Below are 101846 nucleotides of genomic sequence, written 5' to 3' on the forward strand. Positions count from 1 at the left end.
AAACAGTGGTAATAAAGGGAGAGGCTATGCATGTGTGGGGGCAGAGGACATATGATAAATCCCTGTGCCTTCCTTTCAATTTCGGTGTAAACCTGCAACTACTCTAAAAATAATCTAAAAAAATAAAACAGGAGGTGGTGTTCCAGAACATAGAAGGGATCAGCCATAAAAAAATGGATACCTAGTCCAAAGCAATACAAAAAGTGTAGTTGTAGGTTTCTGCAGGTTATTTCATAGATTTGGTACCTAAAAAGTTACTACAGGCCGTGGCTTCTACTATTTTCATGAATTAGGGAGCAAAGTCATCAGACAAGTGCAGTACAGGGTGATGTTGGGAGCAAAGACTTGAAGAGACCTGGGAAAGGTGTCTATAACCTTACACAGAACTGCTTTGCAGCACCATGAACCCAGCAAACAGTGAAGTGTGTGCTTATACACTACCTACCTACAGTGTGATTACACGCTTAGACACAGAATTGCAAGGTTATGTGACTGTCCTCAGCAGCACACTATATAACCGTTATTCAAAGAGAAAAAATATTAACCATTTACTCAAAAAATTTATTGAGCACCTACTACGTAATATACTAAAGACTTCAATGAAGGGGAACTTCAGATGTCAATGGGTCAAAGGCAGAAGGACAAATATGTCTTGAGGACAAATGGAACAAACGTATTTATAAATGGCTCCTTTCATTTTGGATAATGAGCAGGTCACGGATTCTCTCAAACTCCAGGTACAAATGATCTGGAAGAATGAATAGCACACTCACTTCAGACAACTATTAGAAACTGTACCTTTGTGGAGAACGAAGTTTCAGAAAAGTTCTATGCAGAAATTAGAGGGGAGTTCAATTATATGCATAACAATGAGGTTATTGAGGGAGAGAAGTAATGTTTTACCATTGGGGAAAATGGCGGAAAAATTGAGGTTATTTACAGGAAGGTGACCAAGGAAAATGCAGGTGTGAGGTATAGAGGATTTCTAAAAACATTTTAAGCTAGCCTTGGTGAACAGAGGAACCTGTGTTTTTTGTTGTTTTAAAGCTCTACGCCCAACATGGGGCTTAAACTCACGACCTTGAGATCCAGAGTTGCATGCTCAACCATCTGAGCCAGCCAGGTGCCTGGAGAAATTCTCTTAACTTGACCAACTCAGTAGTCAGAACCAGTTATAGTTCCTATAGATCCTGCGACCCCACACAACCAGGACAATAGTAATGAGTCAATGGTGGCAGCTTCCGGTAATGCAGGAGTAGTCTCCGGGCACTTCTGAAGAGACGTGAAGTCCAAAACCACAGCTCTAGTCAGTGTTGGTTATTTCATCTCTACACCTAAGGTGGGGCTTAAACTCACAACCCCAAGATCAAGAGTTGCACACCCTAACATTTCAGCCCAACGCCCCTCCCTACTCAGTTGTTTTTTTTTTTAAGATTTTATTTATTTATTCAACAGAGATAGAGACAGCCAGCGAGAGAGGGAACACAAGCAGGAGGAGTGGGAGAGGAAGAAGCAGGCTCCGAGCGGAGAAGCCTGATGTGGGGCTTGATCCCATAACGCCGGGATCACGCCCTGAGCCAAAGGCAGACGCTTACCCGCTGTGCCACCCAGGCGCCCCTCAGTGTTGTTTTTTAATACTAAAAATCACAACCACTCCAATTCCTAAAGGAAATGTATATCCCGAATGTGGTATTCAAGAACCTTTATGTTAGCGTCAAATTACTGTATCCCCTTCTCTCCAACTTTCATTCACTTAACTCCCTGTACTGCTAGATGTTCCAGTCTTTCTCCTAACACTATTTTCAATTTGTCTAAATCCTAACAATCCTTGAAGACCTCGTTCAAATACCACCTTTTCCCTCACACAATGCAGGTGTAATTACCTTTCTCCAAACGTAACTCCCATTGCAGGCATTTCCACTCTTACGTTAGCATCTATCCTTCTCAGACTCTAAGAAAGGCTAAGTTTTGGTTTGGTTTTTACCTCTCAATGTCTTACTAGATCCTCAATAAACATTTCCTAAAGGAAAATCTTGCAGATCAGGTGTGCGTCAAACCATGAGTAAAAAAAAAAAAAAAAAGTTTAAATTCCAAACCTTTTTTGCCTTTTTCGGTGCTTCTTTCATTAAGAGGGTTGGCATCACCTAACTTCTCCAATGATCATCCAGAGTAACTCCTAACACCAGTTCCTTGAGTTCTGTTTTGAGCCAGGGCGTCTTCTTGCCAACTAGTCCCTAAACTGCCCATAAAACCCACCTCCACCCAACAGTTCCCTTCAAAAAATGGAACTAAGTATTACTCACCAGCTCAGTCTTTGAATGACTTCCACTGTAGTAAAACTAAAATCACAGTCCAGTGTGATTTGCTCCATCTAACCTGTCCAATCTCCTTTTATTACACACATAATCCTTCCCATCCAATCATACTACATTTTTCTGTTCTTCCAAAAAAAAAAAAGGCTATGCTCTCCCATTTCTGCACCTAACTATCCCTTCTGTCTGGCATATGGTTATCCAGCAAGACTTTTTGCATGGGCTGGCTTCTTAAATCTTCAGCTCCTAGGTCCCTTTTTCAGATGCATTTTCTATCTATCTCTACATAGGACAGCATCCAAGCATATAGTAGGCATTCATATGCATTTCCTAAATAAAATTTTTTACTAACTGCCTGCCCCCACCCCACCCCTGTAATCTCCACTGGTGTGACAAGGCTAAGTTGCTTTACATATGGTAACTTTTTCTCACAATCCTAGGAAATTCATAATTACATTAACTTAGAGAAATAACTTAAGGTCATAAAACTAGTAAATAAATGGACAAGGATTTGACTGCAGGATGTAAGTTTATGCTTAACCTAAACCATTATGCTGCATCTGGTTCATTCTATCTATTCAACCTCAACACTTGACCACACACCCCATATATCCAGTCTAAACATCCTCATTTACTGCTTTCTCCCAAGAGACATTTCCATTTTTAATCAAAGTAACTGCCTGTCTTTTCCACACCAAAAACTGATCAGGACAGCTGATGCTTATTACTTCAATCATTCTCAATATAAATTGTTCTGGATACATTTAATAAAATGGGCTCAGACAAGTATCATAAATAATAAATGATTTTATTCATCTTTGTAAATAACAGGCGCTCAAATATTAATGGTTAACCATAAACAGGGGACAAAGAGGCTTACTTTTAATAATGCAGAAGCAAAAATCCTTCAACTTTTAGATGAAAACTGCTTCAGCTATGAAAATAAAACACCATTTCTCAAATGGTAGTTTTAGCTTTCTTGAAGTCTAGCAAACACCCCCAGACTACCTCAAAGAGAAACAAAAAAACTTAGTGCCTTTTGGCGTGTTAGTCTCAGTGTATGGCTATACACTAAGGAACAGCTCTTCCCCCAAACCCTAAGAACCGACTAAAATTCAACACTGGTAAACAGCGTAATTGTGGTCATCCACTTCATTTTTCTTTTGCATTAGCTTCCCGTGATACATTATTGTGCAAGAAAACTTTATTTAATTGGGGGGGGGAGGGAGAGAGGGTAAATCTTAAGCAGGCTCCATGCCTAGTGTGGAGCCAGATGCCGGGCTTGTTCTCACAACCCTGAGATCATGACCTGAACAGAAATAAAGAGTCAGACACTTAACCAATTGAGCCACCCAGATGCCCTGCAAGAAATTTATGCTACTAGCCAAATTTTTTTGTTTAGCTAGATCATTTAACCATACAAAGGGACTAGTCCTTTATTCTCCCTTGCCTGTTCATTCAGATGTAACTTGCTTTTCCATTCCCCTCCCTGCCAGTACAATTATAGCGTGAAGCCTGTAAACTGAACTGAGTTTCCTACAACCCTTTGGGATCTTGAACTGCTTCACAAAATAATGCTATCCTAGTTAGGAAGGAAATGGACATACTACTCAGAAATAAATCACCTTCCCTGGTGTAGCAATTAAATGTCTTCACTTGAAGTTCCATTTACTCTTATTATTAAATACAACATCCCAGGAAGAACAGTGGAGATTCCAAATTTCATCACCTTTTCTCTTAATTTAAAAAGCACTGCTTCTGTGAAAATCAAAAACCAGCTTCACAACATTTTACTATTAAACAATGATTCCTACAATATTCCAGAAAGAGCACAAGGTTGGTTCCCCCCAGCCCCCCATTTCTGGTCAGCTGTCTACTGTCAGTTTTAACTGGAGCTGAAAAACAGAAGGCTTTAAAAAAGCTAAAAAGTTATCACTGGGTTTTAAATAATTCTTCTTGAAGGTATTTTTTTTATCAGCCACTTATTTCTACCCTGAAAAAGGCTTGAAATACAATTAGTGTTTAAAGCACCATACAAAATTAAAAGAAAACAGACCAGACAAAGGAGTTAAGGTTCATTTCAATTTAATCATTGTGCACACAAATTTGTAAAAATGCTAGACACACATACATTAAGTCCCAAAGGAGATTCAAGAATTCTTGTTCATGTCTAAACGTTATTTTAAACTATGGCAATTTGGCTACTTACTCTCACCACTATTACATGCATTTAGAGTTACATACTTACCACATTTTCAATGTCTGCTTATCCTTGCTAGGAAAGGACAGAGTTCCTTAGAAATTTACTTCACTTTAAATCTTAAAGACATAAATTGAGGGTCCATACTTTGTTTAGTGCTTATCTAGAAGAATACATCACCATTATCACATACTCAACATATCAATTTTCAGATTTTAGAAGACTATCATTTCCATACTGAAAAGCATTAGGAGCAGCTTCCTGTTCACTGTTGGCTTACAAACCTCACAGCAAGACATACAATGTGAAAACATCCTTAGCTTATATTGACATCAGCTAGGATGTGGCTAAAGACTAGGGAGAAAAAAAAACCCCATGTGTCACTCTGAAGGAAAGTACTAAACAAGGCATAAAGTAATTAGAAATATACCCAGAGGCTAATTTCCACTGGTATACACAGTCCCAGAAACCAGTATTTCTAACCCAAGTTTTCCATGCAAGGTTAAAAGATTTAAAGATATCTTGAAATTTTCAAGCCTCATTCATAGAGAATCCTATAAGCACTAGTCTGCAGGAGCATTTCAGGCAAGTCCTTCTTCAAGCCTACCCTCAGCTTTAATTGCTCACGAATCACTGCAACAGCAGCTTCATGGAGAAGAGACAAATTCTGATATTTAAATTTTACACCTGTGCAGTGCAGGGACCAAAAGCATTAAGACAAAACTTTTGGTTGTCAGCTAAAAACAAAATCTTAAGCTAAAAACATTTTTCTAAAGCATTAGTTTTGAGTAAAAACATTTTTTTCCATCTTACCAAAAGAAAAAAATTGCGTGTTAAAGGTTTTTCAGTTACAGTCTAAGTGGAAGTCAGAAAAGTGATCCTGGATTATTAGGGAAATGTCAGGAGGTGAAATAATCAACTTTTAAAATACACTTCCAATTCAAGCATCTAAAGAGTGTAATAATTCAAATTGCTCACTTCTTTGATCAGTAACCCATTTCAGTTAAACTTAAAGGAAAAACTGTGACATAGAAGTATAAAATAATACTCACCAGAAAGGCAGCTTTATAGAGATGGTTTTAAGGAAAACCATTTCCACTGTATCTACGCCATTTCTTATATAGATTAAACTGTGAAAGGCAATGAAACTTAAGCCCTTAGGCGATTTTATATTAAAAAAACAAGTGGATAGCTTATAAAATATATTTTATTATCAGTTGATTTATCGAGATTTTTAATTAAGTACATGACTTTCATAAAAAATAACATTAAGATGGTCTGTTTTCAGTGGCTAATTACCATCCCCATGTAACAGAATACAAGATCAGCTAGTTTTATGGACTGTCTCAAATTAGACATCACCACACTTAGGGTGTAGAGGAGGTAGCCATGCATCCTAGTCAATGCTACAGAATGGAAGGATGGTTCAGGCTTGTACAAACCAAACTGTAAGGTTTATTCTTCTCCTTGGTATTTAAAATGTTTATCAACATAAGAGCGTAATATTTAAAGGTTAAAGGAAGGATCTCAGAGATGGTTGAAGACAACAATGAATTCTGGTAGAACCAGACAGTAATAAAAACCTTCACAGATCTTTTACAAGCCATTATACCCTCACTGCCCCTCAAAAGGAATACACAAGGATCTGTCTAGGTTTCTTGATGCACGTCAGTTTTCATTTGAATATTAAAAAGTCAGTTTTGTTATTCTTAATTCAAGGTAAAATGAGCCCACAGTGGTAGTGCACCAACAGAATAGGTTATAGTTTACAAAAAAGATGAACAAAATTAGTACTTATTTACAGCAAGAGTTACTAAAAGCATTTAACAAAAAAGCAGTATGAAAACATTTTCTAGCTTATGATTGCACACCATGTATCATTGCTAGAGGTGAGGAAACTTGACTTTCTTGGGATGATTCATACTGTAAAAAGTTAAAAGGTAAAATATGAGTACCACCATGGGAGAGGCTTAAGTAAAAGAGCCTGGACCCAAAGCCCTGCACTGTTACCAGATAACCAACATGTGCATATAGCCAATTGCAACTTTTAACGGTCTTTTCCTTTTATGTACAACATATCTACTTATGGCCAACCACGACCAGATAATAAAGGAGCAATATTACACCTTTCTCACAACTGAGGTTAGCAAACCTAGCTACTTTGGCCCAAGTACTGAGTGTTTAAAAAAGTGTCCAATGGATCTATTATTAGTTATACTCACATTTAAGTAACTGCACAGCTTTCTTCCTTGTGTGGGTTATATGGTATGTTTGAAAAAAATAGGAACAGCAGGTACTTACAGATTAAACTAACCTGTACTGGCAGGGCTGTGGGATTTTTCTTCTCTACCAGTAAGTAGCAAATGCTGAAATTCTGCTGCTAGTTAACAAAAACACAAATTGTATTAAACTGAGGAGTTCAATCCATAGTTTAAAAAGTCAATGTGCATTAAATTTCCTCAGAACCTGACATTAACACATTTTAAACGTTTTCCCTAAGGCTTACAAAAGTTATCTTACATTGGCTCTTAAATTTAAAGTGACCTTATGAGAATGACTCAAAAACACTATCTCTTGGACACACTTCACTTTTAATAAACTATGTATTCCAGAATGTATATTATGTGGAAATTTTGGTTCCTCTAAAAAAGGGGGGGCATGTATGAGGGGGGAAAAATCTCAACATGGTAATTTCTAAATTTAAGTGTGTGCAGACGTACTCCTCAGAGGAAAGCAACTTTTAATAGCTTAAAATTCAATTTTCAAAACATTTGATTTCATTTTATTAGAGATTTAAAACATGGACTGAAAAATAAATGTTTCTCCTGGAACTACACTAATAAACTAGTAACTAAAAGGGAGGCTTTGCTCAATAAATACATGCCCCATACTGTTCTAACTCAAACCTACAGAAACTTCGATAACTTCCCTTGGCTCACGTGGATGGTTAAGCAGCCTTGTTTCGTTAGTAGAGAAAGGAAATGATGCTGCAAATTTTATTTTCATTTGATTGCTCAAGTATTTATGAACAAAATGTAAAGAGGAAGCTACATTATAATAAATGATTGGTGAAAGCTTAATCACAAATGCAAACCAGAAGCAGGAATGCTGTTACCTTTCACTATACTTAAGGTTCTTAAGCCTAACAACATTATATGACCACCTCTCAAATAAACCTGGTCTGTGTGTAGTAAACTGGGGAAATATCTTTCTGCATTTTTATTCAAGTTGGGCATCAATAATTTCACTGCCAGCTCCGCAAATTTAACCAAAGGTGAAGGCATAGATTCATCAATAATGATGGTTTAAAAAAAAAAAAAACAACACCCCCCCCCCCAAAAACCCAGACACGGTAAAAATGCCTAAGGGCCAAGAGAATTCCAAAAAAAGGCCTTCCCCTCTTTATACAGCATTACACAACCCCTGACCAAACACACAGCACATTACTGAAGCTGTGCCATAACACAACCTTACACAGCATTTAGAATTAATGGATGGGACCAAGTTATCAATCATTAAAATAGTTTACTCACATGCATCTTCTCTGTAATTTGATCAAGATTAAAACATATACACAAACATATTCTAATATAGCTGATTATATGCCTCCTAAAGAACCTAACCATGAACAGTCTTGACTTATAATACAGGATTCAATTTGCTTCAAATAGTAGTAGTTGAAATTAGCATCAGTGAAGAGCTCCTTTAAGTCTTCAATTTCTGCCTTAATATGACTTCTACATCCTGCTTATTAGTAAAATAAAGGTATTTCCCCTGAGAATACATGAGCTTAATTGAACAGATTGAGAGAGACATGGTTTAAAAGTTCAAATTAATATAGTTTCAAGCTACTATTTTTCCAGAGTTAGGGAGAAAATGAAAAACTCTTCCCTTTATGGCCAAATTATTATACAAGGATGTACAGAGCTCAGAGCAGAAACAACAATGCTTATAAAAAGCAATTCTGAGCTTTATTAATCTTTTTTTTTAATTCTACTTTCAAGCCTATCATTTCTCAATGAAAATGCCAAGTAAGAACATGAAGACACCGGGGAAAAGTTGGAGATATTTCAAGTATCAGGGAGCTCAAAGTCAAGTCCCACATCCCCCATTTCCTACGAGTTAGTTTGACTTAGATCCCATAACAGGGAATGCCTAACAGCAAGATATTAAAGATATTGTTCTGAAAATTCAACATTAATCACAAAATTATGAATAATCACTATGTGCGTAACACTACATACAACATCATTAAAGTAACTGCTTCTCATTTTGCCAAGAAATATCACACAGAAGTTAGAGGATTTCTATGCTAGAAAAACAAAAAGTCATTTATTAAAATGATTCAGATGACAGAAAACAAAATATTGAGAAAGGGTTAAAAAAAAAAAAAGAGCAACCTTCACTAATATTCAAGTCATGAGACAGCAAGAAGTGTAACTAGTGGGAATGTTTACTTACAAAACTGCCTTAGAATCAATAGTCTTATAACTGAATCCCTCCTTTTAGAAGAGTTTCCCATAAAAGTTACAGTAAGAGAAAACCGACTTTGTTTTGGTTTAACATACAAAGGTTACTTAATATTAGGCAGATAAATACTGCCTCTTTAAAAAGATGTACCTGATTCATACAAAATTTTTATATTTTAAATACTTTCTATCCCCTAGCCAATACAAGTATCAGTTTACTCAAAACAAAATTTTATCTCTGTAAAGTAGCTAGTTCAACATTTCATTTACCAAGTATTACCAGTGGAAGTAATAGACACCTGAAGTTATGTAATTCTCAAAATCATACTACTTCAGAAGTATTTTCAACAAATTATGCCACCCTTAGAAAATCCCTCCAACCCCCAATAGTCAAGTATGTAAGAGCCTATTTTAATTATTTCAACTTTCACTATTAGAATTAGGACAAGCAGCCTCATTCTTGAATATTTCACTATACTGGGGGATGGTGGATGCAACAAAAAACATCTCCAATTAAGGAGACTTAAGAGATGTAATTACCGAACAGGTTATAAATGTATTCTTTTGTTGTGACAAAATTTTTTTCGATCACTAAAATCTTTTTTTCCGTGATTCAGTTACAGAGAAAGTCGTATGTTCCAATTGCACAGGTGAAAATTTGGAATTCATTTAATGTATATTTTTTTCTTTATGCTTCCAAGAATTAAAACCACATAGAAAACAATCCTGGGTTAGCTAAACACTATACTATTATGTTGTTACTGTTCAAAAGAACATGCAGTCTGGATAGAACAGATGTGTGGCTTAAACACAGGAAGAAACAAAAGTAGTCCAGTTTATGTTTTGGCCTCTCTTCCATTTCCTTCTTTACTCCTCACAACATATACACATAAACACGTTTTTCACCAAATAAAAGCAAATTTTAGTTAGAATCAAATGCGCATACTTTTCATGTGTGCATACTACATAAAATATTTTTCAGCAATGCTGAAAATGAACCTCAAAAAATGTTCCAAAACCACAGTTCAATGTACAAAGTTTACCACGATTCAATTTCAGTTTGGCTACTTGAAAATTAGTAACCTATCCAATACTGACAGGTCTGTAATACCCAAACTCTTTTATTATCCTTTTATCAAATGTGTAGTGTATATGCATACATACCACACACACACCACCTTCCCACTCTTCACAAGGGCTCTACATTAACATTTGCTCTAATGTGGTGAAGTTTGGAAATATTAAAAATCACAAGCATTTCCACATGACCCTTCAACCTTAATGTTCAATGCGTAACTTTGGGATTAAGAATGCAGATTTCAGTATCCTATGGCATTTCCAATGATCAAACTTATCCATGAAGTTAAATTTAACAGTTTGAGAAGAAAATGACCAGTATCTTTTTCCTGAAAGTGAAAGTGGAAAATTTGAACAAAACATTCCATGCCTCCAAATCAAGAACGTCAAATTTTGTCAATTTACTAATAAAGATCAATATAGCAATACCAGCTTTACTGAGGCTATTAACACAAATTACATAAAATTATATATATCAAATACTTTTTAGGTTTATTAACACCACAGTCAAACGTGAATATTAATATAGAGCCTTCTCTGCCAAAAGAGTATAAAAATCCTAAGTTTAATTAAATTTAGGGGCCTTCACCAAACTTGCTGCAAGTTTGGGGACATAAATATCCAACAGCCATAAAGCTGTGAAAGCCCCTATAAGGAATAAAATAAATCCCACTTGCCTCAGACTGAACAGGGCAACACTGAGACTCAGCCTCAGCCTGTCCTATGGCAGGGCTATAGGAAGAAGAAAATTTTAATTTTAGAAAAACATTACCCAATTAATTTAAAAGACATGCATTAAAAAAAAAATCCCAATGATCAAGCAAGCAAAGGAAAAAAGAGCAGCTCTTTTAAAAAAAAAAACTACTGTCTGCTGTAATTCCACTCTGAACCCATACTTATTTTTGTTGGGGATCTCCCCCCAAATAACTAAGTTCAATTAAGATGAGTTTAAGCTCAATATGTAACTTAATCAGTGGAACAGGAGTATTTTCCCCATTCCTAATGGTAAATGTGTGCGATTATTACTAAAATATAAGTAATCAAATTAAATGATAATTCCAGCACCCACTCAAAAGTTGATCCTCACCTGCTGGTCTTGTTCTGTCATACAGTAGGTAAAATCTATACACAATAGAAACTAGTGCCAGACAAAACGTTAAGTCACTTTTTTGTTTTTTTTTTTTTAAAGTAACATAGGAGTGGACTAGTAAGGGAGAGCCAAAGTTGGCAGTCCCATTAATCTTACAACTTCCTAAATTATGGCAATCACAATGCCTGCCTGAATATAACAAGTCCTAAAGATGTCTTCTGTGAGGGCAAATGGAAGTTTATTTCAACTCAACTCCATCTATTATTTTAAGAAAGCATAAGTTAGAGTTAATTATTTCAACATGATTTGTTCCACTCATGACTTAACTACACTATGGACCCCAGAAGCAGTTAGGTAAAAGGTATTTTCCAGAAGCTTAATTATGCTGATGCATGCACAAATTACACTTTAAATATACCAAATGGGCACCACCTGAGCCATATACCTAACACAACACTGGAGACAGTGTGCTTAAGTGTCATGCATAACACTTTGGATTAACTTTTAATTAAAATTAAAATTCTACAACTTATTTAAAAGTAGTATTTTCTCCCTTTAGACTTCAGAAAGCAACAAACTTTGATATAAAATATCAGTTATCTTTGCATTAAATGTAAATAAAGCTTTGCATAAGTTCTGAAACATTACTAACCCATTTGTATTTTGCTGATAAGCCTGTACACGAAATGTTGAAAGACAACAGATTTGGGAAAACATTTCCTATTTAACCATTCTAATTTTAATCATGCCATTTTTACCTTACAGATTTTCAACACAGGCTCTTCTTTGGCAGTCCCATAAATGTGTATATTAATTCCAAAACTACTTAGTAGGCAGGTGTTTGGTGAGGGAAAGGGTAGCGGTATGGGGCTTATTAGGTGCTGGCAGAAGGAAACACATTCTTGGTGATACACAGACAGATGTTGCCTTTTCAAGCTATGAAGTTTCTTGAACCTCAATGGTACAAGATACAAAACATTTCACTGGAGCAAATGTCCAAAACAGCACCCAGCTCTGTAAATATTTGTATAAAAGTTTTGTTTAAAATAAATGATTTTTACTTGTCATTTAAATACAGACTCTTTTATGATGATTAAAAGTTTTCAGTATTTTCCTACAAGGTTAAAACTTTTTTTCAAAGACAACAACTCAGATTTCATGTCATATCTACACCTTCACATGTAGGTTATAAAAAATTATCACCATTTTCTCACAAGCCTTAACTTTATGTTGAGAAAAACTTAACTTGACTTCATTATATAATAATTATGCTCTGTACAGGTCATTTGAAACTTAAATAATCATAAAAGTACCTTATGAAAATAAAGATTAAAACAATGCCAAAAAAGGTCAACAAGAGCTATTATTGTAGGAGACCTGCAACACAAGATACTAATAGCAGTGTCACCTCTACAGAAAACTTCTTCACAGGACACAGTCACATTCAAATTTCCAAGAATGAAAAGGTTAACAGGAAAGCCATTCAGGCTTTATAATAACAGAAGGTAGCCATCTTAAATCAAAGAAAGAATGTAATTTTCCAGGAACATAATAAAATTAAAAAATTTTAAAGCCATCTGTTAACCATCCCAGAGGCACATTTAGATTATTTTGGCATCATACTTAGAAAAGATTCCAATCCATGAACAGCAAAAAGCTATTACTGCATGCACCAAAGCTTCTAGAAGTCTACACCTGAAAAGCTTCTGAGGTCCACGCAGTACTGCAGTCTCAAAAATAATCAGAAGGAAATGAATGGGTCTGGCACTAGGCTCTGAACTTCATCAGCGGGAAAGAGGGCATACTAAGGGTTACATTTTAAATATCTAGGATATCTAACATATCTAACACGTAGTGACATCAAGGGTGTGGAAAGGTGACACAATATAAAGATTTCATACCCACTATGTAATGACTCATATGTATCTAAGTTTTTCTGTCAACTTAAGCACTAACACACAATTCTATATATATTGTCCAGTTTAAAACATGCAGCTAAGGAACAACCTACAATTCAAAGACAGAATCCAATGATATATCAAAACTGTATTGGTAACTATGAATTTTATTATGTGGACATCTACTGTGGCATGCATCTGTACAAACCTTTCAGGCAGTGGTCCACAGCTGGGTTATGAATAAAAAGGCGTAAGTTTTTCTCTCATTTTATTACAATGAAGTTTAACAGTACAGAAAAGTCACATGACCTTGGTGGGTCAGATTTCTTAAACCCTGCAACATGAGGAACTCTAAATACATTAAATATTGTTATACATTCAGACTTCCAATGTACAGGTCTCGGAAACAGTTACAGCCCTCACCAAGCTAGGTTGGGGACATGAAGTCCAACAGCATATGAAATGCTGTGAAGGCATAACTTTACAAATAGCAATGTAAGCTTACAGAACTTGCCTTTATTAAGGTGGTATGTTCATGTAATTCCAGCGCCTTCACAATATAACGAACCAAATTTACTATACTTCACTTCTAAAAACCTAGATGAAACATGAAAAAGAAGCCATACAGTATAAATTGCAACTTCAGGAAAAGTTCCTGCTTTATTATTCCAAATAATTTTTCCCATGTAAAATAAATGTCCAATAGTTCCTGGTATGTGGGAAGATAATGTTTGTTAAAGTCACAATGAAGCCTTATTGACGGAAGCTTGGCTATATAAACAGCACAAGTTGAGAAAAGGTTTAATCTCCAAACCTATTAGATTGGATGAAGTAAGATCAGTAACGGCCACCTTGCGACATTACAGGAGGTCTCATTCCCATCGGAGGTCGAGGAGGCCCACCTTGGTAAGGGGGCACCATTGGCGGTCCCTGCCCATATGGCGGCATAGCACCAGGAAGGTAACCTGGCATGCCTTGATGATGACCACCATACTGACCTAAAAAACACATTTAAAACACAAAAAATAGATTGAGTTGGTGTGTTATATTTTTAAATGCAATGTATTTTGAACATAAATTTATATGTATACTCAGAAAATCCACTAAATACAATAAATACAATAAACATAAAAAGAAATACCATGAGGCGGCATTGGGGGTCTCATTCCTTGTTGCTGTGGGATGCCTGGCTGTGGTGGCATCATACCTCCAATAGGTCCAACTGGTGGATTACCAATGGGAGCCTGTCCTGGTCGAGGAAGATTACGTTGATATTTAGGTAACTGTGCCCTTCTCTCTTCCTACGAATAAAAATGAACACAATGTTAAACATCTGAATGCAGAGAACGTGTCATTAAGCATAAAAAACAAATATCCAAAATCTTATACAGTAACTTTTAAAAAATGTACCCTTAACTTCCCAATCATTATTTTTGCTCCACAAACCAATCCAACTGCTTAAAATCTAAATGCCTTGAGGAAACGTCACCTATTTTTATATTTGAAAAATGGCTAATAACCTTCCAGGAGTTATATACTGGCTCAGCAAGAAAGTGTCTAGTGAAGAAAGTAAATAAGCTTCAAAGGATCTGTATATTCTATTCTACCTCACACTTGTTTTATCATTTACAAATTTATGTGTAACCAAAATGATTTTTGAGAGTTAAGAACCCAACTTACAGTCTTCTTTTAAAAATAGTCTGAGTAGAGGAAAGAGTGTGTTTAAGATCAAAACACACAATATTCACTCTACTTCGTGGTTCTTAAAAATCAGAATGATAAAAAACCACACAGCATTAGATCAGATTATAAGACCACTTGTGTACAAATTAATATTTTAAGAAGAAAAGTTACTACAATGGTATTCAAACTATGTTAGTAAAAACCTGTAAAAAACTTACCAGTGATATATCCTCATCTGGGTGGATCAACTTACTGGTTGCACTGGTTGTCGTAAGTGTAGCGGGCTTACTTGTTATTGAAGCCGCTGGTTTAGCTGCAGTGCTATTTGTTGTACTAGTGGTTGAAGCTGTAGACTGTGTATAAGCAGGGAATGTAGGCTTTGGGGGTTCTGTAGTTGTTGCAGGGGTACTATTTAAGGGCTTGAAATCTGTACCAACAGGTCCTTGGACAGCTGCCTGGGCCTGGAAAACACAATCTTTCATTAAGGAAACGTCAAAACCCAAAATTGAATTATCTATTATAATTAACTTAAAAATGAGATATCAACATTCAATAAAGGACCAAATTTTAAATGAAATTAAAACAAAGTTAACTAAAACTCCACAAAAAAATCTAGATGATACATAAGAATATCAAAAGATGCTGGGTCAAAGTCACATCCAAAACTCAGCAGCGGAAACAGGACTGCATATATAACTTCTAAGATGTTATCTACCTTCTCACCAAAATTTACTTGCTTTACAAAGCTTTGTATTTATTTCAGACTGATGAATTACATTGTACTGAAACAGCATGTTCTACTTTTACTATTCTAAATTAGTTGTTTAATCAATCTACCAAGCACCTCAAAAAAAAAAAAAAAAGTTAGAAATTACAAAATACGAATGTCTGAATAAATTTTAGTTACTAAGCATAGCATAAATAGTATCAGTGGTGACACATTAAAGATGTCCCTTCAGAGATATCTTCATATAGATCATACAGTGTCCTCCCAATTAACAATGGCTAGATGATTATCATGGACAAAGGGGCTCAGTAGGATCTTTAAAGCGTAAAATTACCAGTAATAAATGTGTTACTCTTCATAACACCAAATATATGAAACATAACACTAGGCCAACTTTAGAACCAAATGCAGAGTACTAAATTTCCTTACATTGTATGTGATGCATTAGATTAAACAGCATAAATCAAAAAAGCTTAATCATGCATCAGGCTAACCATTGGCCACTATAATGCATTTACTGCTTACATGCTTTTAACCCTTTAGAACCATAGAAGTTTGGGGTACATATTTTTCTATTAGTATGAGTTCAAATTTTCAAATATCACTGATTTTTATACCATTAACTTTAAAAAAATTAAACATAGTATATTTTTTGGGAAAAGATTTAGTTTTAAAGTAGGGTCCAAAGGGTTAAATTTATAAAGCCATTTTAACAATTTTAAACTGCAACTTCCTGCGTACTTGTGCTGTGCTAGGAAACAGAGCTTTAGAAGATGCAGACAGACTTTCTGAATTGGATGAAGCTGTACTTGAGCTTGTTACAGGTGTCCCCATCTGTAGCATAAAAGAAAGGAAACAATGAAAAGTCTCCAAACAAATGGGTGAAAATAAGCCATGTGGTAGACTTTTTTTTAAAGTATAGATTGCATTTTTTATAAATGCAAAATATAATGCAATCAAATCTGATTTATTTAAAGAGGCAGGCAGTTAATGCATTTACAATAAACAAAGTGACAGTATGAGCCTCAAAAAAATTTTTTTTAAATCTACACCAATAAACCTAGTTAACCAGTTTCTTTTCTAAAACTGGATGTGTTTTTGCATTGTGATTTTTCAAAAATGATACCTTCAATTGAGAATAAAGATGTATTACTACTGTCTGGGGAAAAAAAAGAGAAAGTAACAACCATTATATACATACTATATATATATGTAACAAAAGGATCTTTGGCTTCTGAGTTCTGAAAAAAGACAAGTTCAGTAGGAAAGATTAAGTCTAACTAGGTCAAATGATGTCTTCCTGCAAAAGTGTAGCATTGTTGTTTGTCACTGTTCTAGATTAAAGATCCAACAAATGATTTGCTAAGGTCTTAGGATTTTCACCTTTGACTCTGGTTTCATTCCACTCACAGTTCAAGAGGCGAAAGAGGACCTCTAAACATTATCATGTATTTAAGTCCCCAGAAATTAAACTTTCACATCTAACTAAAGCTAAGAATAACCAGAGTTCACAGCTATGAAAAAAATAACATACTACACTATCTGGCTCTAGTCAATGTGTGCAAACATGGAAAAGAACAGGACACTTCTTTGTATTTAATAAATTATATTAAAAAGATTAAAAACAAAAAATTGACCTATGACAATTTCAAGGATTTGTACAAACAACTACAATTTACCTTTAATTATAAGTGCACTCCTTTTCAGGAATTTCACCTTACCTGTCCAGCACTGGGGAAAAGAGGCTTAGTAACTGGAGGCTGTGGAGCAGGAACTGTTGCTGTCGGTGCAGGTGGTCTATTAAGAATGCCTGGTGCTGAAACAGCCTGTGCTTGAGTCATTGGAGGAATTCCAGGACGGGGAACAGGAGGGGGCATACCTATAGAGAAGAAATGTTGGGAGCATGGGGGGGGGGAGTGTTGAAACATTTAGTTCAGAAAAAATTTTCCCCAAAACTCTGTTAAAATATACCATATTGAAAATGTGGCTCAGCTGCTTGGGCCTCTGACTCTACATTTCTGTTCAGACTATGGGATCAAGCTGCCCATCAGCGGCCATGCTGGGTGTGGAAACTGCTTGGGATTCTCTCCCTCCCTCTCCCTCTGCACTCCCCCACGTGCTCTCCTCAAAAATAAATAAATAAACAAACAAATGAATAAATAAGAAGTTAAAAAATAAAATAAAATAAAATAAAATAAAATAAAATAAAATAAAATAAAATAAAATAGAGGAGTCTGGGTGGCTCAGTTGGTTAAGCGCCTGCCTTCAGGTCAGGTCCTATCTCAGGGTCCTGGGATCGAGCCCCGGGTAAGGCTCTCTGCTCACCAGGGTGTCTCCTCTCCCCCTCCCTCTGCCCTTCCCAACTGCTTGTGCACACTCTCTAATAAATAAATAAAATTTTGAAAAACAAAAACTGAAAAAAATAAAAATAAAAAAATGCTTCTATACTACAAAGTTACTGATGAACTGTTCAATTCAATGAAGTCCAAATAACTCAGGCATTTGCTCATTGGAACAATCTTGCCGCAACCTTTCTATTCCTTTGTGTATGTGTTTTCAGAATTTTGGGAAGTGAAAGATACCACTAGAGATTCTATATATGGGGAAAGTAGCAATTAAGCTTACTAATATTACTGATTTGGCAAACTTTGTGAAACATGTAAAGAATTACTGCAATCATCCAACAGCTGGATGCTCTCCGAAATCTAATCCAAATTACTATAAAAACTTTGATAGGTCATATACCCATAAAAGTTTTTCCAGAAAACTAAGTTATTCCTGTAAACACTTTAAAGACTGTATTTTTCTTAAGTCAACTCTACACCCAACATGGGGCTCAAACTTAAAACCTGAGATAAAGGGTTGCATGCTCTACTGACTGAGCCAGCCAGGTGCCCCTCCTTCAAGCACTTCAAATAAATTTTCCTAAAACCCATCACTAGTGCATTCTTCAAACTTCCTCAACATTACTTTGCCTAAAATTATCTCAGAACTTAACATATGTGGAGCTACTGCCCATAAATTAATGGTTGCACTGGCAACGATCCAAATTTTGCTGCTGCCTTATTTTTCCTGTTCCTTTTACATCAACTATAACTTGAGCACTTCTAAATCTGCTATGAAGTGCAAACCAAACTTGCTAGAATTACATATAAAAAAGCAAGGAAACCAACTGAGAGCCTCATGAAGGCCTCTATGGCACACCTACTTGGCTAACCAAATCCCATTCCCCACATTATAGACTACAAAGTCAAGACAGGGTTTTTTTATAGACTCCCTTGCAGCTAGAGGGTACATTAGTCCTAGACATTAGGAGGCTAGGAAGCTTCTCACAGAGATACTTTGCTCCCTAATGAAAAAAACCAACACTTTGCTGTTGACACGCTTTCTTGCCTGAATTACTTTGTAACAACTGAATGATGTGTCTGAGGGAGAAAAGCTAAGGTTAGCAAAGAAGAAAATTTAAAAACACATGGGTGCTTGATATCACCAGCCACTGAAGCTACCACTTTTCTTTTTGTTGAGACAATAAATGCCTACGTTTTAAAATATGGTTTGACGGTTTTCTCCATTACTTGCTAAAAGAGTCTCCATTACTCATCTAAAATATTTCTAACAAATACAACCCCTCGGGGTGCCTGGGTGGCTCAGTTGGTTAAGCATCTGCCTTGGGCTCAGGTCATGATCCCAGCGTCCTGGGATCAAGCCCCACGTCGGGCTCCCTGCTTGGCAGGGAGCTGCTTTCCCCCTCTCCCTCTGCTTATGCTCCCTCTCTCAAATGAATAAATAAAATCTTCAAAACAAAAACAAGCCCACAAATACAACCCCTCTTAGGTATATGACCTTTGGTGCATAGGTTCTGTGACTCATTTTGACTGCTTTGAAACCTGTTTATCATCTATTTTAAAACTCAAAAAACCCCAAGGTCCATTCCAACACTTCTCCACCAAGTAATTTAAAAAAGAACTCAGCAACCTATGGAAATTATAAATTACAACTGCACTAAAATCCATAAGCCTATTGTCCAAAATAGGTAAGAATAAAGCATGCTAGTCATATTAAAAAGGAAATTATCTAATGTTTCATACCTGGTGGCATACCAGGCATCAGAGGTGGTATTCCTGGTCCAGGTGGCATCATTCCACCCATTGGCATCATTCTATTAGAAAGCAAATTTCGAGAAACAACCCAAGTTAATTAACAGTATAAACTATTAGAAAATATTTTGGCTAAAGCCTGAAACAACAGATAAAAGACTTGAATTTGACCCCTACTATTGAAATCAATCAAGCTGAAAGAACACACAACACTAAAACAATTCTATCAAAATAAACCCTCTATAAACCAGCAAACTCTTGGGTTTACGAGTAAAATAAGGGGGAAAAAATCAGTCTTTGTTGACAAAATATTTTCATACATTTAAAGTCACTAAAAACAATTATACCCTCAATATATACAAGAGGCCTCTTCTAAAATATGTGTAATTGGAAATCAAAATCACCTTTTGTCTCATTTGAAAATTTCCACACAGAATGTAAATAAAAGAGAGAAACTATTTCAGAGTCATCAGATTTTTCAAAAGAAAATACTGAATGTACACTGTGGAGTAAAGATTTTTTTGGAGGGTTACAAAAAAAACAAAAACCAAAAACCTACCACTGAAATTAAAGACAGTCAAAAGTAAACTCACACAATTGCCTAATGTCTATTTATAACAGCTACCTAACACTAAACCATGACTTAAAAACATAACCCATATTTATTTTCCTTCCCCTAAAAGAGCTCACCTTCAAATATCAGTGTCCAATTCACTTAAAACAGTTACAAGTTCGTGAATTCTCAATTGAGGACTTTATCAAAAGATAAACTTCTATATACAGATTTCATTAAAAGAAAACCGAATTACCTTCTACAATAATAAAGCATGTAATTTTGGCAAAATATCTATTCTTTCTTAAACAGCAACCCTTTTAACTAAATTCCATTACTTTAGCAGTTTGGGGGGAAAAACAGCTGCATTTAGAAAATGCTTTATTTATATGGGTCTATTACAATTTCCTCACAGATGTTTTATTTCCCTCCATTAAAAAACCTGTGTCAACCAGCTTGCACATTTTAGAAATTTTAGTGAGGAAGGTTAGAAAATTTCTGAAGTCAACTGAATAGATACCATTTAAACACACAAAAAAATGACATTATGATTATACCTCCTGAATTACATTATGAATGAGATGCTTACATGTTTTCACCGCAAAATGACTGGGTGTATTTTCTCTGATGATGCAATCTGTGAAAATGTATGACAAAATCAAAATCTAACTGTGATTTTCAAAATACAGTGGGAAAGTGTATTGTATACCTCTCACATCCAACAATATTTAAGTAAAAGTGATAGGCACAAGCACCTCATATTCATTTTAGTTCTTGATGATTTGACAAATAAAATCATTTACAGAGTTTGCTTCTTGTCACAACTACAAAGGTGTATTGGACAGTTCTGAATCTCAGAAACACAAATCTACAACCAACTACTTTAATTACATTAGATGCAATTGAAGCAGATGGCTGCCTACAGACATCCTAAAACCCAAAAATCTCTTCAGAGGCAAATTTATATTCCTTTAATTTATTGGTAGACCCCTTTATTACACTTTAATATTTATGGAGCCCATACCTTTTAGAAGAAAAAAAAAAGGCAAAGTAACATTTAAAAATTCACATAACACCCAAGTTGAAAAAGATCATTACTAGGCACAAGCCCACAAGTCAATTAAAAGTTCTCTTACCCAGGTGGCATGCCTGGCATAACTGGTGGCATTCCTGGCATCAGAGGAGGAACACCTGGCATTAATGGAGGTATGCCTATAAATAAGAATTTCAACAAAAAAAACCCACAAATATTAAAGGGGTAAGAGAAAGATTTTAATACTTCTACACCATATCAATAAAGTTCTTAAAATGTTAAATTTTGAGAAACTTTATGTACACAACTAATGAATCATCGAACTTTACATCAAAAACCAGGATGTACTGTATGGTGACTAACATAATAAAAAAAAAAACATTAAAAAAAAAGAACCCTTATGTAATACCTGGAGGCATCCCTGGCGCTCCTGGAACTGGTGGCAGCCCTGGCTGTGCCATTGGGGGGATATAACCTTGTTGAGGTTGAACAGGCTGTGGCTGAAATGAAGTGGAAGCTGCAGAGTCATCATCATCATATTCATCAGAATCATCTTGTTGCTTCTTTTTTTGACTCTCTGCTAAAAAAAAGTTTTAATTAGTTTTTTCCCATAAAGTAAAAAAGAAAAACTGAGCAAGCCTGACATTCAACATTTAAAAAAATTATTTTAGGGCGCCTGGGTGGCTCAGTCGGTTAAGATCTGCCTTCAGCTCAGGTCATGATCCCATGTTCCTGGGATTGAGTTCCACATAGGGCTCCCTGCTCAGCACGGAGTCTGCTTCTCCCTCTCCCTCTGCCCCTCCTGCTTGCTCTCTAATAAATAAACCTTTTTTTTTTTTTTTTTAAAGATTTTATTTACTTATCTGACAGAGAGAGACAGCTAGCCTCAAGAGAGGGAACACAAGCAGGGGGAGTGGGAGAGGAAGAAGCAGGCTCCCAGCGGAGCAGGGAGCCCGATGCGGGACTTGATCCCAGGACCCCGGCATCAGGCCCTGAGCCGGAGGCAGACGCTTTAACGACTGAGCCACTCAGGGGCCCCATATATAAAATCTTAAAATAATAGTAATAATAATAATATTACTTCAGTACATGAGATTTTTCTTACCAAAAAAAAAAAAAAAAAAAAAGAGTCAATACTGTTCTTTTTACTCTTCAAATGTCTTTTCAATCTACCTTAAGCAAGAAAGTTAACACACTTTTCCTATTCTATGACAGGTAAATTAATTTTCCTAAGTTAGTTTTATTTTAAAAAACAGCTTTCTATTCCATCCCAAAAGGTAAACTATGACAAAGAGGTCTGACCTCTCCGCAATGCTTTTCAAAACAAAAGTTTCAGGGCACCTGGCTGGCTCAGTTGGTAGAGCATGTGACTCTAGATCTGGGGGTCTTGAGTTTAGGCTCCACACTGGGTGTAGAGCTTACTTCAAAAAAAAAAAATTTCATGGAGCGCCTGCATGGTGGCTCAGTCAGTTGAGTGTCTGACTCTTGATTTCAACTTGGGTCATGATCCTTAGGTCCTGGGATTGAGCCCCAAGTCTAGGCTCACCCCTCAGTGCAGAGTCTGCTTGAGATTCTCTCTCCCTCTGTCCCTCCCCAAGTTCGCTCGCTCCCTCCCATTCAAAAAAAATTCTAAACCTTAAAAACATAAAATAAAATAAAGGGGCGCCTGGGTTGCTAAGTTGGTTAAGCATCCAACTCTTGGTTTCAGCTCAGGTCATGATTTCAGAGTTGTGAGATCGAGCTGAGGCTCAGTGCAGAGTCTGCCTGAGTCTCTCCCTTTTCCTCTGCTCCCCCCTTCAACATGCTCTCTCACAATAAATAAAATCGTAGAAGAGAAAAAAATTTCATAGGTGATTAATAACTTCTACCACCCACCTGGATAGTGATCGCAAATTCCGAGTCAAATAACAGCACTAAAAAAATTTTTTTACTATTAATGATTACACAAATCAAAACAAGCGATCTTCATTTTCAAAAACCTCAACACCTGCTAATCCCACTTGGAATTCAGTTAGGAATAAAAACATAATAAAGTATTTGGAATGATCCCTGTGCTATTACATATATACAAATCAAATATACAACCTTCCAACATTTAAGACATAAAAAACAAAACTCAAAATTGGAATTCTGAATAAATCTAACACCCACTATTAAATTTATACATCAAAAGTATTATAATACTCTCATTAGTGAAGCTGTATTAAGAAAAAGAATAGATCTTAATATTTACCTTGCGTTTTCTGTTCAAGAAGTCGTCTTCTTTCATCCATGTCTTTTTCTGGAATACCTTCCATACCGTATATTTCCAATTCTATATCTGTTCTTCCAGGTATTGCATTTGGTACAGCATCTATTGTCTCTTTATGCACCTAACATTAAAACAAACTTCCATTAGATAAAGTGTCTCATAAAGTCCTTTAAGAGTAATTTGAAATTACTTAGAGAACACTTAGTATAACGGTTAAGAATAACTGGTTCTGGGGCGCCTGGGTGGCACAGCGGTTGGGCGTCTGCCTTTGGCTCAGGGCGTGATCCCGGCGTTATGGGATCGAGCCCCACATCAGGCTCCTCCGCTGTGAGCCTGCTTCTTCCTCTCCCACTCGCCCTGCTTGTGTTCCCTTTCTCGCTGGCTGTCTCTATCTCGTCGAATAAATAAATAAAATCTTTAAAAAAAAAAAAAAAGAGTAACTGGTTCTATAGTGAGACTATCTGAATTCAATCCTCAGTTCTGCGGCTTACTAACTAGGTATATGGATTAGGCAAATCACTTGATTTAAGATTACTCCACCAATAGTACCTAACACATTTTTAGGATTAAAGAAAATATAATGAATATAAAAAGGACTTGGTAGGATGTCTAACACATGATAAGGGCTCAATAAACATTAATTCAAGTTTACTATATAATCTTGCTTGCTTGAAGTATCAGCAATGAACAAGCAAACCCACTCATATCAGAGAAGTTTCAAGTCTGACTTAAAGCTTATGAAGCAGTCTCATTATATTAAGAATTAAAATTTCCAAGAATGGATCTTGAGACAAGCCTGTGGTTACCACAAAATATAAAAGTAACTTTTACAATTAGCGTTCCCCATAACTAATGATTACCTGAGGCACTTACTACAGAGCAGTGATCCTGTCATTACCCTAAATTTATTTGGTAGATCACAAAGAGAAGGAAGTTCTATTATAAAACACTGGAAATCTACAGGTTTTTTTTTCCCCTGTATGGTTTTTGCTAGAACAAATAGGTCTCTTTTGTCAATACAGTAAAATTCCTGTCAGTCTTGGTTTCTTCAGCAACTTGCACTAACTTAGGCTAAAAAATGTCTCGGTATTTTGCCTGTACTATCAGCATCACCTGAAAGCTTATTAGAAATGCAAATTCTCAGCATACCCCCACCCCATCAGAAACACTTGGGTAAGGCTAGCAATCTGTGCTTTAACAAGCCCTCGAGATGATTCTGAGGCATGCTTCAACTTGAGAACCACTGATTTACATTAGTAAGGACTTGGACATATTTGTCCAATACTCAAATTTTTCTTTCCTCCCAAAACACTTTCATGTAAGAACAGAAAGGTAATTAAAGGAAGCTAAGTATTTTCTTCTTAGATATGTATCTCAAAGATTTTAAACAGTGACATACAAATCAAAATAAAAAATTGCCATAATTTTTTATTAATTTTTAACCACTGTTCCTTATTATGATTAAAAGATCCATAAATAAAGCTACCCAACAAGTGACTTAATCACCCTGTTTTCTTTTCTTTTTTTTTTTTTTAAAGATTTTATTTTTATTTATTTGACAGAGAGAGAGACAGCCAGCGAGAGAGGAAACACAGGCAGGGGGAGCGGGAGAGGAAGAAGGAGGCTCCCAGCGGAGGAGCCTGATGTGGGGCTCTATCCCAGGTCTCCGAGATCACACCCCGAGCCTCCTGAGCCAGAAGGCAGACGCCTAACGACTGAGCCATCCCAGGCGCCCCTTAATCACCCAGTTTTCTAAGTTTCCTGGAATGTTACTATTCTTGACAAATGGAGATGAAGTAATTCATGTTTTCCAAAGAAATAAAATTATATTTACATACACATTAACTAGTCTGTTATATTTCTAAATGATAAGGTCAAGAATAAACATATCAAAAGCTGCTGGGAAGAAAGGAAAAGTAACATGATTTACCGAACCACCTCACAATACCCCAGCCAGAATTAGATTTCTTACGATCTTGCCTAGAAGTCGGTATGGTCTTGGCTGAAAAGATAGAAGAACTGATGTGAACCATCTAAAATATTCATGTCCTAGTATCATCTATAAAATTGGAGGATGTATCTGATTTAACTGCCATGCCTATCTCACAGGTTGCTGTGAAACTACACTAGGACTACAAAAACAGAAGCACTTAAGTCAAAAAGATGTTACTGAAAAAATTTCTCAACTAATCTCCTAGTTCCATTCCATTTCTCTGCTATTGTCTATGGTGCAACTTCTTTAAAGAGTGCCTCTACTTCCTTATTTTCTCTTGAAAGCACTCCAATCAGGCTTTCATCCTCATTCTACGAAATCACTCTTGGCAAGTGACCAATGATCTCCACTTAGATAAATCCAATCTCAGTCCTCTTCTTCCTTGACCTACCACCAGCATTTGACTCAGTTAAATAACTCACTCCTTGAAACCTTTCATTCGTTTCCAGGGCACTGTTCTCTTGGATTCCCTACCTTTTCAATGTCCTTGAATGGTTTATTTTAATCTTCCAAACTTTAAATGTTAGGAGTGGCCTAAAGTGGAGTCCTTGCACCCCTTTTTCATTTATATTCTACTCCCTGAGAAAGGACATCTAGTATAATGAATTAAAATAGCCATCCTTACATGGTATCTTTCCAGCTCCACCTCTCTGAACTCCAGGCTTGTAAACACAACTGCTTAAAGGACATCTCCCTCTGGATATTCAATAGACCTTCTCAAAATTAAATACCCATACTCAAAATTAACATAACACAATCCTGATGTCCTCACCTCTAAGTCTCTTCTTCCCACAGCTTTCTACATCTCAGTATATGGTAACTCATTTCTCACACTCCTCAGACCAAAAACCTTCAAATCATCTGTAACTCCTCATTTTATTATACTCCGCATCTAATCCACCAGCAAATTCTGGTCTCTGTCACCATCACCTCGTGCCTGGAATGCTCTATTCATCCTAAGTGTTCTCACTGCACTTTGCAGCCTGTCTAATCTCAAGCCTACAGCCAGGACAATGATTTAAAAAAAAAAAAAAAAAAGTGCAACAGAGCATGCTCTACCTCTACTCAAACCTCCCAAGTCATTCAGAATTAAAGAAAATGGCCTACAGTAAGTAAGCCTTCCCATACAAAGCACATTGCTACCCTTTCCTTTTTCCTTCAATATAGGAGAATGCTTCTATATATGAGCGTCTTTCATTTGTTGGTCCCTAGAAGCTCCCACTTCCTTTCAGATCTCTTTGTTCAGATGTCAGTTTCTCATTCAGGCCTTTCCTATCTTGTGGCCCTCTCTATGCCCCCTACCTAGTTTTAGTTTTCTCTATCACTTATCACCAAACAACTATTTAGTTTATTTTCTTCCACCATATGAACCTAAACTCCACAATGGTGACTTTTTCTTCGCAGCTATATACTTAGTGCCTAAAACACTGTCTAGCACAATACCCTCTCATAGGAACTTTTTGCAATAAACAGTAATATCCTATATCTAAACTACCCAATACAATAGTCATCCAACAGCCACATGTGATTGAGCACTGGAAATGTGGTTATAACGTGACTGACATATTAAATTTTTAATTTTTAAATTAGGCTTAAAAAAAAAAAAGATTTATTTCAGAGAGAGTGAGAGAAAGCACGAAGAAGGGCCAGAAGGAGCAGCAGGCTCCCCACTGAGCAGGGAGCCTGATGCAGGGCTGAATTCCAGGACCCTAGGATATTAACCTGAGCGAAGAAGGCAGGCGCTTAACCAACTGAGCCACCAGGAGCCCCTAAGCTTCTTTTAAGTAGCCACATGTAACTAGTGATTGCCACAGTGGAAAACTGTGGGGTCTAGCATGTAGCAGGATCTAAAATATTTTTGAATGGATATTAAATTATTGTTATAGTTACATAATTGGAGTGAAAAAGATCTATATAAACTTAATTTTCTTTTATAAACTTATTTTTAAACTTGGGGAAACATCTTATTTTAATTTACCTCCCTGCCTCCTACCAACAGTAGTTTCCAATGAATAGGGATTTGCTCATCTCTCATCTCTCTAGGGTCCAATTAGGCAAAAATTCAGGCAGCTCTAGGATTGGCAAAAGTAGAAGAGATAACGTTGAATAAGACACAAAGGTACTTACTAGATCTTTAAAAATATAAATTGCAAAGCTCTCCCTACCTAGTAGTGAAAAAACTCAAGAAACCCAAAAATTATCAAATGAAACAACGTTACCACTCCAAAAGAGGTCCATGGAATAACAGAAGCCTATCCCCAGGCAACAGATTATAACAAATCCTTCAATGGCAGTGAGTAATGGTAGCTAATTATGTATTAATTCTCATGGGATTAGAACTAGTCAGACTGACCACAAAATTTAAATCACTGATCCTTGTTCTCTGACCCAAGTACAGAGAAGATACTTTGGGACCTCAACTTAATTGTCACCAATCTAACCTAGGATAAAAAATACTATAATTCAAAAATAAACATTATCAACATAAATTTTCTTCAAACATTAAAAAAATCAATTATCTTCTTAATGGCTAAAAACAGGTTTTTTTTTTTAAAGCTGACTGACCACATCTGATCTTTTGCAATAAACAAAACCCTACAGCTGCCAAAGAGAAATTCAAAAATTTTTTTCATGTTTTCCAAACAAGGGGGTATAAATTAAATACAGAAAAAAAAAAATCCTTACCTGCATGCAATGAATAGCTAAGCCAGGTCCTGTGTATAACTTCTTATGACATATGTGGCATTTAAAATGTTTTGCTTTTTGGTGTTGTATAAGAATCTTCTCATCGTCAAAATCTCTGTTACAATACCTGATCAACGTTAAGGTACAAAACCAGCATAATAATGACACTGCTTATTAAAAAAAAAATCTGTCATATAAGAGAACAGGAAGAACATTAAGATATGAAAACAGTTAAAACCAAAAATATAATTTATACAAACTTTGCCTCTGATATTTACTATACAATTCGGAATTATCTTGCCACGTAATTCGACTCTCTTAAGTTTCCTAGAAACCCATACTCTCTCTTCACCTCTAAATGAACACATCTCAGTAATCAGCAATACAGTTTTGTCAAATCCCTGCATTTAACAAAGATTTAAGTGAAACTAACTTTTCTGTTCAATATTTCAACATTTAAAATGCACACTGTAGACTGGACAGTTCAATGTTAAAAAATTCCAAGTTTGGGGCGCCTGAGTGGCTCAGTCAATTAAACGTCTGCCTTTTGCTCAGGTCATGATCTCAGGGTCCTGGGAGCCCACACTGGGCTCCTTACTCAGTGGGGAGTCTGATTTTCTCCCTCCGCCTGCCGCTCCCCCTGCGTGTGCTGTCAAATAAATCTTAAAAAAAAAAAAATCCCCAAGTTTATATAAAGACTGAATTTCAAAATAGAATTCATTAAACAGAAAACAAAAATTTTCGAAATACTAAAAATCTACCTAATATCTAGAATTTAAGAGTATTTATATTATTTAGACCCAAAAATCTCATAAGAACTTATCCATAGAAACAGTCCATAAAGTTCTTTGCAACTCCTTACAAATTTATGTTGCCACATGGAATGTATTTAAACTCACACATAAGTTAATTAATAAAACAGAATTTTTATCTCACTCGTCAGATTATCCTAAAAGCACATTTAAAAATTTAGTGACCGTTTTTCAACTAGCATGTAAATAAATGCAATTCTGTAACAAACCGTTTTTAAGTACAAGACAATAAGTAAAACCAATTTTAACGAGTAGTGTATTGGCGCTTCCGTAAAACATTAAAAAGACGCCACGTTTTAAAACGCAAGCGATAAGCAGCATTTTCTTTTTTTTACTCTTAAAAAGCCAGGTAATAGACACAAGAAACTCCACCCTCTAAGAGAACGCTTCTTGAAGATTAAGGCGCCAGCGGGTGAGACGCGGAAGCTAGTTCTCCCCCAACCCCGGCCAAAAAAAAAAAGGGGGGGGGTTTCGAAACCAGGATTGACTAACACAAGCCTTTACTAAACCACCGAATTTACAATAAAACGGAAAAAGTGGGTGACAGACTCCGGAAGCTCTCCCCTAATCCTCCATAGACTCAATCTGCGTATTATACTCGAAGAAAGTCCCTTTGTTGAATCGTCACCAAAACAACGGAGTGCGGCAGAATATCCTTAGGGGACACTGTCCTTGGTGGAGGGGTCCAAGCCGCCTCCCAGCGGTTGGGTCAAGGCACGTACCAAAGCAAGAACCTCCTGAGTCACGAAGTCCACCGACCCCCAACTGCCAGAGCCTCTCGCCCTAGGGAATTCATTTTCTGCAAAGCATTCCCAAATCCGGCCCCAGCCACCAAGCCGCCCACCTCGAGGCCTAGATCTCAGACACACTCTGCCACAGGCCAGAGCAAGGCCTCCCAGTCCCAAGCACCACCACCCGGCGCCCCCGCTCGGCCTCGACTTCAAACCGATAAAGGATATCAGCACCATGGCTTCAGTTGCTTCTTCTTCTTGCGACCCATAACTGCGCTCTACCGACAAAATAAAAGGGGGGAAAAAACAAGCAGGAAAAACGAGGCAAAAATCGCTCACTCTTCCGACCCAACTGCCACCACCGCGTCCCACAGGAAACAGACACAAAATGGCCGACGCCCTCGTTCGCCGCTCTGCTCCCGTCAGCCACTGCGGCCGGAGGCGGTGCCAGGCAGGGAAGGGTCACATGACGCAGGCCTCCTCCCTGAGTGGGTGGAGACTGTGGCCGCTGTGATGCAGCCGCCATCTTGTCCGTTTAAGCTGTCCCGGCCCTCATTGGTTGTGGTTGCTAATCCCTCCGGTTTCTTTTGTAAGGGAGCTGGCTACCGAAGTACGCCGAGACTCTGGCTAATTGAAGGGGGACAAAAAAAAAAAAAAAAGAAGCTGGAAATATTATCATTGGAATTACGGACAGACTACAAATAAAGAATAATGAACGCTCAACTTTTAATTTTGTTTCATTGCCCGGATTAATCCTTTCTGTAGTAAGTGTTGGGCATTTGCTTATTACAGGCTAAAGTTAAAAAAGGGGCAGTCTCTGCCTTGTAATTCACAGATTGGTGACAGATGAGTAAACAAGGCAGCATGGTTAGCGCGGCGCTGGGGCAAATACAAGGTCCTGCAGACCTCCGGAGGGGAGACCAACAAGGGTCTTGGAGGTCACTGGGGTGTCAAGGAAGGTTTTCTGAAGGGTCAGTGGGAGCAAGGGAAGTGGAAGAGAGAGAATCTCATTGAAGGAGCAAGAAGTACAAGTCTTTGAGGCTAAGCGTCTGAAATACACTTAACGGTGTTAGGGCTGGAGCTCATAGTGATGGGGCTGGTGGCAAGAGATAATCCTAGGGAAGGGGAAAAAAAAAAGGAATCCGGGCTGGAAAGGAAGAAGTAAAACCGTGTTCACAGATAGCATAATCTTGTTATGGGTTGAACTGTGTCATTGTGTGTGTCCACCCCCCTCACACGCAATTACCCACAAAGAAAAATTAAGTCCTATCCCCCAGTACCTCAGAATGAGACTTTTAGGGGTGAGCAAGCTGACACTCTAGTAGAGGAAACAGACAATAAACAAATGCATAATGTCAGGAGCAATAAATGCACTGAAAAAGAACTAAACAGTATAAGGGGACATGATAGACACTTGCTGGGATGACAGCAGAGGTTTGTGTGGGATGTGTTTTGTATAGGACATTTTCTGACTGAGGAGGTGACATTTGTGCAGAAAACTGAATGATATGAAAGAAAAAGACATGCAGATACCTGGGGGCATTCCAGACAGAAGCGCAAATTAAAAGACTGTTACTCTGGGGGAAAAATTGAAGTGTTTGAGAAACACCAGGAAATATGACCAGAACAGAGTGAGCAAGGGAGAGAGTAATAAATAGGAGATGAAGTCAGAGGGGGAGGTGGAGGCTAGATGATGAAAGCCTCTGTGCATCACAAAATCAGAGCCTTTTTCTTAAAGTTGTTTCTAAACCCAAGCAGGAGAATACAATGTAAAATAACAGTTAAGATTATAGATTCATCAGGATGCCTAGGTAGCTCAGTAGTTAAGCATCTGCCCTCGCCTCAGGTCATGATCCCAGGGTCCTGGATGGAGCCAGAGTCAGGCTTTATGCTTGGCAGTGAGTCGGCTTCTCCCTCTGCCACTCCCCCTGCTTGTGTGCTCGCTCTTGCGCTCTCTCTGTCAAGTAAATAAATAAAATCTTTAAAGAACAAACAAAACAATATGGGGGGGAAAAAAGAAGCCAGTAATGAGATTCCATAAGATCACCCTTGTCTGCATTACTTTCTTGGCAGTAATTACATTCTGTTGTCTTTCTATATGTGCACATATTCTAATTCATTCTTTTTAATAGCTGCATAGTCTTCTGGTACACATGTGTATTAGTTTCCTATTGCTGCTGTAACAAAATTAACCACAGATTTAGTGGCTTAAAACAACATAAATTTATTATTTTACGGTCCTGGAGATTAGAAGTCTGAAATGGCAGGTCTGCATTCCTTCTGCAGCCTCTAGGGAAGAATCACTTACTGCCTTTTCTAGTCTCTAGAGAATGCCCAAATTCCTGGCGTGTGGTCCCAAATCACTTCAGTCTCTATATATCACAATTGCCTTCTCCTCTCTGATTTCCTGCCACCTTCTTACAGAGACTTTTATGGTTACACTGGGCCTACTTGGCTAATCTAAGGTAATCGTCCCATTTCAATTTCCTTAGTATAATCACACCTGCAAAGTCCCTTTTGCTATATGAGGTAACATATTCTCAGGTTCCAGAGATTAGGACGTGGACATCTTGGCGGGGGAGGGGGTGTCACTATTCTGCCTCCCATGCATGTACCAAAACTTACATAATCAGTACTCGAATGACCAACATTGAGATTTTGTCTAGTTTTTCATCATTATAAACCATGTTGCAAGGAATATTTTTGGACTTGCATTTTTCACACTTACAGAAATGTACCCATTTGACAATGTCCTGGTATTGCACTGATAGTCAAAGGGTATGTGAATTTAAAATGTTGATAAACATTTTCAAATTCCTTTCTAAACCATGTGCATGGCTCAGTTGGTAGAGCATGCAACTCCTAATCTCAGGGTTATGAGTTCGATCCCCATGTTGGATGTAGAGATTACTTTACAAAATAAAATCTAAAATAAATAAATAAAATTAAATTAACCATGTGCATTAATTTTATTCCTATCAACTGTTTAGGAGAATGACTGCTTCTTTACACACCCCAACACAAAGTATTACCAAACTTTCAAATGTCGCTAATGTGCCAGGTGAAAAGTAGTACAATATACCACCAATTTCATTTGAAATTGAACAGTTTATTTAAATGAAGAATATGTAAATATTCTTCATTTTTATTTTTGCGAACTGCCTATTGTCTTTCTTTTTTATTGACGAATGACAGCCCTCCATCTATTATATACGTTGCAAATATTTTCCCTAGTTGGTCATTTGTGTTTTGACTTTGGGCAACACAGAAGTTTAGTTTCTACCCTGTCAGATTTACTAATCTTTTGCCATGTGGTTTTTAAGTGTTTTAAATATTTAAGAAAGGCCTTCTTCAAGAATGTTCAAAATTCTCCCATGTTTTCACCTGAGAGTGGGCATTTTAATTCTTATATCTTTTGGGGCACCTGGGTGGCTCAGTCAGTTGGGCCTCTGACTCTTGATTTTGACTCAAGTCATGATCTTGGGGTCCTGGGGTCAAGCCCGGGGTCAGGCTTCCCACTGGGCAGGGAGTCTGCTTGTCTCCCTCACCCTGCTTGCGCGTGCTCCCTCTCTTTCACATAAATAAATCTTAAAAAATAAATAGATTTTTATATCTTTTATCAAACTGGTGCACGTGTGTGTCCACGCACTTGAAGGGCGGGAGGAGGGCCCATTCGTTCCTTTCCAGGTGGTTAGCTAATTGTACCATGTTTATTACGTCTTAGACGATAGCCAGAGGAGAAAAGGGACTCAAAAGAGAAATGGTAAAAGATTCTGCGGGAGGTAATTCGGCGCGCGCACTAGCCCCTGCGGGGGGTAAAGCCCTCCCCCTCCCCCAGGGCAGCCAGCTTCCTGGCCTGCGACTCTGGGAAACCGGCGGAACGCAGGTGCGCGAGGGCCGGGAGCCGCACGAGCCCGGCCTCGGAGGACTGTACGGCAGCGGGGGAGCGGTTTGGCGGTTACACAGGGCCGCTCGGAGGCCGCCGCCGCGATGCTCCCCTCCTTGCAGGAATCTCTGGATGGGGATGAAAAGGAGCTAGAGAGCAGCGAGGAGGGAGGCTCTGCGGAGGAGCGGAGACTCGAGCCGCCGCCCAGCAGCCACTACTGTCTCTACAGCTACCGCGGAAGCAGGTGCAGCACCCACCGTCCCCGTGGCCCCGCCCCGGCCCGGCATCCCGGCCCCCCATGCCGGCCCCGCATCTCACCTCTGGCCGCTCGCAAAGGCCTTCTTCCCCGCTCCCAGCTATATAGTTTCTGGCCCTAAGGGCCCTCCTCGCCTCACGTCGTTCTTCCGGGCCACCGTCCTGGACTTTCGTGCCCCTCCTAAACCTCTGCGCTCCAACTGTCCCTCTCGACTTCTCAGCCCCTTCCTGTCGCCCCTGCCCTTTGGCGCAGCGCCTCGCACACTCATTAATGTCAATTTCCACCCCGTCCTTCCTGTCATTATCGCCCCGCTTTCTCCCATTAGCCCCACGCATCCACATGCCCCCCCGCCCCCGACTGTCCTCTGTTTTCGCTGCCTCCTTTTCCTCGGTCAGGGCAGATGTTCCTGGGGCTCTCTTGGAAAGTCTGGTTTTTAGAGGAAATTTCCTTGACTGTTGTGAATGTTTAATTTAACCTTTCCTCCGCCCCTTAGAAGGCCTGGAGAGAGAAGGGGTTCTTGTCCGCACCGTTTCATGGGTTCTCCCTGTCCTGAGGGTAGGCAATGGAGGATCCACGCACTTCTAACTTGCGACATTTTCGGTTGACTGTTCACTCCCACCCTACTTGCCGGCGGGGAGGGGGCCATACTGCACTTGAGTTAGAGCCCGTAACTGATAGCTGTATTGCTTTTGTGATGTGCAGATTGGCACAACAGCGAGGGGACAGTGATGATGGAAGCCCAAGCGGCACAAATGCAGAAACGCCCTCTGGTGATGATTTCAGGTACAAACAGCTCGACCCTAACCCACGGGTGTACTTTCATCTTCTGTGCATCACTGTCTTGTAGAGATCAGTGGGTGCCCTACTTCCCTTCAGCTTTCCCCGAGTCAAACCACCAAGCCCACCTGTCCCCTAGGAACCTCATCTGGATTTCCTCGTTAGTTCATTCAAGGCTGGGCTGATCCGAATACCGGCAGTGCCTCTGGTCTTAAGCCAAGGCAATCAATCTTAGGTCTTCGACTGGAGCTGCCTTAAACATTCAATGTCACACGGGTAGAAAGAAATCTAAAACGCTCCTTTTCCCCACCTTCAGTACCCTTTCAGAGCTCTATTGCTACACACTGGAATGTAAATTCTAGGACAGCAGAGATTGTTGTGTCTTTGGTCCATCGATATCTCCCTACCTGGCACCCTGAGTCAGGGTAGACAGTTAATACATATTTAGTAAATGAATGAATGCCTGAACCTTAACACTTGATGCGAAGTAGGGTATAATACAACAGTATGTTCACTGACTGGGTGGTGGATGATTTAAGGAATTTTTTAGGTGTTACAATAGCATTACGGTATTGTGAAAAGGAGGTAAGGTCAGTGGATTAGGGGTCCCGGTGGAGTCATCATACTAGAGAGAATGAGCTGGGAAGATAGGATTGTTTTAAGCTGTTGGATGAGGAAGATCGTGCTTGGAGACATACACACCTAGAAGCCTCCCCAGCAGGATTCCTATAAAAAGCTTTGTCAAATCCTTAAAAGAGCTCCTGGCTTTTAGTAATATTCTGCCTTACGAGGTGTGAATGTAGCAGTCCGCTGGTAAGGAACTTGTGTCTTTCATCTGTCCAGCCTCTCCTTGGTGGACACTAACCTGCCATCGGAAGTGGAGCCCGAGCTGCGCGGCTTCATTGCTAAGCGTCTTTCTAAGGGAGCAGTATTTGAAGGGCTGGGTAATGTTGCATCCGTGGAGCTGAGGTAAGTGTAAAATGTGCTGTGTCCTGAATTTTTATTTCTGAGCTGAATATGAGACGTGAGGAGAAATCGCAAAAGATCAGCTCCTACGAGACTCGCAAAGCTGGTCTTTGTTCCCTGGCAGCCTGAGCACTGGGTCTCACACACACACATCTGTGGAAGGGAATTAATCGAGTGGCCGGCTCTGCCACCGAAGTGTACTTATTTTAGTCTTGTACTTGGAAGAAAAGAGTTAGTTACCAAAACTAAAATTGTATACTTTACAGTTTGTGAAGTGCTTTCCCAAACTTTGATGCCATTCTCTCTAGCAAGGGGCAGTAGAGCAAGACGCTCTTACTTCCATTTTCAGATGAGCAAATAAACTCAAAGACATTAAGGTCACAAGGTTGGTCATATTGATGGAGTTCAGGCTTAATCATAGGTGTCCTCTGTTGACTTCCAGAAAGATTTCCATCACACCCCTTGATTGTAGTTCACTTTAGACTCGGATTTTGGCATCATTTCCCCTCAGGAGTATGAAGCCACAGCCCAAAGATAGAGCCCCAGGATTAACATGTCACATCTGCTGGAGCTTCAGTGATTCGTGAAGTCTGGGGGGAGAAAGAGAACATACTTATATTTATGTAACCATGGATATACCATAAACGACAATAAAATGTGCATGAGTTTTTCACATGAGAGGAAAACTCAAAGAATTGCCATGTTTGAAATTCCAGGTGCTGCTTTCACTAAAGTCCATAATGTACATGTTGATTTTCCTCTGCTGTTTCATGTAAGCCAAGGAGAAGTCTAGGAAGTTCTGACCTAGTTCGCAATCTAACAGTATTGCCAGATGAAGATGACGAGGGTTTGGAGTTGTCCATAAAACTAGATGCATGAGTTAGCAGAATAATACATTTTACTGTCTTGTCTGTTCTAGGATTCCAGATTACCGGGTCGGCTGTTATTACTGTCTTTTCCAACAAGAAAAACTGCTTCCTGAAGCAGCAACAGTGGACTCTGAACATAGCGCTTCAGAGTATGTGGTCTGTTTTTTAGGAGGGTCTGAAAAAGGACTTGAGCTATATCCTTTCTTTGGTCTTTGAGGATTTCAGGAAGGAAAACATGGGAAGCCAAGTGGAGGAGTATTCCTACCAACCTCCAAAGAGCTTTCCTACCCCTTCTAGACCTACTTCATTTCATCCCTTCGTACAACCAGTTTGTCTTGGCGTGTTGTAGAGTTTGCATCATTTGAAAAGATTTTATGTTTCCTGTTGAGAGATCACTGTCTCGATGCATCCTTTATTGCTTCCTTAAGAACGTACTTTCAGGCTTGAATTGGACAAATATATCCAAGGGCTGAAAAACAACATGAGCCGTGAGGTAAGATGATCGATTTAATTGGTAAGACTGAGATGATAAACACGCTGTAATTGCTGTGCTTATGACATCACACGGGTGGACACAAAGACCCCCAAATTCTAAAAATGTACTACTCTGTGGGCTAACAGGAAGGTGCTGGTTAAGGAAAGCAGGGAACGTAGTCCTGTAAGTGCTGTAAGTTTCACAAGACTGCTTCTCATGTTTTGTATCCAGGAAAAATTGAATCCATTAAATTCAGGGTATACGGTAACATGCCAGGGGAGGAAGAGCATGCTCTTTTCCCGATTTCTAGGCACATAAAACTTACGCTGTGGTCAGAGCTAATGTCCAGGAAGCCTCTGGCACCAAAGACATGCTGCTATACAATGGTATGACTGTCCTTGAACTCAACATCAGAGATTTGTAGAAAAATTCCATTTTTTTATTGGTTGATATTTCGTGAACTAGATACATCCATATTGGTTAAATTTTCCATTCCTTTCGGGGCGCCTGGGTGGCTCAGTCGTTAAGCGTCTGCCTTCGGCTCAGGGCGTGATCCCGGCGTTCTGGGATCAAGCCCCACGTCAGGCTCCTCTGCTGGGAGCCTGCTTCTTCCTCTCCCACTCCCCCTGCTTGTGTTCTCTCTCTCGCTGGCTGTCTCTCTCTCTGTCGAATAAATAAATAAAATCTTAAAAAAAAAAAATTTCCATCCCTTTAAAAAACTACACTTCAGCGTGTAGTAGTTGTTAAAGTCATAACTCTTCTAACTTTACTACCCATTACATGTGGTACCAATTCCTTTTACTTGTCATGTGCTTACAAGATCCTGTGGGAGAGGAAAGGCTAGCATTGGAGTAAGCCAGGGAAATGAGTCTAGGGGGAGCTGCTTTGCCAGAGTGGAGCTCTGCCACTAGTCCCCAGGGAGCAGCACAGCCTAGAAAGCCAGATGTGCTCGTGGCAGCATGTCTGACAGCTGGAGTGGGCTGGAGTGCTTTGATGAATTAGTGTGTGTCCTTCTCTGATCCTATTTGAATGCGAGTGAGCTGTCTCACTCCTTCAGCCATTCAGCAGGTGCTCTATAAGCTCATGCATGGATGTTTCAGGCACTGCCAAGTGCTGGGGCGACAAGGATTATTAAGAGAATATCTCCTGGGCACCTGGCTGGCTCAGTTAGTAGGGCACGCAACTCTTGATCTCGGGGTTGTGAGTTCGATCCCCACTTTGAGTGCAGGGATCACTTAAAAAGAAAATCTTAAAAAAAAAAATCTCCAACTAGTACACACAGTATGATAGGGGGAGATGGACATGTAAATGCCCAACTTCTCCCAGCAAAGAAATACCATGAAACCCTACTAATTCGGTCTCTTTATGTAACACATTTCTAAGTGTGTTTTTAAGAAATTCAGTACAGAATTAATCCCCACTCTGCTCAGGAAAGTTGTATCACAACTCCTTTTTTGAGTTGGTGGTGTTAGCTTAAAAAAAGGTGTCTATCCTCATTTTTTTAAAAGATTTTATTTATTTGAGAGAGAGAGCACGAGCAGGGCCAGAGGCCGAGGGAGAAGCAGACTCCCCACTGAGCAGGGAGTCCGACGACAGGCTCGATCCCAGGACCTTGGGATCATGACCTGAGCTGAAGGCAGACGCTCAACTGACTGAGCCACGCAGGTGCCCCTGTCCTGAGTTCTTTGCACTGTCAAGAGTATCATTAAGAAAATGTTAAGTCCACTAATGTGAAGGGTTATATTAAAGCAGACGATGTTCTTTCTTGATCTAGGAGAAGGGCCTGGAGAACCACATAAAATCTTACCTGAGCAGCTGGTTTGAGGATGTCGTATGCCCAATCCAAAGGGTGGTTCTTCTCTTTCAGGAGCAGCTTACCTTTCTGCTACATGCCGTAAGTATTGCCCAAACGAAAGCATTTCTTTAATCAAGAGTCAGTTTGCCAGAGTTTGGATTATTTAAAGACATACTCACTTTCTCTGAATACTACTCCTCCCCGCCCCCACCGAATATTCATTCAAACGATGCTTGCAATCAGAATAGACCATGCTCTGTTTACTGAGATCTAGAAAGTTCCATTACTCAGGTAGAATTGCAAATACTAAATCTTCCTAATAGGATAAAACATTATTATTATTTTCAGTAGGTTCCACGACCAGCTTGAGTGGGGCTTAAACTCATAACCCTGAGATCAAGACCTGAGCTGAGATCAAGAGTCTGACCCTTAACTGACTGAGCCAGCCCCTAGGATAAAACATTTTTAAATAATACTTTTGAAGTGATCTGGGAGAGGCACAATTTTCAAAACAATTTGAGAAGGAAAACAAAACTCCAAAGTGATTTTTAACTATATAAAAAGTCCATATAGGGGTGCCTGGCTGGCTCAGTCAGTAGAGCATGCAACTCTTGATCTTGGGGTCATAAGTTCAAGCTCCACATTGTGAGTAGAGATTACTTAAAAAATGTCCAGATAAAAAATGAAAAATTCATGAAAATATCCAGACAATGGGGGAAGGCTAGAGTGTATGGCCAGGCTTTTATTTAAATAGGTGGTAGGTAAATTCAGCTTCGACTGGATGGTCCCATGAGACCAGGGTGGTAAAGGCAGGTTTTAGGCTATCAGTGGGCAGCCTCTGAACAAGGCTCTGGAGAGCTCCTGGGTAGTGCCCATCAAGAATGGTCCAGTGTGGTGGTTATTGGGGAAGCTGACGTTTAGTGTCGAGTAGCTGCTCAATAAGGAAAACTCTTATCAATGAATCCCTGTATCAGTTAGGCTTTATTTTTCTCTCATAGGCTCTGAGTTATACTCCTGTTGAAGTTAAGGAATCAGATGAAAAAACAAAGAGAGACATTAACAGGTAAAGAAGAGTTTTGCAAGGAGGGAACCTTTTCCACAGCAAGCCTGATATTACATTTTCAACCCCCCCGCCAGTACAGAACGCATTTGCTTTCTGCCTCCTATCCTGCAATACCGTTTGTGGAAAAGAACTTGTATATGTGTGGCAGGTTTCTGAGTGTGGCCAGTCTTCAAGGCCTCATTCACGAAGGCACCATGACGTCCTTGTGCATGGCCATGACCGAGGAGCTGCATAAATCTGTGGTCATCGATTGCAGCGGCCCCCAGCCTCAGTTCTACAATGCAGGTGAGCCACAGCCCGAGGCAGCCCTCCTGGCTCTGCTGTGAGTGTCCGTGTTTGCACAGAGAACACATGATACACACTTAGCCCTCCTGCCTTATACCCTTGCACCTGTTTATCTCACACTCACCAAAAACAGTATCAATTCTAGAACCACGGAAATCCCATCATGCCCAGCAATTCCACTCCTGTGTCTATAGAGAAGCTCTTGTATGTGTACGTAAGGAGACAAGTACAGAAATAGTCATAAAGGTATTGTTTGAAATAGTGAAAAAGCCATTAAAGAAAAACACAAAGTTTTAACGTATGTAAAGTAATACTATATAAGCCTTAGAGATTAAAAAAAAAAAAAGTACGGACAAAAGTTGAAAGAAATACGTGGCTATGATAATCCTTTCCGATAGGAAAGGAGAGGGCTGTGATGGGGAAGACGCACTCAGGGCTTCAACCATTTGCTATTTCTTAGCCAGGTGGTGAGTAGACTATTTTTTCAGACCGTTATAGAAGTCTTAAATAATTCACTGTAAGCGGGGCCCCAGGGTGGCTCAGTCGGTTGAACATCCGACTCTTGATTTTGGCTCAGGTCACGATCTCAGGATCCTGGGAGCCAGCCCTGTGTCTGGCTCCTTGCTCATCAGGGAGTCTGCTTGAGATTCTCTTCCTGTCTCTCTGCCACTCCCCCCATTTGTGCATGCTCGCTCTTTCTCTCTCTCAAATAAATAAATCTTTAAAAAAAATTCACTGTGTTTTTACCGAGAAAGAAAGAAAATCACGATGGATACACGTGGTATAAACCTGAAACTAAGAAGTTACATGTCAATTACACTTCCGTTAAAAATAAATAAAAATGAATAGAAAGAATAAATGTCTTATGCTTTGTAGGATTTCGGTTTTATTTATTTAATTTTTCTAAAATACTTCATAGGAAGCAACCGGTTTTGTGAGGACTGGATGCAGGCTTTTTTGAACGGCACTGAAGGAGGTAACCCTTTTCTTTTTCGACAAGTACTGGAGAACTTTAAACTAAAGGTAATTAATTGGCTATGTGCCAAATGCCACATATCATTTTTGTCTGAATTTTAGTACCAGTGACAGAGTAACACATCTGCTTTACAGCTGTGATTCTATTAAATAAATAGGACGTTCGCAAAACTAGAATCCCCAGAAGGCATTTACTTCATTTATATTTTCCAGGAGCTTCTGCATATTTATCATTGCATTTCCAATTAATTGGGTCGAATGCTTGCTTGTATCTCAGGGACATCAGTCTTCTGATTTGTGATGTATCTTAGTTGGAAAGCACCAAAAAAAAAAAAATAGTTCAGTGCCTAAGGGTTCAAAATTCTGATGGGGAGGAGTGTTGTTACTTTATTTAGGAGATTTTAAAAGTATTTTTCCTTTATGTAAGAGATAGTGTTCTCCCAAGGGCAAAGCAATATTAGCAATAAGAATGATGGAAATATTGAAAATAAAAAGCAAATATCTTGGCACCATATGTCAAGCTCTCAGCTGGATAGGAGATATTTTTCAGGCTTCATTATTATCTCACTAAACACATATTTAACTGGGTAATCTTTTTCTAGGCCATACAAGACACAAATAATTTGAAGAGATTTATCCGACAGGCAGAAATGAATCATTATGCTTTGTTTAAATGTTACATGTTCCTAAAGAACTGTGGTAGTGGAGACATTCTTTTGAAGATTGTTAAAGTGGAACACGAAGAAATGCCTGAAGCCAAAAACGTGGTGGCTGTCCTCGAAGAATTTATGAAAGAAGCTCTTGCCCAAAGTTCCTGAACACACATTTTGAGATAATTGTATTGTGAAGTTGTACATTCAAGCCTTGGTGTTGACACTGCGGTCGTTCTGTCATAGGATTGCTACTTAAGACTAATTCAGACACATTCTAGATCTCTTCATTTTGTACTTTTAAAAATTTAACTTACTTAGACCTAAAAATCTGAGGACCATTTTCACCGAGTCTTAGAATGTGTGTTAGAGTCGTGGAATTTTAGTACTGCTCAATTCTAGACCCCATAAATTCTAGACTTCAGGGGGTTGATGCTCAGAAATCTTGAAAGGTAATTTTGTGGCTTCTCTGAGGAGTTGGCTGCAGTGTTTAGCAATTTTTCCTCCCAGAAAAATTGAATATACTCCTTTCTCAATGTACTGTAGCTTCTTTAAAAAAAGATGTCCTCCTAGTCTCAGGACGGGTTAGCACCGCAACCCCATTTCAGAGACAGATCTGTGCATCCCGTGGGTGCTTGGATCGATTTTTTTTCTGTCTGATTATGGCATGGATGACAAAGCCAGCTTTTAAGTCAATACACAAATCATGAGTGTGTAAGAAATTAAATGAGCTTTAAAACTAGATGCACTAGCTTCAAGACAAAACATCGTCTCTGACAGAAAGCTACTGCAGAAGTGGCCCCCAGCCCCTTTCTTCATTCATTTGTTCACAGGTATTTGTCAAGAGCCTGTATTTTCTTTTCTTTTTTTCTATTGAAAACGCTCGAGTTTTTAAACCGAGTGTTAAAAAAGAAACAAAGTACATAAATTCTACAAGCAAACTAACATAAAGAATGCAAACAAACAGATTCTTCATATCAGAGTTACTCATTGATTTCAGTTTTTTGTGTATTTGTTACAAGCCTCATATTGTTCTGCACCGAATCAATGGAACGTGTCCTCAGCTCGAGCCATTTATAATTCCCGTGGAAGCCAGTCGTAGCTACACACGTGATGCAGTTTGTTCTGCAAAGCTCTTTAATAAATCCATTTGATAATGATTTCTGTTTAGAAGATCAGAAGTCTTCTCACTGCCCTCAGGACGCTCAGAGGAACACAAGCCCGTAAAAACCCTCTCCTAAACTCATACGTCAGTGCTGAGTTTTAACTTTTAAAATGACTGACAATGGCCTGATGCTTTCTCGTCTACAGAAGTCTGGGGACATGACTCACCAAGCCATTTCTCTTCCTTTAATGAGAAATACAATTCAGGATCTTCATAAAGGCTCTCATATGGTTTTAAATTTTAATAACTTGGATTGTAGGCAGTGTAGAAAACAAAATCCAAATAGCATTTTTTATAGCATTAAATTCAGAATGACTATGGGAAATAAGCAATTCAAAGGCACTACCCTTGAATCTGACTTTTTCTAATGTACTTGGTTGCTCATTTAGAAATCAATTTTTTTTAATGGACAACATTAGGACATCAACATTTGGAGTCTAAAGAACATATTTTTCATTTTCAAATTCACATATCTTTCAACAGTCCATGATGTAAATGGCATTTAAAAGTGAATGTGTTACCTGCTTCAAGCCATTTATGGATATAGTCAAGGTGTAATTAGATATTCCTTACATGTGCTTTTATATATATATTTTGTGATGCAGGCTCACTACAGTACACAGTTGTGTACCATACAGTCCTATTTTACAAGTCCGTGGCAAACTATCACTATTGTAGGCAAGGAAAATGGTGACATAGAATCAAGTGTCTTGTTGGCCATGAGGAAAAACCCAGAGAGCTCATGACCAGAAAATGTACTGTATTCAAATTTTAATAAGCTAATGTATTAACTTTTAAAGTTTTAAAAAGGATTTGTTCAAGTGTGGAATCCACTTATGTATTGTGTGCTCAACACACAGAGGAAATATGTTTGTCATGTATCAAAAATGGCCTCATTTTAATTGTAATTATATTTGTAATAATAATAAACCAATTTAGCTTCTCAAGAGTCATTTTTATTTCACTAGTTCCATTCTCAAGGCTGACATTTTTATTAAAGCACGACAAGTTTAGGGGGGGAGATTATACTTCTTATGCTAAGGACTTTGTTGAAGAGAATCACCTCACCTGCTGGAATACGCATTTCCGCACCTGCAGGAGGCGACAGGCGGGGTGTGAGGGCAATTTCCCTCACTATGTTTTATTCATTGTCCAGGGAAGTTACACCTGTAGAACTCAACCCAAGTCACTTCCCTTCACTCTCATTCATTATTAAGGGCGTGCTTACACCAGATGCTAGGAAAGCCTGCAGGCATCCGGGAAATAAGACGAGGACCACATTTTCCTAACCATGTGTCTTTTCAGTCATGGAGAGTCCCCCCCCACCCCAACACACGCACCCCGGCGTCGATGAAGTCTTTCCTCTTGGAGGTCTAAGAGGACAGCTCCAGTTCTGCAACTGCTAAACTTCTTAAATGTGTCACAGACTTCAGATCCTTCTGAGTTGGCATAAATGCTAGATCCCAGAAGTCGGGGGTGGTAGGGAGCGGCAATGAATTCACAGCTGTGGATTTTCTTGTAAACTATTCTAGGAGGGCTGATAAAGCAGAGACCCTGTTAAGTGAGCACTCAATGAATGTTCCAAGGTCCATTACTGTTACTAAAGCAGTGAGACTGCATCTTGAAACGGACACCCTGGCCCTTCTACAGGTTTCGTGCCCGTAAAGTCCCATACAAACAGCCGAGGGGTGAGAGCGTGAACTTGGGAACCACAGTGCGAATCCGTCTATGCCACGAGGTCCCCGTGAGACACTACGCGTCTCTCAGCCTGCACCTCACGTAAACATGGGCATATTGATACCCACCTCACACCAAGTAGCTGTGCACTAAACGAGGATAATCTACGGAAAATGCCTCACACAATGCCCAGCACATACGAAGTCATCAGTAAGTTGTCTTCACAGTTACCTTATCACCGGTAAATGTCTCACAAAGTCATCGAAGAATCAGACTCTGGCAGGAGCGAGGAACCAGAAAAGTCAAGGGGGCAGAGAGAGGAGGCCCAAGGCGAAGCTAGCTAAACGGCTTCTGGCTGTCCAGGGAGCTTGCCCCTAAGCACCTCGGCGACTGGAGCCTGGAACTGAGCCCTGAGGTCCCGATTCTCCCTCCAGGGAAGTTCCATAGCCACCGTGAAACGGAAATGAGTTCTTTGACCTTGAACCTGAGCTGTACTCTCAAATTTGTTCTGGGATGAGTTCTGCAGCTTTTAGCAATGTTTTTCAATGACCTACAGGAAACCAATGTGACAGAACATTAAGGAAAACAGCTCCCATGCTGAATTTAACAGGATCGTTTAATCCCTGAACGAAATTTAACGGTAATGAGTGGCAAACCCACGTACGCTGCTATCAGTTTAGAAAAGCTGGAGAAAACACTTCACTTTCTCAGACTGCAGCCATTCAAACCCATTTGATTATGAAACTTACCAAGCACTACACTTGACCATTTACGCCCCTCTTGTTCTCCCCTTCTGTATGTGAACTATGTACTTTCACCCTGAGAACATTCCTATCCCTTCCTCAAGATCCAGGTGTTGACTGCTCCTAGAAAGACCTAAAGAATAGACTATTGGGGTAAAGAAGGAAGTTCCTAGATATTTCAAAGATCACTCCAATAACAGTAGTCAAAATATTAGTCTCCCGTCAGAGTATAGGGTAAGAGGAAGACGGGGCGCCCAGCAGGACACCTGGCACAAATGTTCTTGACCTGAAGCTATGGACCAGTTTCCTTATTCACAGACCACCTCCCCCCTCCACATTGTACACAGAATCATTCACTTTTAGAGCAAGAGAAAGCACAGCTTTCATCAACCACTCAAAAGAGTTCAGTAATTTAAGAACAGTTAAGAGCCACCGAGCCAGAAACACCAGCACCAAGCCCCGACTCCCAGAGCTGTGATGTCTGTACATCAGGGGCCCAGCGCTACTGCTGTCCACCGCCTCCCCCCTCCCCAACCCACACAGAGATGAAACAGGCTCCCAGTGCTTGCCCTTCAGGTCACTTCCCGAGTCACCGATGGCTTTAAAAAAAAATCTTTAATGGAATCTGTGTTCAAATAATATGTTACAACAAAAATATACAGAATGTACACAATACAAAAATATTTAGAAACAAACATTGCAGCTTGTGTTTCCCTTTGTTTCCCACTGACTCAAGTCCTGGGGGTGGGGGGTGGAAATTCAGTGTTGGGCACTGTTTTGTTAAGGCAGAGGAGTATCCGTGCTTGCTGGCCAGCCCCGGGAGCCACAGGAAGGATGCCAGGAAAGGGCTTCCACTGCACCCGGGAATCTGCATTATTCGCAAACGAAATTGGACCCTGGGGGAAGACCTGGGTTTGGTGAGCAAGGACTCCCCTAATCCTCTGGGTAAGAAGGGTCCTCGTGGAAATGGAGCGTCCTATTAGCTGGCAAAAACGCCTCATTAGGGAGCTTTTCCTAATTAAAAAAAATGAATGACTAATGGTGTCATTAAAGCCAAATTTCTCCCTTGAAGATCTGTTTTCCCTTCCCTAGTTTCTGTGAGTCCTCTTCCGTTTAACGAGCGAGCAAATCTATGGCTGCTGTTTGGGGAATCCCCAGCTTTCAGTCTCTGTATCCCGTGGATGCAAGGCCAGCCACCCTCCACGGCCCCAAGAGGCACGCCGGGCCGCTGGCTGTACCAGCCCAGGGAGGAGGGATGACGGCGACGTGCCGCTGGCAGGGTGTGGGGGGCGACGGTGCACAGACGGGCTGAGGAGAAAGCCAGACACCCAAACGGAAACCTTTCTTACCAGACAGTGATCTCTGGCCCTGGTTTGGAGACCTGGGTTGCATGGAGTGACCGTGGACCCCACTGGGTGGCCCTGCTCGGAGCTGATGGTTGGGCGAGGGTGGGGAGGTGGGTGTGAAGCAGACCAAGGAACTTGTGGGTTCCTTTTGGACCCTGCTGACAGGGAACGGCTGGGGCTGGTGGCCTGAGATAAGATGAGGCTCCCTTGGTGGGTCTGAGACAGGATGGCAGATGGGATTTTCGCCTCAGGCAGTCCTCCCTGGCAGCAAGCTCCCATCTGCAGCCCTGAGGGTACTGGGTGCTTCTCTGAGGCCTTTCTAGAGTCTTCTGGTTCACAGTCTTCTCACCCCTGCGAGAGGGAGACCCCTCTCCAGGCTGCCTCAGACGAAGGCAGGGGGGACTCTCCACTCCCACCACCCACAACCCAGAGCACCCGGGGGCCTGGGGGGATCCCTGCCCCCCCCCGGAGAGCACCGCCTGCCTCTGCTCCTCCAGGGAGGGACAGCACCACCCAGGTTTCGGGGGCTGCAGCCCACGGCAGGGCCCCCCTCTCCATCCTTACCCAAATCCTCTCAGGCCCCAGTTCCAACTTGCTCTCCTCTCCTAGGAAGCGGACTCTTCCAGCTACACCCTTCCCTCAGTGGGGCAGAGACAGGCTGGCAGGGGACAGACAAGATACCCCAGGGTGACACAGCTCAGCCACCGATCTGGGCCTGTGCCAACTCAGCCTGGCAGTCCTCAGTACTGTGCTGGCACGAGGGCGGCACGACCTCAGGAGCCCCGTGCGGGGACCAGGACAATCTATTTAGCACCAGGCAAAGACGGGGAAGGGCTTGGCATAGCCTGGGGCTGCATGGAGACCCTGCCCAGTCACGTGTGATCACTGAGGACAGGAAGCCACAGTGGCCCAGGACCGCTAACTGCCTGGCCCGGCTGACTCCAGACTAAGCTCCTGCTCCCGCCCCTCAGGGACCCAGTCCCTGTGCCTCCCGGACTGGAGTTCTTTGTCTCTCTGGGTTGTCAGTGGTTGGGAATTCCAAGAGCAGAACACAGGGAATCACATATTTTTCAAAGGCCATCCTCCCCTCCCCCTCTATTCAGGGCCCCCATCAGCTCCGGCTCAGAAGTCATTCCCTTAGCCTGGTTTTCCCACTTGGGCCATGGGGGGTGGGGGTGAACCTGACAATAACCAAGTTCCCTCCAAGCCCTGAGCACCTGAGCCTGTGGGCTGCCCTCACTTCTGGCCCTCATCCAAATACCCGACAATTCTCTAGAAGCAGTTTTCCCCTAAACTGGAATTCCTTTACTACAGACTTCTGTCTGCCCTACTCAGTAGACACACGGCTTCAATATTCCTGCCCCAGCCTCTCTTACACCCCAAAGCTCCTTCCCTCCTCAGGAAAACAGAACAGAACCATCTCAGATGCGAAGGTCATTCCAGAGGGAAGCAAGAAGGGAGCTTGGCAAAGGCCAACCGCGGCACCCTGAGCGTCCCTGGGAGGGCCCAAGGTCTCCCTCCACCGCAGACAAGTCTCCAACTGGTCAGTGGCTCTCGGGGAGATGCCTGGAAAGGATGAGGAATAGGAAGGAAGGGGTAGCTGGGCTGAAAGCCAGATCCTCAGGGGTCACACCCTCCCACCGCTCTGCGCCTATTTCCCTCTCACACAGACCCTTCCACACACCCCCACGCCCCCTACGGGCTTCCTCTGCAGCCTCTGACTTGCCTCACGTTCTTCCCACGGCATCTCCTACCATCCCATGGGTGTCCTCACCCGCCAAACCACACACCCACACACGCACAAACACACACACACATATACACACACACATCCCCATGACCAAAGGGGAGGCAATGTAGGGTCAGGGCAATGGAAGGGAAGGAAAAGGCTCTAAAAACAAGGCAGGGCATGGGACACTGGGGCACCGATGTGAGATGTCAGCATTCTGGGAGACAGGGAGGGAGAAATCCAAAGCCGGCACTGGGCCTCGCCTCGGGTAGCGCTTGGGATGAAGTTTATTCCCTCCTGCTTGGGTTTCTCTGGCTGGATACCCCCAGGGCAAGGGTGAGGACTGGAGTTACAGCAGCTCCCTCCTCCGCCTGCCCCAGGCGCTAGAGGCCATGCCCCAGTGCCCACCGCCAGGAGGGCACCCTGGGCTCTCCTGAACCAAACCCAACCTGTCCACCGCCAGGCCCTCCTCCGCTCCAGAGCTCCAAACCCAACAGCTGGACAGCGGACATTTCCCGGCCTGTAACTGTATCTCTGCGCTGGCCAGGGGCCTGCCTGGCTACCCTCCCCTCGGAGCTTCCTGACGTCTCAGGGTGGGGATGAGGGGAGGAGACTGCGGTTCAGTCTGCGACAAGGGAGGTGTCCCCTGAACACACAGAACAAGCCCAGCCCCAGGGGAGGGCTGCTCTCACCCCACCCCTTTGCCCTGGCCCGCCGTCCTCAGAAGAGTCTAGAAAAACAATGGTAGCCACGTCCAACTCATCCAGCAGGCGCCTTTCAGAAAAGAGGCCCCATTGTCCAAACCCGGACACCAACATCACCACGGCCCAGCATCTCGTCCTCTCCGCCCCGGCCTCACGGAGCTGGTGCCCAGAGCAAGAACGTACATGCTCCTTCCTGCTGCTGCTCAGCGCCCCCCTCCCCGACCTCGGTCCCCCAGCGCCTTAAGGAGGGGGTGGCAGCTTTAAGTCCAGCAGGGTGTAGGCGAAGATATTCCAGAAGACAGCGAACAGCACGAAGACCGTGTACATGGCCACAAAAATCCACCACAGCGACTGGTCCTGCAGCCTCTGCTCATAGTTCCTCAAGACCACCACGCCCAGGGTGATGCCCACAGCCACGCCGCCCAGGTGCGCCACAAAGCTCGGGTGAGGGCACGGCGGGTAGGCCGAGGGGTGGAACCGGAGCCACACGGCCCGCCCAAACTCCATGCTCACTGCAAGGGGAGGAAGCACAGAGAAGTCACAGGAGGGCCGCTGGGGGCAGGGGCGGAGGGAGAGGCCTGGCACGCCATCCATCCACCTGGCCACCCACTCACCCACCCGTGAATTCACTCACTCCCCACTAGGCCGAGCACTGTTTGTTCCCGGCCCTGCAGATACGGGAGTGAAAGACAGACAAAGCCCTGTTCTCACACGGCTTACAGATCTGGCAATCGGCCAGCATCAATGACATACCTCGGATAATTTCAGTAAGAAAAATTATAGGGGGTAAAAAAGATAGGTAATTTTAAATCAATGCTGGGTGTAAGGAGGGGGTTTCTTTAGTTTGGGGAATCAGGCAAGATCTCCCTAGAGATGTGAAATGTGAGCAGAGACGTGACTGTCAAGAGAAGACCCTAAGGAGAGCAGTCCAGGCAGAGGGGAGAGCTTGTGCAGAAACCCGAAGACCCTGGCGGCCCTGCGCTCGTGAGTCTGGGAGGCTCAGTTTCTCCATCTGTAGAGTACCAGGCTACTTGCTGGGACATTAGTAACAACTTCAGTATGTGCTAGCACGTTACAGCTTAGAAAGTTCTCATCTATTATTTTAAAACCCTTAGATTAGAAAACCCCTCGGAACCAGTGCTTTTGTGATTGGAAGGAAAGGATGGATGGGGGGAAAAGGCAAAGGAACGGGAATGCACAGCCCCAACAAAATGCTGGAGTTTCTCTCTTAACGGATGCTAAATTGCCCCCATCCCATCCTCCAGTTCATTCTTCTTTGCCTGAACCTGTTGGGTCAGCCCATCCCATGGGATGCACTCTCTCCAAAGGATAGGTGCTGGGAAACGGCCATTGCACGGCCCACAATCCAAAGAACACTAAGGGCAGGCATTCTTATCCCCATTTTGCAGATGAGGAAACCAAGGTAAATTTGACGAGTGAAAGAAAGTCCTTTGTGGAGAATTCTGTACTTGTTCAGGTACCATTTAGCTAACCAGCATGCCTCTCTGCACCTTCGCCACTGTGGTGGGTGGGGGGCGGGGGGGAGGGGCAGCAGCACCTCCAGGGATGTTCATTCCCCTGGGGACTGCCTGTCTTCTGGCCTGGGCCCTGCAAGTCCAAGGATGGCCAATAGATGGCAGGAGAGGAGCAGCCAGGGACCGACACTGAGTCCTCCCCACCGTCCCCAGGCCCTGGGCCATCGTTCTGCCTTTGCTTAGCAGGCCCTGGGTGCCACAAAGTTCTGAGAGACATTGGTCCATTCCCCCCATCCCCCGCTCCAAAACAGCATTTTCGGTTTTATGAGGCTTTGAGTTGGATTTCTCTACACATCGAGACTCAGGCTTCTCCTCCCTTCCTAGCACGCAAACTCAGAATCTGAGCAGACAGGGAAGCTAGGCTCACCCCGCCCCCACTCCACTGCCGCTCAGTGTCCCCCACTGCCCTGGCTTGAAGGGTCTGTGGGCTTCAGAGCAAGGGATGTGGAAAAGGGCGAAGTACAGTCCACACGGGCCCCCCTCCTGCCCGTGTCTGTTCCGGCTCCTCTTCCTCTTCCCCACGTGGCAGGTGGGTCCGGGCAGACCGCCCAGGGGCTCCTGCCCAGCCTGGCTAAAGTGCCTGCATTAGAAACGGCACAGGCGGCTCTGAGGTGATAGAGGCTGACCTCTGTCACCTGCAGCTGGGTGGCCGTGGGCAAGGAACATGAACCCCGCTGTCTACCTGTAAAGGCAGCCTTATAAAATATACGTCTTCTACAAACGTGTTCCGAAGACTGACGGAGAGACCGTGAGTCCCCTCTCCTCTGTCTCTGCCTCCATCGAGCCCGTTCAGATTCTTACCTTTCCGCCTCAGAATGAGCCTCTTATAAGGCCTCTGGTCTCACTCGCCACCCCAGCTCCTTCTCCACTCCGGCCTGAAGAGTCTCGCGAACTCAAGCCTCCAGTAACTCTCGCGTTGAAAGCCCTCCAGCGGCCTCCCCGCGCATCCAGGGTGAAGGCCAGCCTTTCTCTTTGCGTGTAAAGCCCTCAGGACCCGACTCCAGCGATTCTCTGATCACTAACACACACAGTCCCAAACCTCACGTCAGTCTTGCCCGCCGACTGGACGGCCGTGACCCTGGCCCGCACCTGTGGTCTCTGCTCCTGCCGCATCTCTGCCTGGAGCGCCCTCTTGTGCCTTGTCTCCGCGGTGAGCACCTGGCTGTCTTTGACCCTCAAAACGACCTCCGCAGGCAGAACCGACCTCCCCCGACTAGGGCCCCACCACACCCTGTACCCAGGGGTTCGCGGATCAGTTACAGTCTGCTCACCTGCTGAGCTGCAAGTGTGTGTGCGTGTAAGTGCGCATGTGTGCACATGCATGTGCGTGTGTATATGTAGGTTCTCCTGGGGGGCCTCTAGCTTCTAACAGGAGATCTCGAAGCATCGACTCCATGACCCAAAAAGTTATTAAGAAGCTATTTTTCTTGAGGCAAACCATAAGAGACTCTTAACTCTAGGGGACAAACTGAGGGTTGCTGGAGGGGAGGTGGGTGGGGGATGGGATCACTGGGGGATGGGCATTAAGGAGGGCACGTGATGTAATGAGCCCTGGGTGTTCTATGCAACTGATGAATCACCGACCTCAACCTCTGAAACTAATAATACACCACATGTTAATTAACTGAATTTAAATAAAAAATTTTTAAAAAGTTGTTTTTCTTGAGCTGGGTACTGGTCATTGAGCTGGACACTCATCCTGCATTTTTCTGGGCGCATAGTACATGTCAATAAAAAGTTTAAGAAAGGTAGCAGGGTGGGCCGGACTTCTGTCATAACATCCCTACTTTGTCACACCCTGTTGACATGTTTCTCCTCTTTTCTTGACCACAAAGGCCTCACCCTCAGGGACAGCGCCATCTTTATACCCTCCAGGCCTGGGGCAGAGCTTCACCCACCCAGCCTGCCCCGCCCGTACTTACTACAGACCAAGGCCACAGCCATCCGCAGGAGCTTGAATTGACACTTCATGCCTGACCAGTTCTAGGGGAAAAGGAGAAAGTGACATTAGTTCCAGATCTGACCACTCCTCTATGGATGTATTTCACTTCAGAAAACCTAACATGGGGCACCTGGGTGGCTCAGTCGGTTAAGCAGTCTGACTCTTGGCTTCGGGGGGCTCAGGTCATGATTTCAATGGTCTTGAGATCAAGCCCCTTGCCGGGGCTCCTGGCTCAGCGGGGGAGTCTGATTGAAGATTCTCTCCCCCTGGGGCACCTGAGTGGCTCAGTCAGTTGGGTGTCTGCCTTCGGCTCAGGTCATGATCCCAAGGTTCTGGGATTGAGCCCCACGTTGGGCTCTCTGGTCAGCGGGGAGCCTGCTTCTCCCTCTGCCTCTGCCTGCCGTGCCACCTGCCTGTGCGTTCTCTCTATCAAATAAATTTAAAACATCTTTAAAAAAAATCTTTAGGGGCGCCTGGGTGGCACAGCGGTTAAGCGTCTGCCTTCGGCTCAGGGCGTGATCCCGGCGTTATGGGATCGAGCCCCACATCAGGCTCCTCTGCTATGAGCCTGCTTCTTCCTTTCCCACTCCCCCTGCTTGTGTTCCCTCTCTCGCTGGCTGTCTCTATCTCTGTCAAATAAATAAATAAAATCTTAAAAAAAAAAAATCTTTAAAAAAGAAAATTCTCTCCCCTGCCCCTCCCCCAACTTGCGCTTGTGCTCTCTTTTTCTCTCGCTCTCTCAAATAAATAAATAAATCTTTAAAAAAAAAAAAAGAGTCTCCATTAAGTCTTGAATGAGGTAGTTGTGAGCAGATCACAGCAGCATGAGATTTCAGACAATGGTGAATTTATTACTGTCATAAAAGCGCTTGAGCTGGAGTAAAGGAGGATGAGAATTCCGATCTAGGGAGACGAGGGCCCTGTCCCCTCCACATGGGCACACGACCCCCGAGAGCTGCAGTGATTGCTGGGGCCCACGTTTGCAGAAGGGATGCAGGGCAGCAAACCAAGCAAAGTCAAAGCAGAACCGTCAGGATGATAAAAGAAATCAAAATCCGGCCTGTGAGCAATGGATGGACAGACGACCCGGGAGTCAAGTTCACTGTTGTCAAGCATCAAATGAGTCACGGTAAGGACAGGGCACATTCAGGGTAACCTGTAAGCGGAAAACTCCATAGATGAAAACTTCAGGGGTTTTTTAAAGCACAGGATGTTTCCCTTTCTAATAAGTTGGAATATTCCATCTTGGGGGATAGGGAGTTTCCCATCACCGAGAGGTTTAAACCGGGGATTGACATCACTTGGGGGCGATGCTCTCCAGAATCAGGCACTGGAAAAGGGGGGAGCCAGATGGCCTTGAAACAGATCCCTCTTTCCCCTGAGAATCTCAGAACACTCTGAACCTCCAAAGCAGATAAACAGAGTACAATTATTCACCTTACAAAAGGATTTTTCACTTTACAAAAGTCTTCGCCACAGGGTTCCTTTGAGGGGCTCTCCCGCAGCACATTCAAAGCACCATTCCATTTGTACAGATACACACACACACAGAAACGAGTCTGGAATCTTCCTGGAACACATCAGCCCTAGGGAAGGAAGCAACCGCAGACAGCCAGGGGCTTCTGTTCCCTCCCACCCACCCACTCTGCCTTTGCCGCCTGGCCCAGGCCCAGCAGAGGGCACGTCTCACACTCCTCTGATGTTGGGGGAACACGTGCTCAACGTTACTGGGGCCCTGAGCGCTGGCACATACACTAATGTCTGTGGAAGCTTCGACGGAGCAAGCAAGATGCAGGGCAACTGCCCAAAAGAGGGTACAATCCTGCAGAAGGCGTTCGAAGGCCCGCCCATTGCCTCCCTTTCGCCCAGTATTCGGCAGTGACTGGCAAGCCCGCTTCACAACCGGTGAGGTGGGTGACACGCAGCCCCTTTCGGGCGGGGGGAAGTCTCATCTGTGCTTGCTGACAAGTTCTATGCTCGGAAGCAGATGGCAGACCACATTGTCGCCTGCTGGTGGCTGCCCACAGGGAAGCCCAGCCAGAAGATAGGGAACAGAACAGGAGTGGGTGCCCTCCACTGGACCTGGTAACCCGATCGAACCCAGCCCTGCCGGCTGATGGTGGGCGGCCCCTCAGCTCCTGCAGGATGAAACCCTAGGGTGGGCGGGTGCTTGGGAGTCACAGCACGGACCATCTCCTGCCAAAGGGCAACACCTGCTGCCCAGCAGCTGATGAAAGGGCCCTCCCACCCCTAGGACACCCCTGGGGCAGCCCTGTGAAGGCGCTCTAACCACTGAAAAATTCTTCCTGCTGCGGTCCGGCCAGGCTTTGCCTCCCTGTCACGTCCACCCATGGATCCTAAGTCTCCCCTCAAAGTGACACCCATGTTCCTAGCAGCATTGTTCACAAAAACCAAAAGGGGCAGAAGCAAACCAGTGTCCGTAGATGGATGAATGGAGATAAAAAGGAATATTATTCACTTTAAAAGGAAGGAAATTCGGACACATTGTAACGAACGAACCTTGAGGACATTATGCTAAGTGAAATAAGCCAGTCCCCAAAGGACAAATACTGTATGAGCCCACTTCTACGAGACACCTAGAGCGGTCGAATTCATAGAGACAGCTGGTAGACGGGGCTTGCCGGGGGCTAGGGGAGGGAGGAATAGGGAGTTGCTTAATAGAGAGCTTCAGTTTTGCAAGACGAAGAGTTCTAGAGATAGATGGCAGTGATGACTGTCCAACAGCGCGAATGTACTCGACACTACTCAGCTGTATACTTAAAAATGGTTAAGATGGTAAATTTCATGCTATGGTATATTTTACCACCATTAAAAACAAACGTGATACAGAATACTTCCAATATTCCTCTTCCTCATAAAAACCCTCTGAATGAACATCTTACTAAAGACACTGTCTCTTTCACTGTGTCCTGAGTGATAATATCAGGCAAAGTCAGTCTAGAATAATGTCCTTCAGCTGAGGTCCATGCCCCCTTCAGGCCCTATCTGGGGCCCGTCTTCAAAAGCACCCTCCGTATCTTTGATCTGGCAAGGCCACTGGTGAGGTGGCTCAGAACTCCTTTTTGGCTAGTGTCTTCGTTTGTAAATCTGGGGTAACGTTAGTGCTATCTCAGGTTGTGAAGGTAAAATGAGTTCATACGTATAAAACACTAAGAACGTTGCCTGGCACGTGGCAAACATCATGGAAGTGTCTGTTATTATCATGGAGACCTGAGGCAAAGACAGTGGGTTTGCCTTGCACAGCACCTTTAAAAACTTCCAAATGACCTTTGACTCGCCGGGGAGCCCCGGCCTCCCCAGGCTCCCCAGGCCAGCCAGTACCCTTTAGAATCACTGCCTGGCCCCTGAAGGCATTGGAATTGGCCAGGTTGATCCAGTCCCATCTCCAACCCTGTACTTAAGGGAAGAAGAAACCCAGAGTCCAGGACGGCTGGTTCAAGGTCATAGTAAGTTAATGTTGAGATGGATAGGGCCCTCAGTCCAGGGCCCTGTCGGCCCCCAGTTCGGAGACGGGGTCATGTTCTGTCTGTCCCTGCTGGCTGCTCCATCTGCCCCCAAAACGTGGGTCAATGACTTGTCTCCCAGCAGCGGAGGGGTTAAACTACAGTCGCCCCTTCTCACCCGCTGCTTCATTTTCCTGACCCATTATTCCCTCCAATAAAACGCACCAGCGCAGTGAAACAACGGGAGAAAGAGAGAGGCTCTCTCCACAGCCAGCACTGCTGGTATAAATGTGGAACTGCATGCGGTCCCAGGGAACACACATCTTTTGCAGACCCTTTTCGTGGGTCTTTCTCTCCAAGAGCTTTGCAGGGTGAGAAAGAACCCACCCTCAGGAAACAAGGGGGTGCCCAGTCCCCTCAGCATCTCAGCATCTTGTTCCCCTGACCAGTTAAGAGCACAGAGGCTGGGGGCGCCTGGGTGGCTCAGTCGGTTAAGCTTCTGCTTTTGGCTCAGGTCATGATCCCAGGGTCCTGGGATCGAGCCCCCCCCCCCCCCAGCATCATGCTGCTTGCTCAGCAGGAGGCCACTTCTCCCTCTCCCCCTCTCTGTCAAATAAATAAAAACCTTTAAAAAATTAATAATTAAAAAAAAAAAAGAGTGCAGAGGCTGAAACTCAGGCGGGAGCTTGATAGCTTTACATATCCTAGTAGAAACGACTCCCAGAAAACCCAGCACAAGGAAAGGGAGAGCATGACACAGATAAATTAGGGAGCGATTACTTGGCCTATGAAAGGATTTTTATTAATAAAATGAGCCTTACAACATAGAGATCTCGGGTGTCTTTTAGACAACAATCTTTCCTTGTGTTTTGACAATATGGTCCTGTTGCCAAAACTGAGATCTCAAACATGTTTAGGTAAACATCTATCGTATGGAGCAAAGTGTAAGTAAACATCGTGTATATTTAATAATGGAACTCTGGCCTGTGGGCCCCAGCAAAAAGCAATTAATAAATTATTCAATTATGTGTATCTTTATACTTCTAGCATTTTTTAAAAAGATTTTATTTATTTGAGAGAGAGAGTGCGGTGAGCACGAGCGGGGGCGGAGTGGGGGGTCTTGGGCAGAGGGAGAAGGAGAAGCAGACTCTCTGCTGAGCAGGGAACCCAGTGTGGGGCTCGATCCCAGGACCCTGGGATCATGACCCGAGCCGCAGACACTTAATTGACTGAGCCACCCAGACGCCCCTACTTCCAGCATTTAAACTAACAAGTCTCGACTGTAGGCCCTCTATACCACCCAGGTTTTTTGTTGAAATATTTTCTGAACTTAATCCCTTGATAGAAGCTGTAAGCTTTTTGGAACTCAAAGTGCTTTTGGGGGGTTTTTTTCCTTAAGATTTTATTTTTATGTAATCTCTACACCCAACATGGGGCTCGAACTCCCAACCCTGAGATCAAGGGTGGCATGCTCCACGACTGAGCCAGCCAGGCGCCCCGGAACTCAGAATATTTTTAGGAAAAATAAGACATACTTTCATTTAAGGCGGAATCTCTCCCTTAAACAGTCCTGAGAACAGAAGTGTTCAACATGCTTCTATTTTGTATCTGAAGTAAAAAGGACACATTTTCTCATTGTTCTCTGCAGTGAACAGGCAAACCATGTAAATATAAAAAGTTACATGTAAACACACGCGCACACTCACACATATGCACACATAGGGTACTCCCAGCTGTGTGGTGATTTGCCACATGGAAAGCATTTTCTCATTCATCCTTTTCATGTCTTTCTCACAACTACCTTGTGGAGAAGGGGTTGCAGATGAGGGAGAGGAAACCCTGAGAAGTGAAGGAACTCACGGCTCTTAAGATGGTGACACCAGGACTCAAATCCAGATTTTCTGACTGTCACGCCCTTTCTCCTGTCTGCTCTGACAAAGTGCTTTATTGCACACGCGTGCGCACACACACACGCACACACCCCAAATCTTCATTTGGCAATTGAAAATACTTAGCATATCTATTAGACGGAACCACATGAAACTGCCAATGTTTGACTGCTTCTGGACCGCAGAAATGGCCACCTTACAGGGTGTGTCCTGATGCCATCTCTGAAGTGCTAGGCACTGAGCTAGTTTGGGTAAAGGCGGCCTCTGGGTGAAAGGAAACCAATGTTTCTAATGAGAACATAAGGGTTTTTTTCACCATCAAATAAGCACCACACAACTTTCTAGGGAAAGGCTACCAGACGTCACGCTCCAGGGACTGCAAAGCTCCCAGGAGGCCAGAGAAAGACGTGTCCTTCTGGAAGGGCAACGGGCTCTTGGGTGGGACTGCTCATGTCCAGCACCACAGGCCATGGGCTACTTGCCAGAAAGAAGGGTAAATTGGAACAAAATGGCTTTCACCCCTCCCTCCTCAAGCGCCATGCCCCACCTCCTGGTTCTTGGGGTGCTCTGCCCTCATTGCGGGAACTTGTGGGGCCTTGGGGCTGTTTCTCATGTGGCGGGGAAGGGCCGGGAAACAGGGCATCTTTAGGAACTCATGTCTGTTTCTCTTAGTTGTGCTGTTCGACCCCCCCCCTACACACACATATGTTGGGGGGAAGGGGGGTTTGTTAGCAGTTACGGCCCCTACAGGAAGGAACTGGGGCAGGGGGAGGGGGAGCGGCGGAGGTGGAATTCAGGGAAAACGCTGTGCCTGGGGAAAGCTGTGGCACTGATACAGAATGACCCATTTAGAAGGGCCATGTGAGGCAGCCCCGTGCTGCCAGGTCCCTCAGCAGACTGGCCTTGTGCGTGCGTGCGTGTATGCACGCGTGTGTGTAAGCGCACGTCCGCACTCACACGTCCACACAAGCTTTCCCACACCTGCTGGCTCTCTCCAAGGGCTCGCGTGACGTTGCCAAAATTCAGACAAGTAGCAAGTGCTGTCAGTGTCTGTCTGTCCGTCTCTCCCCTCCCCCTTCTTTTCTTTCCCTCTGTCCCTCTCCTGCTCTCTCTCTCTCTCTCAATGTCCAAAGGGGACTCTGGTGAAAAGAAAAGGGGTGGTGTGTTGAGCCGGGCAGGTGACAGTGGCACTAATGAAGAAGCAATGGGAGAATTTAGGAACTCCAGACTGTTTTAACTGAGCGTTCACACATCCGCCACGTGGGTGAAGAGAGTGACGGAGGAGGGAGGTGAGAACGGGAGGACCCTGGCGGGAAGCTACGCCTTTTCCAGACACTGTTCATTCATTCCTTCCTTCCTTCATTCAAAATTTAGTTGGCGGGGGGGGGGGGGGGGAGACCTGGCAGGCTCAGTCAGTGGAGCATGGGACTCTTGATCTCGGGGTTGTGAGTTCGAGCCCCATGTGGGGTGTAGAGATTGCTTAAAATAAGAAAATTTAGTCAGCACCAGCTACCATTTGTCCAGCCCTGTGCGAGTCCCTGGGGATGAGTAAGACCTAGACCCCGCCCAGAGGCCCCCTCCTTCCACCTGCCTCTAACACAAGGACTTTGGTCCCCTCTGAGACTATCAAACTGATTCTGGTTTCTTGCCTTGAAGACTCTGTCTGTGAGCCCACCCTGGCCTCTTCTGGAAGAAGTAGGGAGTTAACATTTATATGGCGTGGTGATAACTTCACTTTACCTCATTTATCACATATCACAGATGTGGAAACTGAGGCGTAGCACGGTTAAGTAATTTGCCCAAGGTCCCTCTTCAGGAAGCAGGTAGCCAGGAGTCAGATTTAGGCTGACCGGCTCCAAAGCCCGTGCTTTTAACCATTACCCTAGAATGCCTTTCAGGAAAAGGCAAAGAAGACCATGGGAAAGGAAGAGCAGTGTCCCGCCACTGTGAGAGGCCGGTGTAAGGGAATGACACTTGAATCGTTGACAGGAGCTATAGGTTCAAGTCCCGATTTTGCCACCAGTGGTCAAGAATTGTAACATTTTTTAAAGTCTTTTGTTTTTAAAGTAGGCTCCAAGCCCAGCATGGAGCCCAATGAGGGTCTTGAATTCACTGAGATCAAGACCTGAGCTGAGATCAAGCATTGGATCCTTAGGGACGCCTGGGTGGCTCAGTCAGTTGTGTGTCTGCCTTCGGCTCAGGTCATAATCTCAGGGTCCTGGGATCGAGCCCCTGGAATCTGAGCCCCTGGGATCAAGCCCCGAGTTGGGCTGTCTGCTCAGCGGGGAGTCTGCTTCTCCCTCTCCCTCGTCCCTGCTTGTGTTCTCTCTCTCCCTCTCTTAAATAAATAAATAAAATCTTTAAAAAAAAAAAAAAGAGTTGCAGGCATCCCCCCCTTTTTTTAAAGTAAACTCTAGGCCCAAAGTGGGGCTTGAACACATGACCCCAAGATCAAGAGTCATGTGCTCTACCAACCGAGCCAACTAGACGCCCCTACTGTAACACTTTCTAAAGTGAACTGGGAAAAGGGCCGACTTAGGGAAATGGGTAATTTCATAACCAAGAAGAAAAAACATGGGGCTCCTGGGTGGCTCAGTCGTTAAGCGTCTGCCTTCGGCTCAGGGCATGATCCCAGAGTTCTGGGATCGAGCCCCACATCAGGCTCCTCCACTATGAGCCTGCTTCTTCCTCTCCCACTCCCCCTGCCTGTGTTCCCTCTCTCGCTGGCTGTCTCTATCTCTGTCAAATAAATAAATAAAATCTTAAAAAAAAAAAAAAAGAAGAAAAAACATGAATTGTACATGGAAGGACCCCATTTGAAATAAGCCTGTAGAAAGCGAGGAGCGTCTGTGAACCCTACTATCAACCAGGTCTGCCTGGCAATTCTGGGCCTGAGCTGGGGAGTAGACAAGTACTGACATGCAGAGGGGACGCCAAAACAGACACATTGGGACAGGAGGTGCTCACCATCACGATGTTGGCTAGATGGGCAGAGACGAGTGCATACACCCCTCCAGAGGAGCCCACGACTGGTGCAGTCATGTCAGCCACAGACACTGCCAAGGACCCTGGTACAGAGAGAAATCAGGAATTCAAGGAGGCTGGAATGCACTCCCCGCCTCGCCCCAGGCCCCAGGCCCTCGCCTCTAGCAGCCTTGGGGGTAAGACCCCAGAGCAAAGGCTCCATCTCCTCTTCCCTTCATCCCTGGAGCCCCCCAGAGGCCTAATTCATGGCTGAAAGAACCATTTGATTCAAATTTCTCCTTTTATAGGAGACTCAGTGGAGGGGAGGGATCACCTGCGGGTCAGAGCAGCCTCTGTCTCACGTGGTGCCACCTGTCGGGGTTCTGGGCAATAAGAAATAGTAGCAGAGGGACGCCTGGGTGGCTCAAACGGTTAAACAGCTGCCTTCGGCTCAGGTCATGATCCCGGGGCCTGAGATTGAGCCCGCATCTCCAGCATCGGGGCTCCCTGCCCAGCAGGGAGTCTGCTTCTCCCTCTGCCTCTGCCTCTGCCCCTCCCCCTGCTTGTGCTCTCTCTCAAATAAATAAAAATCTTTAGAAAGAAAAAAAGAAAGAAAGAAAGAAAGAAAGAAAGAAAGAAAGAAAGAAAGAAAGAAAGAAGGAAAGAAAGAAAGAAGGAAAGAAAGAAGCAGAAGCCACGCACGGGCACCACGCATCAGACACTGGCCACGTGCTTTACGTACACCGTCCCCTTTAACCCTTTAAGAAAGGTGACAGTGGCTGCAGAGGTGAGGAAACGGAGCCGAGTCACTCAGTAGGAAGGGCTGGAACCAGGATGTGAGTCCAGCTTTATAGACACAAGGCCAGTGCTCTTGGCCTCGACAGCAGCCACTCCCCAAACTGGTACAGAGGTCACCATCCCTCCTCCACCATCGCTCTGTCTGCTCAACAGCATCTAGAAACCTGCTTGGCATCACCTCCAACCTCCCTCCAGCCAAGTGAAATCACAAAAGGCCAACAGGATCTCCAGAGCAGAAGGTGGGGGGTTCTCTGGGGGAAAAAATGTCCTTGAAAAGTCCCAGGGAAGAGAGAGAGATGATGTCATACCCTCTGGGGGAAAGGAAGGGTGTAAACTCTGGGTCTGGGGGATGACAAACTTTTGTGCTGGGAGGGAAGCCGGGCAGAGAGGAGAAGGGAAATGTATTGTTCTGGTCTCATTTAAGTGTGATCAATGCTTTGGCTTCCAGGGAAGGACACAGGAGACTAAAAATAACTGGGAGGTAGAGCCCAGGGCTCAGAGGCTGAGAGGTGGCCGGCCTGGGTGAGTGTGCAGAAACCACCACTGGAAAATGCCCGCAGGCTCGGGAGCCAATTAGCCGCTGCCTGGGCGGAGACAGGAGGGACCTGCGGCCGAAGGCCAAACTGCAGGTTCTGCGGAGGTGGGGGGTCTGCTCCTTAGGCCCAGCCCCAGGAGCCAGAGTGCCTGACATCCCTGAGCATGGAGAACCCCCATAATATGATCCACCCTCTCTCCCCTACCTGCCCCCGGGACTTCTCTCAGGGTGCTGTGGCTCACTGAGAGCCTTCAAGCAAGAGATCCCCACAGCAAATCCTGGGTCTCAAGGGGGATGTGATCTCCCAGGAAAAAGCACTGTCATGAACTGAGAACTCCCAAGTCCTTCTCCCCTCCCAGGGTAACTATAAATCTTTCTTCTCCCCTTTCATGCCTTCCCTCTGGCTTTAATTAGGTATTGATCTATTGTCAGATAACTTTTTTTTTTTTACTGCCTAGCCAAGGGGTCAGCCATATATAACAGAAAAAAAAAAAAAATCCCAGGATGGCTAAGAGACAGTCAGTGGGATCTGCACGACAAAGGATTCCCACGCTCTCCTGGCGGCCCGCACAGCAAGGAAGGCTGCATTGCAGGGCTGCAGAGGGCTGCCTGCCCAAACATCTCATTAATTACCGCGTGGACAGAGGAAGCCCCAGCCTCCCTGGGCTGGCCTCTTTCCTCTCGCGAGTCCCACCAAACCGCCCAGCTTCTGCTCCCTCGGTCTCCCCAGTGTGGTGCGATCCACCAGGGGAAGGGAGGCAGTAGGGAAGCCAGCACGGCCCAGGGTCCAGCCTCCCCACACTGACCCTTCTCTCACCCTACCCATGGATAGAAGTCCCAACCCCGGGGTCAGGGGTCAGTTTGGGATTGTGACAGGAGTCTGGAATGGGGGCGTGGCTGGCAAGTCGTGTGACCTTGGGCACAGCCCCCAAATTCTTTGGGCTTTAGCTTTCACATCTGTGAAATAAAGAGGTCTAAGGCTTTCCAATTTCTGAGCTGTGAAACCGTCTTTTCAAAGGAAACTTTACGCACACCCCTACCCCATGAAGCAGAGCACAGGGAGACTATGGCTGAATGGGGATGGGGTCTGGGGAGTCAAATTTGCCACCCATGGGAGGGGACCTCAAGAGTTCCTTCAACAACCCGAATCTTGGCCTGAGGTCCAGGATCCAAGGTTTAGATCCTGATTCTAGAATCCTAAAGGGAACAGTCTGGACTCACCGGTCATTCCTCAAGTGGCTGCAGATTAGCCCTGGACTAGAGGGAGTGGGAGAGGTCAAATACAAGCATGGGCATGTGTGCCTATCAACAGACTAATAAAGGCCACCCCAGGCGCAGGAAGCCTGGGCCAAGCAGGATTCTTGACAAGCTCTTTGGAACCTAACCTAACAGCTGACAGTTCCATAAGGCCGGTATGAATTCCCCAGAGGTCATGGGGACAGAGGACAGGGACTGAATGGCAAGCTGGAGGGACACACACATGTCTGCACAGCAGCAGGCCCAAGGACTAGCTCTAGTCGGGGCTATGAACTTTCTCAAAAAAATTCTGGGTCCACACCAGCAGGCAGATAAATTGGAGACTTTATCATCATGCACAGCTGTGATAATTTTAGCCTGAAATATTTAAAGAAGGTGTTTTCCAATGTCTCCCTTGGCCGTTAAAAAAAAAAAAAATCCAAATAAAAATACCAGAACACCTCCCTTTAAGCAATCTAACTTTATTTATGTATGTATTCTTCCATTCGTTCTACAAATATTTGTTGCTTAACATACGCCAAACCCTGCGTTAGGCTCTGGGAATGCACGCTTGGCTTACAATCTATATAATCTATAAGAAAAGCTTGCTGAAGCCTTAAAATACAGGTTTCTACAATATCTAAAATTTCAGCCATGTAATTGTTAGCCAGATGCGAGAGACACATGGGCCTCAAGCCCTGGTTAGAAGCATGGGGCAGAAGAAGGGTTTCCACTCACTTCTAGGACTTCTTAGCCCTACTGAGAAAACTGCCTATAAAATGGAGGTGACAATACCCACCTCATAAGAGTTGGTGGATACAGGACATAATGTGTGAGAATCCTCTGTCATAGGCGGGGTACCAGACGCGCCTGGCGGAGGTCAGCCACCATTGCTACCAACTGTGACGGCCTTGCCTTGGGAATATTTTCACTGGGCAGGAACTAAAGGGTAGGGCCTGATGTCTATGAAGACCTCTCTGGGTTTTTGATAATATATTATCGGCACAAAGGAAAAGGTCTGCCTTTTGGTTCTCATTGCATATGGCAGTAGTTTGAAACGCAGCCTTTGGGGTCAGGCAGCCTGGGTCTGGGGCCAGCTCTGCCACGTACAATGGAGTCTCCTTGGGCAAGTCGCTGAGGCACTCTAAGGCTCAGGTTCTGTACCTTGACAAGTGGCAAGTGCTAGTACCCGCCTTAGGAAGGCAGTCCCTTCCTAACTACCAGGTATCCAGTCAGGATCTGGCTGTCTGTGAATGGGACCCCCTCTCGGACTTGGGAGGCACACGGAGTAGAGAGGGAGGAAGGGGTGCAGGCAGAGCCATCAATTCGATCCTGGAGATCGATGACATGATATATGGTGACCAGAGTGCCCTCTCTGGATCAATGCCTCAGACAGAAGAGCACACGTTAGTTGCTTTACGATACAGCCCCACACCCTGCTGGGTAGTTGGCAAGCCCCCTTCTGTCGGTGCGCCATCCCCCTCTGCACTGGTGTCACTGGGAAGTGTCACCAGCACTGCCTCCCTGCTGGGTGTCATCTGGTTTGGGTGAGGCCTGAGTCGTCTTGAATCTGATTTCTGTCTTCTGGATTATTGGCACTCCCACCCAATTGACGGCTAACTGCAAGTATTTTGAGTGTCTTTCCTGTTCCTCGCTATTAACCATCTGGGTCTCTGGGTATCTAGGTAGAGAAAATGTGGCTATAAATCTCCAGATGTCAAGACTTGGGGGGGGGTGCGTGGGTGGCTGAGTAAGTCTGGCACACAGAGCTCCTCATTAGACCTTTTGTTCAAGGATGTGGAAGGTACTGAATGCAGGGAGGAGCTCGTGGGGGTGCTGTCCAAGGTGGCCAAGTTTTCAACACTCAGCACAGAGAGAACTGAAAAAGCTGTGGGGCCAGTCTCCCACGCTGACAGCTCACGAACTAGCAGACCAGCCTCGCATGGGTGGGTGGGGTGGGACCCTGCCCTCTCGGATTCTTGAAGCCACTTCAGTTACTCCCAGGGTCCCTGTTTGCCTGTTGTTTACAAGGTCACCGGTGCCCTGCTCTCCTGATGACAACTTTAATGCCACTCAGAAAGGATTAAGATCTTACTTAAACATACACCCAAAGCCCCCTTGGGCACAGCTGTCAAGGTGAAGAGCTGAGGCGGCAAACCTTGTTAAAAAAAAAAAAAAAGCCAGCTATAAAGTTGGAAACATCACGAGGGAGATCCCTCTGTCCAGAAACCTGGTTGGTGCAGACTTTTCCTGCAGAAACGCAGTCTGCTCTCCCCAGCTCACCCCAGCCTGCCTCACCTCCACCAGGGAGGGAGAGGGGGAGTCCCGCTGGTCATAGGTCCTCTCCCTGACTATTCTCAAGGTCATGGTCCTCTGCCATGTGAGCAGAGTCAGCGGGGCCCCAGTCTCCTTCAGCTGGCATGGGTGCTCACCACCTCTCAGGCCAGACTGTTTCCTGTTAGCAGTGAGTCAATCAAGAGGACATGTGCTGGCCTTGCTGGAGAAGGACCTGGCTCCACCCACACCTTGGATGTCCCTGCAGGAATCTCACTGTCCCCAGCACGGTTTACACAGCCCTCTTATTTCACTTGTCACCTCCCTCTGCAGTCCTAACATCCTACAGGCAAATCTGATTAGTTCCTTCCTAAAACCTAATGGGGCCAAGAGAGGTTAAGGAATTTCCCCAAGCTCACACAGCTTCAGTATGGCAGTGTAAAGAGGAAAGTCTCCTCCCCTTGCCATCACACACCTCTCCCTGTGGATGGTAATCCCCTTTGCAGCCCCCCCGCCCCGGGCACGGTGGGGCGATTGGCCTGGAGGACAACCCTAATAGTTAGGAGCCTTGGGGATGGGGTCCAGTGTCCCTGGGAGCCTGGGACTTGCTCAGTCCCACAGGGTCTCCTCGCCGCTCTGGGGAAGTTTACCCCTGTGGACTCGTGGCCCACCTGCCTACCTGCCACAACGCCAGCCACGTAGACAAGCCCAATACGGGTTGCTCCGTGCACCATCTCCAAGGGCACCCCCACAAGGAGCTGCAGTACCACGTTGAGTCCCAGGTGTTCTATCCTGTATAGAAAGACCACACTCCATCATTCATTCATTCATTCATTCATTCATTCATTCATTCATTCAACAAACACTGTATGCCAAGATGCAGGGGATCCAGCAGTGAATTATACCTGCTTTGAGGAGCTCATGATCTGGGTTGGTGGGGGGCAGGAATTACAATGCAGACAGACCATCCTGGAAAGAGCATACCTTGCCTGCCACCTGGGACAGGAACGGTGCAGGGCCTGGGCAGTGTTTGGCCACGTCTGCACTTGCCATAGTTAAGAGGGGGGCTAACCATGGTCGAGATGCAGCAAATCCATTGACTGACACATGAGAAGCCAAGGCTCAGAGAGGGGCATTGCCTGGCTTAAAATCACACAGCCCGGGTTCCTCATGTGCAGAATCTACTCCACTCCCCAGGCCTTGAGGTTGCTCTGGCTCCCTAGTGCATGTGTAAGAGCCACTGATATTTAAAGAGAAAGATGGTTTCAAAACAAGTGCAAGCATTAGAGGCAACTCTTAGAACTTAATAATTCAAAGTTATCCCTTAAGATCTTATACGGGAGACTTCTCCCTCCTGGTGTGAGAAGGGACCCACTTTACTCCCAAACTCCCGGGGTTGGGTTTTCTTATTCTGTGAATACCTCCCTTTTTATACTATCATACATCTGTGACCAGATCTTGTTGCTTAATGGTGTCTAGCTGAGTGCACCTGTTACTAGAAAAACTGTAACATTATGATCACTACATCAATGGGTGCTTTCAAGTTTACAAAACACTTGAACATCCATTATCTCATTTAAACCATGCCTACAGCAGCTGCACAGCTCCCTGGGGATGTTAAGTTATAGGGTAACAGAGCACATCATGGGGGGACCCTGGCCTGGGTCACAGCCCTGGTCCTGGTCTGCAGGGCTCTGCCTGGAGGCCAACTGCTGTGCCACTCAGGTCCACGTGGGCACCTGCCCGCCCGGGAGAGCACCTGCAAGGCAGCTCAGACAGATGAGGCTCTGTCCTAAACTCCCACCACGCCTGGAGTCTTCTAGCCCACACCGACTGTGCCAGCCGAAAGGTTAGAAGCATCAGACAAGTGCACTGGAAAGGAGCTGGGTGGTAGCATCAGACTCAGTCCTTGGTTTATAGACGTGAGCCCGAGGCTAGAAGACACCAGGTGAGAAGAACCCAGGGCTCCTGCCTCCCAAGCCGAGCTCCTTCCTCTCTACCACCCTGATTTCTGGATTCACGGGCCCAGAGTAGGCCCCCCGCCATCATAGGTCCCCTTGCTGGGTTCTCCCCACATGCTGGCCAACCATCCCTATCTCCTGCCTGCTGCGGCACGGTCCAAGAGCCCCTCTCTCAAAATCACACACCAGGAGACTCATCCCTGGGCTCTCCCAGGCAGACACTGCCCCATCAGAAGCTTCAGCCAGAGAAAGGCCGGAGGCCATCCCTACAGGCCTCAGCTAAGAGCTTCTGTGCCTTGTCCACTTTGGCCTCCGGGCTTTTATCTCCCAGAGTCAGGGAATGGACAAGGAGACTCTGGAAGCTTGGTGCATGCTTGTTCCTCACCCCAAAGGCTCAGGGAAAGCCAGAGGGCAGTCCCGGAAACAAGACAGGCAGTTCCATCCCCTGTGCAGTCAGAGGCTGGGCAGCCTGAGCAGGGAAGCCACCCCCCCACCCCCCGTTCCTTGGTTCACAAGAAGACCCATGCATGATGAGCCTCCCTCATTCTGCTCCTTACTCCTGCGAGAGCAAAGCCTGGGACACGGCAGGCAAAGCATCAGCCTGTGTGAACCATCCCCTCCTCTGGCTCAGAGTGGAAACATCCATTGGTAACCACGGACATGGCTCCTCACGCTTCAGTAAGTGCAGCCCAGTTAGGGGTTGGCCCCTGTGCTGCTCTGGAGGCCCAGCAGGGGTGGGGGGGGGGCTCACAGTGTGGCTCCCTCTTGCCCATTGTGGGTCTTCCTGCTGAGGAATTGGAATGATGGAGCCGTGGGGGCCAGAGTGATCCCTTTCCCATTTCCAACCCCAGGGACAGACCCCCTCCCCCCCCAGAGCGACTCCCAGGTGAATGGTGAGCCCTGTCACTTCTCTCTGGAGAGGCTGTAGAAGACACAACACAGGTCTAGTGTCTGGGACTCTGCTTTCCCAACTCAGCACTTTGACTGTGTGAAAACAGTCTCCAGCCAAGATCATGCTCTTCAGGGGACTGGCACCTGGGTGGTCACCTGGCCAGCCGGTAGTAGGTCCTTCTCATGGGGTAGGAGGCACCCGTGAGAACCGACTATATGCCAGCCCCAAAAGACACCACACATCTGTCAACAGAAACTACCAGTATTGCTAGAATTCCTCAAAAAGACTCTCACCACCTATGGAGACCACCTCAGGAGAAAAGTACATTCAAGAAATCTGTCCTTTATTTCACTTAAAGGGCACTCACATACACACAGCGTTAGTGGACAATGAACTTGGTTGCTAACCACACGTCCTTTTTTGCTTTGGCCACTAGGAAGCTCAGAATAAACTTATAACTTACATTTTACTGCTCTCGTTGTGGGTGGGCTTAAATTGAGCATTTTTGTCCATCTGTTTCCCCTTCCCCGGACACTGTCAATAATTAACTCATATGTCTTGGTATTAGGTAAGTTTCAAGGACCCACCTCAAATGCTGTGCCCAGGGAAATAAAAGTAACCTAAAATGTATTTCAATCTAGGCTCCTGGACCTCCTACTTACCCACAGGGACTCTGGCTAGAGTGAAAGAAGGCAGGTGCTCACCCCGCGTGCATGAAGATGTAGGTCAGGAAGCGCCATGCCTGTGCGCGGAGCTGCGGGTGGTAAACCAGGGAGTTCTTCAGGTACCGTGGATGGGTTACCTGCAGCACGAACTGGTCCAGCGACACTCCGTTGTAGAGGAAAAAGGCAACCTGCATGAAAACCCAGGATGGCGAGGGCCTGTTACTAGACGCAAGACTGCCCGCGAGCCCCTTCGGTGCTAACGCTCGCGATCCCTGCTGGAAGTTGTCCCTTTTCCTCCTCGGAGAACGAGGGACACCTGTAGGGCCAGCATGCAGCCTAGCTTTCAACCACCCCTCCCCCCACTTCTGTTTGATTATTTTGGCTTTTTTTTTTTTTAAGATTTCATTTATTTATTTGAGAGAGAGCACAAGCAGAGGGAGCTGCAGGCAGAGGGAGAGGGAGAAGCAGACTTCCTGCTGAGCCCAGTGTGGAGACTCGATCCCAGGACCCCGAGATCATGACCTAATCGAAGCAGACGCTTACCCGACCGAGCCACCCAGGGGCCCCTCTGTTTGATTATTTTGTATTAAATGGCCACAACATGGCCACATGGGCTCTGTCCGCATCTCCTCGTGCTGGGCAGGAAACGTTCGGAGGGTTTTAAACTAATTGCAGTGGGGCGCCTGGGTGACTCAGTCGGTTGAGCATCGGACTCTTGGTTTCGGCTCAGGTCATGTTTCATGGTCGTGGGATCGAGCCCCACGTGGGGCTCTGTGCTCAGTGGGGAGTCTGCTTCAGATTCTCTCTCCCTCTCCCTCCCCGTGCTCGCTGTCTCTCTCTCTCTCTTTGTTTCTCCCTTGCTCTCAAATAAATAAATAAAATCTTTAAAAAAACCTACTTGTTGTAATAATTTACATACCCATTTGGGGTAGGAGGCAACTCCACATAAGGAAATTTTTTTTAAATTGTGGCAAAACACACATAACATAAAATTTCCCGTCTCATCAGTTTTAAGTGTTCAGCTCAGGGGCATCCAGTATATTTACGTCGTTGCCCAACCGTCACCGCCACCATCCACAGAAGTCTTCTCATCTTGTAAAATGGAAACTCTGTCTCCGTTAAACGCCAACTCCCCGCACTCTCCTTTCCCCCAGCCTGGCAGCCACCATTCTACTTCCTGTCTCTATGAACTTGACTCCCCCGGGCGCCTCATCAAGGAGGACTCATACAGTGTCTGTCCTTTTGTGGCCGGCTTATGTCACACAGTATCATGTCCTCAAGGTCCCCTCATGTTATAGCACGTGTCTGAATTTCCTTCCTTTTAAAGGCTGAATACTATTCCTCTGAATATACAGATCACAGTTTGTTACCCATTCATCCATTCACTCAACATTGGGTTGCTTCCACATTTTGGCTATTGTGAATAATGCTGCCATGGAGACGGGTATACTAATGTCTCTTTGTGTCCCTGCTTTTGATTTTTTTGGGTATATACCCAGAAGCGGGGTGGCTGGATCACATGGTAGTTCTGTTTCATTTTCTGAGGAACCTCCATACCGTTTGCGGTAGTGGCTGCACCATGTTTGCATCCCCACGCTCAGTGTACCAGCGTTCCCATTTCTCTGCCTCCTCGCCAACACTCCACAGGAGCTGATTTTGCAGATGAGTGAAGCATACTTGTTTACCCCTAAAAGAATTTTATTTTTTTTCTAGAACTCTTCCTAAAATGGATCATTCAGGGATGCCTGGGTGGCTCAGTCAATTAAGCATCCAACTCTTGATTTTGGCTCAGGTCGTGGTCTCAGGGTCGTGAGATCGAGCCCAGCGTCAGACTCCGTGCTCAGCCTGGAGTCTGCTTGGGGTTCTCTCTCTCTTCCTCTGCCCTTCCCCCCATTCTCTCTCTCTAACAGATAAATAAATAAAATCTTAAAAAATAAAGGGGCGCCTGGACGGCTCAGTCGTTAAGCGTCTGCCTTAGGCTCAGGTCATGTTCCCAGCGTCCTGGGATCGAGCCCCGCGTCGGGCTCCCTGCTCAGCGGGAAGCCTGCTTCTCCCTCTCCCACTCCCCCTGCTGGTGCTCCCTCTTTCGCTGTGTCTCTCTCTGCCAAATAAATAAATAAAATCTTAAATAAATAAATAAATTTAAAAAATAAAAATTAAATTAAAAAATAAAATGCATCATTCAGGGGCACCCAGCTGGCTCAGTCGGAAGAGCATGTGACTCTTGATGTTGAGGTCGTGAGTTCGAGCCCCATGTTGGGTGTAGAGATTACTTAAGTAACCTTTTTTTTTAAAGAATAATAAAATAAGATAAAACGCATCATTCATGTCCCCACGCTCCTCCTCAGTGTGTCTGCACACTCTTTTAAAGCTGTCTCAGGCACTGATCTGAGCTGTAGGAGTGAAGTCTTCTCCAGCAACTGATGGGGTTTTCACTCCTACAGTAAATGCCCACAAATTCCTCAATTTCTTTAAGACTCAGGTCTGCTTCTAAATTTTTCGTCTTCTCCCATACTTTCAGGCTGTCAGCAGGTTGTTAGCCGGGTACTACAACCGGGTTCTTACTCCCTATTACTGATCGGTCGTGAGCCCCTTTTAGTAGCTTCTTACCGTGTCCCTTCCATTCTCTGTTATGGAACCTTAAAATCAAGTTCCTAGAACTGTTATGTAAAACAAAAGCTTTGGGCTTTAGTACAAGTACTTGGAAATAGTTATTTCCGTATTTTCTTCTAGATTGGAGGTTTGTGTTTACATAGCTGAAGTTTCTGGAAATTTGAATCCAATCTGGACACTCAATCTGGCCTCTCTGGATGACTGTGGATAAAGTATTTGAAATCTCTGGTCGTTGGTGCCCTCGCCTGGAAACGGGGATGCCAGTGCCTATCCTTCCAGGGTGGTCATGAGGTTCGAAGGGGGTGAAGTACCCAAAGAGCCAGCCGGGTGCCCGTCATGCACACAGCAAATGAAGCTATAATTAGTATGGGGTTCAGGGCCCCCCAGCAGGACTCCCCTGGGCTCTCCCGGGAACCTCTCGGTCCATCTTTCACAAGGCGGGTGGCCTGGCAGCGAATACAGCTCCCGAGGCAGCTCATTATTATTGGTCCTCAAATAGAACTTAATAAATAGACCAACACAGAAAGCATTTGGAGAACGATTCCAAGAATATCTCAGAAAAATCGCATCTTCCACATGGACTCGGATGAAGCCGTAACAGCAAACAAGGGAGCGTGGGGATACAGACCAGCTAGTCTGAATTAGGAAAAAAGGAGGAGGATGCCATGGAGCTTGACGATCCTGTTACTGGATCCGGCATCAACTTTACAAGAACACATGCCCGGGGAGGGGGGGGTGGGAATTAGGCCCATGGCTCTGGAAGAGAAATCTCTGCTGACTCTAGGAGCTGGGGTTGGGGGCCCACAAGGTTGTAGGCTGAACAGCCAAAAGAATTCAGAGTTTCTCACACATGGGCACTGATTCAGAAAGCTGTCCCTTTGGACTCAGTTGCATAAGCAGAAGACGTTTAGAATAACAATAGGTGTGGATGATTCCCAAAGGGGAGAATGTTCTTTCAAAGTGCGTTAAGCCCACATTTACCTGTTCATAAACACCCCTCCCATATGCATTTGGAATGCTTTTGCCTTCAGAAAGCACCACCAGCCACTCTTGCTCTAGCCAGAAGAGTCCTATGGGAGGAGGGCAGGTCTGGTTATCCCCACTTTACAGGTGGGAGATGGAGTCCCAGGGGAGCAAACCACTTGTCCGCATTATTCGCTCAGGGAGGAATTCAAATAACTTGGTTTTAATGAGTTAGCCTGGCTAACTACTGCCCATCAACAAACTTATTGGACCGCTTGTGGTGCTGCGGTTTTGGGAGGAGTGGAAATATGGGGATTCTGCTGTAGTGAAGATGGCTTGGTAATAATCTTCGGGCTATCCTTGTGGTCCAGGGGTTAGAACCACACTTGCAGGCACTGTCATGGGGCCTGACTGCTCAATGCCAGCTGATCCTCAAGCACTCCCTTTTGGCGAGAAGATGCCACCCTTCCCCTCTCGATCTCAGATAGCCTCCTGCTTCCCCACCCCCTCCCCAAGACTGAGCAGCGCCCTCTCCACCCCCGCCCCCACCCCATCCTTGCCTCCAGCAGTGTGACTGTGATCATGAACCAGGGCGGGGGGCAGCAGGTGTAACTGTCGTAGTACCACTTCCGGTCAATCTCCCGGGGCAGGGTCTCGTAGGCCACGTGGCGGATCAGCCGCTGGGAGAGGTTCAGCCCCTTCTCCTCCAGTAGGGCTTTGCTGCAGAGCCTGCGGTTCCCCTGCAGGATGGCCTGGCGGAAGCTGTTGGACCGCTTGTTGCTCATCTGCATGGACACGTGGGGGGCAAAGGGTCAGCACGGGGGTCTCGGGGCAGCCCTGAGCCGCTCCGCCAGACAGCACATTCCTTGGACCAACCAAGCCTCATCCCACCTTCCTCTTTCTTCTATAATAGTGAACAAGAGGCAATATTCACTGAGAACTCCTGTGGCCGAGGCGGTTCTAAGCTCTTCACGTGTGTTGGGCTCACTGGATACTCTTAACTGGTCTACCTGTTAGGTAAGGACTAGGAATATCCTCGTTCTACCAAATCACAGAGGGTTTTAGGAATCCACCAGGTTCAAACCCAGTAAGGCTCTGGAACCTCTGCTCACGTTCACCGTTCCCTCCTTCCAGGCGCCCATCCGTCAGCTGTCCATCACAATTCACTGGGCAACTACAAAGTCAGACACGGGGGGACTGGACGCACTCAAGGCAAGGAAGCAAGCAGCAATCATGTTCCGAGTGAAGGCCGCCAAGGGTGCAAGAAGGCGGGAGCCCAACCTGGAGGAGGTGGTAACTGAGTGAGAACTGAAGGACGATGAGTTCGTGTCCTCAGACATCCTTGCTTGGGAAGAGGTGGGCAGACCTTGGTTAGATGGGCGAGTTTGTAGAGAGGTCTCTAGAACTGGGACCCAAAGTTGTGCTTGGGGGAGCCCATCACTCCTGAAGGGGTTTAAGGGACCTATAATGCCTAGTGAGCCCAGGAACTGGTTCTAGAACTTTGTCTGCAGACCGGTCCTCTCTCGGCAGCCTAATGCTGCCATGATGAATCCTCACTGGCGTCCTGGCTGCCTCGCTCTGTGGTCAGCCTGACTCCTAGAAACCAGGTGGCCGGTCCTGCTGACTTCCAGCCTCCCGGGGCCTCTGTCACCTCCCACCTGCCCTCCATAACCATGCTCTAGACCCTTCTTATGGGGAGATAGAGCTCTCCCAACCCCAGAGCCCACAGGGCTGCCTGGGGAGCTGAGGTGGGGACTAGCGACATATTCCTGGGGCTGTGGCCTTAGCAGGAGGCATTTGGCTGATCCTAATGGCAAAATTCCAGAGATGGCTGGCCAGGTGAACCAGGCCAGACCAAGGCACAGGGATTTGAAGCCGTGTCAGGAGGGAGTAACCAGAGAGGATCTGCGTTCAGAGCAGGCCAGGTGGAATGAGCTTCTGTCTTCAGTCCCCCTTTTCCCTTCCTGGGTTCTATGGTCTTTTGCCTTGAGAATCTGGCTTAAGGCTCGCCTCCTCCAATAGGCCTTCCCAGATGAACCCCTTCTACTGATTCCTATTCTCATCCTCTCCATGCCTACAAAGCTTGGATCTGGCTCTTGGTGGCACAGGAGGAGTTCTGGAAATGTGGGCAGAGCTTGGGGCTCCAAGTTCAAGGCAGGATCACGTTGTCAAGCTGTTATCTTTTTCTTTTTTACGAACTAGTTTTTTAAAATTTATTTTTAGAGAAAGAGAGAGAGCTCATAGGGAAGAGGAGCAAAGGGGCAGAGGGAGAGAGAGAGAATACTAAGCAGGTCCCACGCTCAGTGCAGAGCCCAACACGGGGCTCAATCTCACGACCCTGAGATCACGACCCGAGCTGAAATCAAGAGTCAGACACTTAACCAACTGAGCCACCAGGTACCCCTGTCAAACTGTTTGCGGTCACTCTTACCACCCTCTCTCCCAGTCCCCGAGCGTACACAGCATACATACGCACACTGCATCCCTGGCCACACCCTGAAAACCGATGCCAGGGGTGGGCTTGATACGAGATCAGGGGAAGCAATGTGCACACACACCCACCATTTGCCTGCACACTGATGTCCCTAGAACTGAGCTGGGTCTCGGGCCTCATGGGGCTTACAAGGAGAGGCAAATTATTATAAAGATGGGGACTAGGGGCGCCTGGCCAGCTCAGTCAGTACAGCACGTGACTCTTGATCTTGGGGTCGCGAGCTTGAGCCCCACATTGGACAAGGAGATTATTTAAATAAATAAAAAATAAAGATGGGGACTAAAGCTTGGAGAAGGTGAGTAATTTTCTCAAGGACCCAAAGAGTCAGTATTCAAACCCAGATACATTTGACTCCAGAGCCCATGCCAGCCTGTAGGGTACTCTTGTGCCATTAGATAAGGGGGTGGAGTCTTCTCTTGTAGGTGGATGCACCCATTCTAGGCTTTGGTGAACATAGCCCAGGCCATATTTCCGTCCCCATGCATCTTACTGGCAGGCATCCTTGTACAGTACACAAGCTTCATGTCCATACATGACAACCCTGGCCACCCAGCTGTAATACAGTGTGGTCTGTGCTCTAAGAGAGGACTGGGCAAAGCACTGTGGGGGCTCTGGATAAGGCTGGTTCATTCTGCCTGGGTCGGGTTGGGGAAGGGCTCACAAAGGATGCAGGGAAGTTTACCTGGGGGAAGAACATTAGAGATCTTTCAAAATCTCCAATCTCAAAATCTTTCAAATACTTCATTTTATTTAATCCTTCCGACAACCCTGAAGAGGGTATCCTTTGGCTTCACTTTACGAATGAGAACACCCAGGCTCAGGAGATCTTTCTCAGTGAAAGGCAAAGGCAGAGGCAGAAGCAGGAGCCAGGTCTACCTGACTCCAGCCCCTGAGCACTCTGCCTTCCTGAGAGCTTCCCTCCCGGAGAGCCCCTCCTCAGTCCTGGTCTCCAGGGCAGCCGTGCTCACACGAATCCAGGCTCTGGCGGGCTGCTGCGGCTAGAACGTGAATGCAGACACCCCGACAGGAACAAGCAATCGACTGTTGGAGTTCACGTGGGAGACGCCACAGACCCGCAGCTGGACAGAAGCATCTCGTTGGCCCAGCGAAGCCCTCGCTCCGCCCTGAGCCTGAGCAGGGCATGTGGCAGGCAGGCTGCGTGTGCATGAGCTGATGCAGGCTCAAACCCGTGGCCTGGTCTTTGGTGGCACCGCTGGGCTCCAAGTCACGGGGCTCACCTCCACGGCCCCTCCTCCCATGAATCCTGACTGTCCCTACTCCCCCGTTTAGCTCAGCTCTGTCCCCCACCCTCTAGGAGATCTGCTTTCTGGGTCCACTCCGAACAGCAGATTTCTTCACCCCTAAAAGTGCTACAGCTGCTCCCTGCAATCAGGCTAACCTCTGGGAAAAGGCAGGCTTCCATCAAGAGGCAATGAGCACACCTCCAAAGTCTGGACGCCCACATTAGAGAGCTCACTTGGCACTTGGCACCTGGCTTCCCCCATCACTGGTGCCTTTGAATTCTAGAAGCCTGGGGAACCTCACACAGATCAATTCATTCTTGTCTCTCCGTGGGTGACAAGGAAAGGGGTGACTATCTCCACCTCACCAACAGGGGAACCAAGAGGAAAATTCTAGCCTCGTATTCATCCTGCTAGTTCATCCAGCTTCTATCCATGTCCCATCCACCCATGGCGGGATGCTTCCTGCTGAACTCCACTGAACTCCACTCCCACCCCGCCACAGTGGCCCCCATAACAGCACAGTCAGTAACCCCTACTGAGGAGGAAGTCCCTACTCCGAGACCCTGGCCCACTGGGCAGGGTTCACAGGCCTCCCGTCTTTAGCTCCTCCAACAACCCAGGACATCAGCCAGCAGGTCTGAAGAGCTCTGGCCTTCACCCATATGCCCAATGCTCCCAACATCCACTCCCCAGCTCCCCTCCTTCCCACCTCCTCCCAGCCCTCCCTCTCAGCAGAACTGACCCCACCCCCAGCACCACGGGCGGGCACAGATCAACTTGAGTCAATCAACACACCCCATTGACCCAATCTAGGCCAAGGGGAGGGAGGAAATCCCAAGCTTTGTGTGGGAACTACCACAGAGGAGACTGGCCAGCTCAGTCTGGACCTGCCAGGGCTTCTTTGGGTTCGTGCTGACACCGCAGAAGGTAGAACGGAGACAAAGAGAAACCGTGTCCTCAGGGAGGTTCTTTCACCTTCTGAAGGCTGGACTTTTTCAACGCTGCAAGCCAACAGATCCCTCTAATTGCCTAAAAAGGTCTAGAAGACCTTAGAGAAAGCCATAATCCCCCGAACAGGCCCCTCCCAGCAGTGAAGGCCTCAGAGTGCTCACCAGGTTGACAAAGTCCTGGTAGCAGATCTGCCCATCGGCATGGCTGTCGGCGAGGGCCAGGAGCACCTCCCTTTTGTGCGGGTCCAGCTTGGAGCTGTGGCTCTCCAGGAGGCTCCGGAACTTGCCGGTGCTGATGTAGCCTGTGTTGCCAGGGTCAAACTGAGGAAGAAGCACACACAGCCGCAGAGTCAGTGGGGCCCTGCAGGTGCCCCGTCTCCATCACCACTCAGCGGCTCCTGTCCCCAGCCCTTCTGCCAACAGAGGACCGGGCCGCGTCTGGGATGTTTCCAAGGCTCCCATGGGAAACATCCAAATAGGGCATGGACAACCCCTTAAAGTCCTAGAAGGCCCTGGAGCCCTCTGAGATCGCCCAATCCAACCATCTCGTGCATAGATAGGGAAACTGAGGCTCAGAGGGGGTAAGCTTCCTCCTGTCCACCCCTAATCCTAACCCTGGACAAGAGAAGAACAGGAAGGAAAAAGACAATGAGGGGAGGAAAATGAGGAACTTCCGGGGCGTGGACCAGAGGGACTCCAGTGGGGGATGCTGAGGTCCTGGGGCCCCAGGGAGCAGGGGTCCAGCCTTGCAAATCCGGCCACACCTGAATGCTGGCACTTTTCACACCCGAACTCACTTATCCCCATAGCCATGCACACGGGCCTGGGTGGGGCTCCCCAGAGACACCGTGCAGCTTTGCACAACTGCATTCCTCAGCCTGGGGTGGGGGGGCCCTTGCCACCCTCGTCTCCCGGGGAGACTCCGACTCACCGTGCCCAGTAACTCTGTGCAGTCTCAGGACTCCCCAGGACACTGGCTGCTCTGGCTGGCCCCTGCACATCGGACAGACCTCTGGCCACCAGCCTGCCCGGCCGTCTAATCTCCTACCTGGGCCTCCTCACTGGGCTGCCGGGTCATGGGCACCAGTGGCGCTGCGTACCCCAGGGTTTAGCAGGAGCCTGGCATGCCTGGCACTCAGTAAACATTTCTTGGGCAGATACATAGTGGGTATTCAGACGAAAAGAAGGGTACTGATCTTCCAGGGAAAGTATCTCCGTTCAGGTAGAAAAGGATCTCATTCGTCTCTCCCAGAGAAGCCCCCAGCCTTTCTGTGCCTCTTCTGCCACCCCTCCTTCCTCACAGGGCCTCCCCAGGGTCCCCCCCACCCAGCACACTCCCTGCTAGAGAATGAGGAGAACCGTCTCTGGCCGATGTTGGCAGCTGTCCTCTTCCCCAAGTGCCTCCCCGCAGGGCGTTGCTGGGCCTACAGACGCTGCAGTGGGTGGCTGAGATCGTAAAAGGCAAACAGACGCTGTGATGTCTTTGTGTGCAGGACAGGGGAGCCCAGACGACCAAGCCCACGTTTCCGCCCTTTTCTAGAGAAGGTCAACGGAGACTAATTTCGGAAGGCTGATTCGGTGTGCAGTACCTCTGAGACAACCCAAGAGAAATAGCCAAGAGTCACAAGTCTTGGGCTATTCAAATTCTTCCCAGAGCTCAACGAGGGAAAACATCCCGAAAGAGGCTTATTTAAAAATCTGCATGTGGGGGCGCCTTAACCTTAACCTTAACAGCGGTTAAGCGTCTGCCTTCGGCTCAGGGCGTGATCCCAGCGTTATGGGATCGAGCCCCGCATCAGGCTCCTCCGCTATGAGCCTGCTTCTTCCTCTCCCACTCCCCCTGCTTGTGTTCCCTCTCTCGCTGGCTGTCTGTATCTCTGTCAAATAAATAAATAAAGTCTTAAAAAAAAAAAAATCTGCATGTGGGGGCGCCTGGGTGGCACAGCGGTTAAGCGTCTGCCTTCGGCTCAGGGTGTGATCCCGGCGTTATGGGATCGAGCCCCACATCAGGCTCCTCCGCTATGAGCCTGCTTCTTCCTCTTCCACTCCCCCTGCTTGTGTTCCCTCTCTCGCTGGCTGTCTCTATCTCTGTCTAATAAATAAACAAACAAAAAAATCTTTAAAAAAAAAATCTGCATGTGTCCCCACCCTCCATTCCAAATACCAGGTTCCAGGGATGACACCCATTTGGTTCACACCACTGAGTATTTCAGGAAACTCAGCAACTCCCTGAGCCTTAAAGATTTTTAAGGATAAAAATTTGCTGACTGTTTTCATGGGGCCAAACACCTTTCTAAGCACTTTAGGTCTGTAATTTCTTTGACCCCCCGACAACAACTTCGTGAAGCAGGTCCTATTATGAGCCCCATATTACAGATGAGGAAATCGAGGCACAGGCAAAGGAGTACTGAGAGGTTCGGTGGCGTGCCTGGCAAGCAGCATTCTGCACCCGGAGGCTTAGCGCTGGTGGCCGCTGACCTTCATCCTCCAGGGACTGCTCTGGAGCAAAAGTGCAGGGCCCAGGAGGTGAGAGGAGGGAGAGAAGGGGGCCGGACGGGTCTCAAGGGCCCACCCTATGCAGATTTTGAAAGCGGGAAAGAGCCGCACCTGGCAACAGTTCTGAGCCCTCGTTGCTCAGATAGGAAAGTGAGACCTGGACGGGGAGTGGCCATGACAGCCAGTGAGGGTCTCCTTCTGGTGCCTGGGACCCCCTGCATCCCCACAGGCCGACACAGGCCACCTGACTCACCGGCCTGGCCTCACGTGGCCCCTTGTGCTAGGTGGGCTGAGGGTGGGGGTGGAGAGTCCTAGGAAAATCCACTCACCCCCAGTGCCACCCCCTGACACGGTCTGGGGGAGGAAGCCCAATGGCCTCTCATTCAAGAGCAGGGACGCCAATCCCCTCCCAGGGGCTGCCCGGGAGGCTTGGGAGGGCAGCGGGGTGGAGGACTGGGATCAGGCAGGGGCCCCTCTCCCTTGTTCCAGCTCCAGACAAAGAACCACCTGCTCCCCTGCTCTCCCTCCGCCTCCAGGGCTCCCTGCTGTTGTCCTAGTGACAGGGGCTGCCCTGTGGCTCCAGAAGCCCCCCACCCCCTGCCAGTCCTGCCCCCACCACATTATAGGCTCCAGACTACAGAGAATGAGCTGGAAACAGGCCGAGTCTCCCTTCTCTGCCAAAACTCTACCTTTCGTGCCAGGGCCAGACAAGCCAGACAATGGGGGTCATCGCTACCCTAATAATGAGGCCTCGGGGATGACGGAGGGGCCTAGTGGGGAGGGAGACGCAGGGAAGGGGCCAGCTCCGCACAGGACGCCTTCTCCCCCCCCCCCCCACCACCCGGGAAGATGACAGGCAGAGAGAGGGAGACAAAGGGAGAAAGAATCAGAGAGAGGGGACAGAGCTAGGTCCCATCGCCCCGGAAGAAAGCTGAGGGCTTCTGAAGGAGGCTACACGGAGCATGGCAAAATCCCACCCTCGTCTCAGCCACTAACTAGTTTGTCTAATTTCGAGTAAACATCTCCAGCCATAATTGCCTCATCTATCAAGCGCGCCTCCCGTCCCCGCAGGTTGTGGGGCTTAGAGCAAACGCAGGGCAGCCGCTCTCCAGGGCCGAGGGCGACTGGAGGGCGACTCAGTGTCCCGTTCTTCTTGCCTCATTCAAAGCAAAGCAGGGGGCACCCCTGTCACAGGGGCTTGGCTGGCCCTCCTGGGCACCCCTCCTGCCTTTGGGACTCCTTCGAAGCCAGGTATGGGGGATAAGATCCGTGGTTTGGAGCTTTTGGGAAAAGAAACCCTACAAATGCAATTTTCCTCATTAATGATGTGCTGAAGGCCCCAGAGCTCCCCCCTGCCACGTGCCCCATGCCCTGGATTCATCCAGTTTTAGCAGTGGGTCGCTCTCAGGACGCGGTCTGGGCTGGGCGGGCTCCAGGCAGCCTGACGAGGGCCGGGGCGTGTGTGTGGGGGGGTGTTGGGGGCAGTGGGCTGTGAAAGGGCCGCAGGCAGGGGCCCAGCGGGGAGCCAGGAGTCAGGAGCCTCCTCGCAGCTGCCTCCTGAATGGGGCCCAGCACTGCGGAGGGAGGGGGCAGGCCAAGGCCACATTCAGCCAGCGGAGGATGCCGGCAGCAGGGGGAGGGGAGAGGCTCAGAGTGAGGGCTGACCCTCCCTCGGCTCCCGCCCACCTGCCTCCACCATGAAAAGAGCTGCCAGAGGTTCCTCAGGGACGTTTAATCCCAGCACCACCCAGCCCGCTGGCCCCTTAATCCTCCAGGTCGCCCGTTTTCCCCAGCCCGGGGCCCCACACAAGCCGTGCCACGCACCGCGTCTCGCGACCCAGACCCCTTCCCGGTGCACTCCTGACCTGGACTGGGGAAAGAACCCACCACATTCCCTCAGCCCTCCTAGGGCTGCTTCCCCTCTTTGGGGCAAGGAGTAGGGGGAGGTTTTCAGAAGGGACCCTGCCCCCAGGGGCTGCGCCATCATTGGCAGATCATTAACCACGCTGCCTCAGTTTCTCTTCCAATCACATGGTAGGAACTCTCCCTTCTCAGGGTGATGTAAGGGGGTCCATCCCCATCCCTGCACACATAAGCACACCATATACAAATGGAGGTCAGGGAAAGAGATCCACAACCTGGGGGCACCTGGGGGGCTCAGTTGGCTAAGCGTCTGCCTTCGGCTCAGGTCATGATCCCAGGGTCCTGGGATCGAGTCCTGTGTCGGGCTCCCTGCTCAGCAGGGAGCCTGTGTCTCCCTCTCCCTCTGCCGCTCCCCCTGTTTGTGCACACACACTCTCTCTCAAATAAAAATGTTTTTTAAAAAGAAAAAGAAAGAAATCCACAACCCAAACGGCCCATGGGGGGAGCCAATCTTCTCTCCAGTCAAAGGGCTGATGGGACATTTGGGACCAGGATGAGGCAACTCACATCGGGGGTGAGGTCTGTGCTGTCAGAGGGACCCAGTGTCGGTGGCGAAAGGGGCCGCAGGCCAGGGAATCGGAATTCATGGTCTAGGAGAGCTGGCAGGCATCTCTATGGGTCTCAAATTCCTCCGCAGAGTTTTAGGGGCTCTGAGGCCCCGAGAGGGTGGGAGGGGGTTGCTGAGCAGACCCCGTTCTGGAGTTGTTTCACATACTGGCCTTCTGCACAGCACTCGGTGGGACGACATGCTAGAAACTACAGCCAGGAGCTGGTGCAGACCGATTCACATCCAGGCAGAGGGGCGCAGGGCCTGCCCTCTCCTATCATTAGGACCATATGGCTCAAAACGGTTTGAGAGACCCCAGTCCAATCTGGTCCTTTGTTCATTTAACAAATATTTACTGAAGATTGGCCATGTGCCAGACATCGCACCCCTCATTTTCTGGACAGGGAAACAGGTGCAGAGAGCAAAAGAAACTAGCCCAAGGTTACAGAGTGAGTTAGTGGTCAAGATGGGAACAGTTCTGGGTTCCTCCATGGGAATCTGCCCCAGTCTTGCCCTTCCTTGTCTTTCTTTGTCCCATATTGTATATGAAATATGGCCCCTGGCTCAGAGTTTCCCCATGTGTGTTTTGAGGAACACCAGGCCCAAGATGGTGTCTAAAATAAGGGTTCCAAGGTCCCATAAATTTGGGAAACCCTTCTGGAAGGGCTGGATGCATAAAACCATACTAAGGGCTCTGCAAGTTCTCACAGTGAAGAGACGTGTCTGATTTTGTTCAGCCCGGCATTTCCCAAACTTATTGGACCTTTGAGCACCATACTTTCCACGGCAACACGCCATAGAACACTCTTTGGGAAAAATGCGTGAGTCCATAGAGTCATTATTCTTCCTTTTGCAGAACGCAGCCCCTCTGTCCATGGTTCCAAACCAGCCTTTCACCTCCATTTTCTGAGTGGCAAAGGCCCTCAAGTCTGCCGACACTTTGTCTAGAGGCTTCCCGAAGTTAGAAGTCTGCCAGACCCAGGCCGCAGCCCAAGGGTTGAGGGGGATGCTGCCCGGGAGAGACTGAAGAATCAGGGACTGGCCTGAGGGAAGGCTGGGCTGAGCTCTCAGAGAACAGCCCTGCGGGAGCCGGGATCTGCCTGCTCAGCACCCGGGACAGCGGCGCCACATTTCCCACCCCCCTCCCCCCCGCATCTCCCGCCGCTGCCGCTGGCCAGGGAGCCAGGCCAAGTTCAGAGTTTACCCAGCAGCAGTGAAGCATAAGAAAAAGAAGAAAGGAACACACTTATTTTACATCTATTATGTATGTGCGAATTGGACAAAGTGCATTTCCAGGACAACTGCATGTCTGGTCCCTGTTCCCAGAACTCGAATTCCCTTCCTGCTCCCAGGACGACCCTCTCCCTCTTCCTGATGTAGAGAGGCCCAGGATTTCTGAAGGGTGTGGGTACCTTCAAGGACCCGAAGGCAGTACCTGGAGTGCCATCGTGGTGGAGACCTCTCCAGTCCGGAAGGTCAGACCTGGGATCTAAGGAAGGCTCCCATCCCTGGCCCCAGTGTCCAATCTCTGCCCTCCAACAGAAGGAGCCCTGGGAAGTGATCACATGGCATGCATGCGGGGGGCAGGGCAAAGTGCAGGGAGCTGCCCCTCCCCACTTTGGGGACAGTGACCAAGCCTCATCTGCTGGGTCCTTGCATCATTACAGAGATGAACAGAGATGAATTAACGAGGCTACCCGGGGTAAGCCACAGGCTCAGCAGAGTTGTCCCCACCCAAAAGCCACAGCCCCCCAGGGAACCCTGGCCCATTACGGATATTTACTGCCCCATAAATTAGGTCCAGGCCTGCAGCTGCTGAGGTCAGGAGGTGAGGTTATGGGAGTACCAGCTTTCTCTTCCAGTTCTCCTTCCTTGCAAATCAGGATGCTAATTCTCCCCATAGACAAAACCGCCTCACGCCAGTCCCCTGACTTCTCCCCCTGACTCTGAAATACTGATTTTTCACAAATACCTTATTACTTTTTTTCTCACACCAATCCTAGAGTGAGTGTGATTAGTCCCATTTAACAGACATGGAAACTGAGGTACACAGAGATAAACCGCTTGCCCAGAGGCCCTCCCAGTGAGTGGAAGGGGGCACCATCTGGCTTGCTCTAGCTGGGGCTGGAGTGGATTCTCAGACCTCAAGTCTCCCTGGGAAGAAGAGAGACCAGTTCCTGAAAACCAGGTTCCGACCCTCCTGTCCTTGGGTCTCCCTACAGGGAGGCCCAAGGGACCCTTGTGCTCCCCTGGGATTTGGCCAGGCCAGGCCTCTGACAGCTGGAAAAGCTTCTATGATTCTAGGATTCCCAGCTGTATTATTTCTGTTCTTCCAGTTGCCGTGGGACGGGCCTGGGGGGAGGCAGCTTGTCCCTCTCAAGAGGTTTCTCCCAGAAGCCCCAAGATGGTCTCCCGAGCATCCCTCCTGCCCATAAGTCAAACAGCTGAGGTTGGCAGTCCGGTTAGGGAGCTAGAACACTCTTCCCTCTGCAGAGAAGTGGGCATCCTGGCCTGAATCCAGGCTGAGTCGCTGGATAATGGGCATGTTTCCAGAAACCACCCAACTCTCTCAACACCTGGGCTGGAGGGAAAGAGCTCCCAGACTACCCACCCCAGTGCAGGAAGCTGGGGTTAGGAGGGCAATGAGGGGTGGGGCTGGCTCTTTCCTCCGAGCTTTGTCTCTTTCCACCCTAAGAGCCTCTTGGAAGACCCTCTTCTTCTTTTTTCAGAGCCCCCCAAAGAAGGCCTTGGAGACTCTGAGAGGGCAGCTGGGGGCTGTGACTCAGAGGCAGGTCCCTTGGGTCCCCAGGAGCAGACATACTGCCCGCGCTGACTCATCCAGGCACAACCATCACAGCCGCCTGGGGACTAAAGCTGAGTCATAGCCACAAGGGCAGGCGTCCAGGCCCAGGGGGGGAGTCACAGGAGGGAGGGGTGGGACTAGGTGTGAGCAGGGGGCAGGCGGTTGACACCTGACCCATCCCTCCCTTCAGCCTAAACCCATTTCCTCCTGCTGCTTCTCTTGGAAGCCACCAAAGGGTCCCTTGTTCCCAGAAATGAGAGGGCTGAGAGATTCAGGGAGGAGGGGAGTGGGAGCCGGGCAGGTAGGATAAACAGTCATCAAACACTTTCACCTCCTGGGGCCCTTCACCCTGTTTCAGAAGCCACTGGAAGCCGTGTGGACAAACACATACAGCGCCTTCTGCAGAGAGCCCTCATTTGCTTTGTGTCTCTGGGCAAGCCCCACCCCGCCCCCTTGGGCCTCAGTTTCCTCCTCTGTAAAGAGGGGATAGCACCCCTCACCTCACAGGGCTACTGAAAGGTCAAAATGAGATGAGGACCTCTGTGCATGCAGTAGGCACTCAATAGTTGCTCTCTCAAAGAAATATTTACGAACTCAAACCTGTAACTTGCTTCAGAAAAGCTGGTGGGAGGGGCGCCTGGGTGGTTCAGTCGGTTAAGCGTCTGCCTTCCACTCAGGTCATGGTCCTGGAGTCCGGGGATCAGGATCGAGCCCCGCATCAGGCTCCCTGCTCAGCAGAGATGTCTGTTTCTCCCTTTCCCTCTGCTCCCCCTCATGCTCTCTCTTTCTCTCTCTCTCAAATAAATAAATAAAATCTTAAAAAAAAAAAAAAAGAAAGAAAGGAAAGCTGGTGGGACAGAGGTGCTGGCTACCCCGAGTTGCTCACAGCTCAAGATACACACAGACTCATTTCCGGAACACAGAAGCGTGCCCTATTCTCACGGGAGGCCACCGGGAAGTGCCAAATGGGACACCAGGCAGAGGAGGCTGGCTCTGGGCTCTGGTCGCCTGATGGCCGGACCCTTCACCCTCAGCGGTGCAGGCATCCAGCCAGTGAGCAGAGGGGACCCTTGGGTGCCACCCCCATCCCAGGCAGCCTTTGTGCCAAAACTTCCCTTCTTTCCCTGCGGAAAGTTCAGGAGGCACGTGGAAGGAGCCAGCTCGATAGGGTAGAAGGAGCCCCAGACCGGGGATCTGGACGCTATAATTCGCCACCGATAACTATTACGTGTCAGAGCTTCTTTTAAGAACAGCATCCATTTTCTGAAGTTCCAGTAACAAGACATGAGGGCCTCGCTACGTACTGTGTCAAGTACCACACACAGGCCACCTCCCGGGTGGTAGTCTAGGCAGCTCACAGGTGAGACCGCAGAGGCTTGGAGAGCTCACCTGGCCTGCCCGTGGCCACACAGCTGGGAGCAGAACTGGGACCTGAGCCAGACGTGTGTCCTCCCCGCCGCCCTAGTCACTCAGGACGCCAAGGAAGCCAATGGAAGGCTGCAAGGGCTGGTGGCGGGAACACAGGTCAGAGGGCAGCAGAACCGGGCTCTAGTCCCAGCTCCGACACGACTGCACCACGTGATCTCAGAAGGCCCCTGACCTCCGCTTCCGCATTTGCCAAATGAGCAGACTGGACAAGATGCTTCCACCAACCTTCTCCTAACCTAGGGGCCTCGAGGCGGGAGCAGCCCCAGAGGGGCCGGCGTGAGCGAGGCAGCCCCACAGTCAGGGCCTGCGTGGGGAGAAGACATTTGAACCCAAGACAACACATGCGGGCCTGCAGTCTGATGTGTCGTCTGCTTGGACACGTGCCTCTCACGCGGCAGGCGGCCTACAATCTCCATCCCTCGGCCCCACCGCTCAACTGCCATCAAATGTAGTTCTGTGAGTGGTCAGGGATGAAAGGGTTAATTCAGCAGGCCTGCCAAGGTCCGAGGGGGAGGGGCAGGATAGGAAAGCTGGCTTTGTGGTGGAGGGACATCCACAGCCTCAAGGGCCCTGGAGGCCACCTGATAAGGGTTGGAGGTGGCAAAGCCTGAGCAAGGGCTCCAGTCAAACTCAGTGCCTCGTTCTGCTGGCTAATCAATGTGTTCCAGGGGCGCCATCAATGCCCCTGCCTCTGGGGCAGATGTTTTCTCTGCGGCTCCTCACTAATCCATTCAGTGGCCCTGTCTGAACCTCTTTTCAGCTCCCAGAATTTAATCCAGCTTGTGGGAGAACTGCAGATGAGGTGGGCTTCAGGGTCAGGCCAAGGGAAGACCGCAGGCTGGAGAGAAGGGGGCCAAGCAGGGGAGACACTTGGGGAAAGGCAGCAGGAAAATCCTCCAGGCTCAGAAGTGGCTCCCCTTCCAGGAAAGGCAAGGAGCCGGTTTAAAGAGGCTGCTGCTTTCCTTCCCCGTGGGGGCCTGGATCTCAGAAGCAGCCTTGTGCGTCTTCCAGCAAACTCATTCCCAGTTAAGAGGCAGTTGTCGAATGGCCACTGGGTATCATACATTGGAAAGAGTCTCCTCTTCCATTTAATTCCCACCATTGTCCCTGGAGTTCAAGATCACTGTCCTTGTTTTACAAATGAGGAAATCGAGGCTCAGAGAGCTAATACCACTTGGCATCTGCGACAAAGGCAGTAGGGCTTGAAGCCAGGTCTATCGGACTCCAAAGCCAGGGTTCTGTACCCAGCAGGCCGTCTCAGTTGCTCTGCGTGCTGGTTGTAACACATTTATAATTTCAGTGGTGGGACAATCAAAACTTGTCTGCTCTCCTTCTGGAAGATTAGCAAAGCTGGGGCTCTTATGGGGGCCTGAGACATGCATGCTCCCAGGGGAAGGGGGGAAAAAAACCAAATTACTTCTAATCCTTCCTTTTCCTTCTCACTTATCTGAGCTCAAAAGCAACTGTGCTTTGCTGACGTAACAGAACTCTGCTCCCGACACTGTTGCTCATTTAACATTTGCAGATCTTGACGGCATTTGAAGGGTGAACCTGGAAATGGCTTTCCCACCCTGGAAGCCCTTTACGGGTTAAGCGCACTCTGGTCCAGTATCTGCCACTGACCCGCTCCTTGACCTTGGATCCCCGACGGCACCTCCCTGGAGTTCGGGAAGTGACTGAGACTGTCAAAGAATAACCTGAAAAAGAGGATCCCATGGAACCACATAAAGCAAGGGCTGAAGGCCACGTGACCTGCGCAAAATTACAAACAGCAGCACGACAGATGAGACATAAAGAATAAACCCACACACATAAAAATTTACCAAGGGATACAATTTTCCAAACACATTAAAGGAAGTGTTTCTTAGTAAGTGCTGGGATAACTGGACAGGAACAAGGTCAGGATGGAGTAAAGGGTTAGGTGATTTCTTTGGTCACAGAAACTGTAGTAGGAAATAGAAGTGCATATTTATAAGATCTGAAGAGGGACGAAGACTGGGGCGCCTGGCTGGCTCCGTCGGAACAGCGTGCGACTCTTGGTCTCAGGGCTGTGACTTTGAGCCCCACGTGCGGCGTAGAAATTGCTTAAGTAAATATATAAATAAACTTAAAAAAAAATAAAGGGGGATGAAGACTGTCTCAGGTCCAAAGCAATAGAAGGAATCATGAAGGAAAAGTTCAACAGATTCATGTATAGAAAAATAAGACATTTTGTACCACGATAGTACGCTAGGACGACAGATTCTTATTTAGGTAACTCTAAAATCTAATATTTAGGAAAAACGTTTCGATCTCAAGCACATGAAAAGATAATTCCCGCAAGCAGAAGTGGAAATAGGAAACAAAACGTATGATGGACAGTCTCGGGGTTGAATGATGACCTCCAGGTTTCCTGCCTGCTATAATTCCCGGGACCCACAGGGAAGAAGTCAGGGGTGGGGTAAGGAGGGCTGGCATGCTACTCCCCTGCTTGAGAAGACCAGCCGAATTCCCAGAATATGGGGAAACGGGGACAGGTAAACCTCCAAGGGACTGGGGTCACCTGTTTTCTTCACTTCCAACTCCCACAAAAGGCATCCTGACCATTTAGTTGACGGGTGACCATACAGGACAAAAGGGCCAAGGTCATGGCTTCTAGTTCTTGGGGTTTAATTAGCTTCATGTTGGGTCAAAGCCACTCCATGTGCTGAAGAACCAGACAGCACAGAGGGAACTGGTGTGACGCCAGATATCCTGAAAACCTGGGGGAGAAGTCCCAGCAGGTCCCAGTTCGAAACTGGGTGTTCACTGGTGTTCCCTTGACGGAGGAAAGAAAGGAGGACCAACTGGGGCCAGCTTCTCAACCCATCGACCTCTGGAGGGTGAACACATCAGTTCGTAGGGACTCTGACAGGTGTCATGAACCCCACCCCACTGATCAGTTTGACTGGTCAGGGCTGTCTATTTTGGATAAGGTGGTTGGGGGGCTGCCTCAACCCCCAGTCAAATGTTCCTTCCTAAATGCACCAAGGTCCCCAATCCTCAAGTCCTACCGTTAAGCAGGCCCACAGGAAGAGGCAAGGGGAAAACCCTTCCAAATTCCAAATAACCTCACGTTCTGAAGTTGTACACCCCTTCGTGAAGCTTCATGGCTACTCTCCAGTTAGCGCCACTGGGGAATGGTCCAGGGGCAGCTTCACGATGTAGGGGCGAGGAACACCGAGGGACTGGATCTCTGCCAGAGGGCTAGCACTGCTCAGGAGCAGCGCTCCTTAAACACAAATCACCCACGGGAGGGAAGGCGACAGAAATGCAGTGCTGCTGATGCTTTTTTTTTTTTTTTTTTTTAAGATTTATTATTTAAGAAGGAGAGGGACAAGCAGACTCCTTACTGAGCACAGAACCAGATGTGGGACTCGATCTCATGACCCCGAGATCATGACCTCAGCCGAAACCAAGAGTCAGATGCTTAACCAACGGTGCCCCCCCCAGGCGCCCCCAGAAATGGGCTTCTAATGCCATGTGATGGATGGGGACTAGACATAAGGGAGAACTTACTGTGAGAGAAAATGGTTTGCCCAGGGTTCTCTGGGAGTTTCTTTCCTAGAATTAATTTTGTCTGTCTGGCACGGTTTCCGGGTGGGCCTTCCCAGAAGCAGGGGGATGCTCCCGCGACACGAGGGACCTCCCTCCAGTGGGAGAAAATGGATTTCAAGGACCACCCGCCAATATGAGTTGCTACACAGTCTCTCTGCACACTGTCTCCTCTCTCTGCTCCAGATTCTTCCTACTAAAAGTTTTCCTCCGTTCACCCAAATAGTTCCTTTTAAAATGTAAACATACACAGAAAATTAATCAAATGAGAAAGACAGACACAGAGGGAAAAAGAATGATACACTTTGTTCTAGGTTCTGATTCTAAATCTGGCAGGAGGTGTGAAGGGCTGGCAGCTTGCTGGTCGTGGTATCGGTGGCAGCAGGCGGCCCCTCCTGCCTCAGGGCGGCAGGCCAGCAGCTGCTGTGCTCCCAAGAACTGGAGGGAGAGTGGGTGGCGAGTGGGAGCAGAGGGAGCGATGCACTACCCCGCTGGGACGCTAGGATGGGAGCCGAGGCTGCTCCCCAAACCAGAGCCAGGCCTCATGCTAATGTGGGTGACACCGGCAAGTGTCCCCCCCGCCCATGATTTTCCAGCTGTAATTCCAGGTCTCAGTCCCATTTGGTGGGTTCCTCAAATTGAACTGGTCTGTCACCAAAGCTGTCATTTTTGCCAACACCCCACCCCCACCCTGATTTTCCCTTTTTCCTTCCAGGTTCAGAATCCCAAAGTTATCTGTGCATTTCGCTCATCTACTCGGGTCCAGTGAGATCTTCCAATTCCCCCATTGCCACAGCCCTTTCCCTTTCCGTTCTGGGCATCCTCCACATCCATTCACCGTGGCAGGTCCCTGTCTACTCTCTCTCATGCCTGCCATCCACCTTACCTGCGTCCCACCAGCACACAGGACCTTTCCAAAGCTTTGCTTGAATCCCTGCTGAAAATACTTTCAAAGGCTTTCCCTGCCCACAACAGGATGAGGTCTAGTCCAAGCTACTTTGTCAGCTTTATCTCCTTGTTCAACCCAACAGGTTCCCTCTGCCCCAACCAGACTGGGCTCTTAAAGTTGCACAAACTTACAGCATAATCCTGCCTACTGCAGGGCACAGCGCTCACTAGTCCCCCTGCACTGGGACATCCCTTGCCTCTTCTCCTCTGTACTGGGGAATGAAGAGGGAAAGGGAAATACACAAAAGCTCTCAACACCGGTACTAAGTAACGAAGACACTGTTTCCTTGCCAAAGGTCAAACGTCCATCAACAGATTCCAAAGTTCCCAACTCCATTCCCCACACCTAGACGCTAGGCGTTGCAAACAATCACATACTATTTCCCATAACTCTCTCATCCCTGCCGCAAAGTTAGAGTCAGCTTTCAAAAGAGCCCATACTGTGAGTCACCCTCCAAGGACAGCTGAGAGTTGACTTCAGTAGTGGCCATGGATCTTTGAAGGTGGAGGTAAAAAAGGAGAGGGGATATTAACCTAAGCCCTTCCCCCACCTCTCCAGTCCGAACTGCAACCCCCCCAACCCCCGAACCCCGCACATAGGGAATGTCCCAGGCTTTCGATACCTATTGTGTAATTTCTACATGGTCTAAACCCAGCTCTGGTGAGGCAGAGTTGGGAGGAGGAGGGAGCGAAGGATCTCTCAGGGGAGCCCACCGCCTGCTCCTGAAACCTGGAGAGCAGTGGAGAGCCCTGTCGATCAGTCTCAGAGATGCACTAAGCCACGCCCCCACCACACGTCACCATCTCAGGAGTGCAGAGCTAGGGAAGCCCACGCAAGCAGGGAGACTGATTGTGGGGAGGGCTGGAAGGAAGTGGGGGGATTTAACTGCTCACATACCTGATCAAACAGGACCTTCCAGTGCTGGTAGAGGGGGAGGCCATGCAGAAGAGGAGAAAGAGGAGAGAGAGAAACACACACTTATCACCAAGGACTCTCTAGCCCCCTGATATTCCTGACACAGCCTCCCAGCTGCTGCCCAGAGTCAGGAACCCGCCACCAGACACCAGGGGAAACCTGGGAAGAGCTGCCCAAATGAGTCTGCACTAGGCAGAGAGAGGGAACTCGGGTTGGGGAGGGGGTATGTCCCTCTCTTGGAGACAGGTGGGAGGAGGGATAAGCAGAACAAGGGTGATTCTCAGCAATTACTCAATAAAGGCATCCAACTCTATCCAAGGGCCTCTGATAACTTCTGCCTAAAGCTCGTGTCCCTGTCTACTTCCACACCTGGGGACGCACCCTGCTGCAACAGTCGCCACCTGCTCAAGGCCAGAGAGCCCTGGTCAGAAGAACGCAGCCCTGAATAAACACTAATCTTTGCCTGCAGTTTGGGAGGAGGGGTCTCCGGAATGCGCCGAAATCTGAACAGTCTCTCCAAGGCTGAGTCTAAGTGCTGAGTACACGAGCCTGGTGCGTACAGGGCTGCGGGGTCGGAAGCAGGTGAGATGTCTAAACGGCGGGAGGGGGGGGAGAGGACGGTTAAGCAACCCTGGGGCACATTCACTGGTAGGTTAGGGGTCCTGGCTTCACTCCATCTCCCTACCCTGAGAGTGGGCTAGGGCAGGGCAGAGTGTCTCTCCAGTTTTTCACCTCTATTTGCAGGTTAACCTCAGGAGGGAGTAGCTTAAGAAATCCCAGTTCCCAGGACTCCCCAGTGCCCGCTCCGCCGATGGCTCCCCCGGCCAGAGGGAAGGAGACTCCAGCAGCAGATGGCAGGGAAGCCCTCTGGGGCAGCCCCTCCCCATCCTCGCCCGGGGGGCCGTCGCTGGCACCGACTCGGTCTGGGACTCCTGGGCTCTTCTGGAAGCGACACCGCTCCCAGCACTCCGCCTCTCCCTCCTCCGGCCGGGTTCAGGGACCCGGGCCGGCTTGAATTTCAATCAGTGTCGCGACAGGGCAGGTGCCGGGAGGGAGCTAATCCGGAAGCGAAGAAGGGGGTCGCCAGGCCGGTCGGCGCTGCCGGGTTCCGGGGACTCTGCGGCGCCCGCTCCTTCCCCGGGCTCAGAGAGCCCGCAGGTCGCGAGTGGGAGGGGAGGGGGAGTCACTGCTGTGACGCCGCCGCCTCTGCGGGAAAACGCCGTGTCCCGGGCACTGCACCAGCCGCGGGGAGGGGGCTCCCGCGGCCGACCGGTCCCCAGCGCAGCGGCGGGGCTGCGTCCCGCAGGGAAGCCGCGGAGCCCGAGCGGGGGGTGGCGCGCGCGCGTTTGGGGGAGACCGGTCCCTCCGCCCCCTCCCGCCCGCGGGGACCCGGCCAATCCGGGGTGCTCCCGCGTCACCTTGAAACCTCTAAGTTGCCCCGCGGGGGCAGCTCCCCTTTAATGCCCCCCAGAAAGTTTGCCCGGGCGGGGGAGGGGGCACTCACGTCCTCAGGCGCCGCCGGCCGCTCCTCGGCCTCGGGTTCCAGCTCCTCGATGCGCTCCGCCTCGGCGCAGGCTGCCACTGCGGGGCCCGGGCTGGGGTGCTCGCCCATGCCGCCGCGGGGTCCAGGGCCGGCGGGCGGCTGCGGGGCTCGTCCCGGGGCGCCGGGCTAACTTTGAGCCGCGCCGGCCGCGCAGCTCCAGGGGCTCTGTGCGCGCCGCGCCGCCTCCGCGCCAGCCCCGCCGCCCGCGCCCGCCCCCATGGCCCCGGCCCCCGCGCCGCCGCCTCGCAGCCACGGGACGCCCGGCCCCCCGCCGCCAAACTTCTCGGCGCTCGCGGCCCCGCCGGCCTCTGCCTGCGCCCCGACCCCCACGCCCGGCTGCGAGGCGAGGGAGCCCTTGGGCCGGCCCCGGCCCCGCGGCTCCCCGCGCTCCCTTCCCGCTTCCCGCGGCCCCCGCTCTGCGCCGGAGTCTCCTCCTCCCCGCGGACTCCTCGGGGGCGGCGCGCGGGCGGGGGCGGGGCTGCTCCCGGGGACCGCGGTCCCCCGCCCCCGGGCGCCACCGCCAGAGCCAAATCGGTCAGAGCGGCGAGGCCATGGGAGGGGAGGGGGCAGAGCTGCGGCGGGGTTGGCGGGGAAGTGGCTGCACCGCCCGGGGCGGAGGAGGGGGGTGCGGAGGAGAGTGCTGCGCGGTCCCTGGCCCCATTACCGCCAGCCTCCATCCCGGGCCCGGGTTGGTCTCAAGGCCGGGATGGGGTGCAGTGCCCACTTCCCGAGACCCACTGGGTTAACGTTCACTCGGAGGCTGCAGATGGGTGAAGGAGGCAGGGGCAAGGCTTTTCCTAAGTTGGCAACGTCAGGGTTAACTGGGAGTGAATTGGGGCCGGGATGCTGGGAGGACGGGATCCTTCTCTCTCTCCCCCTCCCTTGGGTCTCAGATTCTGGGAGGTCCAGATACTCCCAGTAATTCAGGGATGGGAGAAGTCAGATAGGGCCGGTCGGGACCCCAAATCCTAAATCTTGCCCTCCCTACAAAAGAGCTATGTGACTGTGCCCTGGCTTCATTTGACCAGGTTGACAGAGGCAAGCCCAGAGAAGTGCCCCAACTGGGAGAAGGGTGGCAAAGAAGCTAAAGTCGTACTGAAGTTAGATCAGAGGAAGAGGGGATCTTATAAGAAATGGGTGTTGTTTCCCTGCGGGAAAGCCCTCCCGGGAGATCGTCTCCCAGAAGCAGAGGCTCTGCCTCAAACTGGTCCAGTGGTCAACTAGGACAAATGCCACCTCTCCCAAGAGGCCCAGGGACTCACTCCTGGTCAGTCAGTGCCCTTCCAGTCCTCCTCCCAACACCCGCCCACTCACCGGTCTTTGCTCCTCTCTCTCCCTATGAGAAACGGAGACTCTTTTCCAACAGAGAAAGTTGCAATTAATGCTCTCATCATCATAAAGCAGGAGCACAACCCCGGCCCCGGAATCCAACCTGTGACCGGCTCACCCGACAATGACTATTTCCCTTAAACACAGAGGAGGAAATTAACTCCGTCTAATTAGGTGAGTTTGCTACAGACACCAATTTTCATCTCGGTTTCAGAAAGTGTGATCATTTCAACTATTTTTGTTTCTCACCACCCTCCCCCATCCCTACTCTACTAACAAGTCAAGATCCTGCCAAGATCTCCTTGTAAATAAAACTGTCTGCATAGGGTGTGATTTTGAAAACAGCCTTCAGGGGGACAGAAGAGAGGCCTACTTCTTTGTGGAAAGATGCCTGCCTGGAAGGACCAAAGGAAGCATGGGGCCCTGGGTCCATATCACTGCCTCCTCCCCACCCTCCGGAGTAGAATTTACGTGATCTGACCTGTCTGGGTGCTGGCTGTGGGAGACACAGATCTCTGGGATGGACCAGTCGTCCAGGAAGCCTGGGGTGGGGGGAGGGGAAGAAGGGCTCAGAGAGGCATCAGCCACTCTGCTGAGATGTCCAACAGCCCTGGACAGTGTTCCGACCCCAGCTGCCCTTTGGTTTCTTCAGCCCAGGGGCATCTCTTATCAACAGATCCAACTCTGTCAACCCCTCAGGTGGAAGGGACCCCAGCAGGCTCAGTTCTCTGAACACTGACTGAGCTCCTACTGAGTGCCAGTGGAATACAGAGATAAATAGGATCTGGACCCTACCTTCCAGAAACTGTTTAACTGGAGATAGCCAGGGAAGTCCAGGGGGCATAGAAACCCAGAAGATGGGGTTCTTGAGGGTCCAAGAAGGCTTCCCAAAGGGTATGCCCCCAGAACCAGGCGAAAGTGAGAAGAAACCTGAAGGGAAGGCGTTCTAGGCAGAGGGAACAGTGCAGGCAGAGGTGGGGCACGGGAAGCAGCATGGTAGGGCAGGGGAGCTATGAGCAACCTGGCATGGCTGCCCACGAGAGCAGGCGGCTTCACGTGAAGAGCCCAGCCTGGAAGGGATGGTTTGAAGGGCTGTGAATTTCCTGAGAAAGGAGCTTTGACTTTACCTAAGGCCATTGAAGAGCAGAGTAGTATTTAAAAAGATCCTTCTGGGTTGCGTGTGGGTGGCTCAGTTGGTTAGGCATCCGGCTCTTGATTTTGGCTCAGGTCATGATTTCAGGGTTGTGAGATCCAGCCCCATGCTGGGCTCCGTGCTGGGCATGGAGCCTGATTAAGATTCAATCTCTCTCAAAAATAAATATAAAAAGATCCTTCTGGGGGCACCGTCAGTTGAGTGACTGACTCTTGGTTTCACATCAGGTCATGATCTCAGGGTCCTGGGATCAGCCCCATGTTGGCCTCTGCACTCAGCTGGGAGTCTGCTTAAGATTCTCCCTCTCCCTCTGCCCCTCCCCACTGCATGCTCACTCTTGCTCTCTCTCTCTCTCCCTCTCTCTCAAATAAACAAATAAATCTAAAAAAAAAAAAAATCCTTCAGCTGGAATATGGAAGATAGACCAGGCGGAGGCTGGCCCGAGCAAAGGAAGATGGGAGACACCATCCAAGGAAGAGGTCATGAGCACAGCAACAATTAGGGGAGAGGGAGGATCCGAGAAGTCTCCAGGAGGGCATCTTGTTTCTCTGTCTGCCCTAGGAACATTTCACCTGCACCAGAAGTATTCTAGGAAAGAATCCCCAACCGTTAACCGAAGCTTCCTTTCGGGAGACTGCTTCCCTTTAACTGGCCCCCGCTGGAAGGAGAATGGCCAACTGGACTTGGAGATGCGCTGTAACATGCAGCCTCCTCCATGCACCTGAGGCCGGACTCTCACTGTTCGCATTCAACGTAGCCTCCGCCTCACCAGCCAGCCGGGCCCAGGGAATCAGCAGCTAGAGACACCCAGCTCCCCAGCAGGCGGTGGGACCCCTCTGAGGGATGGGAGTGGCCAGGCTGTCTGAGAGCTTTTGGGCCACTCTGGACTAGGATAACCTGAGGACTGGCACATTCAGTGTCACACTGGGGACAGAGGAGGGAGTGGGCGTTGGTGCCTGCTCGCTTTCCCTGGATGGCTGCCGTGGGCCAGGCACTTGTTAGAGAACCGTACACAGGGCCCTGCCCTCAGAGAACCCGAGGTCTGCTGGGAAGTGACAGCAAACAAGGGCTGATTGGCTTTGATTGATACCCTGCTCTTCATTTTGTCAGTGCTCCACACCCATGACGTCTCTTGAAGTTCCTAAGGAACATTCTTTGTGGCTGCAGTGCAGGGTAAGAGCCTGGGGGGAGAGCAGTTTGAGCTCCAGAGAGTCACACTCAGTTCAGAGAGGAGCCTCGAGAGATGGGGCAGCTTTAGGGGAGACAGTGTGGAAGGGTTTTTGGGTGGAGGGAACCATCGCGGCAAAGGCACAGAGGTAGGAAAGCCACTGACGGCATTGAGAACAGCTCAGAGGGTGAGCACCGAGTGGCCAGGTGGTGAGAACCATGTCTCCAAAGTCCTTGAGTGCTGGGCTGAGGACGTGGGACCTCACTCAGTGGGCGATGGAGAGGAGGGATAGCTTCTAACTGGAGCAGCATTTTAGGAAGATTAAGTTGGCAGCAGCTCAGGAGTGCAATTCAACGAGCACATTGCAAGTGTCCATTATTTGCCAGACCCTGGCCGAGGTGCTGGGAACACAAAGGGAGGAAGACCCAGGCCCTGGCCTCCTGGGAGAAAATCAGATAATCCTCTGATTACAGCTCAGGAAGAAAAGGAAGGAGGGAAGAGGAAGAGCTGTTTGGGGTCTGAGTCTCTAAGATGCACCCCCCAAGAGAGGGCGGAGTTTTTAAGGATCTGGTGCTCTGAACCTGGGGGCTAGAACGATGGGTGGCCAGTGGTGAGCTGAGAAAGCCAGGGGGAGCCCCTGGGAGGGGGAAGCGGGGTGAGGGGAGCCAAGAAGTTTGTGGACCACATGAGCTAATGAGAAGCCAGGGAAAGAACATTAAGGGTTGTAATTACCGCCCAAAGCAAATGGCAGAGCAGAGCAGGGGGTGAAAGGGGGGTGTGATTTTCTCCAGAACTTCTCCAGCTTGGGCCTCTTCTCCAACAACAGCTTCCCATTCTGAGGTCTCCCTCGGTCAGGTGTGAGCCCCTCAAGTCCCTTTTTCTCCCTAAAGCAAACCCAACCTGACCCTTGCAGACCCCACTCACCACGTGCAGTTCCAGTCTTCTGAGAGACCTGCACACGGCCCCGAGCGCTGCCGTGTGCCTGCCTGAGATGAACACATGAGTTATTTTTGACTGAGATCCAAGCCCCAGCCCTGAATTCTTTTGTCTTGCAGGAATCCCCCAGTCATGTTTGAAGCCTGCAAGTCCGAACAGCGGACGCCGCTCAGGGAGGAGACCGCCACTTGGAATCCAACCACCCTCAGTCCCAGCTCCCACATTCTTCCATTATTGCCCGCTGTCTTGGAGATCAAACGGCACAACGCTGCTTTGCTTTCGTCTCTTGCCTTTCTCACTCCCTCCAGGGCCCCCAATTGGCTGAGACACTTAAATCGTTTCGGAAGGATGTCTAGGTTCGCAGACACCAAGCCCTTTCAAAGAGAGGCGTGGGTTCCCAAAAGTAAAGCTCAGAAGGGCACAGAGGACACTCTCCAGGTTCCAAAATGTAGCCAGCCACATGTTCAAGGGCTTTGCTGGCTCTCCCCTTCCTTCTCTGCCATCTCCTCGGGGCTCGGCTGGTCCCCTGGGTGCCTTTTCTGGACTCTCTTTGGGCCTCCAGCACTCTGTGGGACCTTTGGTCATGCGACGGGTAGGATCACACGCACCTCTCCGAGGCACGCCCCTCCTTCCCAAAGCCTTTCCTTAACCCTCCAGCCCAAACGGATCCACTTCTTCCTCTAGCTAGGTTTTATCTTCTTTATCCAAGAATGTCTGTTCCTTGAAGAAGAGGAGATGGCCTGTTTAGTTTTGCATCCATTGTAATCTTCAACGTTGCGCACCGTAGGAGCCGAACAAATGTCTGTTTAATGAAAAACAGAGCATGTCTGTTGATAGGACATGAAGTCTAATTACAGAGTTATTACTCTCAGCCCCCACCAAGCAACGAGTTTGATGTTGTGGAGAAAAGATCCTTCTGCATAATAAAAAACCAATCATATGCCTGCTGCCTTTATGTCAGAGCCTGTCATTCTGTCATTCTGTTATTCCATTTGTGGGTCTGTCGTTCCATTTCATCCCCCTAAAGCTGGCTTTTTCGAGGTGAGCAGAATGGGTACAATTGCCTCCATTTTACAGATGGGGACACGAAAACCCCCTGGGCCCAGAGGAACTCTGAGTCTCCATTCCTCTCACCAAATTTCTTATTTTAAGAGTGAAGGTGTGGTGGGGGGGGGTGGATGTGGTGAGTGCCCTTGGCCCCAACTACCGGTCTGCCCCCAGGGCAACCAGGCAGGGCTAAGTCAGGGTGCCCAAGCGAGGCTTGTCCAGTCGCAGGCCCCTATGCGTCAGGGGATGGCTTTGGCTTCAGGGAAAAGCCACTGGGCTGTTTCTCTGCTTTGTTTCTCTCTCTCTTTTTTTTTTTAAGATTTTATTTATTTATTTGACAGAGATAGAGACAGCCAGCGAGAGAGGGAACACAAGCAGGGGGAGTGGGAGAGGAAGAAGCAGGCTCTTAGCGGAAGAGCCTGATGCGGGGCTCGATCCCATAACGCCGGGATCACGGCCCGAGCCGAAGGCAGACGCTTAACCGCTGTGCCACCCAGGAGCCCCTCTGCTTTGTTTCTCTTAAGCTGCCTGTGCAGTCCCCTCCCAGAAGGAGGGGGACCGTTCGCCTTTATTCACCGCAGCACAGGGCCGGCCTCCCACGACAGTGTTCAACCGGCTGTGTGGACAGGACAGGCCCCGAGGCCCAGGGTCAGCCTTTCCCCTGAGCCTACACTCCATGAGGGCAAGGACTTGGTTTTATTCGCTTACAATAGTGGCCGTGACTCCTAGGACAATTCCTGGCACGTAGAAAGCTCTCAAGAAGTGTTTGCTCAACGAATAAACCTGTCCCACTGCTACTTCTCCAGGCTGAAGGAAGGCACCCCAGAGGTCAGAACTCCTGGGAAGTCTGCCCGGCACCTGGCCACAGAGGGCTTTCCGGGCCTCCTCTGGGAAGGAATGTGATACATCCCACACCCACTCTGGTGAAGGGCTGCAGTGAAGAATGCCTCAGGGCCCAGGAGGCAGGCTTTCCGAGGATGGGGACACGGGCGGGCAGCAGCCACAGCCACCACCGCCTGGGAACGCCGGGCAGGGGAGTGAGACAGCGGGCACTCAGATCTGCTTCCTGCATCTCTCAGCCGCGGCCCGAGTGAGGCGGTGTGAGAACTTCTCGGCGCACATTGTAAATACCATCTGTCACACTGCCTGCCCAGACGCGGCCTTCCTCCCTGGAAGGAAAGCGTTCTTTATTCTTTATGCAGAACGCACCCTACTTAAGTGCTGTGCCACCGGGAGAGGGAAAGAAAAGCCCAGAAGAGGCGAGGACTCCAGGGACCTGCCCTTGGATAGCAGCTGGTCAGGAGGGCTTGGCCATCTCAACTCTTTGGGGGGTTAGGAGGCATGCATTCTCCTCCTCGCTCTGCCATCAGCTTGCTGTGTGACCTTGACCAAAGCACCTCACCCCCGTGGTCCTCCGTTGTCTCATCCGTAAATGTAGATGTCAGACTAGATGGGCTGTGACCTCTTCCCCTGCCCTGAAATATAGCTGGGTCATTTGGACCCTTCTCCCTCCTGCTGCTTGTCCAGAAGCCTGTTCACTTCCCATCACCCCTTCCACCTGGGCTGGTTGGGGGAAATACAGATCAGGACGTGATTCCTTAGTACTTGCAAGCAGGCTCAGGAGGCAGCAGGCCCAGGAGTCAGCAGACCTGGGTTCTGGTCCAAGCTCTGTCATTCTTTAGCCATGCGACCCTCGGGACTAAGAGATTGCAGTAGAAGAATCCATCTCAAAATCCCATAATCTCTGACTTTCCATTCCAAAACAGTGCCTATAAACGTCTTTGCAGACTGAGGATGGGACACAGAGATGAATGAGACCTAGTTTCTGCCCACAGTGAGCTCTAGGACAGGTGGGGACGACACGCCAGAAAATCCTTCCGGCACAATGCTATTGGTGCTGAGTAGAGATGTATGCAAAGCACGTGGTGGCAGAAAGGGGGGCCGAGGAGGGGATGCCAGAGCTGGATCTTAAAAGACCAAGTAGGAGCTTGCCAGGTGGATGAGGGCTTGGTGCGTCCAAGACAGAGGGAACTGCATGTACCAACGCAGGAAGGTGTACATCTGCATAGAAACGGCCTCCTCGTTGTTAGGTGATGGGGACATTCTGCGAGTCTTTGCACTGACTGCTTTCTCTCCTACCCTGTTGGAACAATCCAGTACTCCCCGGATGGGGGTGAGGGGGCTTATGATTGATGGCTCGGCTTGGCTTCCCGGTCCATGAGGCACATCACCAAGGATATGAGAGACTAACAAGAGTCTCCCTTCCATCTCCTACCAAAATTATGTGTTCTCTGAACTAGAATCAGTGAAGCAGGCTGGAAATAGGGGCATGGCTTAAGTGGCCCCAAGGTGACCCCCGAATTTTCCAGCCTCGCACACCATCAGGCCAGGTCAGAAGAGGAATGTGGCTCTGCACAAAATGGGGCCCGCCGGCTGGCAGTCGGGGTGGCTGGGCATCCTCCCATGTGTGGCCAGAGCACGTGATCTGTCTACAGCTGTGGCAGCCTGTTGTGGCTCCTTGGGGAGCTGTCCAAGTCCTCTGCAGAGAGATGGAGTTAACCTGTCCCTTCTCCGTGAAGGACGTCCTGCAACGGAAATGCGCTCGATCTGGTTGCTGCAGCTATGGTCTGCAGCTCGCATGTCTG

General features: G+C 47.3%; 3 protein-coding genes across 11 annotated transcripts; 1 reads left to right on the forward strand and 2 right to left on the reverse strand.

The window, feature by feature from the left end:
- Positions 1-4380: 4380 nt before the first annotated feature.
- Positions 4381-30025, reverse strand: ZNF207 (zinc finger protein 207). 9 transcript variants are annotated; one of them, XR_015721350.1, is made up of 14 exons: positions 29840-30025; positions 28069-28195; positions 23373-23511; positions 21549-21719; positions 21243-21318; positions 20696-20743; positions 19545-19615; positions 17178-17335; positions 16198-16290; positions 14948-15190; positions 14188-14347; positions 13561-14044; positions 10736-10790; positions 4381-6889 (listed from the first exon to the last, which is right to left on the reverse strand). XR_015721350.1 is itself a non-coding variant. In XM_045773194.2 (12 exons), exons 1-12 carry the CDS (start codon positions 29878-29880, stop codon positions 13884-13886), a joined length of 1485 nt encoding a protein of 494 aa, XP_045629150.1. In that variant the 5' UTR covers positions 29881-30025; the 3' UTR covers positions 13196-13883. The 9 variants fall into 9 exon arrangements, 6 of the variants coding, with proteins under 6 accessions (XP_045629150.1, XP_045629149.1, XP_045629152.1 ...); XR_015721349.1 differs by having other exon boundaries at positions 4381-6892; XR_015721348.1 differs by having other exon boundaries at positions 4381-10790.
- Positions 30026-33531: 3506 nt separating this feature from the next.
- C23H17orf75 (chromosome 23 C17orf75 homolog) lies at positions 33532-43720 on the forward strand. The gene is given in 11 exon segments (XM_045773375.2): positions 33532-33741; positions 34456-34536; positions 35374-35499; positions 36416-36559; positions 36801-36858; positions 38615-38734; positions 39634-39698; positions 39847-39983; positions 40903-41006; positions 41561-41668; positions 41671-43720. Coding segments are annotated over 11 exon segments (1101 nt in total). The 5' UTR covers positions 33532-33601; the 3' UTR covers positions 41689-43720.
- Positions 43721-45795: 2075 nt separating this feature from the next.
- RHBDL3 (rhomboid like 3) lies at positions 45796-93699 on the reverse strand. Its single transcript, XM_087854620.1, has 10 exons — positions 93526-93699; positions 92758-92840; positions 92008-92031; positions 77554-77712; positions 73264-73488; positions 69167-69315; positions 66289-66401; positions 60770-60870; positions 52430-52490; positions 45796-49484 (listed from the first exon to the last, which is right to left on the reverse strand). The coding sequence occupies exons 1-10, from the start codon at positions 93635-93637 to the stop codon at positions 49213-49215; spliced, it is 1299 nt and encodes a 432-aa protein (XP_087710746.1). The 5' UTR covers positions 93638-93699; the 3' UTR covers positions 45796-49212.
- Between the last annotated feature and the right edge of the window lie 8147 nt (positions 93700-101846).

The sequence above is a fragment of the Ursus americanus genome, chromosome 23 (genome assembly GCF_024610735.1).
Source record: "Ursus americanus isolate L20-20 chromosome 23, mUrsAme1.1.p, whole genome shotgun sequence".
In the NCBI taxonomy this organism is placed as follows: Eukaryota; Metazoa; Chordata; class Mammalia; order Carnivora; family Ursidae; genus Ursus; species Ursus americanus.

What these genes read in the sequence shown, in the direction of transcription:
- ZNF207 (XM_045773193.2), bottom strand. Translation starts at nt 29,880, where the DNA reads ATGGGTCGCAAGAAGAAGAAGCAACTGAAGCCATGGTGCTG. An exon ending in TTTTCCCCAGTGCTGGACAG is followed by an intron (nt 16,291 to 17,177) that starts GTAAGGTGAAAT and finishes TTTATGCTACAG; the next exon opens with ATGGGGACACCTGTAACAAG. An exon ending in ACCCCCAATGCCGCCTCATG is followed by an intron (nt 14,045 to 14,187) that starts GTATTTCTTTTT and finishes TGTGTTTTTTAG; the next exon opens with GTCAGTATGGTGGTCATCAT.
- RHBDL3 (XM_087854620.1), bottom strand. Translation starts at nt 93,637, where the DNA reads ATGGGCGAGCACCCCAGCCCGGGCCCCGCAGTGGCAGCCTGCGCCGAG. An exon ending in GGCGGCGCCTGAGGACGTGA is followed by an intron (nt 92,841 to 93,525) that starts GTGCCCCCTCCC and finishes TGGCCGGGGGAG; the next exon opens with CCATCGGCGGAGCGGGCACT. An exon ending in ACCAGGACTTTGTCAACCTG is followed by an intron (nt 73,489 to 77,553) that starts GTGAGCACTCTG and finishes GTGTCCATGCAG; the next exon opens with ATGAGCAACAAGCGGTCCAA.